The sequence below is a fragment of the Astatotilapia calliptera genome, chromosome 13 (assembly GCF_964374335.1).
Source record: "Astatotilapia calliptera chromosome 13, fAstCal68.1, whole genome shotgun sequence".
NCBI classification, from domain to species: domain Eukaryota; kingdom Metazoa; phylum Chordata; class Actinopteri; order Cichliformes; family Cichlidae; genus Astatotilapia; species Astatotilapia calliptera.
The window spans coordinates 8,666,770-8,788,665 of record NC_137434.1 but is presented as its reverse complement, the minus strand read 5'-3'; the positions used below and the strand labels follow the sequence as shown (position 1 = coordinate 8,788,665).

The 121,896-nt window shown below is 41.5% G+C and overlaps 1 protein-coding gene and 2 long non-coding RNA genes across 3 annotated transcripts; 1 reads left to right on the top strand and 2 right to left on the bottom strand.

Annotated features, from left to right (window-relative positions):
* Window positions 1-17,084: 17,084 nt before the first annotated feature.
* LOC113035173 (uncharacterized) lies at window positions 17,085-21,254 on the bottom strand. The gene is made up of 2 exons (XR_003274318.2): window positions 21,122-21,254; window positions 17,085-18,502 (listed from the first exon to the last, which is right to left on the bottom strand). It is a non-coding gene; the product is annotated as an uncharacterized LOC113035173 (long non-coding RNA).
* A 13,168-nt stretch (window positions 21,255-34,422) lies between these two features.
* wdr11 (WD repeat domain 11) lies at window positions 34,423-96,757 on the bottom strand. Its single transcript, XM_026189428.2, has 29 exons — window positions 96,129-96,757; window positions 95,106-95,217; window positions 93,644-93,797; window positions 93,280-93,453; window positions 92,731-92,932; window positions 87,248-87,413; window positions 84,327-84,429; window positions 83,450-83,645; window positions 82,606-82,706; window positions 80,270-80,446; window positions 65,987-66,071; window positions 63,003-63,109; window positions 59,803-59,878; window positions 57,286-57,394; window positions 55,985-56,106; window positions 55,319-55,466; window positions 52,418-52,524; window positions 51,938-52,052; window positions 50,643-50,814; window positions 49,724-49,832; window positions 48,023-48,085; window positions 47,640-47,705; window positions 45,105-45,294; window positions 42,348-42,443; window positions 41,628-41,793; window positions 41,260-41,357; window positions 38,575-38,720; window positions 38,025-38,104; window positions 34,423-36,576 (listed from the first exon to the last, which is right to left on the bottom strand). Exons 1-29 carry the CDS (start codon window positions 96,212-96,214, stop codon window positions 36,374-36,376), a joined length of 3,729 nt encoding a protein of 1,242 aa, XP_026045213.2. The 5' UTR covers window positions 96,215-96,757; the 3' UTR covers window positions 34,423-36,373.
* Window positions 96,758-97,047: 290 nt separating this feature from the next.
* Window positions 97,048-99,405, top strand: LOC145419747 (uncharacterized). Its single transcript, XR_013901088.1, has 2 exons — window positions 97,048-97,405; window positions 98,000-99,405. It is a non-coding gene; the product is annotated as an uncharacterized LOC145419747 (long non-coding RNA).
* Window positions 99,406-121,896: the final 22,491 nt, after the last annotated feature.

Genomic DNA, 121,896 nt, shown 5'->3' with positions numbered 1-121,896 from the left:
CCCACACTGACATTTAGGGAGCGCTTCATAAATCTTTTTTTTCTCTCCTTCCTCAAATCAACATTTCTCATATATGTTGCACAACTTTGAAAACATTTGCCAATCGGCTTTTAGCAATTTTTTTTTTTTTAACTTTTCAGTTACTAAACAAACGGGGCACACTAGGAGAGACTTGGATGAAAGGTGTAAATATTGATTTTTGTGGTGGTGAAATTGAATCTGCTTTCATTAAAACTGAGTGGTATTATGACTAGGCATGTGGGGAAAATGCGAAGCTGTTTAGTTTAAAGTTTAAAGAATGTGTATTTTTTTATCGTAAAGGAAAAGGGATCTTAAAACTGAAACTACTTTAAAGTGTGATGACAATTGCTGTAAAAATAACAACATTTTTACGGTTTTGTATCATTCTGTATGATTAATGTTCATTAGCAGTAATTTACTGTATATTTTTTTACAGCATTTATATATTTTTTCCTTTTTGAAGCAGTACGATTCAGAGGGAAATCATTTTTAACATTCAAATCACTAATTTAGACATGTTGATGTTGATGCTTATTTGGGTTTCTGTGTTTATACTTTGATTGTTGTGAATGTGTAATGCAGTTTCCAGTGTTTGCGTGACTGAGAACAGTCAGGGTGAACAATAAACCACCATGATGTGGAGTCCTGGGGCAATTAATCAGGTCTGGTCCGCAATCATTAAGGACGTCTGTTAAAGATGTTGCACACATTCTCATAACCTTAGATGCAAGGAGGTGGAGGCTTGAGCCCCAAAATATATTAATTAATGATACATGAACAAAGATATGGAACTGTGTCGTTTTAAACTAATAAAAAGTTTATGTGGAGTACATAGAGTTCAGTGTACACCATCCATATTGCATGTAATTAAAAATAAACAGCTAATAGTGTTTTACTGTGAAGCCTGGATTCTGTACATCACAGTACCATGAACATTTTTCCATCAAAATACTGTTGACGGAGCATCCATCAGGTAGAGCATAAAATGACAATCAATTAGCTGTCAGTACTTTACTTTTATCCATGAATGGATAGATGGATGAAGTTATCCAGTTCAGGGTTGCAAGGATGCTGGAGATTATCCCTGCTGACACAGAACAAGAGGCAGGATACATCCTGGACAGATCATCAGTCTATCAAAGTACTTTACTGTTATTTATAATGGAAATGTCTTACTGTGCACATGTGTGTTGTTACTTACAAACATAGTTGTTTCCGGGTGTATTATCAAAGTTTGCAAAAAAAGAAAAGAAGGTGTTTAAATTGTAAAAAAAATAAATAAAAAAAAATCTAAAAAGGAACAGGAAGGAATTACAAAGAAAGTAAATGCAATCATTAAAAAAATAAAGGGAAAAAGTAAGGAAACCCAGTTGGAGTACTGTATTATCAGCTGGATATAAATATAACCTCCACCAGCCTTTAGCCCTGTGTTTGTTATATTTAATGTAACCACAAGCAATTCTGAGCAGGAAATGAAACATTTTGTGTGTGGTGACATAAAATATGGGCGTAAAAAGGACGTTTGAACCAGTGTGCATTTTTGTGACATTGGTGAAAACCAAAAAATGGTAATTGCAACAGGGTTGCATGTTGTTGCTGCTGTAACTCTCCTCCAACAGCCTCCAAAAGCAAAAAGAGGCTGCTTTTATCTGATGCTTCTTCTACAGAAAAAAAAGGATAAACCAGAGCAGAAGCAAGATGTAAACAGGAATGCTGTATGTATTTGGAGATCGACTAAACATAAACAGTAATCAAGACAAACCACGGATGTATTAAAAGATGGTGGTACCACAAACAGCTACCACATTCCTACCTATGGAGGTTGCTCACTGGCCGCAGGCTGTTGGCCTCTTAGAGCATTTACACTGAAGTCCTTCTCCAGCCAAGCACGCTGAAAGCATATTAGTTCCAAATAGCCTCCTCCTGGATCTTTTGACTGCCAGCTGAATGCTATAAAAATAGACTCCATGAATCTTATTGCACTGAGTGGATCAAAACGTGATGACAAAAGGAATGATTTCACAATTAGAAAAGAAAATTCTAGTTGAGCCAGCGAGTGCCACAAGATCCTTTAGTGGATATAATTTATCTGAATTTCAGGAGCGGGACCACACCTCATACACTCCTTGTCTATATATACCTTCTGCACTACAGACACTCAACGACATTAAACAAGTCTGTGTTTCCTAAAAGAGCAAAGTTACTACTTACCTGTCTAGCTGGTTCATCATGGGCCATTTGTCCATCAGGCCATCAGACCAAGATCTCAGCCTATCTTCATTGGATCACTTACAGGCAGTCCAAGAATCCCAACATCCAGACAGACCGAATGCCGCTGGTCCCCCTGGGGAACCTTCCAGCAGCCGTTCTCGCTGCTTGACAATCTGGTCTACCCTATCCATTCCTCTGAATTCCTCTCTGTGCTCCAACAATTTCCAAGACCTCCATCATGCTCAATCATCACTTCTTCTAGGAGATGCCTTCTTTGGGGATCTGCACAGCCTGGGAGCCACTACCAGTCCCCTCTGAGGCCTTCCCCAAACTGTAGTACCAGTTCACAATCCCTCATCTACCATCATAAACTCTAACTTAAGATGCGGTCCAAGCTAGTGAAATGCTATTTATGCCCATTATACACTAAAATAGATTGTTGAATCAAACCGCGTTAAGCTGCTTGGGAAAAAGAAAAAGAAACACATTATCTCAGTGCAGCAGATAATATTTCTTTGGCTTCTTTGCCAACATCATTCATATAAATGAAGCATCTGTGAGGAAACTGGCATGTGGAAGACAGAGAGTGGACCCAATGCAGGACTCGCTGGACAGAATCCAAAACTGAACATGCAACACATGATGCATTAGACTAACAAAATAAAACAGGAAACACACACAGAGAGACAGACTGAGTTTGTGGGCTTGACACAGGGGCTGGGAATAACCAGACTGAGGTTCAAAAGAAAGTACAAAACTCAAGACAACAAAAACAGAAATGAAATTCGAACATCTCCCAAATCAGACTGAAGCACAAAAAAAATCAAAAAACTGAGTCAAAGACCCAGGACTATGACATCTTCGCAATGAAGTGAAAAAACTGAAACAGAAGTATGAAAGTAGAACCAGAAAACACAGGAAGAGATACCTAATGGAGGCCTAAAGGTACATTTAATTTACCTTAGACTTTAATACATCAGCGGGCAAAGGGAGAAAATCGATACCACGACTCGCAAGAACACCAAAGCATTAAAATACATCCGAACATCTGTGCACTATTCCCACATAGGCAAGAGACACAGCAGCAAGATGTTCCAGACCTGGGGGACCCGGTTTGAATTTGTGGCTCCATCACAGACAGCCCCTGCCAGAGCCCTGGGTTTAGAGCCGCAGAGTTCACGACATGTTTCTCCTCCCTGGAAAAAATGAGCGATCCCTGCCTACAATAAAAAAAAGGGGGGCAACAGTTAGATGTGTGTTTATATGTGTGTGTGTGTGTGTGTGTATGTACATGAAAGTGTCAGTGGGCAGGATTGGCAGCAGCTCCAAAGAAAGGGAATGGCGTAAAGAGAGAAGAGTGGAGGTGTTACAAACTTGGGGATGTGCACAAAGGGCCCTCTGTGCAGGACTGTGGGTCGTGCGCGTACGCCTTCTTCGACCTGCCGCAATGAACCCCCCCCCCGGTAAGGGGAACCTTCCATTCTGAAGCTGCCCAGCGTGTCCAGGGTGAGCTCACCTAAATAACACGACAAATAAGGAAAAAGTGAGTGCAGAAATAACACAGGGAGAGCCGGGTGAAGAAGGGAAAAATGCGGCAGCACCAGCAGCAGGCTGTTGAAAATGGATTTCATCTCTCTAGCGACAATGTCTCATTGTTTTAAAGAGGAGGGGTGAGCAGGCGGGGAGCGAAAAAACAAAACAAAACACTGGAATTGAGGAATGTATGAGTCTCATTCATTACCCCTATTTTCTTCTGTTTAAAACATCCCCTGTAATAATAGTTGTGCTCACATATATAAATACAAGAGTGATTTCCTTTGGCAGCCAGAGCGCTCATGACATCCACCCCCAACAAGCAGAAGAGACACTGAGGCTGTGTATGTGCGCCTGTGTGTGAGAGAGAAGGCTGAGAAAGTGCGTGTTTATAGACTCAGGCATGCTTTTGTGTATTTATGCGTCTGCGAAGCCCTCGTGGTTTATACTAGAAACTCTTTACCCCCTGCAGAACACGGACCATCTGACAAGCTCGTTGGCACTCGGCGCTCCTTGCCAAATCTGCTACCCCACAGTGCTGGTTAATGCTAATAAAAACCCGAAGCACTAAACAAACCTTTTCAGGGGAAAATTGTAGTGGAGGGAGGGGGGGACCAAACAGTGGAAAAATCTGTTTGATTCCTGTTGGGTTTTTCTGTTGTTGCTTTTTTGGGGGATTACTGTGGAACCGGCAGTGTCAGAATCCCCAGAGCTGTGTTGTTGTTTTAGTGGTATTGTTGTTCAGAGCAGAGCCCCCCTCAAAACCCACACTAAAGCGAAGCTCCAAATCCAAACATCATGGCTAAAGTCAAACACCAAAGAGCAAAAGGGTCTGGCAAAGGGGTACCGGCCAGCTAGGCAACCAACCGGATAAACCGCCGGAGAGTGGGAGGCGAGCGTCAAGTCGAAATGTTTTATAACGCTGCCTGTCAGCACAGGTCGAGATCAGCAGATAATTTTTCCATATGGAGCGCCGCTAAACCGTAAAGATTAACTCTCTGATTCTCTCATGAGAATCCAGACAGAATCCTTTGTGATGGGAAACACACGGGAGAGGTGAGATTAATTCCAAAGAATGCAACAATCCATTTGCAGGGCCCCTCCTGTCTCTGTTTCCTCTCTTCCGGTAGAGTGGGCATCCATTCAAAAAAGCAGGGACATAAATATTTACAGTAATTAGATACATGCATGTAAGGACTCTTGGTCTGGAAAGGAAACACAAGCCGAAGTCTCCCGTTAGTCGTATGTCATGTGTCAACCACAATTCATCATTTCACCGCATCCACGGCCCTCGTTGTGTCGATGGTTTAATATATTTGTTCAGGAGTGAAAACAGAGGCAGGTGGAAATTCCGGAAAAAATGCAGGTTGCACTTCTTTTGATTTAATCAGATATTTATTAGGAAAACACCCCAGACTTGTTAGAGTATTTCTTCTCCAAGAGCTAAGAGCAAAACTGCAACTTTGCTCCGTGGTGCTCCGTCAGAAAATTCATTGTGAGATGTGGTGGAGCATCCAGTAGCAAGAGGCTCGGCTTGTGAGAGAGGGACTAGCTCACCTCTGTTATCTGATTAGATGCACGATGCCAAAAAGTGTCGATGAAAACTACCAGAGCTATGAATCAGTGCTACGTTACAGGGTTCCCTGCAGGTTTAGCTCACATGCAAAAAGTTGACATGAGTGGAGGAGACAGAGGGTATGTAGTTTGCCTCTCGGGGATTGTTTCTCAGACCTTCTGACTGGACCAAAACACACTCATCTGTGGTGGCTAAGCAGATGTCTGCCTGGGCTGATGCATGCCTCCGTGCCTGCGTTGATTTCCTGTTGCCAGCGCTGACAGGAAGTGATCTGCCGAAGCTGCTCCAGGACAGAGCGGAGGGCCTGCAACTGATTCTGATGTATTCAGGAAGAAAGATGGTCCTGGCTCTCATTTGGGAGGCAATCAGCAAGGACTAAAGACAGTCCCATTGTTACAGCTTATCTTCGTAGTTGTATTAATTCCACCTTCTTCAGTAATAGTGTGTACCTTTGCTGAGAAAACAACAAAGCTAACTGTTTACCTGCCATTTGGAACAGTAGTTTATGGCAGCAAGAGGATTATGTGTGGCTGATATAGTGGATTATAAGACTGACTCAGTCTTGTTTTTAAATATTTTCTGGACAACAATCACCGATGGAGCTGAACATAATTCACAGTTTGAGGTATTTTCATGGGAAGCTGTCTTACTACAGACGACTATATTATGAGTAGTAAATCATTCCAAAGAACCTGGCTGGGCTGCTTGTGTGTGTGTGTGTGTGTGTGTGTGTGTGTGTGTGTGTGTGTGTGTGTGTGTGTGTGTGTGTGTGTGTGTGTGTAGCTCTCTAACACCTGGACCAGCTCCAGGAGCCATGCTTTAAAAAGCTGTCAGTCAAAAGCTTAGGCTCCTTTGTGCTGACTTAGGGCACCCCTTATCCTCACCCCCCCTCCACCAGCCCCAACCTCCAACAACTGCACCTGACTGAGCTTGTGCAGGGACGAGATCTCACCTTAGGTGAAACAACATTGCACTGGTTCTCCCTTTACCCAATGGCGTACTTGTGTCAGCGGCTGCGTCGCAGAATGAGAGAAGGAGCGAGACGTGGAGAAGGGTGAGAGCAGAGTTTGCTTTTTGTCGTTGCCGGGGATTTGTGAGAGAAGGAGTTGGACGCTGGGGTGGGAAAAATGCTTCGATATTGCCACACCTTGCAGATATCTCAGTGCATTCAGATTTTTTCTCATATCTCTTGGCAGGGTGAGGTGAAGTGAGATACGGTAAGAAAATAAAACACGGGCCCCGCAGCGCTGGACCCGAGCCCCTTTCACACAGTCTGCTTGCCGAGTGCTGCCAGAGCAAACATGGTGGCTGTTATTGTAGAGGACATGTACATGCAGTTGAAATTATACTTCCCAACGAGCCTGCTTTTAAAGCCACTGTGAATGGAGGAAGCAATAACTTGGAGGAGCGCTTTCTCTGACACACACACACACACACACATATATTGCATACAAGAAGTGAAAACATGCAGCCACACATGCACATGTATCCATGCATTTAGCTTCAGCCAACCGTGAACTCCCAGGCATCCACTTTCACCCGGCCTGTTCGTCTAGCGACCCCACTGTTTGGCGTCCAAATGGCACAATTATCTGCAATTTATGCTCAGACAAAACGGATCACTTCCCCGGTAAATGAAATTCCCCATTGAGAAAAAGAAACATGGGGGCAGGGGCGATAAGGTCAGTAATACTTTCCCTGGTATTTTCTCTGGTATGAGACAAGAGAGTGCAAACTGAATGCCCCACTGCCCCTTTCCCAGAAGTAAAGCAGCACAGATACGCCCAGACTCAGGTGTTTTTGGAGAGAGTTTTGCATTCCTTAAAAAGTAAAGAAGACTCATTGAGAAAACCTTTAACTTCCTATTGTTCCCTGAAGGACAGTCGGAGCCATTACAAGAATGAGTGATGAGAAATTAAAAAGCCGTGGAAATCCAATGCTATGCTTGGATCCGACTGCATTTCCATTAGCTTTTCAGATATCCATTAATCATGTTAATGAGCCTGAAGGAGTCAGCGGCAAAAACAAGAGATCGCTGAGACATTGTTTTGCAAATGCTGGGTGCAGGTTGTAAAGAGCACTGGCCGGTCTCCAGCGCCGCTCTTACCAGGAAACAATAACAAGTGTATCTAGTTGACTCGATCTGTATCATGTTGACACTGCAAACTTGGCCACAATTGTTTCGAAGGTCTACAAGTGAATGTATGTAGACTGGATGTCTTCCCAGTGTGTCTTGTTAAAGCGTCAGTTTATGACAAATAAAACTGTTCCAACTTAAAGTCTTTTCTTTTTACAAGGTGTAGTCAAAGCAGGCAGGATGAGCTCAAGTGTCCCGGATGCTTAAATAAATTCAGAGATTGTATTAATTTTTTCTTTCATCTTACTCATGTGCTTGTTGGGACAAGTAGGCTTTACCTTTTATACGTACCTGGATATATGAGTGTTTACACAGACGTGCATAGGGACACACACCTAAAAGGAAAATTCCATCCTTGAGTTCTCAAGTGATTACTCTTTTGCTCTGTACAGTGCAACACTGTCGCACTGTTCTTTTCAAGTGTTTCTTTGCCGTGCCTCATCTACTGTAGGCTGCTGGGCATTATTTCCAACATTCAATCAATAAGAAATGGCAGAAAGAGGCACTGAGTGTGCTTTTCAGACTCAAAAAAAGGTTAACTGTGTCAGTGGACACAGTTAAAATCCAAACAATTGCAATGACAGGCACAAAGCAGCAGGTCTCAGGTGCGTGGCTCTTGCAGCCATCTCCAAGTACTTTGGATCATGTCCTGAATGTGAAAAAGTGCTGAAAGAATTTGAGTATAAATCATTGGGTGTGGCGCCCAGTAATTTCTTTTTTGGCCAGTCACACTTTAAGCCAACTTTGCCAGTCACAATAACATAAGATGAGAATAGCTCAACAAATGGAAAAAGACTTCTCCAAGAACTTATACTGTCATCTGCATGATGCTGAGAAACACAAAGTCAACACACAATACTTAAATGTGTAGCCAGAAGCAGAGTATGGGGTTTATGTATTTTGTCAAAACTACTACTACTAATAATAATAATAAGTCAACACAACAAAAAAATCGATCATTTGTAGTTTTATTGTATATATGATGCCAAACTGAACTCAATACAGGAAATGTCATGCAGCAGTATTTGCACTAGCATTTTATATTTGACACAAATCATTAATGATCAGCTGAACAGAAATTTTCACTTGTCTGGTCTCATATGTACAGACTTGTGTCCATCCGTCCATCCATCACATCAAATAAACATTTTCCATCTTTAAAAGGTGAAAAAAAAATATATCAACATTTGGAAGAGCAGTTGTATCAGACACCACCTGTCATCAGATTTTTAATTGCTTTAATTGTAATTACTTCTTTTTTTTAATGTCAAAGGATGTGATTTGTGTCAAAATAGAACAACTATCGCTATCTTTTTTCTTGGTTGCCATGATGACCTATCTCTGCCTTGTCAGGACAAAACAGATGCTGCAGAAAGAACATTTGCCTGACTATTGCATATGGATAATATGTGTGTGTGTGTGTTCTGTGTGTTTGTGAATGTGACAACTGTTAATCCAGTCTACTTCACACTTGCTGTGCAGTGTTTAACTTGAAGACATTTGAGTAATGTACAAAGAGGAACAATAAAAAACTGCAGCTTGACAGAGGTAAAGAGGCAGCGCTGGGCCAAAGCACAAACTCTCCAAGATTTCCCCAGAGAGCAAGCTGCAGCTTAAAAAAAGTAAAAAATAAAAAAACTTGCCCTATGATCATCTAAAGTGACAGAAAGTCAACAGTGTGGTGCTCTGTGCACTGCAAACCAGAAGTAGCTTATTGTGCCGGCCAGTTAACTTTCTTATACCCACACAAGCATGAGTTTGTTAACAAATTGTGACCCACTGAGAACAGGCATGCTTCATAGTCCAGTCATATAAGGGTTTATGCGTTCATCGTCACCATCATCATTATTTTTAATACATAGTTCAGAAAAAAACCCCAACCCAATATGTACAACAGTGTTACAGTTCAAATAAAACGCCCACTTTGTTTGAATAAAGCAAAAAAAGGAAAGGAAAAGTTTACATATTTATATTTCTTCTGTCAGTAGCCCTACTGTCCAAACACACCTGCATACACGTGAATCCCAAGGTCACTTGTGTATGAAAGATTAAGAGACTAAATAGCTGCTGTGTGCAGCTCTAATGACTGATCTGTCATCAGCTTTCATTAAGCACACTGGTTTTACCAAGGTGAGACAGTTCTGTCAGTTTGGATCGAGCCACTGAGCTGAGGGGTGGGGGTGGGGGTGGGGGGGGGGGGGGGGGAGAGAAAGCTAGAACAGCAGAGTGATCTGAACTTCCAGTAAAATACTGGAAGCAGAAAAGAAACTGCTGTTGCGTGTTTGGCGTGTGCATACAGAGCCCATGACTTGGGTCGCTGGCGCTGCATCCTTAAAGGCAAATTCCAGCAAAGTCATCATTTGGAAGAAACAGAGCATGCTTCATGAATTCCAGAGTAGTGTTGCTTGGGCAATCTCATGCTTTGTTTCTCAAATGAGCTGCTTATTTTGATGGTAAATCAGAATCTATCTTACTCTTAGTAAGGCATCAGCTACAAGCCAAAGACCGGGTCCAGGACAGGAACCAGAACCTCCAGTGTGTCACCTCAGACAGAACACACAGCAACTTGAAGAGCTCGCTTTCTAAAGCTCAGGAACACTGCTGACAGTGTTTAGACAACTGCTTAAGTCTCTGCTTCCCGCTATAACTCAAGCCATCTCCTCTTTTCTCTTCCATCCCGCACCTCCAGGAAACCAGAAGGGAGAATCAGCGATGAGTCGGAGACTGAAGAAGCAGCAAACATTAAAGAAATGAAAAGAGATTTAATTCTGTCACTAGATGGTGCTGGAATCTCCAGCAACATTTTGCAAGTGAAAAGTGGAAGAAAATGGCATTTGAGGTGACATAAGGAGGAAGTTTCATATCACTTATTGTGCTTTTAAAGGAGAAAAGTCAAGGATATCAACAGAATACCAGAAGCAATGGGATGGTTTGTTTTTTTTACCCCAGTGCAGCACAAGATAACATTACTTTCAGTGAGATTAATGGAGGTTTGTTGTTAATTAAACATTAATATCAAAGGCAAATATTCAACATAAATGATTGATTGCATTTATCGCAGTCAAGCAAACAAGTCGGATAGGCATCTGGAACAGAGGCTATCCTAAAATGCCCTTCCAAAACTGCCCTTATAAATAGCTTTAACTCAAATTCCTGAAAGAGACCCGAAAAAAAAGGCAAGGAAAAACAACCTGAGAGTTAACATGCTCCCACTTCCAAGAATAGGCTGTACCACAAAGACCCGGATTGGATTTTGTGATAAGCCAGCCATATGAGCTGCATTCTCGATCTGCTCTGACCCGGCTGCATGTGAGCCATAATAACAAAGGCACTCAGCAGTGGGGCCCCAGGGTCCGTTTACTCAGTGGCGTAATGTTTGTGCTCTCATGCCCTCACAGCCAACACGGCCCTTATCGGGGGCCCCGGCCGAGCTCGCCGTGGACCTGACTGCAGCTACACTCTGCTGTGTATTCTACTGCTGCAAACAGACCTCGCATGAAGAGACAGAGAGAGAAAAAAGAGTGAAGGGTGAGGAGGTAAAGAGATGGATAAAAAACAGAGGGTTCTGATGCCTGGGGTTTGGTCGCTTTCCATAAAGGGGCCTCCATCCCAGCTCCTCTGGAGGGAAAGAGGAGAGGAGGGTGGACGGTCGGAGTGCATTCCTCTCTCCTCGAGCCCTGGAGGGGTGTCAGCTTTGGCTGCAGAATGGGGGAATGAAGGCAGGCGTAAGCCCCTGCAGACACGCAGGCCTCGGCTGGCTGGAGACAGAAGGGTCCACCGGTTTGAAAGACCGAAGGAGCCCTCTGATGTGTCTCTGTTATTACGCACGGATGTACTGTACCAAACCGTTCTCAGTGTGAGAATAAAAGTGTTATTGGAAGAAAGGCATGAAAACAACAAGGGGGAAAGTGTTGATAGAAAACATGTCCCGCTGCGAACTGAGCTGAACTCATTCCAGTTGTTTGGTGCGTCACAGCGCCAGTCCAGCCAGGGTAGAAAACGACCGTTCCATATTTTCCATCCTTATTGCTGCGTTTTGGGATTTTCTCCTTGGCTGGTACGGGCAGTCAGCAGACTGGCATAGACGCTGTAATTTCCAGCTCTGTCCTTTCTCAAAAACGCCTCAAAGAACAGTGCTTTATGTCACTCTCAGGCCAGTTCGGTCTGATTGGAAATATTGCATCTTTAAATACCTTCCAACCACAATAGATTTATTTTTTTTTTTCTCGAAAAAGCCAAAAGTAATGATAAAAGAGAAAAAAAAGAAAACATTTCAACATCCAAAATAAAATCAAAATTTCCTCTTTAAGATTAGCTTCAGTTTTGGAATGCTTGTGATTGATGCGGAAATCTTCCCAAAACCACCTAAAAGACCTGTTTGAGCTCCGAGGAAACCATTCCACTCTGTGACCAACAAGAGGCCTTCATTTAACTGAGTAGCCAATTCACCAAGCCCACAAGTCTCTGCTGACCTCATATTCTCTCTGGTTTTCCCTAAAAACCAACAACGAAATAGGACGCAGGCCTGCAGGCACACATTAAAACAGATAGATGCAGAGATGGAGCGCTCCTTTTCGGTCCCCAGAATGGAGGAATGTTAAGCGCATCTTTAAGGAGATTAAGGGTCTCCTTGGTATAGCATACAGCTTTTCCTCGATGTGCCAAAGAACCCGTGCAGATCAAAGTCACCTCGGACTTCCTTGTCATTAGCAATGGCTTATCCCCAAATGCTTTCACCCTCTGATACTAACCCCCCTCATTATCCCAGCACACCCATCACTTTGGCAGGGTTTGGAAACAGAGTGCAGGGCTCCGGCACAGGATGCGATTCCCCTCTTCCAGACCCCCTTTCCTCTCCCATTGAATAAGTTCCTCTTAGTCAAATTCAGATGTAAACAGCACATTCTGAGATTACAGCGCACATGGCATGTACACAAAACAAATTTAATGCTGTCGAGTTACAACAGCTTTTATAAGGAATATCTATTTATATGAATAAATCTTTATTAAACACAGCATTAAAATCACTAATACCAAACACAGAGACTTATGAGGAAAGATGCTATGTGTTTAAGCAAACAAAGAATATGGAGCCCAAAAGGAAAAACCACTGAAAAATAGCTTGTTTTGAAAGCAGTGCTTATTCTTTTTCCTATTTCCCTTCCTTTGTTTATAATACTAAATTCGAATATATTAACATTCCTCCGTTGGTCCTTTGCCATCTGGAAGTCATTAATGTCAGAGATTTTGCATGCCAAGAAAGTTATAGGCATATTTATACACTTATGGCCCCTAATCAAAACAAAGATCAGCCGTCTGAGCCAGACATTTACAGTATATATTTGTGAAATAGAATCATTTGCTTCAAGGGTTGTGCGGGTGGAAGGGATTTGCAATCAGTACTGAGAGAAGTCGCAGGAAAGATGAAAACGTGATAGCCGCCACTCAGTTGTTTGATCCATAAACAATCGGAGCAGTAATGGATTACTCTTGACTCCGTTCAGTATTGTAACCAGCCCCCTATCACTAAAGTCAATACAGTTTGATTAGGCGTGAAGGAAGCAGGTTAAAAGTGTCTTTGTTCCAACATTTATGAAAGCGTTCCTTTATACTGTAAATTATCCAGTTAGAACACAGGAGCGAGCCTGTCACATAGAGATGGATTTTCTTCCCTCAAAGCATAAAAGAATATAGTGCAAAGCAATCCAAGCGTTCAGCGTGTTTGCTCAGGGTGTGTGAGGCCCTCCGTGGCGGAGCTTGCTCGGGGTTGCTGGGAAGGCCACCTTAGCACAAGAGAGCTTGCACACCTGTTCTCTGTTTGGTCAACATCGCAGTCGTAGCTGGGTCACACAGCACAATGCTATCGCTGCCGATCTGGAGAGCAATCCAGTGCTTATCACTTATTGGCTCTGATTGCAGCCATTCAGGCCAATTAGGAGCTTTCCCTCCTGTTCACCGAGATCCTGCCCTCCGGCAGCGTCGCCCGCTGCACGGCTGCTCTAGTTCCTGGAGTGGGCCGAGCCAGCTGGGGCCACTGAGGGAATTAAGATTTAAGCAAACATTAGTGGATGTCAATTCCCACATATGGATATGTTTGCAAGAAAGGAAAATGTAGGTGGAGCAGTGGCTGCTACAACAGTGAAAACCTTGTCAAAGCAATTAAGTAAAACTGTTTTCACAAAAATAAAGTTCCTGCTGAGTGGTTTGCACTTTTTCATGGATGATTGGTTTCACTTCACTTTGCTCTGGGGCAAAAAAGGGGGGATTTTGGTTTGGACTGAACTTGCAACCTTTCAGTGACAGACCTGTCTTGCAGGCCACCCTGCCTCGACAACATTATGTGGACTGTGATGTATGTTCTCTATCCACACAGAACCAGCTACACAATTATTAAATTAAGCTCCGGAGCTGCCCTGGTGAGGATCAGTTCTGCTAAATGAGGCTGTGCTGGTGAGATTCAGTGAAAACAGGGTGCTGGGTGATGCCAAAGCCCTCCGTTGTGAAGAAAAGAAAGCAGGATCTGGCAGTGGCCCTGCTCATGCTTCTGCTCACTTCTCAGGAAGCAGTAGGAAGGGAGGGCGGAGGACTTTGAACACACCTCAAAATACATGCACACACACTGGCTGTTTCTCTTGGAAGGAGTCCTTGGTGTACATCACCGGTTTGGCCACATTTGGCCATTGCCGTGGCGACGATTCACAGTCTAGCCATTAACACCGTGGACCCAGTGGAAATGTTGACACAAACCTGGCAACATATTGTCCACGCACATGCACCATGTGAAAACACTAAAGTAGATGCAGAAAATAGGATCGATCTTTTCATGCCCAAGTGAGACTCTACCAGCATATGATGCCTGCTCAGTGTGTGACTGTGTGGGCGGGTGAGAATGTGCGAATCAGCCCCAGTATCTGAAAATAACCAAGCTGTTCACAGAGTCAGGTTAATGATTCTTTTTTTTTTGGTCAAATAGATGTGTAATCTTTGCACAGTGGGTATGGTCTGCTGACACATCCAATACACTTTAGCTGGCTAAACTAACAACAACTTCTAATAGTTGGCGTAAGATGGGGGAAGAAGGGGTGCTAGCAGAGGCTAAGCTAGCTTTGACTGTTTAGATGACCCTTCATATGCACAGATTCAAGAGTGCTCTTTTATTTTGGCAATCCTGATTTGGATATTAGATTTATGGTCTTTAATGTCACTTCCACCCCCAACCCACAAAAGATGGCTAACCTTCCCTGAGCCTGATTGGAGGTTTCTTCCACATTTAAGAAAATAGGAACAACCCCAGGTTTCTCTTCAGCACTGTAGCCAGGCTGACAAAAAGTCAGAGCTCTTTTGAGCCAACCATCCCTTTAACGTTAACTAGTAATGACTTCCTGAACTTCTTCACAAATAAAATTTTTATCATTAGAGAAAAAATTACCAATAATCATCCTACAGATGTAATATTATCTACAGCTACTCTTAGTACCATTGATGTTAAGTTAGACTCTTTTTCTCCAATTGATCTTTTTGAGTTAACTTCAATAATTACTTCCTCCAAACCATCAACGTGTCTTTTAGACCCCATTCCTACAAAACTGCTCAAAGAAGTCCTGCCATTAATTAATTCTTTGATCTTAAATATGATCAACCTATCTCTAATAATGGGCTATGTACCACAGGCCTTCAAGCTGGCTGTAGTTAAACCTTTACTCAAAAAGCCACCTCTAGACCCAGCAGTCTTAGCTGATTATAGGCCAATCTCCAACTTTCCTTTCATATCAAAAATCCTTGAAAGAGTAGTTGTCAAACAGCTAACAGATCATCTGCAGAGGAATGGTTTATTTGAAGAGTTTCAGTCAGGTTTCAGAGTTCATCACAGCGCAGAAACAGCTTTAGTGAAGGTTACAAATGATCTTCTTATGGCCTCTGACAGTGGACTCATCTCTGTGCTTGTCCTGCTAGACCTCAGTGCAGCATTCGATACTGTCGACCATAATATCCTATTAGAGCGATTAGAACATGCTGTAGGTATTACAGGTACTGCGCTGCAGGGGTTTGTATCATATCTATCTAATAGACTCCAATTTGTACATGTAAATGGAGAGTCCTCTTCACACACTGAGGTTAATTATGGAGTTCCACAGGGTTCAGTGCTAGGACCAATTCTGTTTACATTATACACGCTTCCCTTAGGCAGCATCATTAGAAGACATAGCATACATTTTCACTGCTATGCAGATGACACCCAGCTCTATCTGTCCATGAAGCCAGATAACACACACCAATTAGTTAAACTGCAGGAATGCCTTAAAGACATAAAGCGCTGGATGGCCGCTAACTTTCTGCTTCTTAATTCAGATAAAACTGAGGTCGGCCCTGAAAAGCTTAGAAATATGGTATCTAACCAGATTCTTACCCTGGGTGGCATTACCTTGGCCTCCAGTAACGCTGTGAGGAACCTTGGAGTCATTTTTGACCAGGACACGTCCTTCAACGCACATATTAAACAAATATGTAAGACTGCGTTCTTCCATTTGCGCAACATCTCTAAAGTTAGAAATATCCTGTCTCTTAGTGACGCTGGAAAACTAGTTCATGCATTTATTACTTCCAGGCTGGACTACTGTAATTCATTATTATCAGAATGTCCTAAAAACTCGCTGAAAAGCCTTCAGCTAATCCAAAATGCTGCAGCAAGAGTCCTGACAGGGACTAGAAAGAGAGAGCATATTTCTCCTGTTTTGGCTTCCCTTCATTGGCTTAATGTTAAATCCAGAATTGAATTCAAAATCCTGCTCCTCACATACAAGGTGCCTGTTGTTGTGATTTGGTGCTATATGAATAAAACTGAATTGAAAATAATGCACGCTGTACATTGCTGCAGCGTGCATTATCCATTTCCATTATCTTTTCATACTCTGTCTGAAAGGCTCTGTTTCAGAAACTCTCTTCCCTCTTTCCTGGAAAGGCCAGCTTGCTCTGATTGTCAGTTAGCCTGATGAAAAAGATTTTTAAAAGTATCAAGAAAGATGGTATGTGGGTGCAAGGAAGAAAGCCTGCACACTAGTTGGACATGAAGCACTTTAGAAATTCCAGAAGTGCAGACAAAGAGCAGGAAGGTTTTTCTCACTTGTGAGTCTGTCACCCTACGCCTCACCTCTGCCTGGCAGAACTGTGCAGTATCATTCCTTGACAGTTCAGAGTGCCAATAGAGAGTTCTGGAAAAAGGGCCAGCCAGAGTATGAGAGGACAGTGGATATGAGGAGGGGATTTTGAAAGAACGAAGACAGAACTATCAAACTCCTTCTAACTCCTAGAATCTTGCCTAATACTGCCTTTTCAGAGCATTTTTCTCACATTATTTTCAACACATGGACACTGGTACTGTTCATAATTTCAAAATATGGCTCCATGTTTAACCCGCAAACTCTTATGTCTCTATTAAGTATAATTTTCTCATCAGAGTTTTGGAAAGAAATCAAGTAAGTGTATTTAGTTGGATCATTGTAACTTATTTGTGAAGACAGAAGAAATCAATCTGACTGCTAGTGATATTTTCACATTAAAGTGATACCAAGGTTCACTTTATCAAGAAAGACTCAGGCATACTCAGAATTGTGCAGAAATGTTTTATGCAACAACTTGATATAGAAAAAAAACAAAAAACAAACAACAGATTAAGAATCTTCTGTCCGTTGATGGGACTGTTGATAGTGGATCTCAACACAACTTTAATCCATTTTTCTTTTTTAAATACATTTCCTAAAAGACCTGTACATTTTTGTCCATCGTGGACCTATACACTTATGCTTATGTCTAGTTAAAATGCTCTAGAAGTTGTTCTTTTCAAAGTAAATCTAGTGGCTCAAACAAAATTGGCCCAAAGCTTCTTGTATTTTACAGCTAATCAACCCCAATTTCATGTTCTCTTTACATCATAGACAAAAAAAAGATGGCAGATTTTTCATAGTATAACTTACAGTCATTATAGCAAAGCTATCTCTGAAACAGCCAAATGACGGGGAAGAAAAGTCTGGAGGAGTGAGGCACACATGACTAACAGCGCTATGATCTGTGGAGTCAGATCTACTCATGAAAGGTATTTATTGATTGCCTTGAGTCGCAGCCAAGTCATGCTGCTGTGCCTGAAACTTACAGGGCACTGTACATGTGAAAGTCTTTATGGGACCCTATATTGTGCCTCATTCTTTATTTCATTCGGCCTTTTCCTATGTTCTCCCTGTATTGTCAACCACAGGGCAGAGTAGTACGTTCTGTGGTTTTGGCAAGCTCGTGCACCATTCCCAGTAGTTCCTGTTGAGGGCAGAGGGCCTATTACAACCCCATACTGCTGCAGTTCACAGAACAATTATGATAATCATCATTTCACCAAACAGAACTATGATATCCAGTGATGCGGCTGCCATGGGTTTTGAATGTCAGCTTAACTTCCCTGATGTGTTTGGATTTTGCTGTCTGTTCTTGATTTACTTCGTGTTAGTGACACGACTATTCTCAGAAAGGAGACTGTCACCGGATGCATGGCCACTATGTGAAATTTATAAACCGACCACTTTCTACACTCTGACACCGAAAAGCGTAATGAAAAACATCAAATAAAACCAGACTGGTACATTTGAGCTGCCAAGTGCCAGTCTCTTTTTGTTCCTATTCCCTCCGCACATCTGGCAGTGGACAGGGTGACCTAAGCCAACCCGTGGATAGAGAAAAATAAAGAACAGGAGAGTGATGGGTAGGAGAAGAGAGCAGGAAGAGATGAGGCGTCTGCTTGTCTCCCAAATGGTGCAAGAACAAGGAAAAATTGAAGTCAAAAATAGTTTATAGTCTGCCAAGACAATGGCTGCATCCATCCTCCATCTCTATCCAGCTCCTCTTTTCGCCTCACCACAGGGACAGACGGAAATGACCGTGACTTAACCAACATCCAGAGCGCTGCGCATCAGACATCAGCATGTCAGCAACGGAGCCAGCAGGGGTGGGAGGTCACATCTGAAGATGGGGATGCGAGACAACTAGAGGCAAAGGAAGGAGGACACAGGAAAGATCAATGCAGAGTGGTTATGTAGTCACTGGCAAAACCGTTTGAGAGAAAAGTAGGGATGAAATTTTTAAATAGAGGTTTAGACTTTGTGCATGTTCCCACTTCCTCTCCGGTTTGAGTTTGAATAAAGCTTGGTATAATGTAAACACTAAAAACCACATGAATTGAATTGAAAGCTCAAGTCTGTTAATTTGATATCTGAACCTTAAATGTAAGACAAACTCACAAAGAAAAAAAATCTCTGAAGAAATTGAAATCAATAAAAAAATGAATAAACAAACGGATCCTTTTTCATGCTCCTGCCGTGTCTTAGTGCTACCTAACTAACGCATGATGGACAGCAGAAAAACTAGTGCTAACTGTGAATGCAATGAGCAAAACAATGGTGATGCAACTTTATAGTCACACCTGTCATGCTGTACTGTCCCTACCTACTCTTTCAGCAAACAGTCTGAACCAGTCGCTTTCATTTTCACCGCTTTACAGCCTGTCATAAGGCTGCCAGCTCAGTAAACAAGCTAATACTCTAGCATTCAAGCTGCTGGGATAATTATTGGATTAGTAGATAATTTTTGTTTTTGGATCATTGCACTAAGCAGTTACTAGGGTTATCAACTCAGTCTAAAATATTTCAAATATACAAATAACAGTAGATTATCATATCAAATGATTTTAGGCTCACTTTATGTGAGAACATTTATATGGATGTGACTTTTACATATACCACATGTACCACCGCCCTACCTGAACACTTTTAAAGGTAAAGTGTGTGAATCTCACCACTAGATGTCAATAGATTTCAGATTCCAGTCAACTGAATTCTGTTTTCTTACTCCTGCCAATAATAAAAGGCCTAGTTTGGTGGCCACCAAGCTGTCAGTCTGCTGTTTACCTGGGTGTCCATGTCTGTTTGCTCTGGAGGTGGCTGTAAAGCTTTGGGAGAGGAGTCTACTGAGGTGAGTTGTTGAGGATATCTGAACTTTTCTGTTTTTGCTGCTATTAGCTGCTGTTAGCTAGCATCAGAGAAACATTTTTTGAAGTGTCTCTAACATTGTTTTCATCTCTTGTGATGTGAGAATGTAATCAAACTGTTTATTAGAGGAGGCCTAAAATTAGCTTAACATTAGCTGGTATAACATTAGCTTATAACCAGCTGTTGTTGTTGTTTAGCAGCTCGTTGTCAGCTGTCCAGAGATGGGAGGTTTGCACGATAAGTTATTGCGACTATACTTTTAATAGATTAAATCTAAGTTTATGACAATAAATCAGTTTTTGGAAGATATAATTATACACTAATACTATACACTATACTGATGAGTTCAGCATATTTTTGTATTAGATCCCAAAATTGTTTTACTTACTGCACCTTTAACGACGAAGTATCCCTTGACAGGGTAATAGTAGTAAATGGTAAATGGCCTGTATTTGTATAGCGCTTTTACTAGTCCCTCCTAGGGACCCCAAAGCGCTTTACACACCCAGTCATCCACCCATTCACACACTGGTGGAGGCAAGCTACAGTTGTAGCCACAGCTGCCCTGGGGCAGACTGACAGAAGCGAGGCCGCCATATCGCGCCATCGGCCCTTCTGGCCAACACCAGTAAGCGGTAGGTGAAGTGTCTTGCCCAAGGACACAACGACTGAGACTGTCCGAGCCAGGGCTCGAACTGGCAACCTTCCGATTACAAGGCAAACTCCCAACTCTTGAGCCACGATAGTACCCCCTCCCTTGCTACAAACACTGAAGAATCAAATGAAGTTCCCAAAGCACTGACCCATCCTAGAAATTCCCTAGATCCAAATTCTTGTGGGCCTCCATACAAATGGGATTGGCTGGAATGAGTTCAATCCAAGGAGGTCCCACCCTGCAGCCAACTGGACACACTCCCACAGAGAACTTTTGCAATGTATAACAGACTAGAACTGTTTTAGGGCCACGTGGGAGACCTAAACAGTATTATGCATGTGGTTTTAATGTTGTGGTGGATCGGTATACAAGAAACTTCTACACAAATCTACTGTCCTGATCACAACCTTTTATCATACACACATTTAACAGAGCACTCTTGAATACCTGCGGCAGCTGTAAGTCCCAGTGAAGCCACCTTTCCTTCATTAAGACATATTTCACTGACACACAACACTATAGGTGCAGCCTGTTTCAAGAAGACCCAGCAGGCTCTGTCTGGCTAATTTATAACCATTAAAGATGTGCGAGGAACCTGGGACAGGTGCTGAAACCTGTTAGTGGAAAATTACTTGTATTTTGACTCATAACATGATCACTACTTCGCTGAAGTATTTATGATGCTTAAAGGAGCTTATGATGCAGCACAGAACCACCAGTTTCTGATTCGATTTGCTTCGCTTTGCTGCAGATCGTTAAACTCTATTTGTACCCCAAACATTAGACTATTGAGAAATATTTCAATAGTAGCTTTGATAGTAGCTTAAAACTCTATTTGAATTCCACAAATCTAATTTGTTTAAATGTTATCTGATCGAGCTTTTCACTCAACTGGAAGTTGCTACCCAATCCTTAAATCTTTCAAAATTGACAAGCAACCTGGTTTCCATTTGACCACTTACTTTAACTGCTTAATGGTTCCTGAACGCCTTAATCACTGCAGCTCGAGATATGCTTCAGTTTCTCACTAAGAAAACAAACCTTTGAGTTTGTTGCCTGCCGTTGAACTCAAATCCAACAGCACAGCAATTGTGTCGGCGAATGACGGGACAGGTGTGGTACACTTCAAGGAGGAGCGGCCTAAAACATCTAATGTGAGGAACTCGTGTCACAACTTGTTTCTTGTCTTAATCTCATTACTCAGACTTTCACCGTTTGCTCTGTTTTCTTCCAGGTGAGGAGCTGTGTCGAAAAGTCTAAACTTGTTACGATACTCTTGGATAGTGCGTTTGTCTGCCTTGTGCATGAGGCACTGCCTCGGGGTTACCTCCTGGGCTAATTGTGATGAATCCACCCCTGCTTTCACTCTAAACTCGCTCTCCTTTGTGGCAAAAACCAGGTGTGTATCTCAGGTGTGCTTTTCCTCCCAGAGGCCATCAGTGAAAATGCTCTGGATGTGCAGCAGTTACCCAGCAAGTTCTATTTACTTTATAGCTCATCTCATGGGCTTTTCTCCTCCTTCTGTCCAAGCAACCATGTAATGAAACCCTAATGAGCCCGTCACTCCAACTGTCACTTATTCTCACCTGGGTACACAACAATGGACAGAAAGAAACAGGTAAGAAAGGACATCTAAGAACAGAAAAACAGGGAGACAAAAATAACAATTTGTGAGAGACACACTTTAAACTAATACTTTATATCTCCGATGACTGGTTTCCTTTACAAAGGTTATAACATGATATAGTTTATAACTATAACAAAAAAAACTGGAAGGGGATTTTCCATTCGGTTTCGACCTCAGCTGTAAGTCTGAACACTGCTTCCAACATATTTTCAAAGTAAATTAAAGATCAAATAAAGTTTTATGTTAAGCAAACGAGCTGTGGCAGCACAACAATTAATTTCATTTTACTCCTTTAGAAGTGAAACCATCTTAAATCTGACTGACAGGAATCCATGTGAGTATCATCCCTAGGAAACATGTCCTCTGCAACTGCCATTTAACTGTACAGGATATCATCACTTAGATTGTTATTAATAAGGACCAATAGTTCTTCATGTGGCTTGCTGAGGAGTAGCTAATTTTGACTGCTTCATGACTTCACTAAATAAAACTAGTCTTAATCTGTCTCAACAATCCCAAGGTAAATTTGGAGACTTCATCTAGAGTGTGGATAAGAGATGGACGTAGCTACTACCCTGTCACCCAGGTCCTGGTTAAGTCTTATGATTAAGGTGCCAGCTGCACATTTCAATCATCTTCATCTTAACCTTTTGAAAGCGAGAAGGTAGTCTGGAATGGTAGAAACTTGTCAGTCACAATGCAGAGACGCTCTAAAGCATATCTGCCTTTTTCAATCAAAGGAGAATAATTTTGTAGAAAATGGTATTTAACAAGACTCAAAACTAGTCATATTTCCAGATTATTTCCAGTCATCTTTCCCACAGGCTTCTGTAAAATTGCAAACAGGGCAGTTGCCATCTTTTGTATACAGTCTATAGCCAGAATGCAATTAACTGGGTTGAAAAAAAGGTGACGAGGTTAAAGGATTCTTCACCAATGCTTTTTTAGACACTTGTTACCACATTGATCTGAAAAGTATAAAATAAATGTATATAAGGATACATTAAGCTCCTTGGCTTTGTATAAACTCCAGTCGTTCCACAGCGTGGAGCCAGTGAGTAACTTCCCCTGCAGACAGAGAAAATAAAGAGGGAAGGACCGAGACAGGCAGAGAGGAACAGAGATCGACTGATTAAAAGCATGTGCTGACCCCCGATTCCCAAGTTATGACAGACAGACCGCAGCAGACACACAAACGCAAGAGAGAAGCAAAGACGTGCACACAAATGCACACGCATTGCAACACACAAACACACACTTTTGTCGACTAACATTTGGAAATAATATAGGTGGCGGTGGGGGACATTCACGGGTGAGGTCTTAAAATCTGGGTTTTGTACATCTATAACGTTCCAACCGCTCATAATGAGCTTAAAATTGACAACGACGAGGGATGAAATGCAGCTAAACGAGTCACTGTAATATGCTCCTCACAGAGCGGCTCAGACCTCCATCTTTCTGTACACGCCGATTGTACACAGGTCACATCGCGGCCTTCTGTTTGGAAGAGCAGCAGATGATAACAAACAAGCGCTCGAGAATCAAGAGAGGAGCTAAAAAAGAGCAGAAGCGAGTGTGTGGGACCACGCGAGAGCATCGATGGCTCATGACGTGAGAAACTGCAATGAGCAAACAGCAAATAAATGACGGCAAAGTTTGAAACCCAGAAAGAAAGAAAGAAAATATACAGGCGTGCAGGCCTGCAAATAAAATAATAATGTCTTTGCAAACACAAGAACTGGGCAGCGAACTCAGCTCCACAATGACAACATGCAGAGACTCTTTTGTTCTCTAAGTGGTTGGTTGAGATGCCAAAGCTTTGAAGCTGACAGCTGATGCGTCCAAACCAAAGACTTAAAGAAAATGTGGCCCTAATTAAACAAATGCACACATTTTTATTCCCCATATTTATACTTTGCGTGCGTTTTCTGTTTCATTGCGATCTTTCACCATCCTTTTTTTTTTTTTTGGTGTGGTCTGGCTTTGAAATATTAAATATTTATTCAATCCTCGGAACAAAACCTCTCAGTCTTTTCACACTGGTGTGGGTTTCGAAAACACACACACGTGCTGACTAGTTTACCTCTACCAAAACACGTTCTTGGAGTTTGGGTGAGTGGGAGGGGTTGAGGGGTGGTATACGAGCGCAAAAAAATACATCAGTCTTTGTATGTCAGCGCCGTCTTGACACGACAGGGATTTGTTTTTTTTTGTTTTTTTTCTAAATGGCATGATGCATTACAGCTGCAAAAGCAAGAGCAGTGTCCAGATACGACATATTAGTTTGGTCTGTACCCAGAAGAAGTGGTCACGTCTGGGGCTGCTGCTGTGTTTGTCTGGTTCCCCCTTCTTATCTTTTGTTTATCTGGCTCTTGGAGCCCTGCAAGCAGTCAGAAAGACCATTACTGCCCCCCTCCCCTTCACAACCTATTTATGTTAGCTTTGATTAATAGTCTCTGCAGTTACAACAGGACTCACACATTGATTGAGAAGTGGAAAAGGGGTGACTTGTTTTAATTGCAAAAGGGAGCTTTATCCCCCCCCCACTCCTCTTGTGACATGCCAGTTGTGCGCCACATGAGCACAAGGGGAGGCCAAGGGTTTGCATGCCAACATCTGCAAACAAGCTCAACCGGCTGTGAAGTGCATGGATGCTAATACTGTCGAAACCCTCGCATCTCTTTTCTTTTATTAAAATGTACATAAAAAACAGATTGGAAGCGCATTTTTTGGAAAATGTGATTGTGAACACTTGGACCAAGATAGAGGAAGCCTTGTGTGTGTCTATTTTTCTTAATTTGATTTTTCTATTTGTATGAGCACCCTGGAGATTAGAAATGTTATAACTTAATATGATCCATTTATATTTATTTATGATCACCCATCCTCTCCCCCTTTTCTAGTGTGTGTCCAGTAGACACTTAAAAACAAGCAACCAGAAAGACATCTGTAAAAAGTGATTTTTATTGGCATTGTTAAGCCAAGTGTGAAATCATAACAACTCGTTTCAACAAGAGCCCCCTTCTGTTCAGAAGCCTTGCTCAATCCCTTATGTAAACTCAACATTCCCACAGTTGAGCTGTGGTGGCTGGGCTCACCTGTCCTGGCAGGAGTTGTGCTGACGACAGCGCGCGCCACTAAATGATGCGCCCTTTGTTTTTTTGTTATCTGGCTTTGGGTTGCTATAAATGTGTTACCAATACACTGCGTTACCAGGGCTCGGAGCAAGTACCAGAAGCATACAGTAAAAATAATTGCTGGGTAGAGTGAACACTGTGGGGCATACATCTGTGCCTCGACAGTTTAAAGAGTGAAATCTTCCAACACGCTGTTGCATAAGACGCTCCCCAGGTCCTGCAGCTGCAGAGTCGGAGCATGCTGCAGAGTGGGGCTGGAGTGGTCAGTGCAGCTGCATGCCGTTTTCCGGGCCTCCTTATGGCTGCTTCACATTACGGTATTCCCTCATTCCCCATTGTGAAATTTGTTATCTATCATGTGACTGCCTGGATTCTATTAAAGCTCTCACTTCACTCCATCTTTCCTCCTTTCCCCTTCTTCTCCAACTCTGTTGCTGATGGGGGTGGTGATTTAGGATGCTGAAAGATGGTGTTTTTTCCTCCACATTTGCAGATCTGGAAGCACATTCTTTTGTCTGCAGGAGGTTGCCTGCTATCTAGAAGTGGACTGATCAAGCCAAATATAGAGTATTGATATCCTATCGAATATTGATACTACCACTATGACCTCAATACTTTGTTTCTATCCTGTTCTATTATTTATAGCCCATTGCTGTATATAGCTAAATAACAGGAACTGACCCACAATGTCAACCCCCGTTAACTAATTAATGCAAAAATAAAAATCTGGCTGCCTTTATAGGTTAAAAGTATCGGCATTTAGGTGATACTAGCATGTGTGTACTTGATATTGGATTGACACTAAAGTTTGCAATATTGCACAGCACTACTGTGCCTCTTCAGTCCCTGCCCTGCTCCCCATGAGAACCTGCATACCTCACACTTGTATGAATGTACTGTGTGTCTGTATCTTTAGCAATGCCAAGCGAAAAGCTGATCAAATCAATTCAGAGTGTTCCAGGATATAGCCTAATCTTATCTGTTGTGATTGGTAGAGTCATACAGTAGGTATGTAGTATTGCACATTTATGATAACCCACATGTACACAAGCCTATTGGCCTCCATGGGCCTGATAACAAGTTGGCGCCGCAGCAAAAAAAAAAATGATATCAAATGACAGAGTGAATGATTGGAAGAGAAAGAAAAGCGTCTGTCAAGCATATGACCAGACAGATAACTCCACCGTTCAGTTAGACCTCCATCATTCACTCTGACTCTTTATCAACCCCAACCCCCCTTGCCTGTTAACCCCCTCCCCCCAAAGGATCTCCATCTCTGTCCTCCTCCGACTCATAGCTAGGGGTGACTGCTGTGCTGCAGCTCTATCCTGAGGCCCGACTTTACACTGCTCTTTTGCCAGTGTCAGGGTGATGGAGAGGGGTTATCAGCCCAAACACCTCCTTTTTCTTCCCCTTTGCAAAGAAAAAGGCCTGGGAAAGAAAAAGAGCGAGGCTGGAGGGAACATTTAGTCTGATGGAGTTTTTTTCTTCCTGTTCTCTGGCAAAATGTTAGCCTGAGACAACGTGGAACACTGATATCAGTCAGATGAAGGCTAAACAAGAGGCTCCTTTACAGTGATCCATCATATTTGTTCAGTATGGCATAAGCAGGTTTCTACAGTAGCTTTAGAGTACACTCTAAAGTGCTATACATTTTAAGCTAAAATCCTTTTTCTCATACTGGAGAGAAAAAGAAAAGAAGACAAATAGCTGGTGACCTCAGAGAAAACCTAAAATGCAACAATGCTATTAGTTTAAAACGATAGCATTTAAATGCCTTAGGTTTTTTTTTGGTCAGATTGCTCAACACACATGCACACAGACACACACAAAGGTCACCCAGCTGTGAAAAGAAGCCAACATACACTTAACTAATCTTCTTGATCTAGCAATTTATTGACGAGAAAAACTTCAAAAGGGCTGAAACTTGAGCTGCGTGCGTCCACTAAACCATGGCCAATGCAATTTTCACTGGCAGGCAGGCGGGTGTGTGTGTTACGGTGGGAAGGACCTGACCAGTGGATGGAGCTTTATTGGATGCATTCGACTTGGCATAAAACTAATTCACCCTCGATGACAACCCAGAGCGAATGGGCGAAAGGCGAGACACATTCTTTTTTTTTTACCCTCCTCCCTCAGCTGCCTACTTTATTAGCTGGCCCCTCTGTGACAGAGCTATTCATTCTCTGCCCTACTCTACCCTTTCTCTCTGACACACACTATGCACATGGCTCTTTCATTCTCGCACACAAACCAACCAAAACATGTTATATTACCGTTTCAGAATTACAGTGAAAAAAACAAAACAATAATACGACTCAGTCGGGGCACAGGTCTCCAGCCCTCGTCTGCACAGGCACGGTCTTTCATGGCAAGGCCCCTCGTATAACCAGAATGCGGCCAAAGCTGCGACACATGCAGGAAATTAGAGCAGGAAAGTCCTGACTATCCCACATCATCTGTACACACGTGCGCAAGGAAAGAAAAAATCAAAAGGCTCTTTATCGAGCATTCCCGTGTCTCCACGAATAGACAGAAAAATGAGCATTCTGGGCATGACGGCAGGACATTTATCTTGGTTAAGTAATTTATTTTTATCCTTTTGAAGGAGTAAATTATTGCTGGTTCAAAGCCAAACATCCCGTCATTTGTTAGCTCTACCTCGAACTTGCCATCACTTAGGCACATAATCATAACTCTTCATGAAAAGCTCAAAGTCGAGGAAGATAAACTGCCGTTAAAAAATTAAAAAACGTCATTCTCGGTAACACCTTCGCCGACATACCAGGACTGGAACACATTGCAGATCTTCCAAAGATCCAAAGAGCTCCATGTTATTCTGAGGTACTCGCAGCTCCAGCCGGGCTTCACCCACAGCCATGCCTCCAGCAGTTTTGCAGGCCTATTGGGTTTCCCTGATTGTGGGTCAGCAGAGCTCTCCTGGTTTCACTTAGAGCCCTGTTTCATTATTTCAGATTTATCACTGCCCTGTTTGCCAGTTGCTATGTTTTCCTTCCATATGGTCCTAGTGTAATTCATAGCATCTAATAATGCACAAACCCAAGACATTTTAAGGGACTGCAAGCTGGACTTGTTCCCAGGCTGTAGGGATTAGGGGCTCTAGGGGCTGCTGGGTAAAGTGGTGAAGTTTTCCTCAGAAGAGAGAAAGGCCAGTCCCAGTGGAGAAAACAATGCTGGATACGTACTGAGCCTGGATCTGATGACGCTCACAACAGCAGACCAGAGAATGGCTTAATGAACAAAGTAGTGCCGTGAATGTTTTTTAGATCTCAGATATCGAGGACGAACATCATTAGTGTATCATTATTTAATTTGCTATCAGAAACACACAAAAAAGTGAGCTCACTAAACTATTGTGATGAATTGAAACTGTTTGGGATGCAGACAAATATCATGCACTGTAAAGAACATTTTACTACAATGTACATCTACAGCAAGACCTTGCTTCTGATTTCTTAGAACTCTTGAGGCCCTTTAACTCCTGTTTTTTTGTGCTGGAAGCTCATTGGTGCTGGTGTGAGGAGGACAGGCGACTCGGAACTGGGATGGAGCAAGGAGGAGACGAAAGCTGGGATTCATCCGACATTACCATAATAGAATTACCGTGGCGAACAAAGCAGGCATTAGTGCGCCCACGGTGGCATTTGGAGAAGATCCATTTCTCTTTCCTCAGCAGGCCAGCCCTCGACGCTTAAAGAAAGAGAAAATCTACCCTTCAGTCCCCCTTTCAGGAACTTTTGCCAGACTGCATCAAGGGGCATAGTAGACACGCACGCACAAAGACCAGCACAAACACAGACACACACATTTGACGTGCTAGATGTACATGCTCCGATGTGTACTGAGTGCCAGCATTTGCGCTTCCAAGGCTGGCTGGTGCCTCAGAATTCAGCAGGCAGTTTGACCTACCCATCAGAAGGGATTACATCTACATAACTCCTACAAAACACTGTCAGCACCCTGCCCCTCCCTCATCCACCCATCCTTTCACCTCTCCTGTCATCTGCCTTTCTCCCCGCTCGGTCTCCTCATCGCTTTTTCAACTTGCAGACCTCCTCTCCCGCCTCTCTTTCTTCTCCTTGTCTGTTAGACTTTTGTCCAGTATGATGTAATACATTATCAGAACGCTAACATTTCTCCCAGCTGTGCTGAATCGAATATCACTCAAAGTCCAGCCAAGATTGAGCTTGAGTGCCAGTGAACAGTGACCTCTAAATATTCATCACAAGACCTGAGAGGGATTTCTGCATGGAATAGCTGCTGTGTTCATTCCCAGATAAGCGAACATGCAGCAGCACTAGTGTTAGATTCTCTGTTGATATGGGGGGGTGGGGGGGCATGGCGCCACGATGCACAAACACAGTGGGTTGTTATGAAACGGACCTGCAACTTTTCTTTGCCTCGTTCTACTTGCACAACTTATTAACCCGCACCTCATCCTGCTGCTTCAGATGCCGTGAAGGGACTATTTTTTTCCTTTCAAAAACAGAAAACTATATCACATATGTGGACGACACTTGAAGGACTAAATAATGTGTTGAAATAAACACTGGTGCATTTTAATTAAAGGGGATGATGCTGTGGAATAACTTGCTGGCAAATACATAACAGTGAATATATGCATTTGGCCTCTAAACTCCAAGCTTTTCTCATTTCTTGTTTATGTAGAGTACTTTTGGTAACTGCATTTGGGGAATCAAATCCATCTAATCTAAAACTGGACTTAGATTGCACAAGGGCCTCACTGATGCTCACTTTTCACAGACCTCTGCTGCCTCCTAGTGGAATTATGGTAAACATCCATCCATCAGTTTTCTTCCACTTATCCATTTCAGGGGTCCCTGGGGTGGGGTGGATGTGTCAGGAGTGGATTAAGTTATGTGCACACTATGGCACAATCTAATGGACAAACAACACTACTTTAGCACTTAGCTCAAAACATGAATGAACTGTAACATGCTCAGGGAGTGATTTTACTTCAACTACAGCCTGAAACAGTTAGACATGTGTTGATGATGAGGGTGAAAGTGACTTATTACACTGTGAGACCATCACCAGACTTATTAATCCTCTTATCTTTGCTGAATCTACTACATACACCAGACAGTTGTAGACTATAAGGGGTCAAGAGTACTTATCCCCATCTGAGTAAAGTCAGGAACTGCAGCTTTAAAACAAAGGCTTTGCGCTCCACACTGTAGATATGACTTTTCCATTTTTGATTACCAGCCCAACTTAAAGGAACGGCGGATGTTTTCCTTTTAAATCCATGGGGGCGAAAAATCGAGCCTGGACCTGGTTCTCTTTTGGCAGCGTAGCACGTGCTTATCCCCAGGAGTGAAAGACTGCACGGGTCGCAGCAAAACAGCCCACCCCTCCAGCGACCCCCAAAGTTCCACTCTGGCAGACACAGGGCCCAGTGTGTCTGCTTAGACTACACGAAGAGGAAACGCATATACTACGCTTGGGTAGAAATAAAAACACGCAGCTCAGCAAGAGACCCAAACACAGCAGCATTGCCCCTGTGCACTCACAGGAAAGAGGCCACGCGGGCTAAATAGGGAGCACTCTTGTACTTTCTTAAACTGAGCACAAGTTCATGCTCATATAAACACACATACATGCACATATGCAACTAGGAAATGGGTCGAGTGCGGCGCAGGTATCCTTTACATCCTCTCCTGGCTCCCACTGTAAGCCGGTGAAAGGGAATACTCCCCACTCCTGAGTCGGGCTGGCCTCGTGCACAGCAGCTTATAAGAGGCCATTTCCTTCATAATCGTCCCTGCCTTCTCCAGCTCTAATCTCTCAAACGACAGTGGCAATTAGCCCAGCGAGGGCCTCACTGTAGCTAGGGCATCTGCGGCATCTCTTTTACCCCATGACCCTCAAATAAACACATTAAGAGCACCTACACGCACATTTTGGGGTCAAGCAGAGGGGTAGTGTGGATTTATAGTGTTCTTCGAGACATTTAAATGCATACAATAGTCCAGGCTTAACTTTGTCTCGTCCTTATATACATACAGTTTGGTTAATTGTTCCTTTAAGCCTCTTCTTTCTTGATGTCTCACCACCTTATTGTTCACTTGCCAGGAATTTACTCCGCAGCCAGTGTCTATTTGCCCTTTTTTCTCTCATAAAAACACAGAAATGCAGTCACAAAGGGTCTGGATGTGGTTTAAGCTTTGTCAACAACAGTGGGGGAAGAGATCTTTCAACTGTGTCTGTCTGGCTTGTTGACAGAGCAGTGTGGATTTCCTATTATATTTGGTATTAATATCATTACATGAACCTGCTATTCCCAGTTTGGAAATTTCCCCACCCTGGCACAATAGGTACGTCAATGCAAGTTGAAATCACGCACCTCTTTCTGAAACTACTAATCCCGATTATTCAAAAGTATCTTTGGCGGATGCAGATCGCAGAAGTGGCTTCACGCTCCCGACACAATGCGCTCAGAGACCGCTTTCTTCTTTTTTTTTGTAAATAACAGTCCCCGACCACAACCTGCACACATGGAAGCCACAAAAGAGCTGCTTTAGAGATAAGGGGAGCTTTTTAAAAAAGATTACCCCGTCCACAAGTCATTACCGGGATGCGATAAGAGTTTGTCATCATGTGGTAATGCTCCAGAGTTCCTGTGGTTCCCCTCTGCTGCTCCTGCCTGGCCCCCTTGTCCCCACTTTTTTTTTCTTTTACTGTCTCATTCATGCCCTTTTTCTTAAATGGGAGAGTGTGGTGCTGTGTTGAGGTGAGGACATGGTCTGCTGAGCACTGTGGGATTCATTCAAATGGAATCAGATAAAGCATGGGGCCTGAAGACTTGCAACATAAACATCACCTGGAGCCTCCTAAGCAGAGCCCCCAGCACTGCTCCAAAGCCAGTCAGAGCCCGCAAACAGAGGGTGAACAGTGAACTCGACCAATAGCAGCGACTGAAAGGAGGGAGGGAGGGAAGCCGCCTCCTTACCAGGAAAGAAACTCAGATGAGATCGAGCCTGTGGGTTCATTCCACGCCAGGTGATACCCCCAGATGTGGGCGATGAGAGGTGATGTGAGAGGGAGGGGAGGCAGATTGTTTGAGAGAAACAGATATGACCTTTACATGTATAGCTCGGGTTTCCCAAGGAGTGGAGTGGGATCACAAAAAAACAGTGAGGCGAAAGGCAAGAAAAGTGGGCATTGATGTAGAGTGGGCTTTAGTATTCAAGTCAGCGTCCCGGAAAGCTGGCATTTTGTGGAAAGGTTAAAAGGACATCACTGAAAAAGAAATAATCATGCCCATAAAAATAATTATCCTCATAAATGCGGCAGCCACTCAAACCCCAAATTATTCCACTACCTGGGGTGTGAGCTGCCTGAAGAATGCTCAGAAATGTCTGGGGGAGGTTAAGAAAACAATGGAAGAAAGGATAATTACACAGAAAATGAGGAATGAACTCAGTGGTAACCCTCAGCGAGGAACGGGGATGAGGGAGAGTGAGGGGAAAATCTCAAAACATCTCACACAAATGAAGAAGGAGTAAGGGATACAAGCGAGCTTGGACTTGCCCATCCTAGATAAAGCTATCTGTCAGGAGCACCACAGGAGGAACATACTCATGGGAACTGGATGACCCTGGTGTATGTCACTGTCTGCAGCTCACAGACCGTGCAGCAGTGCTGTGCTATACTGCGAATTCTGGTATTGATCCAACACCAAATAATCACAGGGTCAGTATCACAGATACCGATCCTTTTAACCTGTAAAGACATCTTAATTAAGGGAGAGCAGCGTGTCATGATTTATGAGCTGCATCATCAGCTTGCAAATCCTGAACACACTTTAAGTCACTGTGATTTTTTTCTTTCCACAATACTTGGGTAACACAACAAAACACACCTTTCAGCTTTTCCTGTATTTTGAAATTGGACACTTTGGGTCAGCTTCTGATGTTTAAATGAGCAATAGGCTGTTAAAATAGACGTGACAAAAACACAGAAAGATTCAGATATTTTGTATGTTTGAGATGTATTTTGTCATTACAAAAAAATTCACATTGTTGCTATTCTCAGTATGAATAACTAAGTATTGATCATATCACTAGTATCGATGTGATACTAACGATATTTGGATCGATCCACCTAGCTCTCCTGCAGAAAAAAATAAACATGCGTCCACATCTGTAAACGTCCCCCCCTTCATCATCCTAAACCAGCGGTCCCCAACCTTTTTTGCACCACGGACTAGTTTATGTCCGACAATTTTCTGAAAACCATGAATTTCTCACCCGAGCCTCAACTCTCGTGGACCATACCGGTCCATGGCCCAGGGGTTGGGGACCTCCTAAACCACACCCCCCACCAGCAACGGAGTGAAGGGAAACGAATGTAGACTGGAGCCAGAGATTGAATGAAATCCAGTGGGTCACATTGTAACAACTTTCATAATGAGGAATGAAGATAAAAACAAAGTATCGATCCTATAGCGCTGTTATCGATACTTTCGATATCAATCCACCCACCGTGCCGCCTTGGCTTTACCTCTCTGCTTGCTGCACACACAGGCCCCTGTTCCGTGGCTACTTATACAGATGATTGAAAATGAGGAACAGCAAGAGTGCTGCATATGATTGATCTGTAGCTGGCTGCTAATTCTTGCAGTATGTGCATAAAACAGTGGAGGCGGGTAATTTCCAGTGCTCCTCACGGCTCCGGTTGCTAACAACCCCTTAATATTGTGTCAGCTGAAACGGCTTTGAATTTTATTTAGAGGAAAATGGGGATCCAAGAGGTGAAAGCTAAGCAGCAGACGGAAACAAGTCTTTCAGGAAATTAGTGGAGATGGGGAGCAGCAAGAACATGAGTTGGCATGAGTTTATTCTGGTGAAAGAAGAGCGAGGGAGAGCATGTAAAGTGGAAACTGGGAGTTTGGGGTAAGCTGGGGTGGCAGCCTATGTAGAAAGCAGTGGAACAGCAAAGAAAAGCTGCTGCGAGGCCCCGCATACTGATGACCTGGCTGTAACGGCTGGATCGGCTCTCCGGCAGTTATTCATTAGGCCATTAAAAGGAGCACAACCAAGGCGCTTGTGTGGCCCCTCTGTTCCAGACTGTTTTTCTTCCCTTTGTGTTCTGGGCTGTGTGCAGGACAGAGAGAAAAAGCAGAATACACGTCAATGAATAAATCTGCGACGAAGAAAAGAGTGAAAACGGTTAGACCTGGACACAGAGCTGAAGCCAGCTGTTGGCCCTCCTTGTGAGCAGAAAGGGAGTAATTAATCGCGGAAGTGGCTGAAACAGGAACTAATTAACTTTTAGGACAGCTTGATGAATGAACGAACGCTCAAATTCAATCTACCTGGGTTGAAATTAAACGAGGAAAATTAAAAGGAACACTGGCTATAATGGATCTCTACAGAAACCAGTCACCCTGCCTCCTGAGGGATTAAAGCGCCCTCTTGTGTCTTCAGATCTGTAGCAACACACAGAAAACATGGAAGTTAATATCGATTTTATTGCCATCCATATATATATATACACACATACATTTCTACTCTCTTGCAATATCTATATAACTTAAAGCATTAGGGTCACCGTGTAAACCGTGATCAAAGAACAATGAGGGAGAGGAGAGGGGCCACTAAACTTTGACACCATTACAATCATTTCTTACAAAATATACTGCTAAAGGCACGTCTCCCATCTACATGCCTCAATTTTCAACTATTTTATTTTGTTGAGTTCATCTACATATAAAGAAAAGCAGCAAGTGTTAATCAAACCAGTGCCCGATCACAAATGGGCAGTACAGTACACGCTGCTTCCACAATACCTTTACGACTGGAAGAAGATGACACAGCTTCGGGTCAGCTACATCATAACGTTGTCTGTTGGATTGTGCGACTCTACGGGATCCTACAGCACGTTATGGGGAGGCCGTGTGAAAATTGATATACAGGAAAAACATGCAGTCCCCCCCCCCCCTAAAATAGGACTGGGTTGCCATAGTGACACAGCCTGGGGTTTACTGTAACACAGGAGAGAAAACGGCACTGACGTGTTTATGAAACACAGTAACGCACTACAAGGTCCCGTGGATGAAGTTGCTGAACATAAAGCAAATTAAACACACAGTCACTAAAATCTTTGCATTGTTGCGCACATTTCGTTTTGTTTTTTTATGATCAGGACATTTTTACCATGTAACGAGGTGAAAGCAAAGCAAAGGAAAGCTGGCGGCGTCTCAGCCAGTGTGTCGGGTTCTGTGATTGTGATGAGCAACAGCAGAAGCAGCACAGAGTATTTGTGTAAATGATCCAGAGGTCTGAATAAAAGGAGTTTTGACAGCTCTTCTTGTGACACACATACACACTAGAGAACAACTTCACTACACAAACATCAAAGTACACATGTTGCAACGTATCCTCACAATTCTCCGTTAAAAATAGAAAAGATTTTAAAAATCCATTTGGATTATTGGATTGGATTAACAAACAACCCTCTGCACACTCTAATTAAATGGTGCTCAATCCCTCAGGTGGCTGCGGTCAGACTCCTCTGTCCTTGGCATCAAGGGAGATAATATACTAATAAGTGTCTAATAAGTGCAGGGTGGGCTGGCTGTGCAATTTTACTGCCATCCAACTATTACAGCTGCAGAGGCGCGTGCAGCAAGAGCAGCAGCAGCAGCAGGCTTTGGTCAATTACTTATAAAGCACCACCACCTGCTGCAGAAACCCCTCCCCCAGTGTGCTGTGTGCCTGTCTACAGCAACATTACTGTACATTTCCAAGACAGTCAGGCAAGTTTTCAATCAAAATTATGCAGCTTTTTGGTTATATCAAATGCAAAACAAACAAAACAATTGGGAATGTGTCACGTCATTTGAAAATGGACTGTCACTTTAATGACACTTTCAAATGATTTGCATTTTTCAAACAGGAATAGAGAACCTGTAACTTGGAGAATAAATGAATTCTGCCACTTTCAATTTCAGCAAACTAAAGGCAAATTGAACATGCAGAGCTACAGCAGTTCTCGGAAATTAATACAGGCACGGAAAATAAGGCTTAACAAGTAAACTGTAAAAAAGAAAAAATCCTTTGAATTTATCAATCAATCTACCAAAACATATACAGATTTTTGGGGGATAAAGGTAAACAAGGGAAGTGTTTCTTTTGGGGCTGATACATACAGACAGAGCACAGACACAATGGTCTCACCAAACATGACGACATTTCAGTCTGATTACTGTCACAGACAAACCCACTGACTCAACATCAAATTAAACTCCTCATATTGATGTGAAGATGACGATCATGATGACGATCATAATGCTCCTGGATGCTTTGAACTGTTAACTAACTGAAGTTAGACTGAACGGCTAACTCTCGATAAACACCAAAGAGCGGGCTGTCCGTCGTCTTCTCAATCTTCCGTCTTCGAGGTCACTCTTTGCTCTCCAGGCCCAGCTCGACGACCTCTTCGCCGAGAATGGCTTCCGGTATACCTCCCTCTCCTTGAAAAAGCTCCTCCATCAGCTGCTCCCCAGCGCTGCCAGCCCGCGACGCCCACAGAGCAGCACCCTCCCGCAGGCCCAGCGTGCGCAGCAGCCGCGCGTATTCCAGAAATGCAGCTTCGATAAGTTTATGTGCATAGTGAGTTAAGGAGATGCCACAGCAGAGCGACTTGAAACTTTTACATACTGGCATCTCATCTATAGAAGTTCAAGAAAGATTAATCAAGTGTTGGTCTAATTATATCACTGAACCAAATCCAAAAAGGTAACAAATAAAACAAAAGCGTTTAACTAGAGAATAACACAATAAATGCAGGCGCTCAGCTCAGTGATACTGTTAGCTTCCTGCCAGTGCAAAGTGTGCATCACATTTAAAGACACTTTGAGTGCTCATGTGGAGTACAAAAGCTATATATAAGAACCAGTCCAAAGCAGACCACCCTGTGTGAGCATGCACTTGGCGACAGTGGGAAGGAAAAACTCCCTTTTAACCCCTGGCAGAAAAAGGCTCAGGGTGGTCCATCTGCTGCTTATGTGGTTTCCTGACATCCTAAGGACCTGCCAGCATCAGGGTGATAGAAAGGATGGAGCTGAGGGTTTCTATGGTTACCTTTTTTACTACCGTTTGTGTTTCCCTGCTCAAAATGTTTTTTTAGACCAAAAATAAGATCTAAGCTTCTTGAAAGGAAGATTGGTTGGTGCACTGCACTGATTTCAGCTACAGTAGGATGACTGCATTCGCCCTCTTGCACATTGTACATTTGGCTTATGTGATTACTAAATTTACAAAGATTAATTGGTCTCTCTCAAACACACACACACACTTGCTCTTTTGTGTGGGCCTAACTTCTAGGCAGTGTTGGCTCATGTACTCACAAAGTCTGAAAAATAGAGATATTTTTACTAAAAAGCTGTTTGACGTTATTGTCACTTCTCCAACAAAAACCTGCGCTCGAAGAGAGCCTGGCTTGATCTAGTCCTCATGAATCATAACTCGCTTTGTGGTTAAAACACAGAGTAAACACAGCTTTGACAAGACAAACAGATATCTTATTACACAGCAGAGATTTCTAGATGAAATATTGCTTTTAGGTGAATGTCAGATTCTTTTTCTTCTCTCACAACATACTCAGCCGTGTATTAGATAAAATAGAGATTGTGCAGCACTGTGCGCATTAAAAATGTGGCTGATAAAAAGAAGGGTTTGGTAGGACAGATGTAGACATAAATTCTTGTTAAGGGTTACAGGTTATCTCAGTTGAGTCACAGAGGAGCAGGGGAACACTACAGGATACCATACTACTTGAGTTAGATGGTAAATATATTTAAATCTTACAGATAAGAAGTATGTGCCAAAACTGTGCCCATAGATGGTGATATACAATAAGCTTTCAAAGTTTAGGTTGAAAAAGTTTTCCAACTGTTCTCTGTGATCACAGTGTGTTACTGGCTAATGGGAAAGTGTGAAATAGAGCTTGATGTGCTCTGCAGAGCATCTAAATTGACCTTCACTGTGAAGCTGCCTACTATCAGGTGCATACTTGTAACGTGTAACAATAATGGGTTTTCAAAAAGGATATTGGACGAGTCGTTGGCCTCCATCACCCCATACTTCAGACAGGCTTCGATGAAGAGGGCGGCACGATCAAAGTGTCTCATGCTGTCCGGGAGATGGAAGGAAGAAAAGAAAGATACAGAGAGAAGGAGGTGAGAGGGACCATCAGAAACCAGCATCGTCCCTGCCTTGATGCCTGTGTTCCTACAGAATACATCAACCTTGTCGTCCTCATGTCTCTCTAATTCTCTCTGAGAGCTTTTTGCTGCCAGAAGCATCTCGGAGCATGAGCTGTTAAGGAGGGGGGACCGGTATTCTCAGAGGAGATCGATGCTGAGGTAAGAGACACAGGTACAGCCCACACCCTACACTGTGGTTTGTCCTTCAGTGTAATCAGGACGAAAAGGACTGTGAAAGTGCAACGTCTTAGAACAAAAAACTTTAGTGCAAGAAAGGGAATCTCATTTTCGAGAAGAAAAAGTGAGCTAATATATTTATACATCCATGTATTTTATTACAGGGGATAATTACAAGAGTCTTATCTTCCCATTTCTGAATCTATAGCTTGTTCCTACCTGTGGAGCATCTCTCCTACTTTGTAAAAGCAGCCCAGTGAAAGCAGCACCAGAATGGCTTTGGATTTATGGTTGACCTGTGGGGAGCAGAGGTGTTCTGCCCAGCGCTTCAGCACATCTGCGCTCTCTGCTGGGTTCAGACGCACCTGGAAGCAAACGCGATACGCAAAGGCATGAATTATTGTTCTTAGTTGGAGGTTTGTCACTCTTCTGCTAAAACACACTGCGTGCACAATTATTAGTCAACAAAATATAAATTTTAGTAGTGAACAACTACAGCACTCTTGGTAAATCCAAAATGTTGATGATATATGTGAGAATTGTCCTGTATAAAAATCAGGATCTTCTGAAAAGACGCAGACCTTTTCCTGTATGCTGCTTCAAGAAAGTGTCTTCTAAAAACTAGCAGTCTGTTTGGGAGTTGAGTTTGAGGCTATCTTCAACCCAAAACGATACATTAGCTCATCTTTAATAATACCAGCTCATATCAGTACCCTACCTCCAGCCCCACCTGATGTCTGCTTCAAAGTGGAGTTTAGAGTATTTAATGACATATGTCTGAATACAGACAGTGGAAAAATGTCAGTCTTAGTTTTGCTGGATCTCAGTGCAGCATTTGATACAGTTGACCACAACATATTACTCAAACGACGGGAAAACTGGGCAGGTTTTTCAGGAACTGTACTAAACTGGTTCAAAACATACTTAGAAAACAGGAAATACTTTGTATCAATAGGTAACTTCACATCTGAGCAGACAAGTATCACATGTGGAGTTCCCCAAGGTTCCATCTTGGGACCCCTTCTGTTTAACATTTACATGCTCCCACTGGCACAGATTATAAAGAACAACAAAATAAACTATCATAGCTATGCAGATGACACACAAATATATATCACAATGTCACCAGGAGACCGTGGCCCTGTACAGGCTCTTGGTAAATGCACTGAGGAAATTAATGACTGGTTGTGCCACAATTTTCTCCAGCTAAACAAAAACAAAACTGAGATAATAGTCTTTGGTGCCAAAGGAAAACGATTACAGGTCACCAGAGAACTTCAATCTATACACCTAAAAACCACAAACCAGGCGAGAAATTTGGGTGTAGTGATGGATGCAGCCCTAAACTTAGAAAAACACATTAAGACAATAACAAAATCAGCTTACTATCACCTCAAGAATATTTCAAGGATAAAAGATCTGATGTCTCAACAGGACCTGGAAAAACTAGTCCATGCATTCATCTTTAGCAGGCTTGATTACTGTAACAGCATCTTTAAAAAAAATCAGTCAGACAACTACAGCTCATTCAGAACTCTGCTGCTCGAGTCCTCACTAAGACCAAAAAAGTGGACCACATCAGTCCAGCTCTGAGGTCTTTACACTGGCTGCCTGTCCGTCAGAGGATAGACTTTAAAGTTCTGATGCTGGTCTATAAAGCTCTGAATGGTTTAGGACCAAAATACATCAGTGACCTCCTGACCCAGTATCAACCTTCCAGATCCCTCAGGTCATCTGGATCCGGTATTTTATCAGTTCCCAGAGTCAGAACCAGACACGGAGAAGCTGCATTCAGCTTTTATGCTCCATATATCTGGAACAAACTCCCAGAAAGCCTCAGACCAGCTGAAACACTCAGCTTATTTAAATCCAGGTTGAAGACTCACCTGTTCTCAGCTGCATTTGAATAAAGCACCAAATCCACACTTTTAAGCTTAAATTTCAAATTTCAAATTTTAATCAAACTTAAATCATGCTTTTCATTGTCTTTGTTTTTTTAATGTCTCTGTAAAGCACTTTGTTGTTGAATTGTGCTATATAAATAAACTTGCCTTGCCTAGAGCCGGTTACCGATCCATCCAAAGGCCCGTCTGTGTGGCCTGACAACAGTCCCTTCCATCTGATCTTTAGATATTTTCTGGCACAGTACTGAGGTATTAATTTATGTGTCTTGTTCATTGGTGGTCGGGTTCAGCCTGTGGCTGTGTCTCTGAGCACTGAACACCTTGCACTGCAGGTAGGCTGCCTTCTAGAATATGGCAGCGCTGCAGAATAAGGGATTCCTAACAGCTTTATGTCTGAGTCTTCTCAAATCTTTGGCAGTTAATTTGACTCTTTTTTCCCCTCAACACGTATCTTGTCTGCGTGTTGACTATTTACAACAATAAGTTTAGTTCTGTCATCATGCCCTAATATTGTAACAATTTCTGCATCTCCTTGAAAGATTATTTTAAAAATAAGTTTTGCCCTTCAAAGTCAGTTAAATATCTTTTTGTGCCCATTTTGCACGAGGAAAAGAAGCTGATATAGATTGCTGATCTCCTTAGATCAGACCCTCCTTCATTACACACATCACCTGATATGCTTCAATCCAATAAGTCATTCAAGTTTATAAAGCTTATAGCTGGAAAATATGCATAAAAACAACGATAAGGTCAAAATGTTTGCCTAATAACTGTGCACACAGTCTATGTTTGTATAAAAGTCTAGGGGAGCATAAATATGTGACCACTACGAGAGTTCCCTGATGTGCAACAGCTAACAGGAAAACAAACTTCAGAGAATAAATCGTGGCGCCATAAGCGTCACACATCCACAACTCACATGCCCACAGATTTACACTATCCAAACATTACTCAGTATCTGATCTTCATCCTGCTGATGGATCCCGTCATGCTGAGTTACCTTAGCCAGCCATGCGGCTCGGTTCCACTCCCCGTAGGTCTGCAAGTAGCGGCAAGCATCTGCTGCCTTGTCAATCAAACACAACAGCTGAACTCCCTCTGATAAACAGCAGAAGATTGACAAGTCATACACACGTGTGAGACATCATAGCTATCAGTACCAAAGGTGGCCAACTTGGCCCTGAAAGCAGCAGAATGGTTTCATTACACAATGCTGCTATTAGCCAAATTGATAAGATAAGCATTATTTGATTTATTGATTGATTCCAATATAAATCTTTCCAATTTAAATTAAAAATAAAAAGATCCCAGGTGTATGCTATACAAATAAAAATGTTCTTTCTGGTATCAGATATAGAGGAACACTACCTGCAAGCTTGCCATTAGCTATCATATTGGTGGCCACTAGCTTGATTGTTGACTGCGAGGGGCCTGAAGAGGTGATGGTGGTCACTAGGCAGGCCTTGAGTGAATCACAGTAGTAGCTGGGGTTGTCTGCGCTCGTCTCCAACAGTAATTGCACCGCCCGGTCCGTCTGAGAGCAACAACAAAGAGATGAGAGCGTAATTACCGTGGCAGCAGAGAGAAACAAGGCATTAGTGGCTCTGATAGGTAACCACTGTGCACGAGCTGAACAAGACAGAGCTGCGAGGGGAAATTATGTTTATTATCATGCTTTTCATCTGGTGTAGATGAAGGCTGGAGCTCGTGCTGGGGTCAGCACCGACCGGCCTCTGCCTGTCTGCCTGCTGGATAACTGCACCTCCAGCAAACAGCCGGCTGATTGCAGCTTGTGATTAGAAGGAGAGTGGTGACATTGAGAGGTGAAAGAGGTGATGTCAGTCCCCGCAGGCTGTGAAGCTAGGGAGGACAGGAGCAGCGCTGATTTTCTTCACTGCGATATGAACTATTTATGACTATGACATTTTAGCTTGCATGTATGCACAGCTAAGGAGGTGTAGATTTGTGTGGTTTGCAATGGAAAGTGTGGTGCATAGTCTACCAGTTATGCCACATGACAACTCACAGCTATAGTCTCCATGCAGATGCACTTTAACTGTGTAGGCGGTGCGGTGGTGTCATACTTACCTGACCCAGAAGGAGGAGCTGGTCAGCGCATTTCTTAGTGTGTTCATAACTGGAGCGCTTTACTTCCTGCAGGTGAACTCGATCCAGCTGGAACTTCTGTTAAAAAGAAAAACACAAGGAGCAACAACTTAAGGAGTAGTAGGAATAAGTTTTTGCTTTGTGTAACAAGTGCTTCCAGAAATCCATTAAACTTTGTGTCAGAGAGAGACAGAGAGGATATGAGTTAGTACGCATGCATTAATATAGGGAGAAAGTGATGGATTACATGAATACATATACCAGAGATGGAGAGTATAATTATAATGTCTTTAAAAACTTCACAAGTTTCTTGGGTGTCAGTGCTCCCTGTACTGTATTTCATTATTAAGTCTCTGTTTCCCAATTCTTGGTGACAGGAGATCTCATTTTTTCCCTGTCAGATACTTCACTTCAAAGATGAAGTCAGTGGAAGAAATACTCTGTTTGGTTTAGGTTAAGGTGCTCCTGGACAAGACCACACAGGAAACACAACGCACCATCCACTCGCCCACTACTGTGAATTCAACTTGACCTGCTCCTTTCTCACATGGGTGAGATCACGCCGACTTTGTACCGGGATGAGGCAGGTTAAAGCCTGCTCAAAGTCTGACATTTTTATTCTCATGTGCACCTCCACCATGTAATGTATGGAGAAGTTTAGAGCTGCCTTCTTCATGTCTTTGAGTGGACGGTGACACCTCTTCCATCTGTGGAACAAAGGCTGAATGAGCAGTCTTCACCAGACGCCAGCTTCCCACGTCCAGTTAATGCATCATGCTAACTGTATGTGGGAAGTAAACAAGACTAGTTCTTTGTTCACTGATCACGCAGTGATAGAAACAAAAGGTTTCCACAAAATGATGTCTTTCTAACTGCCTTGTGTGGACGCATCCATCAGTATGTGGTCACTTCTTGGGGACTTTAAGGGTCATCTCTGTGGAAGAGATACAGCATGCCATCTTAGGTTCGCCAAACATGACTTTGTGACTTTTTTTTATTTTTACCTACACTCTATGGCTCAGAAAGTCACTCAAACAGTCCTGTCAGTGGGAAAATGATGCAGCTGTCATCACTGCAGCTGCTGTTTCAAGGCCATGTCAGCTCTGTGGGAGTCTTGGGGCGTGATGCTATATCCCCATAATGATGTGTAATACTGACTGTACTGACACAAAGGGAGCTGGAGGACATGGAGAAAAATCACTGATGTGTTGGTGAAAATGTCTCCGTGGCTTCCCCGACTCAGTCAAAAATTGTCTCCCTGGGGGAAGGATAGACGTTCAGGTCTTCACTACCCTGGGGGTTCAGTGAAGGTGGCGTTGGATCTGATATATTCTTTAAGGAGGGCAGGGCGTCCCATGCATGTCTCAACAGGCATGTTAAAAGAAATTCTTCAGGTTGGTTTCGCGTGGGCTCAATCTGCTATACTCACTGCAGGCATCGAGATTGTGTGATTGTATGTACTGACTGCACTCTGTTCAATGAGCAAAAGATAGGCAAGAAAAAGAAAAACAGCAGCTGATGGACAAAAGACTGAGTCATCAATTTTCGGGAGAGATAGCAGCATAGGAGATTTCTTTATAAGAATGGCTACGTGCACACATTTATTGCGTCTACATCTACAACAGAGGCTTCTTTTTTTGGCTTCGCTTTATTTTGATGAATTCTTCTGCAATTCATAGCTGTGGGTATACTTCCTTGCGGAGATACCAAATGAGTTTAGTAACTTCAGAGCTGTGTGCTCTGTACTGGAGTCCGGGATATTAGTAATTACATGCAGGCTGCTGCCACTGAAGTCGTTTTATGACAACAGGAGCCAAATGCTGCTGCACACTGTCTTGGTAGCTCTTTGAAAGTCCTAACTTTGTGATCACTGCATGGCCCCTCATTAGCAAGCAGCACAACTTTCACAAAAACGGAATGGTGCATAATCCATTAGAAAAAGATGTTAAGACTTTTTAATTGGAACTATACTGAGTGAAATTAGACAGTACATTTGCTTGTTGCTACTTAAAACCTTGAACTGAAAGGTCTGGGGCACTGTTTTCAACTGGCTAAATCGTCTTTTATCAAAAATGGAAAAGGTTTTTTCCTCATTTTACTTTCTCGGGTACACGGAGGTTGGCACAGTGGGGGGGAAAAAAAACGGTACAGCAGCCAAAAAAAAAAAATCCAAAAATCCATCTAGAAATTAAGTCAGTTCACAGATACAAAATAGGAAAACGATGGAGACATTTGAAAAATGTTGCTCAGTGTGCTGAAACACGTCTAACTAGTCTGTTAACTGAAGATGAAAAGAGAAGAGTCATATTTATAAAGACCTTGGATGCTGATGCAAGAATGTCTTCAGCAGGATGCTACGCAATCAGACTGCACAAACAAATTAGACATTTTTAAGAGGGCATCAATAAGGGCTTGAATCACTCAGAGGAGAGGAAGGCATGGAGTTGACCTTAAAGGCTTAAAAATGTGGGCGAGAGTAGATCCACAGCGTCATTAGTAACAGAATGCACTGTTTGACCGAGGTGATATTGACACCGTGGACGATAAGGGACAGGCCGTCTGTGTTTGTTTGTGCATAGTCTGGCTTGAGGACATCGACTGTCTTTGGGATGACTCCTGGGGGGATTTTTTTTTTTCCAATGTTGGCTGAAACTTATCTGTCTTTACTTTCTCTGCTCACCAAAGAGACAGCACCAAACACAGGTAAACACTTTCTCCATTTTCTCTTATTATACTGACCTGGAAATAAGAGGTTTCACACAAGACATCGTGGCAGATGTCCAGGTGGCTCTGAGGTGACGGTTGGACTCCTTCGCTTTGGGCCTGACCCTCTGCGGCGGACACAGTTAGCTGACGAGCCTGTGCAAATGACTGGATGTAGTGGGATGCCACCGTCCAGAAGTGAAGGTCTGACTCGTCCCCGAACAGCCTGCAGTTTGCCACAGAAGAACAAAAACGCATCACCTGAGTTCAGTGTTTGTCTCTGGACCAGTCAGATTCTGCAGCCTGAATCATCATGGCACCTGGTTTCCCTACTCGTTTGCTCATTAATGACCACAGTTCCTCCATCATCCAGCCTACGCTTTGTCTGTAAGTGAGCTCTCCTCCTCCTCCTCCTGCTTTACTTTCCTCAGCCTCCTTTAACATATCGGCACAGACACATAGCTGTTGCTAGGTTACCTTATGACATTAACAATGGCATGGAAACTTGAGACAGCCAGATGTAGAGACATAATCGTGAGCTCTCACTGAGAGTGCAGCCAGGGTGTTCAAGGAACAAAAATGATCTTTTAGACTTTCCTGGTAAATCATGGCATTAATAACAGGATGCAAACAGGGGTGGGATGATATGATATTGCCTTTCTTTTCATACTGGCTGCTCTAGATTTGTCAGATGCTCGAGGGAAATGAAGGCTGAAGCAGAGATGAGATGAGAGTTGCTGACACAAGCACAAGTCTCATACTTTTTTTGTGGTGCTTCAGAACTACACTTTACAGTTACAGCAAGTATATGCTCTTTGGCAGTTAATTTAAATGTTTCAAAAACAAAATAATTTGCTTTGCTTGATAATTTTACACCTTCTGGCTCATCTTTCCAATTTGTTCTAAATTAAGTAGTTACATGTTTATAATTATTTTCCTCCACAAATAACTAGAAATCCCTGCTAAAACATCACTTTACAATATAGTAGAAAAATGAGCCCAGCCTTGTGTAATAGCAAAGCTCTCAATAGCAGCCTCATTTCTCTGTTGACGAGTACAGTATTTCCTCTACTATTCAAAGCAACAAAAAAGCAAAAACTTTCTTAAAAAACAGCTTTTGGAGGAGAAAGGAAACAAAAACCTTCCTGCAAAAGGTAAAAACTCAATGTAGCACAAGCCAATACATCACTGACAGTCAAGTTAGAAAACCTGTGATCACTGAAACCAGACTGACAATTGACTCTGCAGCATGGCTCCATGAGGAAAAGAAAAAGCCAGGGAAAATGAAATTTGATTGTGAGATTATAAAAAAAAAAGATGGAAAAGGACACAGGATGATGGGGAGACGGGCCAAAAAAATCAGTTGAAAGAAAGTTACAGCAGTAATCAGAAGGTATTGAACGAGATACAGAGCTGCAGTGGCCGCCTGGCTAAAATGACAGATGGCTACTTGCGCAATCTAGAGCTGAAAAACAAGAGTTTCAGACTAGGCACAATGGAAATTCACGTTTCTCTAGCAACTGACTGCATTTATTTGACTTTTCTAGAAACCATGAAGATAAGCCGGAATACTGAGCGTTATTTGGTCAGACGAGACCAAGACAAGTTTGTTAGATTAGATGAAGAGGCAAGAGCACAAATAGCACTGCAAAAACCTCTGTGAACCGAGAATGCATAGTCCTGAGAGTGATGCACCAAGGTGAGAGAATACGGCTCTTCAAGAGTGCAGAAGGAACCGGGGAGGTGATAATTATAGGAGGCACCATGTATGACTGTGGAGATTATGGAGAACAATACTGGCTGATGAGATCACTTTTCATCTGCAGAAACTGGGCAGGAGAAGAATATTCTAGCATGCTAACAATGCAAAGCATACCACCAAAAAGTCACGCAGGAGTTTAGAAAGAAGACACAAGCTATGATCTGGTCAAATGTATCATCATGGGCCACTCTCTGATCTTAAGTGGGCACGATCACTAAAACTACATGATAAATATGTAAAATTACAGAAACGGTACTGGTAGCTGCCCAGATTGTACTGTAATTTTAAAATTATGAAAAAAATGAAAGGAACTCCTGTGTGTTATTTTAAAGATAGAAAGTCGCCCTCTTCATCACCGAGTAGCTGAAATAAGCTCTCTAAAAGATGGCTGCAATATCTTTTAAGATTGGTATCCTCCATCCTGAGAATGTTTAGTCTGTCATACAAAAAATGTGAACATAGATATGAAAAAATATTAAATCCACCCCAAAAAAGCCCAAGGTGCTTTTCTTGCACAATGAGGGCAAATATTCACTGTGCAACTCATGTAAAGTCAGAATTATTATTTTTATTAGAGAATATCATTAAGTTAGTATTATTCTCTATATTAGACAACTTTTTTTCTTGTCCCTTATACTCTGATACTTCTGTTGGAACTCTGTAACCAAGGCTTTTATGAGTCTTTGACATAGATACACTGTCTGAATGTTAACAAAATAACCGCCCCAGGGTACTAGCGAACGCTCACGAACACGGTACAATCTGCGCAGAGACAAACACTGGCAACTTCACACAGAGCTCGAACTCACCGTGAGACGAGGAGGCAGCGCTGCAGAAGACTGAGCTCTGGGTCCTGTAGCACACTCTTCATATCACTGGGGGGCCAATCAGAGACAGACAATCAAAACACAGCCAGGGCCAATTACACTTCTCTAACACAGCAGGCCCAGTGTGGCTGTTCCAGGAGTTTCGTCTTATCTGTCAACCCACAGACTACATGCTCTCTGGGCCCGCTGTCTAAGCACTAAGGAAGGACTTACAGTTTCTAACTGTAAAACAACCCTACATGAACACAAACTGGAATCACATACATGCACTGTTATTTGGTTGTTAGTGTCTGTGCCATTACATTAATATCGAGTTATCACACGAACTTGGCATTAGAGGACAAAGCAACAGTGCAGTAACTCACTTTGATAATGAGTTGAGCTGCTCCTGGATTAGGCCTTTTATCTCATCTTTCTCACTGTAGTCTCTGAAACAGAAGGATCAAAGCAAGTCAAACGGCTCCTTTAACATCTACCTTAAATAGAACCTGACCTGATATTAAATGGAAATCTGAACACTTTTTAAGAGAAGTCGATCTGCGGTGTCAAGCGAAGTCTATTCTAACATTTAAGCTGAGGATGGGTATTGCCTTACACACGCTGCTAATATAGCTGCTTACTTATGATAAGGGAGCTGTGAAGCAGTGAAATACTCAGGGCTCAGTTAAATGGGTTTGTAACTACATCTGGCTTAAATAGTGTCCCTCTGGACGGCCTCTGCTGAATCCCGCGTTGAGCTGTTTACTTGTTTATACTGGTGATTTTTACAGACAGTGTCTGGGTGGTTGACAGAAGCTGTAGTGGTAGATGAAAAAGTAAGAGCCTAATCTTGCAGACATCTTACTTAAAATTAATTACATTTTCGATATTTATATTTTCAGTTCTCATTTTGCAAACTGGGTGAAAATTCTAACAAAGTTTTGTAAACACAGCTACCTATGAAAGAAGATTAGGGCCACTGGGGGGGGAAAGTGTGCTCGACTTTTTTGTTCTTCTTTTCCAGAATTCTGAGAAAAAAAATCTGAATTCTGAGATTAAAGTCAGAATTCAGACTTTTTTCTCAGATTTATTTATTTTTTTAAATTCTGACTTTTTTCTCAGAATTCTGGAAAGGAAGAAAAAAAAAAAAGTGCCCCTCTTTTTTTCCCCCAGTGGCCCTAATCCTTTTCCATAACTACTTTTTAACTGTTCTTAAAACTATTTTTTGGTTGACAGACATAAAAATCATCCTTCAATGCAAAGTGAAAGTAGATTAAAAATGGATGGTATTACTAAATTGTAACCAAGATTCGCAATCAGATGATTTTTATTTCTCCTCAGAGTGAATCAGTCTGAAAATAGGTCAACGTTATGAATTAATGAGGGGAAAGTTTGGTTTTGAGATAGCAGAGTTGAAAACCTTCTCATACTCATTCATTAGTTTTTTGTAGAACATACTGTATGTGGGGAGATGAGATCAGTCTGTAACTGTAAAAGTAGCACAGTTCAACAGAAGATGGCTTATTGGTCTTCCTCCTCAAATAGAGCAGTACACAGTACACATGTTTAAATGCAATTTAACCTAGAGCATTTCACACAGATTACTGACCGAGGCTGTGTGGATATCAATAATTGAAACTACTGACAACAATTGATGTGCTGCTCTGCTCACTTACAACCGCCTGCTTTCAGGGTAGGAAGCAATATTTCATTTTTATTTTTAAAAACACATCAGTAAAACCCATCTTTACACTGCTCAAACAGTTTATTCAAACATCATATGGTCACAGCTCATACGGATCTTGCAGACAACCTCAGGTCAATTCATGAACTTCTACTCAGTAAGTTGCTTTCTCTTACTAAAATGTATTTGCACCCTTATGTACAAGAAAATGAGAAGTAAAGCTTCTGATCACGTCAAACCAAACCTATTCATAACGTTAAATCTTGTTGCTAGTTCCTTTAGCTCAGCAGCACTTTGTGAAAGTTAAAATCATCCTCAGGTCAAAATCAGTTAGCCTGACTAAAAAGACATGTAAACAAGGAGACGATTTCACAGTGAACACTTGTTCAGAGGTGAGACTTACACTTGCGTGACGTCCATGGTAAAGGTTCCTGACCAGGGCTGCAGCAGAAGAAAAGCCTTTAGAGTGAGGGCAGCTCGGGGCAGCAGCAGGTAAGGGCACCACACTGGATCTGTGCATATTTACCACAGATAAGAAAGAACACAATATTAGACTGTAGGTTTTATCAGCATCATAAACTGAGTGACTACAGATGCCAACCTGTAACTGGGTAAAGGAGCTCTAATCCACAGCTACACCGATTAGCCATAACAACCACCTGCCTAATATTGTGTCAGACCACCTTTTGCTGCCAAAACAGCCTTGACCAAACTGTGCTGCGGTTCTTCCCATATAGTAGCATGGTGCCAGGTGTTCCCTAGGCATGCGATGCACACACATCTGGCCATCCACATTATGTAAATTTAAAAAAATAAAACAGGCCACCTTGTTCCACTTCTCTGTGGTCCATTTACTCACGCGCTTATTATTGGCGCTTTTGGTGATGGCCGGGGTCACCATGGGAACCCCGATTGGTCTGCGGCTATGCAGCACTATACACAACAAACTGTGAGACACTGTGTATTCTGATTCCTTTCTACCAGAATTACATTTTTCTGCAAACTGAGCTTCAGTAGCTAATCTGTTGGATTGGACCACATGGACCAGCCTTCATAAGAGCTGCAGTTTAGGAGATGTTTTGACCCAGTTGTCTTGCCCAGTTTTCCAGCTTCTAGTTCATCAATTTTGAGAAGAAAAGGCTTACGTGATGAAGAGACAAGACAATCAGTGTTATTTAGTTCACTTATCAGTGGTAATAATGTTATGCCTGATCGGGGTATATGCAACCATTTTTAGTTGACACTTAACAAAAATCAACAACAAAAATCTACATAAACCTTTTCTTTTCAGTCCTTTATGCAGCATAAGGATCCTAGCTCACCAGTCAGGTCTTGTTCATCCATGCGGTAGCTGGCAGACTTCATGGCCATTTCCAACACTCTGATACAGCCATCGTCGGATGCCAGGACAACCTTGTCTGATGTGCACCAATCGATGTCTAAGATGCGGTAGTTCACATTGCGACCAATGCGCATGCTGCTGACCATTTGAACCTGCAGAAAAAGGACATCCAAGGTGATTGATTTCAAATTGCAATCTAATTGCTTCTTTTATTTGTAAGGACACAATATGGAAAGGTTTTTTTTGATCAAGTAAAACAGGAAACAGAATGATGTTATAGGCACACAAGAAAAAAAAATAAAAGTACAGTAAATACATGTTTGTTTTGGTAACAAATAGATATGCATGTAACTAAACTGTTGTGAATTTGTATGTGATAGCACAAGATCCCAAATGGCTCATGTGCTTCCCGCTTCAGCTGCTGATTAGCTCATTGGAAGCTGGGGTTGAAATTCTCTTTTAGATTTCGAATCATAATTCTCATGATTTGTTACATTATAGCTTTTTCTTGTTTTATTCTACGGCTTGACTCATCTACTGTCTGGCTTTTATAACTGGGGACCATAAATAGGGCTCCACGATGACCATTTTCTCTCTACCTCGCTCTTCATAATAAACCAAATCATCGACGCGTGTGTCATTTAATCTGCCAGTTAATATCTAACACTGATTGCTGCTGGGTAAGCCAACAAAAAATGTAGAATGGATACAGATAACAAAATGCAGTGGATGACATTAGATCAAATAAAAAACTGAAATGTAAACAAGCCAGAAGGAATCTCGGGCAAGATGAAAAGTAGACTGCTCAGAGGGGACCTTGAGGATGTTGACGACTTTGGTAAACAAAGCTAAAGATGAAGCAGGGATTCGAGTCGCCTTCAGAACTCACAATCATCCATCCTGCTATGCTTGAGCTTTTACATGTCAAGAGAAAGCTTTTAAGAACTGCGTGTGTGTACCTATACAACACACTGTAATGATTTGTCAACGCAACAGCAGAACTGCAGCAGTTGTATTATTATTACAGTGTTAGCTTCAGAAAGGACATTAGTTTAATGCACCCCATAGAAATACTGTCATGCCCCAGTGAATGCCGTTCTATGAAAACCCATTAAGTGTGCCACAGTGAGCCCGTAAACCACTGCTATGAACCTGAAGACGACTGTTGCTTTTTTAACTTATGAGCTACGCAGTGCAGTGAGAGTATGCATGCTGGGAATTTATAGCATCTCATATGCAACTACCAGCATGTGGAGTTACTGTATAGAGTCTTACCTCTTTAGTGTCCCAGACCTCTGCTCCATCTGTGTACATGACCAGCAGCTTTTGGTTACCCTTCCCGGGGGCGAAGCGAATCTTCTTCACCCAACCACGATGTGTTGGTATCCCCCTAAAAATGTCAATTAATAATAAGAAGAAATGACCTTATTTACTTTGTGGATTTGACTTTTCAGCTTCATCACTCACAGGTTCATTCAAACATGCTCGTGAAAATGAGCCTGTGTGCACTACATGATGTACTTTGCACAAAATCTGAGAGCACATCAAAGGCCATATAATCCATTTTATGTGCCATGTATTCAGAGCAGGTCAAAAGTGACCCATGTGCGATTTCAAACACGAAACCTACAACCTCTGAAATGGGCTTTACTGATCGATTTGCTCATAATGTTTACAATCTATGAACCGTTTCTTTAACAAAGCATCAGAAAGCAAAACTGGAGCTATCATAAGGTTTTTCAGTCTAGCTGTTACCTCGACAAACGAGCTTTGAGATCCCAGAAGTTGAGATTGCCATCCACATCCCCAAGCACCAGGGTGTCACCTTTCCAGGCAATACAGGCTATACTGCCCATGCTCCCCTGCAACACAGGAAGAAAGAAAAAGGTGTTAAAGCAAAGATGATAAAGTGCTAGCCTCACACGTGAGTCGCTCTAGCTGTGTCCTCTGAGTTTTAAGATAAATTGCAGTTGAGTCCATGATCCTTCAGACATGCAGTCTGAAGTTTATGATTACCCATCATATAACTGGAGATAGACATCAAAAGGAATTAGGTTATTATGTTCACAAGTCACGTCTTTAATGCAGCCAACCATTGCGTAGTTAAAAAAAACAAAAACGCGCAATTCAAACAGCATAAAAGCCATCCCTTTTCCCTCTGCAATAAAACATCTCGCTGCCAGGCATTTAATGTCAGGGCATGAAGAAAACAAGACAATAAATTGATATATGTGTGGCAGCTGAGTGGTAAACAAGCACAACATCTGAGTTTTGAATAAGGCCAGACTATGCTGTGAAGCAGAGTGCCAATGTTAAGATGTTACGTGTCAGCTCATCCTCAGTATGTGATAGCCCAAAACTTTTTAGAAGACTTTGGCTCAGTTCCCTGACAGAGATATGAAGATCTTCTATCATCCCGAAAAGACTGTAAAACCTTTGGGGTATGCAAATCTTTGAGAAATAAATCTCAAAGCCGTCACAAAACTAAGGCTTTAAAATCCCCAGGTAAACCGCCGGTATCTGTCTACGTGGCGGAAAGCAAAGCATTGAATAGGCAAACAATCCACCGGTTCACAAAGGAAACTAATATATTCCATAGGTTTCCCTTTAGAAATGCTACACGAAGTGAGATAAATGTTACTCAGTTAAATAATATATTAAATGATAATGAAAAGATATGAGATTGTGCCATCTTCAGTGATGACAAAGATGTGGGCAATCAACACCCGACAGCAGCAGGTGCTACACTACAGCGTGACTAAGCTCTAAACAACTGCAAGTTTGAACAAGGTAATGAGTCCAAGAAAGTCAAAGTCCTCCAAAAGAAAGGGAGGCTTAGGTAACTGAAACTTTCTTAATTAACAATCCGAAGCGTTCTTTGTTAGGGGTGACATGTCCACTTGTAAGGTAATCAAACCATCCTACAGTCATGATGTTACCAATGCATCCTGGATTCACCCGGGTGAAAAGAAATCCTGTCTTCAGTAATAGCTCGTTTCTTTTTACAAGGGAGGACACTTTGCTGTCAGAGCGGATTAATAGCTAGGTTAACATGTACTTGCTTTACATATAAATACACACACGCTTTCTTTTTCCTGTAGCCTGACTCATTGCTCCCTATCAGTGAGGTGAACATTTGCTAAACGCTATCTGGGACAAACTGATGACACCGTCAAATTCGCAGACATTCAGCTGGCCGTTTGGTTCCCAGGGGAAAAAAAAAGAGAGAGAGAGAGAACTGGCAAAAAACATAGCGCTGTACAATTTATCTTTGAAACCTTTACTTTGATTACATTTAGTTTATGACTGAAAGAGACATTAGGTTGGCAACATTTTGTTGGGGAGCCAAAATCTATATCATCCCCTGCACAAGTTCTCACAAATAACCTGAAGGACACAGGATTTTAAAGAGGGAGTGGTGGCATTTACTTTATCGAGGGGAAAATTGGGCAGACACTGCCTAACAACCGGAAAGCAGAGCTTCTTTTGAGTAAAGTGACAAGACAGTGCAGATATAAAGTAAAACACATAACACCAAGGAGATATTTAGCCTCTAAACATAAGAGAGCCCAAAGTAGATGAAGAACATAAAAAGAAAAAAGAGCACTTATTAGCCTTTGGCTAACAAAATGACTGGAAGTGATGGATATGGTACACAGCAGAGGTGGGGGAAATCCAGGCCTCAGGGGCCATTGTCCTGCAGGTTTTAGATGTGTCCTTAATCCAAGACAGCTGATTTAAATGGCTAAATTACATCATCAACGTGTCTTGAAGTTCTCCAGAGGCCTGGTAATGAACTAATCATTTGATTCAGGTGTGCTGACCTGGGTGATCTCTAAAACCTGCAGGACACTGGCCCTTGAGGCCTGGAGTTCCCCCACTGATTGTATACAGTAAAAAAAACAACGTGTGTTAGGAAACAGAGAGTAAATAGATAAACAGATGGTGGAAGGTGGGTGATCAGTAGTTACACTGTCAAAAACTTCCTGAAATGAGCCCTTTCAGGGGGAAACTACTGTGAAATGATCAGCAATCAAAGGATGGCCAACAACATGGGTGTGTGGACACAGCCACAGCAGGTTGTTGGAGCAATATTCAGAATCAGAATACTTTATTAATCCCGAAGGAAATTAGGGATTCACTGATTTCATTGGCACACAAGAGGAAGTGAGTGCACAGTAAGCTCCTCGTAGGCTATGCTAACCTCTGATGGTATTGCAAACCTGGCCCCAAATTTGCCCAGACGGTTAGGTGACAGAATATTTTATTCTGCATATACACTATTTAAAGAAAAGAATGCACAATGGAATGTCACTTCTTTACTGTCACCAGTATCTTGAAAATGCAAATGTTTCAACTAAATTTTTAACATTTTTCCTCACAACTTATTACAGCAACAGAAACACAGAGAGAGAAAGCACACAGTCAGAAGGAAAAGGAATGACAAGAGAGACTGATGTAAAGGAAAAACCTGATTATGATCTGTGTGTACAAAAAGGATTAACATGATATTAACAAAATGAAAAGAGGTCGATATAAAGCGGGGACAAATAGCTTTGTGCAAGGATCGGTGTGGACGACCTTGAAGCAGTACAAGAGCTTATAAGGTAAAGAGACGAGGAAGAAGGAAAAAAAAAAGACAGTCTCGGGACTCACATCAGGTGGAATTCTTGCACCATCTTTGACTGTGTTGCCCTCTACAGTGATGTGGTACACTTGCCCATCTGTGTCAGTGAATACAAAATGCTCTCTGGCTGAGATAGCCTGGCTTGTCTCCGACTTGCTCTCAGCATCCTGCAGGAGACTGTAGGGAGAAGAAGACAAAAAAATGATACTGACTATTCTCCCACCTAAGCGCTCGTCTTTGTTCACACTTTCTCGTGTGAAATCTTTTGGTTGGACATCTTGTTATTCGGCTCCGCACTTTGACAGGGCTTTACGATTATGAGGAGCCTAGTGATTCCCCACCAGGGGTGGTTGTACCGCAGGAGGCACCTCTGCAGTTGCCAGAGGGGGTGAAGAAAGACTGTCAAGAAGCTGAACTAATATGAAAGACTAGACACATATATGCACATATATATATATCAGCTGTTACACATGAGTGCTACATGACATGTGGTTGAATTATTTATTCTTTATTACAATGTTTTCTCAATGAAACATAGTAAGGACTAAGGAATTTGTTCTGGACTGTCTGTTCTCTTAAGTTCTAACATTGGGACCATAAAAAGTAAATACGATCTCAGCCAGATGGATTTAATGCTGGATTTCATAAATGTCAGTCAAAAGGCTTCCAAGATTCTGGAGCTCCACAGCACTCACCTGATTACTGAGGATTCAACGCTACTCTGCTCGGCATCTGACACAGTCTGCCGAGCAATGGCCTCCCTCGCAGCCATCTGCTTCTTCTTTAGACTCTTCAGGTTGTGGGATGGGGACCATTCCTGTTGACATAACCGGGGGATTGCGGTTTTTGTAACAAAGCCATCCGTACAACACATTTGCGGACACAATAGCAAACAACTGCAGCATGACACGCAGGCAAAGACAGACTGAGAGAAGGGAGATCTGCACACTCACATAAATGAAACTAAGGGAGGCAGGAGATTTGTTTTCCTCAGCCCTCTTGTCTACATTCTGGTGCACTGTGGCTACAAGTCTGGGTGAGTCGAGGTTGTAATCAATATGGAAATGAGACAGCAAAACGGTGCTAGGGGAGGCCTGCATGTATTATTAAGGTTACTGCCGTTTTTATTCACACTGTGGACGATTTTTACGGCCTCACTGTAAAGTTTGTCCAGCATAACTCTTGTTTTATGAGCATTTCTCTGGCCTAATGAAGCCACTGCTGTTTGCTGAGCTTGGGGAAATTTTCCAGACTAATCCTTCAAATGACCCATGCAAACACAAGGCGAGGATGGGCCAAAAAGTATGAGACTATTAACGCAGGAAAGAGTCAACAATGGGTGTTTGCAACACTTTGTAACACAAGTTAAAATATAAAGTGTGGAGTTAAATGAACATTTAAAAGCAGAAATGATACATTCCAGCATGATGATGATCTGTTCTCTTAGTATTGTGGTCGACTGGTCGTCGTCTTTCGGATGCTCACCTCAGCAGATCATCAGCCTCACCCTATGCCCAGCATCCTCCTCTGTATGTCCTTCTTGACTACATCCATGAATGTTTTTTATCATCATCCTCTTTCTCTCCTCCCCGGCAGCTCCATGTTCAACAACTTTCATTCAATACATCCACTCTCTCTTCTCTATACATGTCCAAACCCTCTCAGGCTTCCCTCTTCTGACTTTGTCTCCCAACTGTTCAAACTGATGTGTCCCTCAGGTATACTCATTTCTAACCCTGTCAGTCCTGGTCACTCCCGATGAAAATCTTTGCATCTTTAAATCTGCCACTACCACCTCCTGTCTTTTTGTCAGTGCCACTGTCTCCAATTCATATATCATAGCAGGTCTCACTACCATCTTGTAAAGCTTTTCTTTCACTCTTGCTGCTATCCTTCTGTCAAAAATCATTCCTGACACTCGTCTCCATCCTGCCTGGACTCTGTTCTTTACTTGGTACAAAATCTAATTTTTATTAGTGTGTAAATGTGTTTGTACCAGTGCAGTAACAGTGGGGAAGTTCTTAGCCATCTCCCGGAGAAGAGTCCCAGTCCGGATGTCCCACAGCTCCAAGGGTTTGTCTCTGAACACGACCACCAGGTACTGCCTGAGGAGGAAAAACACAAAACATACATTCTGAACAACCAATATAAGGCTTGTTGTGGTGTAGCATAAAGTAAGAAGTTAGCAATGTATGGCTAAAGTAATGATGAAGACACGAGTTGTTTTCTTTATTATGCAGTCTAAGACTTTTTGTGTTTATATGGTACAACAACTCCTCCTTTCTATTCAACTCTCCATATTATCTTCTAGCTTAGTTACACCACTGTTTACAGTGTACAACAGATTAGACATTCTGACGTGTGACCTGATGTTTATCAGACTAAATCCACAAAATAATCACTGTCCAAACCTGTGACCGAGCTAACAAGCTGTTGTTCTACTGTGCAATTACACAGAAGCCAATATTTAACCTTCAGCTGCTGTACAGGAACTTGAGCGTATGAAAAAACATTGTCTTCTTTCACTGTAAATACAAACAGTAAGTAATAATTATTATAAGATTGTGCTTTGTGGCCTCCTGTAAGATGTGATGAGTCTCCCAGTAATTGTACTTTTTTCTCCTCCCTATTATAATCACCTCAGTAACACACAGCCTAGCTGCCTTTTAAAGTGAGGCTGTGCAGATTTGGAGTAAAAGAAGCAACTTTGGAAATAAAATAAAATACATTTTTAAACAAATTTTGCAGAAAATCCCTCAAAAATCAAAACGTGGTATGAGCAGTCACAGATGATCTTTTAGAGTGAACTCAGTTTCAGAGGCCAGAAAAACAAGACACAGATTGTGAGTGCAACTGAAAGAGGATAGTCAACATTTTCAGAATCTTTTCCAATGAATGATTGATTATTGAAGAAAAATAACTAAAATATTTGGTGCGACTCTAAGAACGTTCTTCAGCCTAACATCTTCAACAACACTAATCGGCCTGCAGTTTGTTGCTAACCACTTCGCTATGGCGTTTGTTGTCGCTTGTCCTGCTTTTGTTTATCTATCCTTCTCCCACAAGTCTGCCGAATCCTCCCGCCACTGTTTGTTTGGGTGGGTGGGTGATTTGGGCATCAATAGCATGTAATGTATTTAAATGATACTTCAGACTTGAAGTACTCCGGTGATAAGTAAACTCAACTTTGCAGTGCTTTACAAATAACTTTAGTTCTATCAACACTGCCGTCTGCAACAGGTTTAATATGTCCATGCAAAAGATCTCCACCTTTTCTGTCCCTGCACCTTTTTTCCTGTTTCGGTTCATGTGAGCGCTGCAGCATAGGTAGGCCCACCATTAAGTTTCTTTAATTTCTCTCTCTCTTTGCAATTGCATGTCATCAGCCAACAGTAAGCATAAGCCTTATAAAATGGTGGCAGTAGGTGAAGCAAAGTCTTGCAAAATTAAACAGAGACTAGCTACTGAGGTTGACTGTGTTTGGCTTGTGTCAGCGCTTCGAGTTTGAGTGTTTCTATATTCATTAAAAAGGCGATGTCTAATCACTCTGGGTTCATTCTCAGGCCTATATGTCCACACAGGGTTTGATTCTGTTCATCTGGATGTAGCGTTTTCAGTTGCAGAAACGTTTTGTCACTCATCCAAGTGGATGTGGACCCTAATTTGCTAGGGTTCATAAACCAGGACTAGGGCTGATTAAAAGGAGAGCAATAAGATCATGCACTGGTCAGTTCAGACTGAGACAAATGTGGGTTTACTGCTTGTTACTCAAGCTTTGAAAGCAGTTCGTGGAGAGGATACAGTTTACTTAGTAGAACGCCATTAGGAGTACATTACTTGTCTCCTCTTGTGTTACAGCTTGTGATATCATATATAACATTCTTGTGGGCATGGCTTCTGTACTGACCCTTACATTTACTGCCTCCACTTTAGCCTGTTCCTTTCATGAGAGGATGAGAAACTTGTTGCCACTGGCAATAAAGTAAAATGCGCTGCCACCTTATGCCATTCGTAACGTATACACGAAGCTTGACAAAAGATGTTGGCCTTGAAAAAAAAGATGAAATGACTGTCTCCCAGAGAGCAGCAGAGTATGCAATAAACAGCTGCTATATGAAAACCTTGTTTATAGTTTCATTTTTTTAAAAATGTGTGATGACTGTAAATGAATGCTCTATTTTTTTCCACTGAATAACACAGCCCCTTCAAAAGATAAGGCAATGAAAGAGAGAAAATGAAGTTTCCAAAATGCTGCACAACATGAATAAATGAAGGTCGGGGAATAATTACGAATGAAACAGCAAATTAAAGACAACTCTCAGCTTTAAAGCCCTTTTCACAGATTTCTATTACAATTGGATCCGAGTATGGCAAAGCCACAAGACCACTCACACCTTTGTGTGAAATGTACACTCTGTGCTTATGAATGCAGATCTCAGGTAGAAACATCAGCAAGTGTGTGCCTCTTATTTGTATTTACTTTTGTTGGTGTTTTGGAGAGTTGGTGACTTACTTGAGATGAGACACTTTAATCATCTCAATGGGTGGCTCATCATTTCCGCGCTCGCCTCTGAATGCAAAGCATCTGCCTGGAAAGCACAACAAACACACACCGAGAGGGAGAAAGTGAGAGGCTGAAGGAGAGGAGGTGATAATCGAAGACAGAAGATGGTATCTTTCCTTATACCTGTGAAAAAGCTGATCCATCTCATTTTCTTTTTAGTGCCAGTGCATCCTGGTTTTATCTCTTTTGTCAGAGCCAGGAGAGAAAGCTGTACACAACTTATTCTAACCATCTGCTCTAATCCGTGCTTAACACTCGCAACTTTCCGGTCACGAAATTCGACATTATGCAGAGCATCAAAGTGGCCCTGTGAGCAAAACAAGAATGCCCTTCAGGTGCACTGCATCACATTTGCCAACGGAAGTGCTTATCAGATTTCGCGAAGGGCACTAAGGAAAGGTGGCCTGATTGAAATGTGCAAGTGATAGAGGTGCCTGTTGCAAGTTTAACCTACAGTTGTGTTGATGACGGCAGGTGAGAGCTGTGGTTCACTAGAGGCTTATGAAGCACTGCTCACCATTTATGCCTTTATTTCCTTACTTATATAAAGTAGGAAGAATCGCATAGGTCAAATGTGCATTTACAAAAACACACATCGCAACTACGACCCAGGGTGGAGCAAACACAGTAACAGAGACACCAGAAAGGGAAATTACATTTGACTTCTCATTACCATAAAAACTGTCAGAACCTGAAGCGCTCCATGAATGGATTCTTTTTGGAAAGACAAGTCAAAGGGTTGATGCCTGAAATGATCATGGATGTGTAAGTAACAAGTAATCATCAACATTTATGCAATAAATTTTTACATTGTACACGAGGCGTTTCAAACTGGGTGCACAGCTTATCTTTACTGCACCTTAGAAAAATCCTTTCACAGGAAAAACAGCATATCCATTTAGGACAGCTGCTATCACTGCTGCAGAAGCCAAGTACCACCACAGCTGACAACGTGAAGACAGTTTCCCATCCATGAGTCTTCAACTTTATCAGGAAATGCTGTAAACGGCATGAGTTGCCCTTTAAGTGGATTAATGGGTGAAGTGAAAACATTTAAGAGCAGAACACACTTTTGTGCATGTTCACTTTCCCTGATTAACTGAGATGAACACACATAAGCTCGAGTAACAGAAACAAATCTGTGCGAATCTGACTTATAAAATCTAGACCATAATGTTCAGGAGTAAACGTAAAAGCTTCACTGTGTAATTGTTCTTTTAAACATTAAAAAAATGTCAAATTTTCTAAATCTTCTTTAAATGCAATTTAAATACTGTATGGATATTGTTTAGACTTGAAACCCGTGAATACTAAATTCACAGAAGCATAATGCATTCAGTTAACAAAACAAATAGTCCTGTTTTTCTGAATCAACGACATCATTATCTCAGAAACTCAAAGAAAACTTTCTACTGAAAAAAAAAAAATATTGCCTTGTTTTTCAGAACTTAAACTCCCAAAACAGGCTCCTAACTCGAAAGCTTGATTTCACGAGTAATAATGGTCCGACTGCTTGGTTTAATACAGGGAGATACTGTCGATTTGAATGCATTTCAGATCCTGGAGAAACGCTGCAAAATCCAGCACATATTACTCGAGTCATGAAATCAATCTCTCAAGTCAGCAGAAGCTCTTTTGAGATTTTAAAATATTTTTTTAAATTAGAAAACAGGGCAGATTTGTATTAATTTTTTTTTTTGTTAAAAATGTTCTCTGAAAAACACATGTGCATTGAGCTTTTGTAGAAGTTTAGGTTGTAATCGGTAAATAAGATGAGCTGAGTTAGAGAACGGTATGTTTTTATAATTTCATTGGTCTTAGGGAGCCGTTTTCCTCATGAACCTAGCGCCATGCTAGGCTAAACAGATGAAATTAGCATTGATCTTTTCCATCTAATTCTTGGTAAGACAGCCAAACAGAACATATTTTCCATAATATGACGGACTAAACTGCACAACAGAGATGTAAACCTGGACAGCGAAGGCTAAAGATCCTGTCTGCACCTCCAGCATGTACAGGTGGATGACAAATTAAAGGAAAAACCCTTGTTTCAAACTCTGTCACGAGTGATGTGGTTTCTTCAAGCATGTCATTGTGAACCATATGCTACAGCCTTTGAGGTCAATATAAATGTGGTCTTTGTGAATTGTTACACTGACACGTTACACAACGGTGTCCACATACACATTGATTTTTTTTCTTTTCTCTGCGTCTCTTTAAACCTCTTAAATCCAGAGACGTAGAATAAATGCTAAGACACATTGATGCTATTCTGGCAGCACAAGGTGACCCAGCACCTTTCCTTTAATTTGTCACCTGTCTTTAAATTTGTATTAAAGAACAACTGAATGAAAAAGTGTGTTGAATGGCGTGTGGTATTGTAACCAAACGTAATGTCACAGACTATTAACTTTGACGATGCTGGTGCTTAAGACAGTTAATAAAGTGTCGTGCTTGCTTTGCCATTGTCCTAATGAACACAGGGCAAAGGCTCAGTAAATGAACCACCATAGTGACCATAATTCTTTTTATTGCAGCCATAAAAAAAAACCTGGAGGAATTGGAAATATTTGACCAAAGCAGAAACGACTTATGGAAAAGAGGAAAGTTCTCATCAGTTCTTTGCATCTAAAAATTGTGTCTGATTTTCTAATATTTTAAAAAGAAGTAACAACAACACATATTTTTTAAAGTTCCACTGAAGCCATTAAACATACTTTTCCTCATCACCCGAGGTTACAGAGAAATCCTGCTTTCTTTCAGCTCAGAAAATCTAGCATTTCCCATTTCCACTCCTGTGGGAGGCAGAAACACAATAATTCTATAGACATGTAAGAAATCATGATGGATCTCACTTTCAGAGCTAAACTTCCTTAGGTGGTGCCCTAACACTGTTTAGTTTGGACCTTAATTTGGATAGTGTGCAAGTATTCCCTGGAGGGAAAATGGAAGTGTCTCTTTGAGAACCACACAGACAAAGAGAGACAGATAAAAGAGAAAGTCAGAGCGACAGAGACTGAAGTCTCTTTTTTTTGTGTTGGTAAGGGTGCAGAAAGCCAAAGGAAAACTCTAAAGAACAAAGGATAATACAAAAGTTGTGGTTGGTACCCTCAGGTATAGATGATAATATGTGCGTGTGTGTCTCTCACCAGTAGGCAGGTCGACATGCTGCAGTTCATTTCGCACCAGCCCCATGTTGTTGGGTGCAGAAGTGGCAAAAGACAGGAAACTGGTAAGACTCACCCATTCTATCCCCCTGTGAAATAAATCAATGCACACACAAGATTTTTAGTTAAACTAAAAAAAAAAAATAGTGCCATCTAACAGATGCAGCCTAGCTGTAAAACATTCCCATTAATACATCCAAGCGTGGTGTGAGGTAGATGGGTTTCGTTAAAGCCCAAAACAGATCGGGAAGGAGCAAAATGAAGCTAGAGAGTGTGAGATTAGGATATTTTTCGAAGAAGCTGGCCCAGTGGAGGGAGCACAAACTCCACAGTAATGAGATGGTAAATAGCCACATGATTAATTAGTCGATTTCCCCACTAAATGTAAATGAGATGCTGAGAAACTGGGCTTCTTTCGGCATGGCTGTGCAGGGCAACGGCTGCTGGACTCATCTACATAAAGCATCTCTCCTCTCCCAAACTCATAAAACACACAGCTTTAAACCTAAGATTGTACATCACAGCACTGCACTGTGTTCCACCTGTGTCTGTATATGAAGAGAGAAGAAAATATCTATTTATATGATAAAAAAAAATGCACAGGGGGAAACATCTATGAGATCTGTTTAATACGAGCAAACGTATTTAAGCAGCGGACAGGTCAACGGAATACATATTGTATGCTGAGAGCGCAGAGCAGTGTTTAAGGAGACAAATTACAAGCGGATGAAGACATGAATCCTGAGTGTCACTGCTGAAGAGCAAACTCTCAGTCACCAGTAACCAGGCAGAAAAAGCCACTGCCTCATTTCTCCCTTTAATCCTTACATACACAGAAGGCGTTTCAAGTAACTTCTGCTCATGTTGCGCAGCTCATTAAACTTTGCTGAAGTTTTGTATTTGTGGATACCAACTTCTCTCATTAAAGAAACCCTGGCTCTGCTTGAACGGATGGTGTTTGCTCCCAATCAATCTCTTAACAGTATTAATTGATTCAATCTTGTGCTTAATTAATCCTGGTCAAATAGTTTTGCTGCTCATTAGAGAATGCTAACTAATGAAGCACAGTTGGCTCTGTGCTGATGTCTGGCGGTTGCATTGTGGGGCAGCTTTCTACACAAAGACTGTAAATAAAGATAGGGCCTTTATTCCAGTGTGGCTGTTACCTGCGGAGCAGGTTAGGAATGGGACCAGGAGCGTGCTCGTCATCTTGTCAATATGCATAAATTTATGCATCGTGAATTAGTCCTTCACTGTGTGACTAACAATGAGTTCTGTTTTATATTCTGAGGCAACCAGGCGGAAAACATTCAGCACAAATCACCTGAACTGTGACTCGTACGATCGTGTGCTGGCACGCAGTACACTGAAAAGTTTTTTGGCCGCGCCAGCACATTCACTCGCCGCTTGCCCAGCTCAGATTTCAGGTTCAGTGGCACACTGGAGGAGATCCAAAGTGCATCACAGAGGTAAAAGTGTCAGAATGGGACTTACACCGAGTGATGTAAACATTAAAAAAACAGCCACTGTGTTGAAAACACAGGCACAGAGGACTGGCAAAATTTAAATCTGGTATGGTTTTTGATTTTTATAGACCAATTCAAGGACAGTTTTGATCACATCTTGTACATTTGAAGATACAGCATGTATCGCTATCCAGATCTGAAGAAGTGCATTAGGACAAATGAGTTAAAAGAATAGGAAAACTGCACTGAAACACAGTCAGATTTTAGTCAAGAACATCACCCCAATCTGTCTCCTAATTAGAATAAACAGCCTGAACACTTACTTGATATGAATTCGACATGACTGAATGGTGCCCTTATAAATATGTAAAATGATATGTGATGTGGATTCAGCCCAGCAAGCGTTCTGCCTAATGTGTAACCAGTCTTACAGTTTTATATCTCTTTCTGAGAAGGCACAGAGACATACACGAATGCAGACAACGCACTGCTTTCTCCCTCCCTGGATTTCTCTGTTACACCAACAACAACAACAAAACAGAAGGACGAGGTCTTTTCAGCAGCTCCCTTATTTCCCAAGAGGTCGCAAGAGTGGATGGATCCACACGTTTGATCTGGCACAGATTTTACACCGGATGACCTTCCTGACGCAACGCTCCCATTTATCCAAGCTTGGGACAGGTATTAGAAGTCCACTAGCTTGTGACCCTCCTCCTGAGGCTGGGTTTGTCAATTGAACTGAGAATCTTTCCCATGTAAGACAAATGCATTAACCGCTACGCCACTGACAACAAGGAAAAATACAACAGAAAAAACAAAACAAAAAACGTTTTACTGTTTTATTCTAGCTTTTTATTGTGTTTGTAGTTTTTGAGTTCCAATTAGCAGAAATGTCAACAGCTTCTTACTGCATCTGTTTTTAATGATCACTTTCCTGGTTAAAATGCATAGTTAATAACAGAGGGAAGAAGCTTCCTAATTTAGATTACTGCTCTTTCCTGAACTGCCCCTTTGATCTGTGATTGACAGCCTAATTAATTAACTGCTTAAACTTCAGGGATTGGTGTGTGTTCAGAGCTAAGGGTGCCACAACATGTCTGAATACTGGTGTTGAGTTTCTCCCTCAAATAAGTAAATTACTGTAAATGGCAGTGGGAAACCAATAAATCACTTTTTTTTTTTTTTCAAGATTTGGTTATTGTACTTAGTTAAACCACCTCACTCTAATAAATACTTGAAAAAAAACATATAAACCAAATAGGGAATGATTTCTCGTAAAAAAAAAAAAAATGGGTTGACATTAATTGTGTGACAGTGAATTGCCTGAATCCACCTCAAGCTGACTGGCTCCTGGGATTTGTCTAACATGCCATTTAAGCTGATGTTTCAGCTAAAGACTGCCATGACTTCATATACTTGCTCATTACTGAGACTGAACTGTTGAAGTGTAAAAAAATAAGAATAAAAATTTGTACACAATAACAGAAACAATAGTCTTACCTGACTTCACATGAGTGAACGCTGAGTTCTTTGTGGAGAAGTCCACTCGTTAGGTTGTAGACCAGCACAGACCCGTTGCTCGTGCCTAAGCAGAACAAACGGAAACAGAGAGCAGGGAGTAAGACATACGAGCCAGGCTGATGCAGAGAGGAAGAAAGGTCACAAGCCAGAGTTACATATCATAGCAGCATCTAGCCTCCAGCAGTATCAGAGACACGATGTGTCAGTGTGACACCCCTGTGTTCCCTGTCACTGCAGTAGGTGTGGAAAGAGGCAACACATCAAACCCTGTGTCATTCAGCTCACAGCCTGAGAACATCAGTTTCATCTGCTGCTGAAAACGACACAACAGCTCGATCCATCCCTAAACTTTACCTGATTAAATACCGCAAGTGACAGTCGACACTCCCACAAACTCAAACTTTTTTTAAAAACATTTGTTCATACTCATATTGCACTTTTAAATGTGATTTTCTGAGGTTTGCTTATGCAGCTAAAAAAAAAAAAAAAACCCCAAAAAAAACATTTTTTGAGCAAATACAAGAAATGTTTTTTTTGCCCTGACATAAATTCATACACAAAAAAAATCAAACTAAGACAACTGAGTCGTCACTTTGAATCATTTGCATCTTCTAAGGATGTGAACAAGTTTAAGTTCTAAAGCCTCTATATCCCACCTTAGCTTAATTTACAAAGTGGAATGGCATCATGCCTATTGTACATATGCAAAAAACCCAATTTCATTTTCCTATATATCGTTAGCTTCATAGCATAAGTGCCTAAGTCATTTGACTAAGTCAATGACTTAGGCACTTATGCTATGAAGCTAACGATATGCAATAATATCCTTTATTTGCACTCTTTGCTTTAAACCATAGACTATGAAAAACTACCAAGTAGTTTGAAAACAATCAGGAATGACAAACTATTATTTAAAAAACCCAAACTCTGCGGTGCATCTAATATCTAATGAAGACTCAAGTTTAATGATGCCTGGAAAGCATTTAACTGGGTCTGGGGCATTCCTTCTGCAGGTGCAGAAACACATTTAGTTTTTGCAATTATATTGACTGTGACCACAGTGACTATGATCACATGCTGACAAAACATCTGGAATCGGTGATAGGCAGTGTGGCATGGGTGTTTGTGTATCCTCTTCCTTCTCCTGGTGCTGCTAATAGATGGCATGTAGTGTGGGCACAAAGATGCTTCAGCAGGATTTGAACAGGGAAGGACTGAGTGGAGATGACATTCCTGCAGCGTGATTCCTCACAGCCAGTGTTTGTTTACTTTATGCAAGATTAGTCAGGCTCTGTACCTCGCAAATTATCACCTTATAGCTTCAGAGATTGTTAATCTATTAAAAACACATGTAAAAATGTCAAGTTGTTGTTTTATGTGGATCTGGAATACACTTCTTGGCTCAGCATAATGACTCCAATGCTTTAGCTGCTTGGCAAGGTCACTGGAAGAACAAAACTGAAAGAAGTCGCTCCTTCAAGAAATATATTAGTGAGCATGCCTGCAGAAAGGCCAGCCAAGCAAGCTGTCTTTCCTAGTCCCAGTGTTTATGCACAGTTAACCAACAACTGGCTGTAGTCTCATATTAACCACACAAACATGAGAGTGTATACGTCTCCTCTAGCACTTGCTCAATAAGACCACACTATTGTTTATTTCATGTAGAATACAAATACGATGTTTTCTGACCAGCTATTTCTATAGTGCTAGTGGTAGTGTCGGCCTTGCAGTTTCTATCGAGACTAAAATAATAAGAATATCTCAGAGTTTGTATGTCTTGGGTTGTCAGTTCTATTTATTTGTCCTGTAATAAAATAAACTGATAAACCATAAATTAACCTTTATCAAAAAGACCACGGGAGTTAACTATTACAAAAATGAATCATTAATTTTAATCAAAACTTCATCCTTTAAACATTCGGTTTTGGCTTGGGCATGGATAGTACTTGGCGATACAGCCTCGCTAGCGTTTACTGAGGATTTCAACACAGCAACAAGGTCAAGGCTCAGATCAGCCAAATGCATTAAAAGTCATTGGAAAACATTTTAGCATTCAGCAACATAGCACACAGTCCTGAACAAATGGTCATTCAGATGTTATCACAGTGAAGAGTTGGGATCAGTGGGGACGATGCAAAACATTCAGCCAGGTACAAGCTAAAAAAATATTTTAGTTTTGTGTCATCATACTGGCATTTTATGTCATTTTCATGTAATATACTATAGTATTCTTTTTTTTATTGCTGGTATAGAATGTGCAGCAAAATATTTCATTAATAGCGTATTTAGACAGATTCTTGCACCTTCCCATTTAACCTCATGAATTCCTTGAGAGTACCAGAAATCATTTTATGCTAATCCAAAAATTAATGTTTCAATACCAAGTGATGACAGATCTGAACTCCATCTGCAAATGAACCCAACAAATTATGAGAAGGGGGAAAGATAGAAAAAGAAAAGAGACATAAAGTGGAAGCTTTGAATGGATTCTTTTGTGGGCTACAATCCCGATTCCTCTCTGACAGGCCACTGGAGCTGATAATTAAAATCCATCAATCCGATAATTGCTTTGCTTTCTGAAGCACAGTAGCTTTATTTTGTATATTTGTTATTGATAAATTTAGATTTTGCTTTATTGATACTTTATTTAAATCATCCATTTTCTCTGGTTCAAACCACACAGTGGAGTGTAGCTGTCAGGAAAGTGTGGATAAATAAATATTAGAAGGCTGGGAGGGATATCAGTCTGTCAGTGTTTGTACAAGCCACTGAATAAGAAGGGTGTGGGCCTTGTACCTATCAGTAATGGAGCTGTCAGATCCCCCAAGGCTTACAACTCTTTAAACAGGAGACCAGACAGCAGTGATTTTGGGAAGCTCCTTGGGTGCAGAGCTTCTGTAACCTTTCCTAAGAGAGGAGAACAAGAGCAAAAAAGACTGGCAGAGGGGAAAGTGAGAGACGGAAATGAAGAAAACAGAGTTGGGAATCCCTGCACTTTGTCTAACTGTGATGAAACTGTGGAAGGCAATTTCAAACCTCAGTGCTTTCACACCATCAGCAGTAGGTGCATCTCCTGCTTTAATTGCACTAATAGAAAGTGTAAAAAGTCTGTATCCTTAGCTGTTCCCCTGACTAGTGTCTCATAACTGAGAACTCAGTGTTTCTCCTCTTTAACTTGTGCACACATTAGGGAGAAGCCGAATGCCGACTGGAACAGAGGCCAAGAAAATGATACTGCATGTGCCAAGCACTCATGCGTGAATCAATCTGGATTTACTGATCAGGTAAAATATACCAACACCCCCTAGAATACCTGCCCCAGTGCCAACCGTGGCAGCAATACTGAGGAGGTGAGAAATGCTACTGTAACTTTGACTCATTGATCATTAATGATCAAGGAACTGACCTCACAGCCCATTGTTCATTCAGTGGACTGGTTTCAGTTATTGTGCAAATGTACTGTTTATAAGGTTGGGGAAGCCTGCAGTCAGCTGAGACAGAAGAAGTCACTTGGATGAGTGACGAAACATTTCTCCCACTGAAAACGCTGCGTCAAGATGAACAGAAACGACTCGTAAACAGAAACAACCTGGGGATTTACTTACCTGGATGGTTGAGCGCGCATCAAGACAACGTAACCTTGACTCGTTTTGCATTTGATGATAGCGTAAGTAGGTAAAGTAAGTTTAAAAAGTTTATTTATTAAGCACATTTCAAATTCACAAAGTACTTTACAACAGGAAACAGTAAAATATATTAGAAAACAGACACAAAAAGATAAAATAAAACTGTAGATTGAAAAAATCTTGACAGTGAGATCTTGACTCGAGACAGACTGTTTAGTGCTTTGTATTTGCATACAGGAATTGTATATATGACATTAGTTAAGACATTACAGTAATCTGAGCGCAATGACACAGCGAGTAACAGGCTCCAACTCTCCAAATGCAATATTTAATATTATTGTAACTTGTACTTTGTGTGCACATTCCCTCTAACTGTACTAATAAAATAAAGTGGCTATAAATGACACGCATTAGCCTCAAGATACCATTTTAATTAAACATACTTCAGCTTCTGAATTATCTGGACGCTGCCTCCACCTTTCAGCGGAGATTGCGATTCTCCTTCTAAATCCTCGGTGTAATTAGCCAGACCTTCAAACTTATTATTCACAAGGCATTTCACTGGAAGTGGAACAAAAGACACATTTCAATAATGCAGCTAGAGACTGTTTAACTACTTGACCGTGCAAGATGACAACGGGGACTTGCCAAATGATGTGCAAAGAAAACCTAATCATCCTGTTCTAGCTTTAGATTCAAAATGCTACCGAGAGCCAGCTGTGCCAAGTCACCCCACACCATCTGCAGCAGGACGAGCAGCCACTCCAATCCCTTGTTAAATTGGGGAGGGAGGGTCAGTTTTTCTACTATTGCTACCTCTTCATTCATTTCACTCCTTAACAAAAACACACACACACCTAAGACAATTTGCTATTAACAGTTTTAGGTTTTCCCCTTAGCTCTTTTAGAACTATTGCACTAATTAGGCGATAATGTGCAGTGAACTTAAGAAAGTTCTGTCTTCCATAACTGTGGACCTGACGGGTGTATAGCAAAAGTAAACAGACCAAGAAAATGGTTGTAAGACGTAGAGCTTGAAGGTATTATTATTCATCTGCCTGTCTGTAGGTATGAAGGAGGCAATGTATCTTTAAGGTATGATTAATTTATGTGTCCAATGTCAGGGGACAAAGTGTAGCCTATTTTTCAGCCTGACAACTAAACTGAAGGTTTGCTGCAACAGGGAGCGAAAAGCAGCCTGCCTAGACTTAAAATGGAATTTGGCACAGAACCACGAGTGTGTGTGCGCGCATGTCTACACACATGAAAAGCAATGGCAAAATGAGGGGAAAAAAAACACAATCCTGCTCTTAATTTCCCCTTCAAATTTAGACTTTCATAATTTTATGTATCATTACTGTAGTGAGGGAAAACAAAATTGCTATGCCGATCTAAAACTAATAAATCCAAACTTTGACTGCTTCTCTCTCTCTCTCTCTCTCTCTCTCGCTTTTGCCTGGCAGCTGTCTTAGGAGAGTAATAACAGAGGATGATACTTCAGATTAAGTCTATGCCTTGTGCCATCGTTTACAGAGACCGCACAGTAGAATTTGATGGCCCGCTGCTTACTCACCGTCTGCCTCAAGGACATAAATTACAGCAATGATATTGCATATTCACAAATCCTGACATGCACTTCATTTGAAAAAAATCAATTTTGAGTTTTTTTTTCCAGCTCAAACTTGAGATTGTGTTGCCATTTGAAATAAAGACCTGTTTAACTTGCTTGGCTTCATATCAGCTCTGTTAATTTCCTGTTAGGGACAAAAAAAAATGATGACAATTTGAATAGCGTTCATTTTTGTGTGTGTTTAACTTTGCAGCAAAAACTCTTAAGGTGACAAACGGAATCAAATTTATGTTTATATATTTTTTGAGTCAACTGGGGGGAAAAAAAAACAAAACCCTAGAGCGTTAACAAAGAGTGTCGATGTGCATGAAATTAAAATGCGCAGCTGCAGCTTATAGCTGCATAATCATTTCATCTCATCTCCCTCTAAAGCATTCTTCACTCACTGGATATTTACAAACAAACTTTGATAAAATCCAACCAGGCTTTTCCTCAAACAGATCTGTGGTAGTTACACACGACGGCAAGAACGGCATAGATGAGTCAAATTTAATAAACATAAAAACAAAAACGAACCCTTCTGTGCGGCGAGCCAAACAGTTGCTGATAAACATCCATTTGTGTCTTCCACTTGGCATTCTTTTAGAAATCAAACTGCTGGCAGTGCACCTCTATACATTTCACTGATCAATAAGATTAGAAAAGCACTATGTAAATGCATTGCCTTAACTATCTATTTATCTGTTAGAGTTAGCCTCGTCTTAATTGGCTTTCCTACACAGCTAGAAACTATAATTTCTCCAGACACCACATCTAAAGCTGAAATTGCACTGTTGCTATCGGTGGGACTTCATTTTATTTTATTGTATTTTGCAGCCAATCGTTTAATGGAGATTCTTAAGCTGTTGGGAACAACAAATAAAATCTTCACTGTTTGATATTACTCATTTTATAAGTCCATTTCCCCCCTTTTTAGGCTACAAGCCACTCTTGAACAAGAAGAGAAATTAAAAAAAAAAAAAAAAAAAAAATTATATATATATATATATATATATATATATATATATATATATATATATATATATATATATATATATATATATATATATATATATATATATATATATATATATATACACACACATACATACATACATACATACATACACACACACACACACACTCAACAAAAATATAAACGCAACACCTTTGTTACTGCTCCCATTCACCATGGGACGGACGTAGAGACCTAAAATTCATTCCAGATACACAATATAACCATCCCTCCCAAACAGTGGTCACAAATCAGTCCAAATGTGTGGTAGTGGGCACATCTGCTATATTGAGATAATCCATCCCACCTCACAGGTGTGCCACATCAGGATGCTGATCTGACATCATGAGTAGTGCACAGGTGTACCTCAGACTGCCCACAACAAAAGGCCACCCTGGAATGTGCAGTTTTGTCTCACAGCAAAATGGCACAAGCAATGAGGGAGCGTGCAATTGGCATGCTGACAGCAGGAATGTCAACCAGATCTGTCGCCCGTGCATTGAATGTTCATTTCTCAACCATAAGCCGTCTCCACAGGCGTTTCAGAGAATATGGCAGCACATCCAACCGGCCTCACAACCGCAGACCTCGTGTAACCACAACAGCCCAGGACCTCCACATCCAGCAGGTTCACCTCCAAGATCGTCTGAGACCAGCCACCCAGACAGCTGCTGGAACAATTGGTTTGCACAATCAAACAATTTCTGCACAAACGGTCAGAAACCGTCTCAGGGACGCTCAACTGCATGCCCGTCGTCCTCATCGGGGTCCTGACCTGACTCCAGCTCGTCGCCGTAACAGACTTGTGTGGGCAAATGCTCACATTCGATGGCGTCTGGCACGTTGGAGAGGTGTGCGCTTCACGGATGAATCATGGTTCACATTGTTCAGGGCAGATGGCAGCTGAGAATGTCCCAGTTCTTGCATGGCCAGCATACTCACCGGACATGTCACCCATTGAGCATGTTCGGGATGTGCTTGACCGGCGTATACGACAGCGTGTACGAGTTCCCACGAATATCCAACAACCTCGCACAGCCATTGAAGTGGAGTGGACCAACATTCCACAGGCCACAATTGACAATCTGATAGACTCCATGCGACGATGTGTTGCACTGCATGAGGCAAATGGTGGTCACACCAGATACTGACCGGTTCTGGGTCCCCAGACCCCCAATAGCGCAAAAATCTGCACATTCCAGGGTGGCCTTTTGTTGTGGGCAGTCTGAGGTACACCTGTGCACTACTCATGATGTCAGATCAGCATCCTGATGTGGCACACCTGTGAGGTGGGATGGATTATCTCAATATAGCAGATGTGCCCACTACCACACATTTGGACTGATTTGTGACCACTGTTTGGGAGGGATGGTTATATTGTGTATCTGGAATGAATTTTAGGTCTCTACGTCCATCCCATGGGGAATGGGAGCAGTAACAAAGGTGTTGCGTTTATATTTTTGTTGAGTGTATATATATATATATATATATATAAAAAAACAAAAAAACACCCAGCACGCCCCTGCGGGCGGTTTATCCTTCAAGCTCGGGTCCTCTACCAGAGGCCTGGGAGCTTGAGGGTCCTGCGCAGTATCTTAGCTGTTCCCAGGACTGCGCTCTTCTGGACAGAGATCTCCGATGTTATTCCCGGGATCTGCTGGAGCCACTCGCCTAGCTTGGGAGTCACCGCACCTAGTGCTCCAATTACCACGGGGACCACCGTTACCGTCACCCTCCACATCCTCTCGAGCTCTTCTCTGAGCCCTTGGTATTTCTCCAGCTTCTCGTGTTCCTTCTTCCTGATGTTGCTGTCATTCGGAACCGCTACATCAATCACTACGGCCGTCTTCTTCTGTTTGTCTACCACCACTATGTCCGGTTGGTTAGCCACCACCATTTTGTCCGTCTGTATCTGGAAGTCCCACAGGATCTTAGCTCGGTCATTCTCCACCACCCTTGGGGGCATCTCCCATTTTGACCTCGGGACTTCCAGATTATACTCGGCGCAGATGTTCCTGTACACTATGCCGGCCACTTGGTTATGGCGTTCCATGTATGCCTTGCCTGCTAGCATCTTGCACCTTGTTGTTATGTGCTGGATTGTCTCTGGGGCATCTTTACACAGCCTGCACCTGGGGTCTTGCCTGGTGTGATAGACCCCAGCCTCTATGGATCTTGTGCTCAGAGCTTGTTCTTGTGCTGCCATGATTAGTGCCTCTGTGCTGTCTTTCAGTCCAGCTTTGTCCAGCCACTGGTAGGATTTCTGGATATCAGCCACCTCCTCTATCTGCCGGTGGTACATACCGTGCAGGGGCCTGTCCTTCCATGATGGTTCCTCGTCTCCCTCCTCTTTCTTGGGTTTCTGCTGCCTGAGGTATTCACTGAGCACTCGGTCAGTTGGGGCCATCTTCCCAATGTATTCTTGGATGTTCGTTGTCTCATCCTGGACTGTGGTGCTGACACTCACCAGTCCCCGGCCCCCTTCCTTCCGCTTAGCGTACAGCCTCAGGGTGCTGGACTTGGGGTGAAACCCTCCATGCATGGTAAGGAGCTTTCTTGTCTTTATGTCAGTGGCTTCTATCTCCTCCTTTGGCCAGCCTATTATCCCAGCAGGGTACCTGATCACGGGCAGGGCGTACGTGTTGATGGCCCGGATCTTGTTCTTACCATTCAGCTGACTCCTCAGGACTTGCCTGACCCTCTGCAGGTACTTGGTGGTTGCAGCTTTTCTAGCGGCCTCTTCATGGTTCCCATTCGCCTGCGGGATCCCCAGGTACTTGTAACTGTCCTCTATGTCTGCAATGTTGCCTTCTGGTAGTTCAATCCCCTCAGTTCTGACTACCTTCCCTCTCTTTGTTACCATCCGACTACACTTCTCCAGTCCGAATGACATTCCAATGTCATTGCTGTATACCCTGGTAGTGTGGATCAGTGAATCGATGTCTCGTTCACTCTTGGCATACAGCTTGATGTCATCCATGTACAGGAGGTGGCTGACAACTGCTCCATTATGTAGTCGGTATCCGTAGCCAGTCTTGTTAATGATCTCACTGAGGGGGTTCAGGCCTATGCAGAACAGCAGTGGGGACAGAGCATCTCCTTGGTAGATCCTGCACTTGATGGTGACTTGTGCTATGGGCTTGGAGTTGGCCTCTAGTGTTGTACGCCACATCCCCATTGAGTTCCTGATGAAGGCTCTTAGGGTCCCATTGATCTTGTACAATTCTAGGCATTCCAGTATCCAGCTGTGGGGCATTGAGTCATAGGCCTTCTTGTAATCAATCCAGGCAGTGCACAGGTTGGTCAGTCTGGTCTTGCAGTCTCGGCTGACTGTTCTGTCTACCAGTAGCTGGTGTTTTGCGCCTCTGGTATTCTTGCCAATCCCTTTCTGTGTCCCGCTCATGTATTGACCCATGTGCCTGTTCATCTTAGCCGATATGATGCCTGACAGGAGCTTCCATGTAGTACTGAGGCAGGTTATCGGTCGGTAGTTGGAGGGGACCGGTCCCTTCTTGGGGTCCTTGGGGATCAGGACCGTCCGACCTTTGGTTAGCCATTCCGGGTGTCTCTCGTTAACTAGCAGCTGGTTCATTTGTGCTGCCAGACGCTCGTGGAGTGCAGTCAGCTTCTTTAGCCAGTAGGCGTGAACCATGTCGGGCCCTGGTGCTGTCCAACTCTTCATACTGGAGACCCTTTCTTGGATATCTGCCACTGTGATGGTTACTGGACCCTGTTCAGGGAGGTCGCTGTGGTCTGCCCTCAGATCCACTAGCCACTGAGCATTGCCGTTATGGGTTGCGTCCTTCTCCCATATGCTCTTCCAGTATTGCTCCGTCTCCAGCCTTGGTGGTGCTGTTCTCTTATTGTTCCCTTGCCACTGAGAGTACACCTTTGCTGGTTCTGTGGAGAACAGCTGGTTTATTCTCCTGCCTTCTATCTCTCTGGTGTACCTCCTCAAGCGGCTGGCCAAGGCTGTGAGTCTTTGCTTGGCAGTTTCCAAGGCCTCAGGTATGGACAGCTTGCTGTATTTCTTAGGCACCTTATTTGTCGCACCTTTCTGCAACTCCGTTAGTTGGCTAACCTCCCTCCGTGCTACTTTGATCTTGCCCTCCAGCCTCCTTCTCCATGGAGGGTACTGCCCCTTGTGGCTGTTCAACTTGTAGCCAAGCATCTCACTGATCACTGCTGCCGTATTGTAGATCAGCTTGTTAGTGTTGGTAATCGTGGTTGTAGGTATTGCCCGTAGTGCTGCATTAACATCATCTAGCAGACCTTCTGAGGGTACTTCACGTAATCTTGGTAACCGGCTACGGGGGATCCAGGTTTCAAGCTTGGCCGTGATCCTATTTTTCAGGTCAGTTCCTCTCGCACTCAACTCTCCTATCGCACTTGGGGCTATGTACCCAATCTCGGGTGGGGGTGATGATATCGCCCCCCTGACCTGGCGTCCTGACTCCTCCTTGCCGTAGCATTTGTGTTGTACCTCGTCAATCTCTAGCTGTGAGAGCAGTCCCTTCTTTTGAATGTTGGAACACTGCGCTACTAGTTGTTTCGTCGTCATTGTGGATGTTGGGTCTCGAAGAATATTTTATTTATATATATATATATATATATATATATATATATATATATATATATATATATATATATATATATATATATATATATATATATATATATATATATATATATATATATATATATATATAAATAGCTGCTGCTGTATATATATAGCTGTATATATATAGCTGCTGCTATCTGCTTAAACATGCAACAGTGAGGTGACATGCATATTTTGTGCTAGTTTGTGCTTATCTTCAGGTCACTTTTGATCAGGACATGTCCTTCAATGAGCATATTAAGCAAATATGTAAGACTGAGAGTGATGCCGTAAACCTAGTTCATTCATGACTTCTAGGCTAATCAATTACAATTAGACTATTGTAATTCATTATTATCGTCAGGTTGTTCTAAAAGTTCCATAAAAAGCCTCCAGTTAATACAGGGACAAGAGAGAAGGATCATATTTCTCTCAGATATTTTTTCCTGTTAAATCCAGAATTGAACTTTAAATCCTTCTCATGAACTATCAGGTCTCATCATATCTTAAAAACCTCATTGTCCTTTCTTAGCCAAGCACTTCGCTCTCAGACAGCAGACTTACTCGTGATTCCTTGGATAGTAGAATAAAAGTAGAATTGCCTCAGCCTGATAGCTGAGGCAGAGGCTTCAGCTATCAGGTCCCTCCCCTGTGGAGCCATCTCACAGTTTGGATTTGGGAGACAGACACTCTCTCTCTCTATGTAAGAACAGACTTAAAACTTTCCTTTTTGATAAAGATTATAGTTCAGATTGGAACAGGTGACACTGAACTATCCCCTTAATCACGCTGCAGTTGGCTCAGGCTGCTGTGGGACAGCTGTGATATGCTACATTGTGACACACTGAGCACTTCTCCATTCACCTCTTTTCCCTTTCCAGGTGTTTAGAATGGAATGAAAATATTATTATCCCACATTGGGGATTCACGATTTTCTGTTGTTGTTGTTTATTTACCACTGCAAGATGTCATTACTTTTTCATCTTCTTTCTCTCTCAGTCTGTGTTTTGCCTGTCTCCCTATGCTTTGTTTTTTTTTTTTCCTGCCCCCCCGCCCCAACCAGTCACGACAGATGGCTGCCCCTCTCTGAGCCTGGTTCTGCTCAGAGAGGTTTCTCCAGCCCACCTTCACGCAGTCTTTGCACATAGGGGGTCATTTGAATGTCTGGGTTTTCTCCAGAATGCTGTAGGGTCTTTACCTTACTGTGTAAATCACTTTGCAGTGACTGTTATTGTGATTTGGTGCTATATCAATAAACCTGAACTGAAATGTATTTTCTTTATTAACTCAGAGTTTGAAAAATACAAGCAGTGGAAGCATTTGGCACACTTGCTACACTTGTGAGGCTGAGCCTCTGTGTGAATAAGGTGATAACAATTCCAATCTCATAAATACAGGGAACTTTCCCACATTGGTTACAGCAATGCTGTTTCTCTAGAGTGTGGATAGACTGATCCAGCTGTTATTCACTGAAAACATCATCACACTCATCATGAGGTCTGTCCGGATATTTTCAGCTGTGGTTCTGTGAAGCAAACAGAGATGGACAATTTAAAAAAAAAAGCCAGTCATAATAGTGTAGTAAGATTAGCAAATCACACAGGAAGAGGTCTCCTGACGCACAGAAAAACTGGGCATGGTAGAAGTGAAACATTAAGTCAATTATCTTTTGATAACCTTTTGAAATTTTCTATAAAACTAAAAGAATGTCTGTGCCCGTACCTGACAGTAGCAGCAGCTACATCCGAAACGAACTGAATAAGGGGCTTTCTGTCTTAAAAAACAGAAGAAAAAAAATGGCACAGTCGGATTGTGGAATTTATTGCTCAGGGCAGTTCTCAGGGGTTCTGAAATCACAATATTATATATATTACTACTCATTCTGGACGCCTTATAAATATAGGCAGGTACACACTGGTCTCTAGTCTGTAGTATAAAGCGGTATATAACAACTATCACTTAAGATTCTGTGAATAATAATAATAGTGAATAAGAGCTTTTTCTTTAAGTATTAGCTGCTTTAAGGAAATGCGAGTTATCTGTGGGATGCAATCAGTGCACTGGGGCCAAAATAAGATCACTTTAAGTGTTACAACTGCTGTTGAGCCCTTTTGTAATGACATTACAATAAAATGTCTTTAGCTACTAAATGCCAACAGAAGAAGCAGAGATGGAAATTTTACACACAGTAAATATTCGTTAAAGAACTTACATCCGTGAATTATATCTGGTTTTTTTTGTTGGTGTGAGTCTTCTATCAGGCATTCCTCCATCTTTAAATCCCCTCTGGCATAAACAAACAGAAATAATAAAGACGGTAAAATGCTAAAACACTGCAGCAACAACGGCAATTGCATTAAAAATCATCACCTAAACATGTCAATGAAAATTCATCTGACCTTTATAATTGAAAAAAACAAAACCTAATAATGAAAAGATTTTTGTAAGTAGCAATAAGAAAGCTAATCCAGGTAAATAGTAAACAGAGAAACAATACATAGGCCTTCTATCCATTTTCTTTTTAAATAACTGCCGCTTGGAAAGGAACCACATTTAGAAAAGAATACATAAAAAATAAAACTATTTATGCCACTTTTATGCACTTCTACGGTAAAGCCCTCCACGCTATAGAACATCAATTACAAATTAAATGAACTAAAGAAAGCTTGTTTTCTTCTTACCATTCCAGTTTCGATGATGTTTAATTATCGTCTGCAGTCAACATGCATCTTCACACAGAGACGGGAGGTTTGAAAAACGCAGCACTGGTTTCCAAGGTAACCAAAGGTGAATCCGGTTTGAGTTACAGAAGCGTTTTAAAAAAAATGAACAAAAGCTACAAAGGAAGAATATGTCCCCGAATAATAGAACCAAAGTTCTTTTTCGCTCCTCAGTGGGCCGCGAACTCTGTCTCAAATACCAAAGTGCTCGTCAACATTAACTTACCCAGCTTGACAATTACTCACAATACAGTCAATGTTTAAATGTTTTGCCACCATTAATTTACAAATGCTTTGACATCTAATTCACTTGGTTGTGTATCAAGGACTTGTCAATAACAGTAGGTAATGATGATAAAACAGTAGCAGTACTGTGTTGAAATCTTTTGTGGACTTGTAGGACTGCCAATGTGAACTCAAAAGAAAGCAAATCGAACGTATACAGTTCAACAAAAACAGGACATTTAGACTAGAATTCGCTGCATTTACAGTTTCTGCAGAATTTACCAACGTCCAGTAAAATTTACTGTTACGTGGTTGTTAATGATTAAATAATGATATAACAAATCAATAGTTTTTGTTTCCCCCCCCCCCAGAAAAACAGAAACCTCATATGCCAGTGGTAGTGGCTCATTTGTCATAAAGTTTTGCAGAATTGCGTGACTGTGAGTAACTGGTTTCCTATTACCTACCTACAGCCAGAAGGGGTTGATAGTGGTTGATATTTTTGGTGGTAAGAGGTGGACACATTCGGATGGCAAATGGTGGCAGTGGCAGACCAGACAGCAAACCGGTTAGCAGGAACTTCAGCTGGACTTCTTGCTGGTGGGAAGATGTAGGAAGAGTCTCACCGGCTATCAAGGTCTGACCTGGAGATGGAAAAAAAAAAGACAAGACGTCAAGTGTTAAGTTGGACATAATGTGAAAAACTATCTCTTATTTGCTCCTTAAATAATGAAATAACAACAGGTTAGGAAAATCTAACCAAAATCAAGACTTTCTTTCATTATCACTGTCACCATTGTATTCTATCTTATACAGCTCATATGTAGAGGGAAGGCTGTCATTCTGTAAATCAATCACTGTATAATGCATAGACAGCAACAGTGGGTGCTACCATCTGTATGAATATGTTCAACGAAGAAATAAACACAAGCAAAATAAACAAAAAGTCAAAAAAATATAAACCAAATATAAACAGAAGCTTCTTGAGAGCAGCAACATCAACAAGTGAACTGCAATAACAAGATGCTACATTATGTGAAACAAATAGTGTTTGAATACTGTGCAGGAAGTAAATCATCCCAAATCAAGACTGTAGACACCTCGTACTTGTAAGAACTTTTGAATACAAATTTCAACTTGGCCTTACTGATCTAAAACAAAGCACATGTTTGTCTGAAGTGGAAACGTTGTACACAATGCAACTACAGCTGGAGGCAATAGAAAAGAACTAATATTGGTTATTTCAATGAGCTGTGGACTTAGTTATCAGGCTGAGCAGCTGTAATTATCATAAGAATTTAGTGGTATGTTAAAGCACTAAAGGCAAAGAGTAGCTAGTGCCCTCATCAATTTTAATCAACAATCAATTTTAAATATCAAGAAAACATTTTGTTGGGATGTGGGTGGGCCCTCGGTAATGCGAGTGTCACGACTGGCAGCCAGCACTGGAGTAATGACGTAAAGGTCTCTGAGGTAGCTGAGGAAGCATTCCAATAGTAAGACACCACACTCGTGTTATCAGAGAACGGGTGTACGAGATAAGTAACAGCAAGTTTCTTCAATACTTTAAAATCACAGACTGAGACATAGATGTGAAGGCGATTCGCTTAAAATAATTTCATTACTGCACATCAGACTGCGCATTTTAATACACTGTGAACGAATAATTCATCTTTATCTGTGTATCTGCTGGAGAGCTTTAGTATTCCCCGAGGAACAAACCTTAAATTGTCATTAGCACTTGTTAAATAATTCATTTGGTTTTCTTGATTTCTTTACACTGGAGATGTTTTGTCTTTCAGCTTGGAGTTAGATTCTAATCTTATATTATTATAACTACAAATAAAACAAAACAAAAAAAAACCCAAACAAACAACACTGTGCCTACCATAGATTGCAACAAAGGAAAAATGGTTTTCTAGTTACCAGCTCTTTCCACATCTCAGTGTAATAACAAGCATGTTTTTGTTTTACAGACTATAAGTAACCTGCATGACAGTGATATTTCCTCATAACAAGAGCTTTAGTCAGCAACTGTCAAACAGAGCTACTGCTCCAGGCAGTAGATGGCTTCAGTCTGTGTCTGTGTGTGTATACATATCTGTATAGATATAGATATATATAGATTAAGGATGAGACAGAAAACCCCTCCCTTCTAATGCCATCCACCTCCCACAGGTCTACCTCCCAATGCAAGTTAACTCTCACTTAATACAAATGACAAACCTAACACACAAAAAAATCATCCTATCACAATTTTACATTTACATTCATCTTTTGACAGGCAGCCTTAAATCATCAGGGAGGATAAAGAGAGAGGGTGGAGAGGAAAAAAAGAATTAAATGAAGGAGAGACATCATAAGCAGAAAAGATGAGACAAAAAAAAAAAAGGGGAAAAAGGGAAAGAGAGGAAGGGCCATGCATCTATGGGACTCTTTGTGCAGAGCTGCTCAACAGGGGAATAAGGCTGGCTTGTGAAGTGCACAGAGGAGAAACCAGCAGTCACACATTAAAGCAGAAACTGAAGGGGTGCCTTGAGGCCCACTCAACTCGCAGAGGTACAATAAAAGATACACTAAGACCTGCAGCATCCACACACAATAATCTAATTCCCTTCATGTTTTTGAGTTTTCACATTTTCTCTCAAAAAAATTACAACCATCCTTCTATGATGAGAATGAGAATGCTTCAGCTGCACCAAGATGTGACATGTGTGACGTTTTGCCTTCCAAACAGCAAACTATATTGTCTGAGATGCGCATTGTAGTGGAGTGTTGATGGTGGTGGTGTGTTTAGGCATACCAATCATGCTGTTAAGAGACAGATCCTGAATCTTTTTCTGGTTTGGACCCAGTGGAGCTCCACAAAATGACACAGGGGAGTAGAGCGGCGACAAACCCGAGCTGTCGTGGAGAAAGAGAAAGAATCATTCACCACATGAACTTCAGAGTGACATAAATGAATAAACACATGCGATATTTCATAAACTGCATACTAATTATATGCATTGCGTCTTAACCTTCCTTAGTTAACTCAGCTTTCCCTTTCAAAACCACCTCACTGAGAATATAATTTATGTCATTATATCAAACGTAAGCTAAAAAACTTTTTAGGAAACATCAGACTGTCAATTTAGAGCACCGCAAAAGAAAACTTCTGCAACTCATTAGCCGTGAAACAGAAAACCCACCTGTCAAGCAAATGAATTCAAACAAGACTATAATAAGAAAATTCCTCACATACTGACGGAAAGCAAAAACTTTTCATCCCTTTTTCATTTAATGCTGTAGATTTCTCTTGTTTGCCCACATTAAATTGGCTTGTTCACAGGCAGGCAGAATTCACTCTGTCTCACGTAGGAACCTGACTTAAGAGAGAAATACAAAACTGTTCTCGACAGCAGCGAGGGAACGCTCCATCAAACGAAAAGACACGTCAACGACAACCAAACCCCTCTGCACAGCCCACCTGCGCCAGTCACGATGAAGACTACATTTAGGTCAGAGGATTATTATTTAAAGTCAGCTTGAGTCACCTTACAAAGTAGTCAAACTTTTAACCATTACGTCTAGCTTTCAACTGTGAAATTGTAATGTAACTTTGCAGAATTATTTGGCTTTCTGCATACGTGTGTGTGTGTGTGTACCTAGGATTGGCAGCTTTGCCGGTGTGGGCTCTGAGCTCCCACAGCATGGCTCTGCCATCGCTGACCATGAGCGCAGCCTTGTTTTCATTGACGGGGCAAATCACCATGCGATATGGTCGGACGGTCTTTGTGACTCGGATGGCGTCACACTGAGAGCGCAGGTCGTACACAAGCTCCTGGACACTCTGTTCTGGGTCTGGGAAACCAAAGGAATAAAGGAAAAATACGACAAAGAATTAGGAAGAGAAAAAATGTACAGCGAGGTCGACATGCAGGAAGAATAGTGGCAGATAAAAACCACATGATGGAAATTGTGGATTGAGAAGGACAAACGAGAGGAAAAAAATACAAAATGTCAAAGTCTACAGAGTAGATGTTCATAATACTGACAACGGAGGGGGAAAAAAGGAAGAAGAATAGGAGTATATACGATTGAAAGAACAATTTTGAGCACATTAAAAGAAAAATAGAGAGCATAGAGAGCTTTACATAGATTTAAGGCAGTAAAAAGAGTAGGTGAGAGATACAAGAGGAAATTTCAGGGGAAAAAAGGAAAATGGGTATAGAGAGATGTGTGTGGAGGAGATAGCAAGGAGAGTAAGTGAGGAAGAGAGAGAGATTCAGCGAGACAATTGCCTCCCATTGGCCTATCACGCTAAGCCAAAGATAAATGAGACAGTAAGGGGCTAAATGCCCACTGGAGCATAGGGAAAAAGGCTACAGGATCCAATTGCAGTGCAGTTGGCTGAATAGATGATGACTGGGGGATGGAGCACTGAAGTGAGGAGCAGCTTAGGCGCTGAAGTGAGGAGTGAGTAAAGCACAACGGCTATGTGCAGATTGTGAGTGGATACACCATTGTGAAAAGGTTTCATACCCGCTGCTTCCTCAGTGGCAACCGTGGAGCGACAAACTCGTAGTGTGATACAACCATTCTCATGGAGACAGTAGAGGGCGTCTCTCTGAGCACAGGGAATCACCTAAACACAGAGGGAGTGAAAAAAAGGGGATCATGTGTGATTGTGACTTTGCCAAATGTCTATTTGAGACTTAATGTTGAACAGGTGGTGTTTACATTTGCTCTAAGCACTGCATGAATTTGCCAATGTATTAGCTCCACATCATGAGAACCCCCTAATACACTCATCAAAACCTACATGTGTAAATTTGTTTGGCACAAACAGAGGAAAACAGAGCAGGGGCTAAGCTTCATTAGCTTGTCAGATCTCATGCTAGTCTGAAAAGGAGGGATTTTTGCCAAAGGCTGCTGAGACATACTGATGACGTGATTGGGAAAAATATTATTGTGCAGACTTAAGATGTTATGGCATAGTCATGTTTTATAAATATATGGACAATAAGCTAAGAAGTTGGGAATTCAAAATATTGCCGACTACAGCAGGCAAGATCTATTATCATACAAAAAAATTATCCTGATGATGAGTTGTGCAAATATACAGCAGAATTCATTACAGTTGTACTTCAAGTAATTATTCTACACTTTTACTCTCTCCCCTCACCCCTAACCAGTCGTGGCAAATGGCTGCCCCTCCCAGAGCTTTTGTCGTGCAAAAGAGGAGTTTTTCCTTCGCACTGTCGCAAAAGGGGTCGTCTGATTGCTGAGGCCTTCTCTGTATTATTGTCGGGTCTCTACCTTACAATATAAAGCACTTTGAAGGGACTGCTGTTCCACATTAGCGAGGATAGAAGAAAATTCACATTTCTCGGAGCACAACGGACAACAAGACTGTCATCAAAAACACTGAATGACTTGTTTGCATTTAACAGCTCTGAAAATAGTTTTATCTGAAAGTGCAAAGAAGCAGCAGCATTTTGGGGCCAGTTCTAGCGTTGTATAAATATCAGATCCATTTCTGTGATCCTTTGAATATATTTATTGATGTGTGTGGGCATGTACATCTGTTATTTTATTGTGTAATTCTCCGTTTCATGTGCAGCAGTTTGGTTAACTTTGTTGTTTTAAATATGCTGCATAAAGAAATTTGGACTGGATTTGAATTTTGTGTGTAAAACTATAACATAATAACAATGAAGTGTTCAGTTATTTAAATCTATCCATATTTTGTATGACAAAAGCCCTACAGAGCTCACCTGGTATGATCTGTAAACAATAAATTCTATTTCAGTGCAGTTCTCATGTTTCTATACCTTATTAACTCATGACAGTAATTAATATATTAACGTTACAGTCACTGGTGAGGCTACATCACTGAACTTTTTTTTGTTACTTCTAACAGATAATCAAATCAAACTACTACCGGTAGTTAAATTCATCTTATTCACAAATATGTGCATTCAGTTGTGATTGTTATTTTGACATCTTCACATTGCTTCTTTTGTTGGCTTTCTGAACGTCTGATTTCATTGAACATACTGTACATTTTAAAACACCTCACTCAATTTATGCCAGTGCACAAAATATTCCAAATACTGAAATGCAAAAACTGCAAGACATCAATCTGCAGCCATTTGAAATCAAAGTAAATCAGCACCTTGTTGAAAATGAACAGATAAACAACAAATTGATGGATTCTGTATTAGTTTGCTATTGATAGATGGAAAAATGACTGTAGGCCATGTTGACCTGACAAACTGGCAACTGCACACTATGTATGCCCCAACCTGACAGTGGAGCCTCTGTACACTCGAGCATAGACCTTTGCTAAACTGTGTCATCAGTCATGCAAATTGGCTGGAAGACAAGCACTTTATAACACTTAGAGAAAGGAGGCGTTGGTCAGACGGAGCCTAGGCAGCTGAGTAATACCCCTTTGCTTCTGCCCCTGGTGACTTTAGATCTTACTCCTTGACTACAAACGCTCATTCTCTACCTTTGTGTTGTTAAACCATAGAGACGTTTATTAAAACAAGATCAGTGACAACCCAAATAAAGTATGATTTATGATAGGACAATAATACAAAGAACAGAGCGCAATTTCACAGAAGCAGAACATGTCATCGACTGCAGAGATGAACTAATAACTGCAAACTGTTCCATGCATGTACATTCAGGCATGAAATTCAACGAGTTTCAAAAAGGCACATTAGGTCTCAAATACAGTAGAACCACTGCCGTGAAAAATAAGGAGAGCTACTCTGTGTAATGACAGGGCAGCACAGTGGTCAATCTTTTGGAGACGGAGAGTAAGTATAGAAAGGGGGAGCGAACGGTGCGACTTTAAGACAGTTTCTGTTCAATTACTGGCACTGGAGCTGTGACAAATCCTCAGTGTAATACCCCCACGGCATTCATCAATTTCCAATTAGAAATCCAGACTTTAAAAGAAAGTGAATTGGCACCTAAAGGTCAAGTCTGTTGCTGTGGAGAGGCAGTATAAAGAAAAGGGGGACTTTTTCCCCCCTTGTTGCTAATGACTACACAGTCCTGATGTGCAGTTGTCACACCCAATGAGGAGAAACAACTGCAGAGGCAGGTGCAAAGAGTTAAGAACTTTATCATTCGTGGCAGGAGGAACTGTCTTCCTGGAGGAATCATCCATAAAAAAGACAGATTTCAGTAAAGCTCTTCAAGTAAGATGTTGATATATGAAGTTTGTTAAAGCCACATAACACAGCCATCCTTTCACCTAGACCAACTACGGTGTCAGCGCAAAGCAGTTTAAAAAATGTCCTGCACATAACGTCAAGAGTAAGTGATTGGTGAGAACTCAGAGCCTGAAAATTTAATGCTGTTTTAAGGTTAACTTTCATCTCTTCGAGTTTAACCGAGATCCATATTAAAGGGATTTTGCTGCGTATTTTTGCAGCGTGCCTCACCTGGATGAAGGGAACCCCGGAGCGCTCGATGGCCACCACACCCACCGTCTGACTGAGCTCCAGGTCCAGGATCAAAATTTCTCTGGGATAAAGCAGCAGCATGTGGTTTCTCTTCGAAGGTAGGTAGGATAGCTGCAGGCAGTCGTTCAGCGTCACAGCCTCTGCCCTAAAGCATCAGAGAGCAGGGGAATGACAACAATGAGAACAGGAAGTTAGTTAAAACGGGCTGACACTGAAACTGAGAACAAACTAGATGGAATGGTAAATAATAAACTATCAATCTTTATTGACAAAAAGACTTTCTTTAATCCAAGGATTAAGCATGTCCTGGAATTGCCTGTTTTCTCATGTTGTTTACGGCGCAATTTAATGGACACAAAAGATGAAAAATGCAAATTACGATGACTAGAAATGAGGGTTAGATAATATACCGCTCAGTAAGTCAGTCTTATTCTCCAGATAAATCAGGATATAATGAGACTCTGCTGTAACAACAACACATGCATATGAAAAATGCAAATTCCATGCAAACCAATATGACGCTAGATTTAAAATTCAATATAAAATATAAAAATCTCATTTCTAAGGACAACTTGATATTTATTCATGTCTTCCCAAATAGAAGCTAGAATGAATGACTTATTATTGTTGGTTGGCTGATGAACTAAGCAGGTACTGTAAGAATTGCAAAGAATTTCCTTTACGTTACTTTTGGCTGCTCTGATTTGTTATTCACAGCGACTTCTTTCATGTGTGACCAAATTAATGACAGGTACTATTATCTGTGGCGGCAACCAGTTTTGATCTCTCCGTATCACAGCAAAGCGGTCACAGGTACTTCTGTTCAGTACAGTTCACTCAAGAAGGAAAAAGAGACGATTTGGACTGAACTTACGAGCAGGTCTACAGCCATAACTCATTCCAACAGCTGAATTCCTCTAGGTCACGGCAAGATCAAATAAAAGAGAGACAAACCTTATAACACAATGGAGATCATTATCATCTGGGGAAAGTGTAACAGATAAAATAGACTCAGTAGGGGAAGCTTTAGGAGTTATTGAGCTAAATTACACTTTTAGCAGCTTACTGAAGTCAGAAAAGAAAGAGATAGAGGCTAAAATGTCTGAGTCACCAAAGGCAGAACATCAGAAAGGAGCAGACCTTAGATTGCAAGCAACAGATCTTCAGAGAGAAATGAAAAAAGAAAAAAGGGAGAAAAGGGAAATAAAAAAAACTGCAGCCCTCAAATATTCAGCTCTCCAATTACCAAAACATCACACGCCCTTCTCGCTCTCTCAGTCGTTGTTATGAATAAGACATGAAGGCTACAGCGGTCAGAGGATCACACACAGTTACATATTGCTAAGTACATACACATATGTGTGCTCACGCAGTGAGTTTGCTATCAAAGACGCAGGACATTTGATAGCAAAGGTGGATGCCTTTATTAAAGTTTTAAAGCACTCTCAAGGTTCTATTATTTAACTCACCCAAAGGACATTAAAGTCAAATACTGTCTTTATACAGCAGTCACACCACCTTGAGCTTGTTATCTACACAATACAAATTCAGTTTACACGCACACTGGCAGCTGCTGGAGATGATACAGCAGAAAACTGAACTGATGCTCACACTGTGGGACAAAAAAAACAAACAAACCACAACCTAAAATACTTCTATAACAAAACCTGTCCATTTCAGTTGGTCACGTCACTCCATTACTGATCACTCGTGATTACATTTGTACATGTCTGTGAATGACCGGGTTCTTTTTCATGTTATGTTGTTTCTTTTTCGATTGCTCTCACACTACCTGCAGCCGAGCTTCAAATAAAACTCGAGAGTTTGTAGTGTTTGGAAGCAGGTGTTGCATGTGTACATCACCACAGTACAAAGCCATAAATCACACCTCTAAGACTGAAGTGAAGACTGAGCTTGAACAAAAGTCCTCAATTATCCATTTATTATCCAGCCACAGCTGCCCTAAAGAAACAGTGTTGGGAATAAGTGGTTGAATGTTTGCTTGATTAACCTCTGATTTTGAAATAAGTCCAGTGTGCAGTCGCAGGGCAGCATCATACTGCCCTGAAACCAGCGAGCCGGCATTAACTGTGCATTTGTCGGTGTGGGTAGCGACTGTTCATCGAATGTGTCCAAATCAAGAGATTCAGTTTCATCCATTTTTGATCAGCATTATGAAGAGCAGCTACAGTCAGACAGAACCCCCAACTCATCGGTAAGATAATTAACTTTGCTATTCCCTGTTGTGTGGAAAACTACTCGCTCTGCACACAACATGATTTCAGATGAAGCCATGAATTTAAAAAAGGCCTGATTATTCAGACTTACTGCTTTTATCAAAATCATTATGATTTTTTCATAATCATAAGAACTACAACTTCAAGCGTCTTAGTGAATTATTTAGATTTTTTTTTAAATCCAACTTATAAATATTTCTGTCAGTTTAAAAGAAAACATACATTAGTCGACATTGCTCTGTATATGTAATAGTATAGCTGACTTCATTTTGATATATGAACCAAATCTCTAGTGGCTAACACCCAGATTAATGGCTCCCTGATGGGACACTAATGCACACAATACCATACTGTATTCAGTAAGTTTCTGATAACGCTGTGGGAGAACAGTCTTGTTTAAATCCTCCATTTATCACCCACAAGCAGACAGAACCGGCGAGAGTAGAGACTGTAGACAAAGGCGAACTGAAGGAATACAGCATCCTGGATAGCAATTACACACAGTTAAAAGGTGAGGAAGGAAGTTGTCACACATGGATAGAAGACTAAAACAGACAAAATGAGAAAGGCACGAGAGAATAAAGACAAGTAAGATTAATGGAGTGTTTGTTATCAGAACTGGCTTGGTGGGTGGACAGAGAGACTGGGGCATGCTGCTATAAATAACCTGACAGTCACAACCACTCCAGCAGGAAGCTGCCAGCACATCAAACACGTCTACAGCTCATGCAACTTTTTCTAAATTAGCGCTTATACAATTTATCAAGTTTGTCAACTAATGGAATAAGAAGCCAGAAGAAGTACATCACTACTTCTGCTGCGTTTCAGAATTAAAAATCAATGTAGCAAATATGCCAAGTGATCAAATCCTTCCTTATTCTCTTGAGAAATGCTTCTCCCGGACCCTTGACTTGATTTAGCATCTGATCTAAGTTTAAAGAGGAATCTCACTGCTGTGCTGGAGAGACAGTTACATCAAAACTAGGTCATCTATGTAGTGAAAGGTGCTGTTCCTGTTTTGATTTTTTTTTCTGCAATGACCAAAGAAAAAAGAAAACAAACCAAACATAAAAATAGACCGTGTTAGTCCATACTGCTGTCAACAAAAATGCTCCGTGACCTGCTTCTTACAGTGTTGCTTGTCGGGCCATTTTTATTGGTTAGGCTTGAAAAAGTGTCTGGAATACTTCTCCTGTTCACATAATTTGGAGGAGCTTTGCTGTCGAATGAACAGGGAGGTCTCAGGTCAGTGCGGAGTAAAATATACTCTACAGAAAGACCAATCGGCCACAACATTAAAACCACTGGCAGGTGAAGTCAATAACATTGATTATCTTGTTACACTGAGTAAGGGTGTGAGAAATTAAACAGCAAGTGAACTGCCAGTTCTTGAATATGATGTCCTGAAAGCAGAAAACGGGCAAGTGTGATCTTAGTGACCTTGATGGGGGCAAGAGTGTGATGAAAATAATAATGCTGGCTATGACAGAAAGGAGGCAAAATACAGAGCTCACTGTATATAGGCATGCATAACAACAGCCTGGTCTGACTGCTCATGCTGACCCCTCTTCACAGAAGAATGAATGTGAGAACTGGACTGAGGAGAAGTGGTTCTGGACTCACACGTCAAAATTATTTTAGATCAGGAGCTATTAATATTCCTCAAGCTGTCATGTGAGAAACTACATCAATAATATCAGACAATAAAAATGTGGAATAGGCATAAGAAGAGAAAAGACTTTATCACCATTTAATCAACATTTCCAAAACTAAGTGTGAACAAAAATGCGCATTTTTGGGCTAATGTTGTTTAAATTTGTATAAATCTGTTCACATGCGAGGGCAGATCCAAAGAGAACCAACATCTTCTCTGACAATGGCTCTTTTTCCTCCTTGAGAAAATACAAACAAATCCAGGAGTAATACTGATTTAAAGTGCTCTCCCAGCAATGAGTCAGATTGAGCAGGTCAATCGCTGTTTTGATCAAATAATACATATATAAATAAAACTTAATTGAATTTCACATTCTTTTGATAGCTTTCGTTGTAAACCTCTTCACAGATTAAAATATAAAAACTCAAAATAAACTTTCGTAAATGTAAAATAACTGGATACAACTTTACAGTCAGTTTGATCATTCAGTGTTTTGCAGGTACGACAGGCACTGACTTGATATTAGGCAGCTGCTTTTAATGTTGTGGCCAAACAGTGTATGCTTCCAGCCCTGTACATTACAAAGACTGGTTAGTAACTGAGATTTAGTTCATATGACAGTAAATAAACCTTGGTGTTTACTTAGAAATCATATCATACGTTACAATCAGAGAAACATCACTTCTATCATGTAACAGTGATAACTATGACTGCCTTAAGTCAGTCCTCTTAAACCAGCCTTTTTTGCGCCACGGGCAGGTTAAATGTCAGACAATATTTCCATGGACCGGCCTTTAAGGTGTCACGGATAAATACAACAAAATAAAATGATACGACCAAGACAAAACCTGTGGTATTTTTGTAAATATAATAATAAACGCAAATTCACTGTGGAATTGTGTAACTTTATTAGCAGCATCCTCCTGAAATGCATCAACAACATTGAGAGTAACATCCTTCTCCTTGCCCCTAATACTCTTTGGTCGCTATGGTAACGTGTAAATATTTCTTTCAAAATAAGACACACAACTACAACACGGGAAAAGACCCAGAGAAACAGAGTTAACGATAAAAAAAAATCCCGAAAACCATAAATTTCACACCCGAGCCTCATCTCTAGCGGGCCTGGTACCAAACAACGGGGTTGGAGACCGCTGTCTTAAACCGATAAGACTTTGTAGTTTACTTTGAACAACAAGAGACAAAAAAAGGGAACTGAACAACATTGAGCCATAGCATTTCAATAAAACATGACACTGAAAGGGTGACATAACCTACAGGAAGTTTGATTTAAAAACTGACTTAACTATTGAAACAAATATATTCCACAGATTATCCTTTAGCACCTACATAAGTGTTGAGATGAAATTCAGACATTTATTAAAATATTAACATGCTGTACTGTATGAAGATCTTGGCTTTTCAGTAAGTAACGTCTTAAAAACCATACAATACATAAGAGCTTCATTAGACTTGTTAAACTTGAAACAACAGTCTATGTGTCTAAAAAGAAGGATCCAAAATATTTTAAAATAAAGTCAGGGAAGGAAAATTAATTTAATTTCACTCACGTGGGCTTTTCATTGGTAATCAGCACTTTGACCTTGTTAAGGGCCTTCTTGGCACCAGTAGGGGCCGGAGCTGTTGCAGGTGCAGGTTTGGTATGCGCTGGGCTCGCATGAGGACTGGCAATGTAGACCTTTTTGCCAGCGCTGCCTGGGGGTTTGGAGTAAGAAAAGTCTGTGATGAAGACGATCCCTTCACTGGTCAGCACTGGATAGGAGAAAAAGGACAGAAGAATATTATAAAGATTCATTTGCCAATAAGAGATGGTCAGATGTCAATATTCTGTTTTCAATTTGCCATCTGTTATTTGTGAAAGTCTCTGCTTTGACTTATCTTTTTCCACAAAAAAAAAAAAAAAAGAAAGAAAGAAATACCACTGGTTAAATTGTTGGCATCACAGAATACCAGTCACATGCTTTCAGATATAAGATATGTTCAACCATACTGCAATAAACAGTAAATTTAAGAGATGAAGCATGCCCTGTGTATGTGGGTGGCAAAGTGAAAAATTCGAAGGCTTCGTTAGTCTTTTGGTAAGTATTTTGTTCACCTACATGCCATGTTGGAAGGGTCAAAAGGGTCAAAAGAAAAGGAGAGGATATTCTCAGCGTAGCTTTTTTTCCACAGTTTGGTGCCTGTGTCTCCATTCCACAGAACAATGTAGTTGGGAGGATGGACAGCTAACAAGAGATCACGAGATGCATCCTGATTCCACAGCCACTCCAAGTCTGACAGAGGGAGCGAGCAAAACAGAGAAGAGGAGGTGAGAATGGAAGCGTAGTGCGCACCAGCAGGAGTGGCAGTAACAGCGTCCTAATGAAAACAAATAGTCAACAGCAAACCATCGGCTCAGTGTCTCTTCTTGGCAGGACTGCCACTGAGCTGACAAACATGTTTGGTGTCTTGAAGCTGTCTTACCCCCGATAGGTTTGGAGTGCTCCTGTATCTCACAGTGGGCTGTGCCGCTGACCACATCCCACACTATAATCTTCCCCGAGGCATCTCCCGAGGCCAACCGCAGACAGTAGGGTGAGCTCAAGTTGTGGTAGTAATTTTCCCTGGACCATTTTACCTTCCAACATAAAACACTAATTGAGTCTCTGGGAGGAATATCAGGTAAAGCTGTAAGCCTTCTACATTTGTTGACAGAATGCTCAGAAAGTCAACAACAGAAAAGAAAAAAAAAAAACAACAATAACAGCAAGGTCTGAAGATGTATGATGAATTTCACTAAATGCGACATTGGGGAGAAAAGAGAGTAAAGGACATTATAGGAAATGCATAACACTGAAATAGGGCTGTTCAATATAACGATATAGCACAATAAAGCTCAAGATCCTGTTGAGACTTTTCAAAATAAACTGAATCACGTGAAAGAGCAGACTATTTACGGATGAGAATTTAAAAAAAGAGCCGCCAGGTGCTAAAAAATAAACGTTAGAACAGGCTTTTCCCCGCAGCACGCCGTGTAATAAATACTCACAAAGAAAACGTTACAACTTATGTCTAAAAATGTATAGTTTCATGCATCGGTTAAAACACTCGACTGCAGCTACATGACTCGCAGCTGCAAACACTTCCCGCAAGTTGAGCTGCCCGAGATTCACAGAATTTACAGAAAATGTTACATTTTTATGATTTATATCGTTATCAGACGATAGAATTCTTATATCGGAATATGAAATTTTGGTCATATCGCACGGCCCTACACTGAAATGCACATTTTATATGTGAAATAACAAATTACTCCACATACAAGATGGTGTTTAAATAATTGATTATGTCTGTCTATTTGCTCCCAGGTAGGCATGCCCTTTACTGTAGGTACTTCTTTTTCTATTTCCCTTTTTCCTTCATTCAGCAAGTTCTCTTATGTCAGGCTGGGTGGTGAGGAATAGCTTGTTGCTGTGGCAGCGGTGCTTTACAAGATTAAAGTGTTCTTTATAGTGAAGAATGAAAGGCCCGGATTGAGCCCAGGCACTGATGATCACTGTAGAATTTATTGCCCATTATTTACTCTTCTCTTCTACAACACACATGCACGCGCACACGGACCCAAACAAAATGACTCTCTGTCAATGCTCTGTGTTGCAGGTGTTGGTTTACAAGAAGCAGAGAGAGCCAAAAGTACTCCACTCAAGGTCACACAATGCTAACATTAATACTGTGAGACATAAATAATACAACCCCACAAGGTGTGTTCACTTTGTAGCCTCATTAGTGTGCCTTTTCTCCAACGGCTTAACTTAGTGGTATATATTAAATCATATTTTGAAGTCTATGGAGCAGAGGCGCAACAGTGAGTCAATTAATTTGTGTAATTAAACAGCAATTATGTTGTGGAGGGAAACAATTAAGCCAATTTACTTCTCAAACTCACCTTGACCACATTTGCCTTGTGTCTCTCCAGCACCTGGATGGTCTGGGCGGTCTTAGGATCAATTATGAGAATACTGGAGTGACATCCCTGAGCTATGAGCCCCTGCCAGCCCCTACAGACCACGTTAGCAAGGCAGAATAGGAGGAAGAGGAAAGAAACAGATGAAAGATACGTGAAATGGTTTGGGATGTGACACATTGATGTACAAAAGATAACATATGATTCAGACTGTGAACTCTGGAGATTATGAATTTAAACTTATGTTTCCAGTCAGCCTGACGCTTAAGTGCACCCTCTCCAGTAAACACAGAATTATTCAACAACTGTGTCTGCATTCTGATTTCTGTGCTTTCCACTCCATGTCTAAATTCATCTTCTTTCCGTGTCCGTACAAGACGTGCATGCATATTTGCCTGGAGTGCATCCAGACTGCAAAAAAATCAAAGCTCAATGACACAACAAATTTCAAAATTCAAACATAACTTGAAGCTAAACTTTCAGTTCCAATGACAAAAGCTGCCAGTGCAGAGACTGTACTATATGCTACAACTACACAAGGTAATTTATCTCATATGATGCGTACATAAAGTTAAATATTCACAAGGACAGTTCTCTTTTTAAATATGTCTGGTGAAAAGCAAAAATAGCTTTAGAAGCAAATGTATCATATTTAGGTTCATGTATGCGAAATTAAACTTTGGCACTATGCTGCTCTAATCTAAAGTTTGATCACGCGAGTCCGACTGCCTTGACAGTCTCTGCTGGATTGCTGTGGAGGATGAGGCATTAGAAATTCATCAGGCCCGACAAAATGTCACATGACATTGCACAAGAAATATATACCCCGCATGTTTGTGAGCTCAGTGACAAATTATCAGTGGCCGTTCACGCTGACAACTTTACATGCAACAATAAAGACAAGCCACGAAACTGACACAATGCAAACATCAGTTCCTTAACGTTATCTGTCAGTCGCGTATTCAATTAACCAAATTATGCTAGCAGCAGAGAAGCGGTACTCACCAATCTACGGCGGTTTTATTCTGCAAATTGAGAGTGCCAGTTAACGTCCGAGCCGCGAGTTTAATGTTGACGGTGTAAGGAATCATTGCTCTTCCTAAGAATTTCTGCTACGTTAACATTTAATGAGTAAACACTGCTAAAATTAATTAGCTTATCTGTATCGGCTCTGTTGTGAATATTAACAGGAAGTGAAATGGTGTTTCTAAATAGGATGCCGTGTAGGAACAAATTCCAGCAACAAAGTTCCGCATTGAATACAACAGTACTATCCCCCACCCCACCACCGCCAAAAAAAGAGAGAAAAAGCGAAAAAGAAGCAAAAAACAAAACAAAACAAAACCCCAAAACAAAAAAAAGTTGTAATATATGTAAATAATAGTTACAGTAAATACTGTAACTGAAAAACATACGGGCAACATTTATTGTTTTAATCCTCCCAAGATTATTATAATAAAAATAATTCAATAAAATAATAAAATACATGAAATTAAATTAAATCAAAAGTTGCCTAAAATACAAAAGTGAATAAGCCTCAAAACAAACAGACACACAAACAGCTGCTTTCATTTTTCTTTACCAAGTGCTGCATTTATAACACAGAAGATATACCAGTTTCACAGCTGAGACAGACAGACATACATACATATTATACCAGAAAGCTGTTCTCAGCTGCTTATTGACAGAGGGTTGCCTGGTTGCTTGGGCATATTTTCATGCGAGTTGCCATTTCTGATACAACTTCAAAGGGTGTCTCACATGTAAGGTGAGTGTACAAACCACTACACTATGGAGTCCCTTATGGGCAGAAATCTGTGCCATCAGAAACTGAATATGAATAAGTTCAATTTGAATTTGAATTGCTCAGATTGAATCTGAATTGTAACTTGAATAAATACTTTTGAAAACCGAATTTGAATTAGTCTAAATTGAAATTGAATTTATGGTTTGAAAATGATCATCACTAAATTGAAATTGAATTTTATATTTTGAAAATGAATTGATTTGCTTTGAAACTGCATTTTATCCTTTAAAAATTCAGCTCTCGAATGATTTCAGTTTCACTTCTCACCATTCAGTTTCAGTTCTACAATTCAATTTCAGTTCCAAAATTCAGTTTTTTGGAACTTACATCCGGTTCCGGTTCAAGCGCAGATTAATAGAACTACGTTTTACTAGCGGACCTAAAGTGTTACCGATGGGAATCTACAGCGTCTTGAGCTGAATTAAGACTTCAGAAGTCATTCGTCATGTCGAATGACCAGCGGATAAACTCTCAGGTTGGTAATAAATGTATTACATGTATAAGAACAAGTGTCATGTTAAGAAATGATAGCCGTACAGTAACTTTTATGCTTATTGTAGCTGTTAGCTAAAAACGCTAATTTAGCATAGTTTGCCCTGAATTCAGCTTTGACAAACAAATATGATCGACTGTTTCTAGTAGAATTCCAAAGTTGTCATCTTGTACCCTCTCAGAATGCTTGCAGAGACCCCTACAGTAGGGAAACATGCAAAACGGTGCCCAAACCTTTGTATTTTAGCTTTATTTATGTCTTACACAGCATCCCAACTCTTTAGCTAACTTAATAACTTTAGCTAAAGTGAATAGTTAGTCTAATTCATTAGTGCAGCATTACTGGGTCACCTCTGTTTGAAGTGATATAATATGATATACAACTATCACTGAAACAGCAAACTTTGTAAATAAGCAAACAACACTTCTCATTCTCTAAACTTTGGCCACAGCTGTAGATTACACTATCAGCGCTTGTTCACTCTTCACAATAATTACATTTCTAAATTTACTTTGTGCATTTACAGGTAAACAATATCTAATATTTTATCTAAATGACTGCTTTGTCTTTGAAAAGGGTGAAGAGCCTGAGGCCGGTGACAGTCCAGTTCTACTCTAAGTACTAGGGCTGGGCGATATGACCCAAAATTCATATCTCGATATTTTTTAGCTGGATGGCGATATAAGATATATATCTCGATTTTTTTTTTTTTTTTTTTAAGCCATAAGTTAAGAACAAAAAGAGAGTTCTAGTCACACTGTGTCCCAGATGTGGGCGCTTTTATTTACATACAGCGTAGATGTACATGAAGAAATTACTCAAAAATAAATTATCAGCATTTATTAAATAATCATGGTCCATAAATAAAAGAAAACAATGTTGTTTTTGTGCATAACAAAAAGCTCACAATTGTGCAGTCAAAATGTAAACTAATAGACGCTGAGCATAATAACAAAGAGACAGATTTCACAGCTGCACCACGTCTCTGAACAGGTGCCATTTGTGGTCCTTATACACACACAGTACGTATCACTCCGCGAGGCTCCTCCCCGGTAGCCGTAATCCTCCAAGACAATCCATCAAGCGGTGCAGCTCCGTAGCTTAGCAAAGTCATATTAAAACATTTTTTGACAGATTGCCGAGCGCTGTGTACCACATAAAATCGGTTCGCGGTCAGTAAGCACAACCAGAATTCATACATAAGGCGCACTGTCGAGTTTTGAGAAAATGAAAGGATTTTAGGCCGTGCAGCATGTCGTTAGCGCGGTTAGCTCGTTAGCGCGGTTAGCTCGCTAACACGTTGACGCCGTCCAGCCCCACGCACGGTAACTCGCTAACGGAGATTTTCCGCTTTCATCTTGTCATTGCCTGCAGGTGAAGTTATGGGGGAGGCGGAGTTGTGTTCAGTGAAGGAGAGGCGAGGCCGAGTAACGTTGCGTAGAGACAAAAGTGGACGAAAGAGAGGCAAACCTGCGGCTCCACGAGTATAATTATAACGTAACATAGACTATATCGATATAAACGATATTGTCACATCTTATATCTCGTATGAAAATATATCGATATTTTTAAAAAAAACTCGATATATCGCCCAGCCCTACTAAGTACATCCTTACAGTGGCTCACAGGACAAGGCCACATTCCTGTCCTGCCAGAAGAGAAGAGAAACTTCAGTCTTCATGCAGTTCAACCACACCTGTCATATTCCATATGACAGGGGTCTCAAACTCCAGTCCTCAAGGGTCAAAGTGTCATGCAACTTTTCCATGCCCTCGAGGACTGGAGTTTGAGACACCTGCCGTATGGTGTTCATGCTGTTTTCTACCCCACAGTTACAGCATGTCTGACTGCCTCTTCAGCATATGCAAAAATATATGATGAGTTTAAGCATGTGATGACTAAGGCCTTCCATTATGGTGTTTGTCATCACATGTCACAGACATCTGGATGATCATTTGGAATAAATAAAATACTAAAAACGTGTTACTTCATCTTTTATCTTTATTATTATTATTATTATTATTATTGTTCTTATTTTACACTTTTCATTGTTAGGCATTAGGTTTATTTGTAGTAGTCCTTTCCAACTTCTTTCCCCTCTTCCATGTTACTGTGTCAGCTTGTCAGCATCTATTTGGGTTTGGAAGTGGAACAGAAAGTAAAGAAATCCAAAGTGCCATTAAAACCAGGAGAGGTTCTTATATTTCAGAAAAAGGGATTAATTCAAAAGAAATGACCTCAATGCCATATTTTATTTAGGAACCCTGGAGAGCACTTTGCAAAATAACACATTCTTATAATTTCACCCTCAGATGAGCCAAGCTACAACTGTCAGAGAAGGTGATGTAGGTTCAGAGCATATGAGAGTGGTTAAGTTTGTCTCTTGTCTAGATGAAGGCACAAGAGGGATCAATGGCAAGGCGTAGAGATTCAGTATCTTCAGTCTTCAGTGGACACTCCATTTCTGGCACAAAACACCTGTAAAAGATGGTCAATTTAGGAGGTGACCCGACAACTTCAGCCTGTCAAACATATTAATGGAGCAGTATGCTTTAAAAAAAAAAAAATCTAATTAAGCATGCACTCAGTACCCTAAGAATTATTATGGTAGTTAAACACAGTGATAGTTGTATATCACTTCAAACAGAGGTGACCCAGTAATGCTGCACTAATGAATTAGACTAACTATTCACGTTAGCTAAAGTTATTAAGTTAGCTAAAGAGTTGGGATGCTGTGTAAGACATAAATAAAGCTAAAATACAAAGGTTTGGACACCGTTTTGCATGTTTCCCTACTGTAGGGGTCTCTGCAAGCATACAGAGGGGGTACTCTGACAGGGTCCAAGATGACAACTTTGGAATTCTACTAGAAACAGTCGATCATATTTGTTTGTCAAAGCTGAATTCAGGGCAAACTACGCTAAATTAGCGTTTTTAGCTAACAGCTACAATAAGCATAAAAGTTACTGTACGGCTATCATTTCTTAACATGACGCTTGTTCTTATACATGTAGTACATTTATTACCAACCTGAGAGTTTATCCGCTGGTCATTCGACATGACAAATGACTTCTGAAGTCTTAATTCAGCTCAAGAAGCTGTAGATTCCCGTCGGTAACACTTTCGGTCCGCTAGTAAAACGTAGCTCTATTAATCTGCGCTTGAACCGGAACCGGATGTAAGTTCCAAAAAACAAAATTTTGGAACTGAAATTGAATTGTAGAACTGAAACTGAATGGTGAGAAGTGAAACTGAAATTATTCGAGAGCTGAATTTTTAAAGGATAAAATGCAGTTTCAAAGCAAATCAATTCATTTTCAAAATATAAAATTCAATTTCAATTTAGTGATGGTCATTTTCAAACCATAAATTCAATTTCAAATTAGACTAATTCAAATTCAGTTTTCAAAAGCATTTATTCAAGTTACAATTCAGATTCAATCTGAGCAATTCAAATTTAAATTGAACTTATTCATATTCAGTTTCTGATGGCACAGATTTCTGCCCATAGTCCCTTTGCAATGTGGGGGAGAGATATCCAAAACTAAAGAAGGAGAAACAGTTGATGAAAACTATGCATTGTTTTCACAATTTTTCACAAAAAATAAAAATCAGTATAATATTTATGGAGAGGCATGACAATAAAAGAACTGAAATCTGAGGTAGACTTTGGTAACAGCAAAGATGGTGGTATGTAATGCATAACTTTAATGTGTAACTTCCAATGGTAAAGTCTTGCTTTGGGTCAAAGTTGACAGACATACAATTTTTTGTTCTTTGTTTTTTTTGGGGGATTTGTTTTTTCAGATTTGACCAGTGAACACGTACCGGTGACTTTTTTAGGCTCAGTTTATTTAGACCAGGGGTCTCAAACTTAAATGAGCTGTGGGCCACTGCTGGCACTGTCATCTGATTGAATGGCCACTTTAGTGTTCAAGTAGTACGAAAAAACATACAAACAAACAAGCAAACTTAATCCTTTCACATTGGTACTCTGTGTCTGGCCAGATGCGTGGCAGCACTTCTGCTATAATTTTGTTCATATTTAACAAAATAAATATGCAGACAAATTTTTGTTTTTTAAATAACTTATTTTAACCCTGCACTCAACAAAAAACAAATCCTCCCTAAGAACAAAAGTAACTTCAAAGGCCAAATTGTATGATATATTTTATCATACAATTTGGTCCATTATACGGACTGCAAGTAAGGGTGACGTGGCCCCCGGGCCCTGATTTAGACTGTGGCATACAGCGTTAAAGGCTGGCTGCCAACTGACTTCTTGTGTAAATAAAAATGTAACTGAAATGATCAATCCCCCAGTGGAAATGAAGTGAAATTAACCTGAAGTGGAAGCATCCAGTACCCAGTAACTAGGGAATTATTATTGTTCTGCTTTAATTGGTGTTCGATTATAAAATGTCACTGAAAACATTTTTATCCTCTTTTCAATTGCAATTTATTCACAATTTAGCATCCACCACTTGAAAAGATTAAATACATAAACTATCCCAAATACTCGTCTTGTTTGTTTTCTTTTTAATGTCATATGAGTTAAATGAATGATGAAATGCCTCAAATGTTTTGTGTTTTCAAAAATGACTTATGTACTCCAATAAAGTGCTTAAGTTTAGTGGCTTATTTAATATTTAACAACAACCAGTGTCATAACTACTGCAGCAACTCAGCAACTTCATATAATTTCCTCTCGGGATGCATGTTCAGTAGAGACCCCACATTTCTCACTGTGTGAAGAGTATCCTGCAGGAAGATGGTGACATCATATTTTAGTCTGATGGGCTTGGAGGCAGCACACAGGGGAGTGCAGTGAATGGTTTCTGGCCACCAAAGCTGTGAAACTGAAATATAAACTACCTCATTTAAGTGTCTGCAGTTCGAGAGTAAAATCTTTGTGACTTTTATTTGCCAGTACTCCCTCTGGAGCTGGCACACTGGTTGATAGTGCTGAACACACCAGTGGTGCCTCCTGGTAGTGCTGTGTGATACAGCAAACTTTGGTAGTGATCCAAGTCCATGTAAACACAGAGCCAGAACTGCCGCTACCAATATTGACCCCAATACCAGTTATGAATACGTTCAAGCTACAAAGGCAGCTTATAGAGGAGATCAGAGATCATTAATTTGAAAATGCTGTTCACATTTTAATAGGAAATCACTGAGATTTTTACCTTCCACAATAATAAGCTAATACAACAAAACACTCCATTCAGCTTTTCGTGTATTTTGACACTGGGTGTGTTGGAGACCTGGAATGTAAATCTGCTTGTCTCTAAAGCACTTTGTGGCAATACAATAAATGTATATTTATATAAATACATTAGATGCAACATGGGGCCCGGCCGGGCACAGCCCGAAGAGGAGACATGGGCCCATCCTCCCGCAGGCCCACCACCCGCAGGAGGCGCCATAGGGGTCGGGTGCATTGTGTGCCGGGTGGCGGCCAGGAGCGGAGGCCCTGGCGGACTGACCCCCGGCTGCCAAGACTGGCAATAGGGACATGGAATGTCACCTCTCTGGTGGGGAAGGAGCCTGAGTTAGTGCGTGAGGTTGAGAGGTACCGGCTAGATATAGTCGGGCTCACCTCTACACATGGCTTGGGCTCTGGAACCAGTCTCCTGGAGAAGGGCTGGATTCTGTCTCAGTCTGGAGTTGCCCCTGGTGAGAGGCGGCGGGCTGGGGTGGGTATCCTAATATCCCCTCGGCTTGCTGCCAGTACGTTGGGGTTTTTCCCGGTGGATGAGAGGGTTTGTTCCCTGCGCCTTAGGGTTGGGGAACGGGTCCTGACTGTCATCTGCGCTTATGCGCCGAGTGGCAGTTCAGAGTACCCAGCCTTCTTAGAGTCCCTGGGGGGGGGTGCTGGAGGGTGCTCCACCTGGAGACTCTGTTGTCCTGCTGGGAGACTTCAATGCTCACGTGGGTAACGACAGCGAGACCTGGAGGGGCGTGATTGGGAGGAACGGCCTCCCTGATCTGAACCCGAGCGGTGCTCTGTTATTGGACTTCTGTGCTAATCACAGTTTGGCCACAACGAACACCCTGTTCGAACATAAGAGTGTCCATAAGTGCACGTGGCACCAGGACACTCTAGGCCGTAGGTCGATGATCGATTTTGTAATCGTATCAGCAGACCTGCGACCATATGTTCTGGACACTCGGGTAAAGAGAGGGGCTGAGCTGTCAACTGATCACCACCTGGTGGTGAGTTGGATCAGGTGGCGGGGGAGGACGCTGGACAGACCTGGTGCACCTAAACGCGTAGTGAGGGTGTGCTGGGAACGTCTAGCAGAGGCCCCAGTCCGCGAGATCTTCAACGCACACCTCCGGCAGAGCTTCAACAGCATTCCGAGGGAGACTGGGGACATTGAGTCCGAATGGACCATGTTCAGCATCTCCATTGTCGAAGCTGCTGCATTGAGCTGCTGGTTGGTGCCTGCCGTGGTGGTAATGCCCGAACCAAATGGTGGACACCAGAGGTGAAGGGAGCCACCAGGCTGAAGAAGGAGTCCTATCGGGCTTGGTTAGCCTGTGGGACTCCGGGGGCAGCCGACAGGTATCGACAGGCCAAGCGGAATGCGGCTCGGGCAGTGGCTGAAGCAAAAACTCGGGTGTGGGAGGAGTTCGGAGAGGCCATGGAAAAAGACTTTCGGACTGCCTCGAAGAGATTCTGGCAAACCGTCAGACGTCTCAGGAGGGGAAAGCGGTGCTCTACCTGCACTGTGTATAGTGCTGGCGGAGCGCTGCTGACGTCGACTGAGAAAATTGTCAGGCGGTGGAAGGAATACTTCGAGGACCTCCTTAATCCCACTGACACGTTTTCCGAGGAGGAAGCAGAGTCTGGGGATGAGGGGAATGACCCGCCAATTTCCGGGGGCGAGGTCACTGAGGCAGTTAAACAACTCCTTGGTGGCAGAGCCCCTGGTGTTGATGAGGTCCGCCCCGAGTTTCTGAAGGCTCTGGACGTTGTAGGGCTGTCCTGGTTGACACGCCTCTGCAATGTTGCGTGGAGATCAGGGGCAGTACCTGTGGACTGGCAGACCGGGGTGGTGGTCCCCATCTTTAAGAAAGGGGACCGGAGGGTGTGTTCCAACTACAGGGGGATCACACTCCTCAGCCTCCCTGGGAAAGTCTATGCCAGGGTGCTGGAAAGGAGAGTTCGTCCGTTAGTCGAACCTCGGATACAGGAGGAACAATGCGGTTTTCGTCCTGGTCGCGGAACACTGGACCAGCTCTTTATCCTCTCCAGGATACTTGAGGGTGCATGGGAGTTTGCCCAACCAGTCTACATGTGTTTTGTGGACTTGGAAAAGGCATTCGACCATGTCCCTCGGGGTGTCCTGTGGGAGGTGTTGCGGGAATATGGGGTGTCTGGCCCATTGCTACGGGCCATTCGATCCCTATACAACCGTTGCAAGAGCTTGGTTCGCATTGCCGGCAATAAGTCGTACTCGTTCCTGGTGGGTGATGGGCTCCGCCAGGGCTGCCCTTTGTCTCCGGTTCTGTTCATAATTTTTATGGACAGGATTTCTAGGCGCAGCCAAGTGGCGGAGGGCTTTCGCTTTGGTGGCCTCAGAATCTCATCTCTGATTTTTGCAGATGATGTGGTTCTGTTGGCTTCATCGGGTGAGGGCCTCCAGCTCGCACTGGAACGGTTCGCAGCCGAGTGTGAAGCAGCGGGAATGAGGATCAGCACCTCCAAATCTGAGGCCATGGTTCTCAGCCGGAAAAGGGTGGAGTGCCCACTCCGGGTCGGGGATGAGTTCCTGCCCCAAGTGGAGGAGTTCAAGTATCTCGGGGTCTTGTTCGCGAGTGATGGGAGAAGGGAGCCGGAGATCGACAGACGGATTGGGGCTGCAGCTGCAGTAATGCGGACGCTGCACCGGTCCGTCGTGGTGAAGAGGGAGCTGAGTGTAAAAGCGAAGCTCTCAATTTACCGGTCGATGTACGTCCCTACCCTCACCTATGGCCACGAGCTGTGGGTAGTGACCGAAAGAACGAGATCGCGGATACAAGCGGCAGAAATGAGCTTCCTCCGAAGGGTGGCTGGCCTCTCCCTTAGAGATAGGGTGAGAAGTTCGGCCATCCGGGAGGGGCTCAGAGTAGAGCAGCTGCTGCTCCACATCGAAAGGAGCCAGCTGAGGTGGTTCGGGCATCTGACAAGGATGCCCCCTGGGCGCCTCCTGGGTGAGGTGTTCCAGGCATGTCCCACCGGGAGGAGGCCCCGGGGCAGACCCAGGACACGCTGGAGAGATTATATCTCTCGGCTGGCCTGGGAACGCCTTGGTATTCCCCCGGATAAGCTGGAGGAGGTGGCTGGGGAGAGGGAGGTCTGGGCCTCTTTGCTTAGGCTGCTGCCCCCGCGACCCGGCCCCGGACAAAGCGGATGAAGATGGATGGATGGATGGAAAGATGCAACAGTAATTTTTCATAGCGTAGGTTTTGAGGTATATTTTTTTCCATTTCCAAAAAATGTTTGTATTTAATACAATTCAGTGGGCTACATACTGACCTTTGATTAAGTATTGAGCCTACTGTGCTAGCATCGATTTGATACCAGTACCAGCATTGGTATCTGTACTGTTGATATTTGGATAAATCTGCCTATATCATCCTCCTGGGAATGAAGTGCATCCTGGCAGATTCTTATATTAGGGAAAGACCTTAAACTTATGGGTTCGACTGATAATCAGAAGAATTTGTTTTCAGCTTTGTACATAAAACTGCCACAGAAATATACAATATGCCAGATTTAATTACACTTTATGTGGCTAAACAGTTACATAGGTTCATTCTTATTTAATGTAAGCTCCTTAAGCTCTGTGATAAGAGGCTTAATTTGCTTTATTAACTGCAAAAGCAAAAAAAAAAAACAACTTCTCTCAGTTGGAGGGTTTTGTTCCAGCCTCTGAGACGTTGGCCTTCAGTTTTGAGATTCATTCTTCAGTGAAGGATGAAAAAAGAAAAAGCCTGCAGTGCAACACAAAGAACATATACTGAGTACAAGTCAACTGAAATAAAAAATAAATACATACAATGGAACTTTAAGTTTATTGGCTTGAAGGTTTTTTTTAAGTAACATTTGATTTATTCTCATGAAGTAGAGATTTTCTTTAAGAAAGATGTTTTTCCAACTTGCCTATTGTGACATATTGAAAAACACAGGTTCCAACAACACAATGAAGCCCATTTTTCTTTCGTCTGTAGAGACACTAACATTGGATGTGGGGGAGAAAAAAAAAGACATGTTTAATAGTCAAGCACTTTTAAAAGCACTAAATGTTCAGGGTAACTATTAATTTACTTATGGCTCATTGGCTGCAAATGCAGTACTGTTAATGGTGTTTTTACCAGAGAACTAATTGTTATTTTTTAGGCTAAATATTCCTCAGGGAGTTGTCACACTGTTACAACAATTGATTGAAATTATAATTCTGACATTTTCAGCACCTCAATGAGATTTTCAAGCTTTTTCATATTGTGATGCAGATCCAGGAACTGGGGAAATATTTGTATTTATTAATTATTTTTTTGCGGCAGACAGACTAAATGAACATATACGATAGTGTTCTTTATCTTTCTGTTATTGGATTTTGCTAACAATCCCCTCCAGATCTTTTTCTGATTTGCATGTTAATTGTGAGAAGGTTTACTCGAGATTGCGTCTCACCTTACATCCTATAAATGTTTGACTGTCCATCAGGATGCTGTTACGGCTGTCTGCACATTCAGTGTACACACCACAAATCTGTCTTTTTAATAGTAATTATGCCAGGTCTGCCACACTGCTGAGCTGGAATGCAGTTATCATATATTTTCTATTCCTGCTGGAGGCACACAACTTTGGATTTCAGTCCAACATTAACCTAGCTTCCATATTAAAATTACAGAAACTGTGAATATAATTTTGACGGGCTATGACAGTATTTCATTGTAAAGTCATTTTCTGTTGCAGCTCGGAGAAGCAGTTAACCTTTTCATATGGGAAGCTAAGGCATTTATTTTGAGAGACTGCCTGTCAAAATTGATGTCTTTTTGCTGTATTATACCCCAAATCTACTTAACAGATTGTTGAGATTTTTATGAAAATAGTTTTTGAAGTATATGAAAATTTTCCGGTCATTTGCAAATCTAGGGGAATGCTGTCTAATCTTATTAAGCATTTCTAACTGAAATATAATTTTCTTTTCATTGTTAGTATTTATGTATGTATGTTTTTGTTCATTTAAAAAATATTGTTAATATTATAGAGGAGCATTTTAAACCTCTCCCCTCCAACAACCTGCTCAAACCACCATACCATACTATCTCCATAATTAGATAATCAGAGGGGACAACAAGGGAATAGGCCTCATCTGATCATAAAACTGATTGCCAGTCAGCTGTCCAACGACTTCTGGAGCTCTAAAAATTGGGAACTATGTATAAAACTGTCTGTCATTCATAAATTAATAAAGTTATTACAACATTTTTTATATAAAACAGTGAGTTAAAGCTGATTTCTGGTACTTAAATCATATCTTGAATGTTTATTTAACACAAACACCACCGTGTTTCAATCTTTCTCCAAGTGCACTGTCATGTACATTTGAAATGTTAACATTCCTGAGAAATGCACTGAATGGGTGAATTTGCTAGGATGATCACTCCTTGGGTTTTTGGGACATTGTATTAACACACACATGAAAGCTCCAGAACAGCAAACTGACAGAACTTGCACATATTTTTCTTCTCATATTTAATAAAGTTTATTTGATCAGCAGCACCTGGCTACTACTAAACTACCAAGGGTGTACTTACTGTAGTGAAAACTTTCCTTTTGACATGATTGCAAAAGAGAACAATTTAATTATAAATTAAATGCAATGTATAATCATTTAGTGAGTTTTATACATTATTTACATTTTTGCATTGAATGTGGTAAAGGATCAAAAGCTGCAAAAGTTTGCAAAATGAATGTACCTTATGCATTACAAAATTGCAGTATAGCAATGCTGGTTTTGTCAACATTTGAACAACAAGCTCAAAACAAGAACGTTGATCAAGGAGTCTCAGTCACGGTGGCCTATTAATATCTAAGCTTTTACAGTTCTTGGCAGCTCAAACACTGGAAAACACATCACATGTTCATGAGAATCAAAGTCTAAGCCCAGCATTACTGAAATAATGATCACAGCACTGCTAAATTCAGGACACAGAGTTAAACATTAAAACTCCCATGAGTCTTTGCACCTGTCATAGAGCAGTGTACCACACTCAGAAAAATCAGCTCCAAATGATTAAATGAAAAAAATGCGTGCAAAACACTCTTTAATATGCAGACACACAGTACATATAGCACAACCTAAGTAAGTACACTTAGATTAAAGTTAAATGCATTCATCTAAATAAAGTTTGACCAGTATTCGCATCCATAGTGAGGCTTAACCTGGAAGTTACTAAGAAGCTTAAATGTATTACTTTCTATCATATTTATTTAATTCATATCAGATGCAAAGTCACATACCATCATTCTGGATTTTTTTTAAAGGACAGCAGCAGCATGGCAGCATCCTAATTTAAAATAATTCATGCTGCTGCTTGGCATTGATTAATTAAGCATCTTACAGTTAATGAATTGCTTCTGGACTTATCTAATATATTCTGCAATATGGCTTCATTCCATTGTTATTCCTCATTCTCTTTCCCAAACCAGGCAGAATGTCTTTATTTTTTTTTAACCAATGCTGGCTCATGGTTATCCTGTTCAGCTTATGGTCTGAAAACATGTACAGGACAGCTAAGACGTCATTGGCACATTTCTTTTCAGGGAAACATGTGCATCCTTATTTGTGCTGCGTTTCACCATATGTTGTAGTAGTCAAACAATTTCTTCAGGTTTTCTACTGTGTAATATTAAATGGATGATTTTTGTGATATATGTACAGTTTTTGCAGGCACATTTTAGGTTTATTTAAAATTGCCATGTATTCAGATATTTTTATAACATAAATAAAAAGACAACAATCCAAATGTTATATCCAAAAATATGCCATTAAACAATGAGTTTTTTTTGGGGGGGGGAAATCTGTCATGACAGCTACAAGAGCGCTGTTAACTGCTTAGCATGAAAGCCTAGAAGCCATACAGAGTGCTAGTCTGACTCTATCTAACATAAAAAAGTAACAAATCTACCTGCCAGAACATCTAAAGCTTGTAGTCAATGTGTGTGCTTTGTTTAATCTGTACAAAGCGTGTAACTCTAACAGTGACAAATAATGTTTGAGCTTTTTCTGAAATAACTGATGCTGTTGTTTTTGTTGAGAAGAGTTCTTTTCACCACAAGTCTTTTTTATTTCTCTCCACTTTTTTATAGCTAAAACATCGTTGATGTTTTTTTATTCTGCTAAAATAAAACCTACTTGTTCACTTCAGGTCTGTCCTGGTCAAACTGGAAAGGCACTGTTTGATCAGGCATTTCTAACAAGACAGGAATAATTTGAGAATTTGAAAGGTCATAAATCAGCTGTTTATTTCTTTCACTTATTTTTCTTCTTGCAACCTTTACATTTCTTTGTTAAGGCAAAGGGTCTGCTGGGGCAGTGGTATGTAATGAAGATCCTTAAACGAAAATGGAGAGCAGGAATAATCACACTTCTTGTCATGTAAAAACTCAATTAGAGCCTGAGTGCTCTGAGTGTGCTTGAGTGCTGGTCATAAGCCTTGTGAAATATCTCCATTATTTCCGCTGCCCATCTGGCCTTCTAATTTTCGTCCAATGGAAAGTGTTCAAAACGTGCTGAGAAGTTTTTTTCTCTCTTATTGATGCATAGTAAGCACTTTACATTTATTCCACACAAGCTCAGTGACTCCCATCTCATTACTGCAGAATACAATGATTTGTATGAGGTAAAAAGTTGGAGAACATTTATGGTCTTGACTTGGAATGACCACCAGCTTGGCGTAACTTAATGTTAGTCATAGAGACCAAATGTTCTCTGCAGCTTAATGGACATTACACTTTCAAATTGCTGAGAAGATGGCTTTCCATTCTATTTATTTATTTTATTTGTGATTGATGTTAATGAATGTTAACATCTGATCTACTGCAGTTAAAGAGCACACACAATCTGGGAAAAAAGCACTATGGAGACTAAACAAACAAGACATCCACCGATCAGGCATAATGTTATGACCACTGAGAGTCGAACTGAATAGCGCTGATTATCTTTTCATCACGGCATCTGTTAGTGGGTGGGATAGATTAGGGAGCAAGTGAACATTTTTTTCCTCAGAGTCGATGCATTCAAAGCCAATGGGCAAGCATAAGGGTTTGAGTGACCCTGACAAGAGCCAAACTGCAATGGCTAGGTGACCGGGTTAGAAAATCTCCAAAACTGCAGCTCTTGTGAGGTTTTTCCAGTCTGCATACGTCAGTATCCATCAAAAGTGGTCCAAGGAAGGAACAGCGGGGAACCAGCGACGGGGTCATGGACAGCCAAGGCTCAGTGATGCATGTGTGAAGGCTAGCCCATGTGGTCCGATCCAACAGATGAGCTACTATCACTCAAATTTCAAATAAAGTTAATGCTGGTTCTGACAGAAAGGTGTCAGAATATACCCAACCGCGTGGGGATGCATAGCTGCAGAGCAGTTAAGATGCCCATGCTGACCCCTGTACATCGTCGACCACCAACAATGGGCAAGCGCATCAGAACTGGACCACAGAGCAATGATAGAAGGTGGCCTGGTCTGATGAATCATGTTTTCTTGTACATCACACGGATGGCCTGGTGTGTGTGCATCACTTACCTGGGTAACTCCTTACACTAGGATACACTATGGGAAGAAGACACCCCAGCCAAGGCAATGTGATGCCTTCCATCCTGACAAGTTAGCTTACAGCATGACTTAAAGAATCTGTCACTAACGTCTTGTTTCCAGATACCACATCACACCTTAAGGGGTCTAGTGCAGATCAACCATGTGTTTGTTCACCTACATTAACAAATTCCAAAACATAACACAAACATACAGCCCAGCGTTGAGACATAATTCCAACAACCTCTGTTGTCAACTGGAAGCCTTTTATAGACAGCTGCTAATTTGACCCTCAAGCCATGTTGTTTTTCTGGGGTTGCATGCTAAACTAAGATGGTAAACTACACACACATCACATTTACTAGCCTTTATTAACATCAAATCAAATATGTAGAAATAATGACAATTATTAAATCAAATATTTTCCCACTTTTTCTACCACCTATAATCTACAATAAAACTTCAATCATGAAACGTTAAAAGGCATTCAGCAAGGCTGGGGCACACCATTGGGTGAAAACACAGGTAAGACAAAATCCTGTCATCGAAATATTCACTTAGGATATTTTGATGACAAGATCTCCTACCTATTAAAATATCATAAATATCATCAGGTAAATGTTAAAGTGATACTGTCCATCAGCTTAACTGAACTTGCCAAATCTCTGTTCCTAGGTTGACATCAACCAGTAGCAGCTGGAAGACTGCTAACAGGAAAAACCAATAAAAACAAGTACAACGTTTTTATTTAAGTGTCTACTTTTACACAAATGTTAAAATTACTCATGTATGTTAATCCGGTCAAGCAATGAAGATGACCTTCATTACAGGGCCCGACACAGTATTAGCCAGGTGGTCATAATGTAATGCGTACTGAATAGTACATCACACGTACACCCATTTTATCTACATAATTCTCAAATGTTTATGCTTCGGTCCAGCTACAGTACATTACAATCGTTTTTTGATGTTCAACACAGGTTCAAGTGTTCACATATTTCAGAAATTTCAGTCATCTTTTGTAGTTTGTGATCGTTTCAAAATTCACAGAAAAACTCTTAACCTTACAAACAAGGCTGTGACCTTCTTATCACTGTGACATTCTTTCCACTACAAAGGGAAAAAAACAGCCTACATAATATTACTCACCTCCACCAAAATATCATTGTGAACACCACCTCCTCCCACCTCCTCCCACCACAACTCTTCATATTCATGAAGCAGATGTGAGGAAGCAGTTTAAGAGTCTGAATGCTCGAAAAGCTCCCGGCCCAGACGGTGTGTCTCCTGCCACCCTCAGACACTGTGCAAACGAGCTGGCCCCAGTGTTTTCTGGCATCTTCAACTCCTCACTGCAGGCATGTCATGTGCCTGCCTGCTTCAAGTCCTCTACCATAATCCCTGTCCCCAAGAAACCTAGGATCACTGGACTAAATGACTACAGACCCGTGGCTCTGACATCTGTGGTCATGAAGTCATTTGAGCGCCTAGTTCTCTCCCATCTCAAGACCCTCACGGCCCCCCTCCTGGACCCCCTGCAGTTTGCATACAGAGCCAACAGGTCTGTAGATGACGCCATCAACATGGCCCTACACTTCATCCTGCAGCATCTGGACTCCCCAGGAACCTACGCCAGGATCCTGTTTGTGGACTTCAGCTCTGCCTTCAACACCATCCTTCCAGACCATCTCCGAGACAAGCTTTCCCAGATGAATGTGCCTGATCCCATCTGCCGGTGGATCACTGACTTCCTGACGGACAGGAAGCAGCATGTGAGGCTGGGAAAGAATGTCTCGGACTCCCGGACCATCAGCACCGGCTCCCCTCAGGGCTGTGTTCTTTCTCCTCTGCTCTTCTCCCTGTACACCAACTGCTGCACCTCCACCCACCAGTCTGTCAAGCTAATCAAGTTTGCAGATGACACCACCGTTATCGGACTCATCTCGGACGGGGATGAGTCTGCCTACAGGAGGGAGGTTGAACGTCTGGTGTCCTGGTGCAGCCACAACAACCTGGTGCTGAATGCCCAGAAGACAGTGGAGATTATTGTGGACTTCAGGAAGCACACAGCCCCACTCCCCCCCATCATCCTGACTGACACCCCCATCACCTCTGTGGACTCGTTCCGCTTCCTGGGTACCACCATCACCCAGGACCTGAAGTGGAAGCCCACCATCACTTCCGTCATTAAGAAAGCCCAGCAGAGGATGTACTTCCTGAGGCAGCTGAAGAAATTCAACCTGCCAACACGGACGATGATGCAATTCTACACCGCAATCATCGAGTCCATCCTCACCTCCTCCATCACCGCGTGGTACGCTGGAGCCACTATCAGGGAAAAACAGAGACTGCAGCGTGTTGTGCGCTCTGCTGAGAAGGTGATTGGCTGCAGACTCCCATCTCTGCAGCACCTGTACACCTCCAGGACACTGCGGCGTGCAGCTCGGATCTCAGCTGACCCTTCTCACCCTGGACACAGTCTGTTTGACCTGCTGCCCTCAGGCAGGAGGCTCCGGTCCATTCGCACCAGAACCTCTCGCCATAAGAACAGTTTCTTCCCCTCTGCTGTTGGACACATGAACAATAAACGTACGACTGTTCCCACCACTAACACATGACCCTACGCTGTGTTCACTGCATCATTCTATGTTTGGCACTGATCACCACCTGCACTCATGTATATATCATGTATATATCTATCCACTTAGCACTTTTAATTCTTATTCTTATTTTTATATTTTTATGACAGTATGTTTGCACTGAAGCACCGCAGCAATTTCCTAATGTTGTAAACCTGCTCAACATTTGGCAATAAAACCCTTTCTGATTCTGATTCTGATTCTGATTCTGAAGTGTCAAGGATACACACAATGAAATATTGCACCGTAATGTGATTTATTTACAGCAATATTTGCTTTTGAAACATTTAACCATGTTTAATACTGTATAGAAAAATATGGTAAAACTAAAAAACAAATAACAGGGGTAATGTTTGAGCCACAAAACCAAAACGCTTATGATGTGACTCTTCTCCACTTTATCCTTCCTAATTTATAAATGGCACACAACAAAATCCATGCCCATCATGTGTGCTTTCAGAAATCACAGAATCAATCACAAGGGGAAGCTTCTCCTCTAGTGCCCATATGCTCTCATTTTTCTCGTTCCTTCTGCCATCCTTTTTGTCTTACCGTCAGCACAATTCCCTCTGCAACCACATGGAGCACGGGGAATGAGAACAATCGAGCGGAGGCAACAGGGTCATAAAATTCTCATTGATTTCTCTTAAACCACAGCAGTCCATATGGTGTGCTCAAGTTAACGTTTTACTACGTCACGTCTTAGCACACTTTGTTGTCGATGCTCACGGAGCATTTTTGATCCACATGAACAGACAAAGCCTTTGACTTGTACCTCCTGTGAGTGCGTTCACAACTCTTTTTCCATATTTTAAATTGTCTCATCTGATGCTTTCAGTGCTGGGTGTCAGGATGAGTTACGATGTCATACTTTAGGAAGAGAGATCCCCACAAGATATCCCTGATTTACTTCTGTCATCCAGGCAATTGAACATCTGCCATATGAATATTAATGAAAGACCGAATGAGTTGTATAGTAATAGCATTGTCGTTGGTGTAATTTGCAGCCCTGTTTCTATTACCTCTCCTTGTATGAAATTGATTCTAAATTACTGCCTTGTAACAGCAAAATGAGTCATCCTTTTATGATCTGACTGCATAATTTCTTCACATAGAGCAAATGATACATGATGGACATGTTTTATTTATCATAAATAGAGCAGAATAAAAAAAATGACTGGAGGGGTATAAAGTGAATAATGACATAAACCAAAAAGGTCATAAAACATAATTTGACCTCCTAGACCTGTGGAAAGCGAGGGTGCTAACAACCTCAGGGAATTGCTATATGATTGCATATGAATCAGTTTCACCCTTTCCAGAGTGAAACGGGCATGAAAATAGCTTTTGGCTGACAATATATTTGTATAATGAGCTTCAGCGTTGAGCATCGTTATTTCATGAAAGCCCACAGAGAGAGTGCGTGCATAGATGTTTTACAACCTCAGAATTGTCCAAAATGACCCATACACCAAGGTAATTTCCATCAGATGAATGCAAATGAAGCCTATGTATTTGTGCAACATCTCTGTAGAGTGTTAAAAGTGTCTGAACTACATCTGACTGCAAATTAGGAGGTGATGGTGCTTTTCCAGGATATTACCAATGGCTTTACATCGCTGCTGTATGCATGTGTTCCGTGGTCTGAAAAGAAAGAAAAAAAACCATACATTTGCAAAAGTCATTTGCATGTTGAACTCCAAGTCTTCATTCTTCACCTCATAGGATTATTTGGGCCTACAGTAAATAATTTCCTATTGCACGGTGTTTCATTTTGTCAAAGCAATTTCCAGACTTTTAAAGCCAGCAGAATCGGAATTCCCATGATACCTCTGCAGACTGCTGTAGCCATTCTTGAAGGTCAACCGATATGATCAAAAGCTCAAATATTAAATAGGCTAAGATGATTTTTTTTAGACTTGCTTAAGTGTGCAGTACACTTTACAGAGAGGCTTTAAGTAAACCTGAATCATCTATATGAAAATACATGAACCCATGTGAGAGACTCCAGATAAAAGTGCTGGATTTACAACAGCCAAACATTGTTCTCATGGTTAGTGGTGGACTAATAATAATAATAATAATAATAATAATAATAATGATAATTTTAAAAAATGGGTCCATTTTGAATCCTCCTTGAATCGCTACCTTATCGTGGTGGAGGGGTTGTGTGTCCCAGGGATCCCAGGGGCTATGTTGTCTGGGGGCTTTTGCCCCCTGGTAGGGTCTCCCATGGCAAATTGGTCCTGGGTGAGGGACCAGACAAAGAGCGATTCAGAAGACCCTTATGAAAAGAACATCGAGGGAACAGTTTACCCTGCCCGGGATAGGGCCGTGCAGAGAGGTTTAAAGGGGCGGGTGCTCAAAGTTAAAAAGGGGCACATTGAACCAGGCTGAATAACAACAACACACATTCATCAAGAATCTAATATGGGCAACAAGGCAAAGTAAACAAGGCAAAGTAAACAAAGTCCCTCGGGGTGTCCTGTGGGAGGTGTTGCGGGAGTATGGGGTGTCTGGCCCATTGCTACGGGCCATTCGATCCCTATACAACCGTTGTAAGAGCTTGGTTCGCATTGCCGGCAATAAGTCGGACTCGTTCCCGGTGGGTGATGGGCTCCGCCAGGGCTGCCCTTTGTCTCCGGTTCTGTTCATAATTTTTATGGACAGGATTTCTAGGCGCAGCCAAGTGGCGGAGGGCTTTCGCTTTGGTGGCCTCAGAATCTCATCTCTGATTTTTGCGGCTGATGTGGTTCTGTTGGCTTCATCGGGTGAGGGCCTCCAGCTCGCTCTGGAACGGTTCGCAGCCGAGTGTGAAGCAGCGGGAATGAGGATCAGCACCTCCAAATCTGAGGCCATGGTTCTCAGCCGGAAAAGGGTGGAGTGCCCACTCCGGGTCGGGGATGAGTTCCTGCCCCAAGTGGAGGAGTTCAAGTATCTCGGGGTCTTGTTCGCGAGTGATGGGAGAAGGGAGCCGGAGATCAACAGACGGATTGGGGCTGCAGCTGCAGTAATGCAGACGCTGCACCGGTCCGCCGTGGTGAAGAGGGAGCTAAGTGTAAAAGCGAAGCACTCAATTTACCGGTCGATCTACATCCCTACCCTCACCTATGGCCACGAACTGTGGGTAGTGACCGAAAGAACGAGATTGCGGATACAAGCGGCAGAAATGAGCTTCCTCCGAAGGGTGGCTGGCCTCTCCCTTAGAGATAGGGTGAGAAGTTCGGCCATCCGCTGCTGCTCCACATCGAAAGGAGCCAGCTGAGGTGGTTCGGGCATCTGACAAGGATGCCCCCTGTGCGCCTCCTGGGTGAGGTGTTCCAGGCATGTCCCACCGGGAGGAGGCCCCGGGGCAGACCCAGGACACGCTGGAGAGATTATATCTCTCGGCTGGCCTGGGAACGCCTTGGTGTTCCCCCGGATAAGCTGGAGGAGGTGGCTGGGGAGAGGGAGGTCTGGGCCTCTTTGCTTAGGCTGCTGTCCCCGCGACCCTTCCTTGGATAAAGCGGATGAAGATGGATGGATGGATGGAAAAATGGGTCCATATTATAGATTTGAGAGGAGTATGATCATTCTCTTTCCTATTTGGAGTTATGAGTGGAATGGTGCTGAATTAACCAAAGAATGACCCTTGCCATTAAAACATTTGAATCACTCTGATGGACCGTGGGGTAAGTAAGTAAGAAGGTACAGGTTAAGTCCAATAAAATGTAACCTCCCACAATAAAATTGGTTAAATTATACAAAAGAATCTAAATCTTGTACCCATGAAAGAGGTCAAAGTAACAGAACTCTACTCAAAAGCTGGTAACAAACAATACTACTAACTCAAACAAACTGACCTACTTAAATGAGACAAAGGGAAAACTTAAATAGTGGGTGATCAGCCCGCAAAGACACAAAAAGGGGTAGAACACACGCAAACCTAACCGAAACCAACATAAAAAATTCCATTTCCCCCCCATGATCCAGAGTTGTGGTATGACCCACAGGGCTCCATATAGGCTTGCTCCGCCCCCTTTCCACCTGTTAGCTCATCTACTGAGGGACTGGGAGAAGCTGCTGCTGAGGTAACTCAGAAAACAAAGAAAGATTAACACACATAACAGCGTGGCCTAAAATGTACACACTTATTTAAGAATACAGTTTCATGTAATTGTATAAGTAAATTAATTCTAAACTAAAGCCAATTCTTTATTACCCTGTAAATTAAATCCTATACTTAAAGAAAGAAAATATAAATATTGTTATGTATAAGTCTATTGTAGCGCTGATGTTTGATAGATATTACCCAATACATGTGGCTGTAACTGCAGCCATCACGATCATCATTTACAGACTCAAGCCATTCAATATTAGAGGGAATAAGTCAGTCATTACTGAGCAATAAGAAAGTGAATGATGAAACTGAATTCACACAATGACCAAGGCCAAAAGAAACAAAAGACCCCCCCCCTTACAAACAATGACGATAATGATGTACCGCACCCTGACCTAAAGCCCATATTTGTCTGTGTCATATCTCGGAGACTGTGATAAGAATGCTTAATGTAGTGGTAGCTCAGTGTCACGTAATCCTGACCCCGAGAGAAACGTTAAGTGGTTCTTTCGCTCCCCTGGCCACACTTGATGCCTCATCAACACAAACCACATATGCTGAATATTGCTGTCAAGATAACCCATTACCATTCTGGCTGCGGTCTCCCTCTTGATGTTTTATTAACGTCTAATAAATGACAAGGTGATGGACGGTTGGACACAAAACACTGTTAAAGAAAACCGCTCTCTACCGAGAGATGTGCAAACAAAAAGAAGGAAACCTTGTGTAGTGTTTCAGTGAAACAGTAAGACGATATTCGAGACGCAGGGCAGATGAAAGTCCACGGCTTATTAGTTACAGCAAGGAAGAGAAGTGTGAGGATGATAAAGGGCATTAAAGCCAAATATTTCAGTAGCTTAACGTGAAGCCTACGAATCACTAATAACATGATAAGCTTTTAGATGTCTTGAAGTCATGCAAATCATTCTTTAATCACCACTATAACAAGTATTATTTTTTTTTTTGGGGGGGGGGGGGGGGTAGTACATTCTTGCATCAGTGCATACTTGATTGCTTTTGGAGGCAAATTATACAGCTGTGATAAACTCTTTTAGAACCTTGAGAACATGTTTTAAATTTATGCAGTTTCACTCATTTGAGTTTATCTGTCCTCCTAATGAGGTGATTTAGCTGGATGGTCTGAACTGATTTTATCATCGGTCATCTTGCTGCATACACCTAAGACAAAAGAATAACTCCATCCCTATAGTTGTTGGTAATGACTATAATAAAGATCCTATTACCAGGGGTGCAGCTGAATAATTCATTTCCCTGAAAGATATAATGATGATAAAGAGTGATGCCTAAAGAAAGAAAAAGAGTGAAGTAATGTTCTTTATCTCAGTAACATGTTTTGCATTCCAGTGCTGATCATGCAGGCTTCATAATAATAAAGAATATTGATTTAAAGTAAAATTGGAATGAGACTGAACATAATAGAAAGTGAAAGTCAGATTGAAGGGAGACAGTAAAAGAAAAGCATGCAGAGAATCATGGAAGATGAGGGCTGACTACTTAAAAGGATGAGGGGGTGATGCCAAAAATACAGCCAGACACTCATTATTGGATCTTAGCTACACAGTAATATACTGTTGGACTTTCTTTACTTGAAGCCTCCTCCAACATAAATTATAGTAAACCAAATATTCAGTGGTGCCTATATGGACTCAAATTAGAAGCACTCCATATAAGACGAGGGAAGAATTATGTACTAATTATCCCAATTTTAATTTAGCCTGATTAGTTTCTAAAAGCAGGAATGCATGGCAGCTCAATATCAACTGACCACTTCTTTGGCACAACTGTGGTGTTCTAGCCTGTGTGTTTCACTCCAAGATTGAGGGAGTAAGAAAACAGAACAATGTGAAATAAACAAAAAGGCGAAGGAAGGTGAAAGAACACTAAGTAAGTCTGTTTGCTCAGTGTAGTAAAAGTAAAAGTAATTCTTCATTTCACCTCAGGCTGTTCGTGTAACTTCTGTGTTCTGTGCTCTCTTGTGCACAGTAGTCTTTGCCAGGCCAAATGCAGATGAAAAGACCTTAAGGCTAACTGCATGAATCACAGTGTGGACAGTTAGAAAGTGGAAGATGTTCTGGACTGTGTATATAAGCTCCTGTACCAGTTAATGATATTTTAATACTCCAGCATATGCAGGTACATTTCTAGATGCTGATGACACTGTAGTTTTCTTACGTGACACACATTTTAAATTACTGTTTGGCCTCAATATTTGGCATGATTTGTAACACAACCAATCAAATCAAATGTCTATATGGTCACAACTATTGTCAAGTGCTTACTCAAAGAGATGTGTTTGGTTTCTTCCTATATTACAGTGTCGAGAATGTAAATTACTCTAAGATGACTTGGGTGTAATTTAGTACATAAAGAATATTTATAATTGGAAATCTCACTGCCTGGTGGAAAGTGAACTTGAAACTTTCTCTTTCTACTTTTCACCCCTGTCTGGTTTAACCAATGTGCTGAAAATCAAAATAGCAAAAAAATCAACAACTTGCCTGCATGGAGCAGGAGAGGAATAAGCAGCCTGGAAGCCTTTTTACAGGCAGCTCATGGCCTTTGACTTTTTCATGAATAAAATGTATCACACCACAGTTACTTTCTCTTACATGCTTATAACCCCCCCCCCTCCCCCCCCCCCCCATCACATTAATTGGGAGTGCATGACCCCAATTTAATCTGATTTATACACACATTTTATCTAATTTGTATACCGTAAACTGAGAAAATCATAAAAAATATAAAATATTCCTGTAGCTGGAGAAGCAGAAAAATATTGTAAAATATTAAAAACTTACCAGTGTAAGTGAACCCTTGTAAAAAGACTGTAAAAAGTCTGTAATTGAAATAGTTTTGTATCTTTAATTTACCTGAGATAGCTGGTATTTCTGTGGATATTTTAGGTTAAATGACAGGTATTTACACGTGTAAAAACAATTAAACTCAAAATTTCCCTAATAGTACAGTCAAGCACACCTGTAATACAAATAATCAGGCTTAAAATTACAGAAAAGTGCTGTTATTATTTGAATTTTATTAGGTAATATTATGTTAAATATTTTGAACATTTAGCTCACATTTAATATAATAACATGATACTATCAATAAAAAAGTACCATTGTAAAACTAGTAAATCTATCTTAATTTTTAATTATATGAACTGTAATACAGGATTTTTGCATGAAAAGTTTGTATATTTGATAGATCTTTACTGTTAAAAAGGTATTCCCACATATAAATCTAATGGATTTACATTTTCACAAATGTCCAGAAATTATTTTAGCAATATACTGTTAATTATAGATCATGTCACGTACAAATTAATTACTAAGATATGATTTCTCATCAGGTCATGTGTATTTATTGGATGCAAACCTTGGAAAAGTTACAATTATTAAAATATTAGCTTTAACTTTTAAAAATAACATCATAATATTACTATAACACAAATTGCTACATTTTGAGTCACACAATATTTATCTTCAAAAACATTTTAAAATTTTAAAACATCTACTGCTACTGTAGGACCACTTTATCACTTCATGTGCATTTTCACATCGTAAAACTACAAAGAGGCATTTAGCTTCTCATCTCCATCATTTAATTCTATTAACAAATAAACCACAACATAACACAGCTGCCCTTCTTTCAGCAATTAATAATGACAACACTTGAAACCGAATTCAATGAAAACAATGTGCAATTTCAAAATTTGGCATACAAATTAAAGTGCTCTAAGGAGCTATTAAAAGAGATTTAACAAGACGTTCAGCCTGTTGCACACAGCAAAATTGTTTCAATTCAGTTATAGCTGGTAACAGATATACCTCATGTTTATCCTCAACAAAAGATCACCCTATAACCTTTGCTTTATTTTTTATTTCTGCTGACTGAATTTT

Bases quoted from the DNA above. Each gene is read 5' to 3' on its own strand.
- wdr11 (XM_026189428.2), bottom strand. From the start codon at position 96,214: ATGATTCCTTACACCGTCAACATTAAACTCGCGGCTCGGACGTTAACT. The intron at 82,707-83,449 runs GTACACACACAC...TCTCCACGACAG, and splicing joins GGCAAAGCTGCCAATCCTAG to CTCGGGTTTGTCGCCGCTCT. The intron at 36,577-38,024 runs ATATCCTTTTTG...CTCACTATGCAC, and splicing joins GGAGGCCAACGACTCGTCCA to ATAAACTTATCGAAGCTGCA.